General features: G+C 42.8%; 1 long non-coding RNA gene across 1 annotated transcript; it reads left to right on the top strand.

Annotated features, from left to right (window-relative positions):
- The first annotated feature begins 49,375 nt into the window (after positions 1–49,375).
- LOC133240137 (uncharacterized) lies at positions 49,376–105,600 on the top strand. Its single transcript, XR_009734126.1, has 3 exons — positions 49,376–49,448; positions 104,881–104,934; positions 105,384–105,600. It is a non-coding gene; the product is annotated as an uncharacterized LOC133240137 (long non-coding RNA).
- The last annotated feature ends 16,917 nt before the right edge of the window (positions 105,601–122,517 follow it).

The following is a 122,517-nucleotide window of genomic DNA, read 5'->3' as shown; positions in this document are numbered from 1 at the left end:
GGCTCATAACTTTCTCTTAAATTCTTCTTTTAAAAAATTACATAAGTCATCAGCGATAACTTCCATGATAAACAAAAGAAAAAACCAGAGTCGGTTGCCCATGATCACTCAGATGTGGCCTGATGAGCACCTTGGGTGGACAGTGTGACCCTGAGTGGAGAGAAGATTCAGTTCAGAGTACATGGAGAAAAATGAGTTTCATTAAGGGAAAGGCACTTCCTCTATGTAATAGAGAAAGAAGATAGTAGTTGCGAATAGAGGTTTGGTGGCTGAAATACGAGGGACCTGGCACGGAGCGCTCTGTAGTCCTCAGGAATAAGCATCAGCTGACAATGGAGAGAAGGAGGAAGTCAGAGTTTCAGTGGAGGGGAGAGGTAAGAAATCATAAAACATGGGAGAGGGGCTTAGCAGAGAAGGAAGCAGGAAGGAGCAGGAAGATTTGCTCCATCGTTGAGCGTAAGTTTGGGCTTGGTCACTATGAATTTGACCTGGTAGCATCCTGCCTAGTTGGAGGTTTTCTCCAGCAATAACTTCAGGTTGAGGCTCAGAGACGGTAGATGGTCTCGGATCCATGCGTAGTTAGGGTTTTGCTTTGGAAGGAGCAGATCAAGGAACGGAAGGTGTTTGCAAATTTAGTGTTGGACCCTGCAACTGCAGCTGGATGAGGAGGGACACGACTGATAAAATGTTAGGAAGTGTAGGTGTGTTGGTGACATTGATGAGGTCAAAGAACTCTGGTCTTGGGATGGGAGGAACTTGAGAAAATGATGTGAAGGCAAAGGTTATGGTAAGAGATTGAGCTTTGAATTAGTGCCTTTAACTCATCTCCTTCCCTCCCTCCATTGCTTCCTCAGGTCCTTCCTTTTACTGAGAAGCTCAGTGGAAGAGGAAGCATAGTTCTTCTGGAATGATTGGAAAGGCTCAACGAGGTGAGATTTGAGCTGGCCTTGGAAAGATTTGTGGGGCTTCCCTGGTAGCTCAGTTGGTAAAGAATCCGCTTGTAATGCAGGAGACCCTGGTTCGATTTCTGGGTCAGGAAGAGCCACTGGAGAAGGGATAGGCTACCCACTCCAGTATTCTTGGTCTTCCCTTGTGGCTCAGCTGGTAAGGAATCCACCTGCAATGCGGGAGACCTGGGTTCGATCCCTGGGTTGGGAAGATCCCCTGAAGTACGGAAAGGTTACCAACTCCAGTATTCTGATAGTGCATGGGGTCACAAAGAGTCGGACACGACTGAGCAACTTTCACTTTCACTTTCTGGAAAGACTTGTAGGAGCAAAGAAGCTGCAAGTTATGTGGAGCTGTAATTTTGGTGAACGTATCTAAGAGTGAAAATTCACATTTGCTTTCCTTTGCAATGAATAGCTTTCTTCAGTCATTGCTGATTTAGAGGAACATAACTAGTTTGTTAAGTCTGTCAAGGGTGTGTGTGTGTGTGTGTGTGTGTGTGTGTGTGTGTGTGTGTGTGTCTGTACAGGATCTTGACATTTTAATTCAGTGACTTCCGTTTGTCATTTTATCAGGTACTTTGCCTTTGGGGAACTGAGTCATTCTAGGCAAATCTAAAAAAGAATGTGTGATAAATTACCAAATTCCTACTGCTAAAGTTTCAAGACAAGAAAGTTCCTGTGGGCTGATCAGCACATTCTTCCTAGTCTATTTCTCTTTCTTTCTCTATCTCTCTGTACAGGTATCATTATCTGTGCATTTAGTTATGTTTTGCACTATTTACTGAGGGCTTACTATGTTCTGGGCTTCCCTTGTGGCTCAGCTGGTACAGAATCCGCCTGCAATGTGGGAGACCTGGGTCCAATCTCTGGGTTGGGAAGATCCCCTGGAGAAGGGAAAGGCTACCCACTCCAAGAATTCCACGGACGGATAGTCCATGGGGTCACAAAGAGACGGACACGACTGAGTGACTCTCACTTTCACTTCACTACCATGTTCTAGTCCCATGATTTGTACTTTCATTAGCTCATTTAATCCTCATGACAACTCCAGGAGGCAAGCATTATTATCAGCCCCATTTTTTACACAGGAAACTGAGACTTAGAGAGGTTAAGTGGTTTGCTTTCATTCAGCTACCTGGTAGAGCTGAGTGTCAAATACAGCCTACAGACTAACCAGAGCTTGAATAACTTAATTCTATGCTAGGCGCGTGCACATACATGTGTGTGCTATGGGCTGTGCATGCGTGCTAAGTCTCTTCAGTGGTGTCCGACTCTTTGCGATCCTATGGACTGTAGCTGTAGCCCACCAGGCTCCTCTGTCCATGGGACTCTCCAGGCAAAAAGACTGGAACTCACGTCTTTTGTCTCTCGCATAGGTAGGTGGGTTCTTTACCACTAGCACCACTTCACACACACATTTAACAATTGAGATAAAATTCACATACATACATTCACCATTTTAACCATTTTAATGTGTACTATTCAGCGGCTTTTAGTCTCTTCACAAGGCTTTGTGACCATCACCACTGTCTGACTCTGACCACTTCATCCTTGCAAAAATTAGAGTCACTTCCTGTCTTCCCTTCCCACTAGCTTTCTGCAACCATCAATTGTCCTTCTGTTTCTGTGAATTTCTCTGTTCTAGACGTTTCATTTGGGCTTCCCCCGTGGCTCAGATGGTCAAGAATCCGCCTGCAGTGCAGGAGACCTGGATTTGATTCTGAGTTGGGAAGATTCCCAGGAGGAGGGCATGGCAACCCACTCCAGGATTTTTGCCTGGAGAATCCCATGGACAGAGGAGCCTGGTGGGCTACAGTCCCAGGGGTGGCAAAGAGTCAGACACAACTGAGCGACTAAGCACACGCAGACGTTTCATAAAGATAGAATATGTGGTCTTTTGTGCCTGGCTTCTTTCGTTTGTTTTCAAGGCTTATCATGTAGCACGATCAGCACTTCATGCCTTTTTATGGCAGAATAATATTCTGTGGTATGGGTATGCCACATTTGTTTATCCATTCATTAGTTAATGATATTTGATTGAAAATTTCGGCTATTATAATAACTTCTCTAAATAATGCTGCTCTAAACACTGTACAGTTTTTATTTCAACGTACATTTTTTTCAACTCTCTTAGGTAGCGTCTGGGCTTCCCTGGTGGCTCAGATGGTAGGTAATACCTAGGAGTAGTTATGCTGGTTGTATGGTGACTCTAACTTTTTGAAGAGCCACCAAACTGTTTTCCATAGTGGCTGCACCATTTTATATTTCTACCTACAATGTATGCTGCTGCGTCACTTCAGTCGTGTCTGACTCTGTGCGACCCCATAGATGGCAGCCCACCAGGCTCCCCGTCCCTGGGATTCTCAGGCAAGAACACTGGAGTGGGTTGCCCACCAGGCTCCCCTGTCCATGGGATTGTCCAGGCAAGAGCACTGGAGTGGGGTGCCATTGCCTTCTCTGACAATGTATGAGGGTTCCAGTTTTTTTAAATTACATCAGGCCTACTGGGTGTGAAGTGGCATCTCAGTGTGGTTTTGAGTTGCATTTACTTAATGACTGATGAAACTGAATTTTTTACTTCATTATTGTAGTCAAGCTTCTGTTGACTAAAAAAAGATGTACAACTTGAGAGTTGTGAGTTAAGTTTTATTTGGGGCAAGATGAGGACTGCAGCCCGAGAGGCAGCAGCTCAGATAGCTCTGAGAGCCTGCTCCAAAGCGGCAGTGGGGGAAAATCAATATATAAGGTTTTGGTGAAGGGGGAGTTCAATACCATGAAACACTCATTTTACAAAAGGTTTTTTTGTTAGTCATGAGGATCTGATGTCACTATGAAGGGATTTAGTGCTTCTCTAGATATGAGGAGATACAAGGATTGGGATCATAAAATCTGTACCTAAAAACATCCAACTATCTAAACACCTGTCCCACCAGATTCCCTGGAGCACAGAGTTCCTCGCTCCACCCTGAACTCCCTCAGGGGTTGCTGAAAGTCATCAGCTGTAGCAGCATGGGCTTCAGTTTCTGTAGAGGCAGATGGCAAACGCCTTTGTGGTTCAGTCCTTGGCAATGCTCTTGGTAAATGCCAATTTGTAGCTGACACTTTCGTTGCTGATTCATGCAAGAAAGACTTCAATACTGATGTTTTTTGAAAAAGCTTGGCAGAGATTTCTAGTGCTAAGTGATTGCCAGTTTTCTAACCCCTTCTGGACAAGTGGAAGGAATGCTCTTTTCTCTTTCATGTGACTAGTTCTGGCCAATGAGATGGGAATAAAAGCAACACTTGTCACTTCTGGGCTGCACCATTTATCCATTTGTATGAGACACTCCATTGCTAATATCTAGAAGCAGACTTGCTGGGTTGTCTTGTCACATACAACTTCAACCGTATTATATAATGTCTACTTTTGCTCTTTGTACCAGTTGCAATAATTTACATTTTGACCAAGGTAATAAGAAAGGGCCATTTCTCCACATCATCACCCAATTTCTGAAAAATGTATTTTGCCAGAATTTTCTGGTGGTCTAGCAATTAGGACTCTGAGTTTTCACTGTCGAGGGCCTGGGTTTGATATCTAATCAAGCAACTAAAATTCTACAAACCATGTGGTAAAAAAAAAGCAATCTATTGTCTATAAAATAGTCTATTTTGTTATAAATTTGCATTTCCATGATGACTAGTGAAACTGACGATCCTTTCACATATTTACTGGCCATTGTTTCATTTTCTGTTTGTTCTTTTCTGTAGGGATCTTGCTTCATTTATCACTGCTCTAAGTATTCTCTATATCTTAATAACTGTCCACATGCAGAATCCTTCTTGCACAAGGATGATGTCAGAAAACAAAATCATGTCAGGCTCTCTTGTAATGAGAGTGCAGTGTCTAACCTAGATTCGTCCCATAGAAGACTTTGTTTAGAAGTGAACGATTTGAGTGATTTCCTTGCTGCTGTTAAAAAAACCTCATCCTCAGCACTGAAACCCCAATATACACTTCTCATAACAAAGTCTGATGCTGGAGTTCTTGGTGGAGCAGACTTCCACATGGGCTCTCAGAAACTCAGGCACTGGAAGAAGCAACAGAGAACCATTTGCAGGAAGATTTTAAGGGCTCTTCTCGGAAGTGGTATGCTTCTTTTCTTGATACATTCTATTGGCCAGAACTCAGGCACATACAACGCCTAACAGCATATAATCTGGTCATGGGTTTTGGTGAGTGCATAGGAGTTCAACTACGTGGTGAAATTACTCTTTTGACTAGCATGGTGACAGATGGCTGGTTTCTTGGGGGAAGCAATGGTGGAGCTTTAGAACGTTTAGCCTCGAGAGCCATAGACAGAGCAAGACAGCAAAGGTGGTTCGCTAGAAGTTTCTGCAATGTGGTTGGGTGTTGTTCCTGCTCGCCTAGCTTCAGTGGCTGGCTTTCTACCCCTCCCAGGAATTCTCATGGCTGTCTAAATATCCTTCAGCAAGTTCCTTTTCTGCTTACGTTTCTTCAGTTGATTTCATTTCTTTTTCTTGGCTGCTTTCAATATTCTCCACCAGGTGGCTCTAGTTTCTCAATGTAAACCCTGCCTACAGCCAGTTTTTGAGCCAGGCTTACTTTTGTGGGTTACTCCCCACAATTAATTTCGACTTCTCCAAGTCTTTAGACAAAACCATTTCATAGGCTTGAAAGCATCTTCTTCCTGTCTTCCATGGTACATTACTCTCCTTGTTTAAACTACTGGAGAAGGAAATGGCAACCCACTCCAGTATTCTTGCTTGGGAAATTCCATGGACAGGAGGGCCTGGCGGGTTACAGGCCATGGTGCTGCAAAGAGTCAGGCACGACTTAGCGACTAAACAAGAAGACTCAACCCAATAATTTATTATTATTTTTTGATGACACTAAGCTATCTTCTACCACAATTTCTATGGTGGGTGGTGACCAAGCCTAGTTCTCCACACCTGAAGCTGGCCCTCTGGTGCTGTCAGACATAGCAGACAGTATGCCCCTCTGTGCAGCCAGGAGTTGCTCATATGGCTTAGGAAGTTCCTATGAAAGTGGACAACCTGAGATTCTGGGCTCTTCCATTTTGGTGGATTCCTTACTGTACTTGATTTGATGAAACCACTCAGTTCTGGGAGCCTCTCTATGGGGAATGAGGAGCAATCAGGAAGTAGTCATCATCCTAGATGGCATATTAAAAAAGCAGAGACATTACTTTGCCAACAAAGAGTCATCTAGTCAAGGCTATGGTTTTTCCAGTAGTCAAGTGTGGATATGAGAGTTAGATTATAAAGAAAGCTGAGTGCCAAAGAATTGATGCTTTTGAACTGTGGTGTTGGAGAAGACTCTTGAGAGTCCCTTGGACTGCAAGGAGATCCAACCAGTCTACCCTAAAGGAAATCAGTCCTGAATATTCTTTGGAAGGACTGATGTTGAAGCTGAAACTCCAATGATTTGGCCACCTGATGTGAAGAACTGACTCACTAGAAAAGACTCTGGTGCTGGGGAAGATTGAAGGTGGGAGGAGAAGGGGACGACAGAGGATGAGATGGTTGGATGGCATCACCGACTCAATGGACAGGAGTTTGAGTAAACTTCGGGAGTTGGTGATGGACAGGGAGGACTGGCGTGCTGCAGTTCATGGGGTCACAAAGAGTCGGACACGACTGAGCGACTGAACTGAACTGAGGAAGTAGTCTACTCATCTATAGCTTTCTTCTTGTGTATATTCACTTCACTGCTCATTGGGTGGTCGAGTACCAGGCAAAAGAAGAAACAACCTTAAACTAAGTCCAAATCATCATTCTGAAAAATCACTGAATTCAGATCAGTTTTGTGATGTGATCCAGCTCAGACCCTAATCAATTATTTCCTTAAAATAATCCTGACATTAAAGATATATCTGTGTATACATGAGTGTGATAGTAATTGGAAAATTAATAACTTGTTTCCCTCTGCTGTGGACTGAGCTAGAAAGAATGAAAAACACTTTTCCATTTTCCACTCCTGAGTTATGTTGTTTTTGAAGACCTAGATCCATTAGGGGAGGGGTCTGTTGGCAGAAGAATGTTGGACAGACAGTATAAGGAAAGGAGGAGATTGGAGACCTGGCATATTCCATTGTTCATTCAGCAGATATCCGTCACTGACACGTGCCAGGCACTTTTCTAGGCACTGCACTGTTGTTTTAGTTGCTAAGTTGTGTCCGACTCTCTTGTGACCCTATGGACTTCAGCCTGCCAGGCTCCTCTATCCATGGGATTCTCCTGGCAAGAATACTGGAGTGGGCTGCCATTTCCTGTTCCAAGGGATGTTCCCCACCCAGGGATCAAACTCATGTCTCCTGCATTGGCTGATGGCTCCTTTACCGCTGAACCACCTGGAAAGCCCAGGCATTGGATACGTACCAGAAAGTAGGGTTTGGCTCTCAGGGGATTTATGTTCTTCCAAAGAACACAGAAAATCAACACAAGTCCATAAATCAAGTGGTTTCAGATACTGATCTGTGCTATGAAGAAGCTGTGACCGGGCCGTGGGGTGTAGAATGCCAGGAACAGCTGTTGAACTGAGGCCTGGAAGGATGGGGAGGCAGTAGCTAAGTCCCCCAGGGATGGAAAGAGGCTTGTGAGTTTCATGAAGTGGGAAGAGCTGAGCTCACTTGAATGCAACAGCTCAGAGGTGGAAAGACATGCAAAGGCTGTGGCTGCTGGGCTGAGTGAGGACTCACCCTCATGGTTGAACTTGGCACAAAGAAGGGGTTAAAAGTGCTTGCCACTGGACACACCTAGCATATAGCCTGGACAAGGACCAAGGCAGCGTCTATGTCCTGGAGTGATAAGCAGAAGCTGCCTCTTTTTTTTTTTTTTTTAAATCATAAGCTCCATGATTTCTTATGCTTATGGGAGACAGAAAGAACCTTCTGAAATGACAGACACTAGACTCTTCATCACGTTTGGAAAGGACAGTCTTAATAGATTTAATTTGACTAAAATATAGAAACTGGCACTTTTAATGTCTTTCTTGTCATGGAGCTGTACAAACCAGCTATACATACATTACCTACAGCTGCTCACCTGAATTCTCTTGTGAGAACACAGGTGCCTTGAGGTCAGGGACTTGACTTTGAAAGATGGAATATTTTCTGTCATATCAGTAAATAAAGGATGTCACAGTCGTCAGCAATTGGCAGCCCCCAGGGAAGGTGAGCTGGTGAGCCCTGAGGGAACTCAGAAAAGAAAGAATACCTGCCATCTAGCAGCCACGGAAAAGAAATGCAAAAAAGCAAAATGGCTGAGGAGGCCTTACAAATAGCTGTGAAAAGAAGAGAATCAAAAAGCAAAGGAGAAAGGAAAGATATTCCCATTTGAATGCAGAGTTCCAAAGAATAGCAAGGAGAAATAAGAAAGCCTTCCTCAGTGATCAATGCAAAGAAATAGAGGAAAGCAACAGAATGGGAAAGACTAGAGATCTCTTCAAGAAAATTAGAGATACCAAGGGAACATTTCATGCAAAGATGGGCTCGATAAAGGACAGAAATGGTATGGACCTAACAGAAGCAGAAAATACATAGAAGAACAGTACAAAAAAAAATCTTCACGACCCAGATAATCACGATGGTGTGATCACTCACCTAGAGCCAGACATCCTGGAATGTGAAGTCAAGCGGGCCTTAGAAAGCATCACTACGAACAAAGCTAGTGGAGGTGATGGAATTCCAGTTGAGCTATTTCAAATCCTGAAAGATGATGCTGTGAAAGTGCTGCACTCAATATGCCAGCAAATTTGGAAAACTCAGCAGTGGCCACAGGACAGGAAAAGGTCAGTTTTCATTCCAATCCCAAAGAAAGGCAATGCCAAAGAATGCTCAAACTACCGCACAATTGCACTTATCTCACACGCTAGTAAAGTAATGCTCAAAATTCTCCAAGCCAGGCTTCAGCAATACGTGAACCATGAACTTCCAGATGTTCAGGCTGGTTTTAGAAAAGGCAGAGGAACCAGAGATCAAATTGCCAACATCCACTGGATCATTGAAAAAGCAAAAGAGTTCCAGAAAAACATCTATTTCTGTTTTATTGACTATGCCAAAGCCTTTGACTCTGTGGATCACAAGAAACTGTGGAAAATTCTGAAAGAGATGGGAATCCCAGACCACCTGACCTGCCTCTTGAGAAACCTATATGCAGGTCAGGAAGCAACAGTTAGAACTGGACATGGAACAACAGACTAGTTCCAAATAGGAAAAGGAGGACATCAAGGCTGTATATTGTCACCCTGCTTATTTAACTTCTATGCAGAGTACATCCTGAGAAACGCTGGACTGGAAGAAGCACAGGCTGGAATCAAGATTGCCGGGAGAAATATCAATAACCTCAGATATGCAGACGACACCACCCTTATGGCGGAAAGTGAAGAGGAACTAAAAAGCCTCTTGATGAAAGTGAAAGAGGAGAGTGAAAAAGGTGGCTTAAAGCTTAACAATCAGAAAAGTAAGATCATGGCATCTGGTCCCATCACTTCATGGCAAATAGATGGGGGAAACAGTGTCAGACTTTGTTTTTTTGGGCTCCAAAATCACTGCAGATGGTGATTGCGGCCATGAAATTAAAAGACGCTTACTTCTTGGAAGAAGAGTTATGACCAACCTAGATAGCATATTGAAAAGCAGAGACATTACTTTGCCAACAAAGGTCCGTCTAGTCAAGGCTATGATTTTTCCAGTAGTCATGTATGGATGTGAGAGTTGGACGGTGAAGAAAGCTGAGCGCTGAAGAATTGATGCTTTTGAACTGTGGTGTTGGAGAAGACCCTTCAGAGTCCCTTGGACTGCAAGGAGATCCAACCAGTCCATCCTAAAGGAGATCAGTCCTGGGTGTTCATTGGAAGGACTGATGCTAAAGCTGAAACTCCAATACTTTGGCCACCTCATGCGAAGAGTTGACTCACTGGAAAAGACCCTGCTGCTGGGAGGGATTGGGGGCAGGAAGAGAAGGGGATGACAGAGGATGAGATGGCTGGATGGCATCACTGACTCAGTGGACACGAGTCTGAGTGAACTCTGGGAGTTGGTGATGGATAGGGAGGCCTGGTGTGTTGCAACTCACGGGGTTGCAAAGAATCGGACACGACTGAGCGACTGAACTGACTGACAGAGCAGCCATCAAACTGCAGCCACTCCCTACAGCGAGGGAGTTCAGGATGTGAAAAACACAAGGAACTGGCCCCAGATAATTGAAGTGCATATCAAAGGAAGATTTCAGTGAGCTAAGACTTGTATTTTTCCACACATAGAAAAGCCCTAAATTCCTTAACTTGGGATATTTGGTGTACTTTAATTTACAACAAAACTTTTGATGTTCAGAATACCTGCCCTTTGTTGCAAAACTTCTATATAACCTGGCTCTCCAACAACCACCCCTGGGGCACCCCCCTTCCCCGCCCCAGAGTAGTTCTCTCAGGGTTACGTGAGATGCTGTCTCCTAGACTAAATATTTTCACCAATTAAAACATATTAATAGCTCTCAACTTTTAGGCTACATTTATTTTTGTATTTTTTCGGTCAACAACTTCATGCTCAGAAAGTTCCAGTGATTTGAAATTTGAAAGCTAACATTCAGTAGCCATTTCAATACAACAACAACAAAATTTTTTTTTAAAGTCAAACTGTTCCAGGTGTAAGGAGACCTTTGTGAAAACAAGGCATCATTTGACTGGTCCAGGGTGGGACCAGTAAGTGGTTAGACCTGGAGACCTGTGTTCCAGAGGGTTCCAGAATCTTCTATTTGCTGCTCAGTGGCCGGGGATGACGATTTTCCTCCTGGAGGCCTCCATGATCTGGGTCTCTCCTGGGCCTGGTGTCTCTGTGACCTCGCAGGAGCTGTGGGCAGGGAGGTGTAGGCAGAGGCTTTCATGACCTAGAAAACGCAGCGCCCAGTTCCTGTGGGGGTGAGTGACGGATCCTGGATGGTTGTATAGAAGGGGCTGCATCTCGCCCCAGGAAGCCAGCTCCTATGAGCCTCTGGCTCAGGAAGGGCTGGAAGGTGCCAAGAAACCTGCCAGGAGGGGGTCGCTGCATCTGCGGTGGGCGTTCAGCGCATCCACCAGAGGCCGCGCACGCCTGCCACCTGTTTCCTGTGAGCTCTGTGGGCTGGGTCTGGGGTTGGGGGCCCGAAGAAGCTGATGCAAATGTGAGCTTCTGCGGCGGCCACGTGGCCAGGGGCCAGTGCTCTGAGCCGTGTCCTCTCTCTTTCTCTCCAGCATCTTGGCTTCTCTGGAAGGGGTGGTGTCAAACTAGTAGATTCTGTGCCGGTCCCTTGACGGTGCGCCAGGTTTTTGAGTGAGCAGGTGTTGTTAGCTGCCGGAACTAGTTGCTAAGGTTTGAACCCAAACCAGGAAAAGGGTGGGTGTGGAGGATGGCAGAGTCGGGAGGGAGAGCACCTGTGAAGGGTCGGGGGTAGGAGGTGAGTCAGCCGGAAATGGCCGCCTCCTTCCTCGCCTGTCCACCTCGCTGGCACTGGAATCTGGAGGCGAGGCAGCCCAGCAACCGTTCCTGGCTCTGCCAGCACCCCACCGCCCAGGCTGGCTCTAAGCTACTGGGCACTGAACATCTTCCCTGAGCTTAGGAGAACACAGGCCTGCCAGACCTTAAGGGTGTAAATGGAGCCTTCCCCAATCTCCTCCTTTTTTGCAGGCTCCAAACCCCATGGAAGGAGGAGCCTGGTATGCTGCAGTCCATGGTGTCGCTAAGAGTTGGACAGGACTGAGCGGCTTCACTTTCACTTTTCACTTTCATGCATTGGAGAAGGAAATGGCAACCCACTCCAGTGTTCTTGCCTGGAGAATCCCAGGGATGGGGGAGCCTGGTGGGTTGCCATCTCTAGGGTCGCACAGAGTCGGATACGACTGAAGCGACTTAGCAGCAGCAGCATCAACATGACAGAGAAAGCCTGCAACCAAACCTCGACCTACTCCCTTGCTTGGGCAGGTGCCTCTCCTGAGTCCTTTCTTTAGCTCCAGGTTCTGTGCAGGGAGATGGTGACCTCATGAGCGCAGGTTTCCTTCCTGACATCCTCTGTCTCTCTGGGGAGTCATCCCATTTACTGCAAATCATTTAGTCCCATCCCCACTAGTGACGAAGTGTTACTGGACCACCAGCAGGGCTAAATGTATTGTCATTGCAAGGCTGCCAAGTGGATTAATGGATGATTTCAAAACACACAAAGCTAGGTGGCGAGAGGAACCCACTCCCATTTCTATAGCCCTCTTTCCGAAAGAGGGAACACTGGAGCAACCAAGTTTGGGCTGCCAGGTGATTGAGGGCCTTTCCCACTTCCAGGAGAGGAGGCCTTAGCTCTGCAACCATGAATCTCTGGGTCTCTGTTTCTTTACCTGTAAAACAGAGGCTGGTGGAAGGATGGATGACCATCCATCCTTTGAATTGCACAGTTCTATCCTAGCAGCTGGGATTGGTAAGAGCTCGAAGGAGAGTTTGCTGGGTGGTGTGGGCAGCAGTTTGGCCTCCTTTCTGGCCCTAAGGTTGATGGCTCTGAAGGCAGAGCAGATTGATCAAGACCACAAGAAATGAGAAATCTCCTCTACCTTTGGATCAATGGAAAAATTCATCCAAATCTCCCTAAAAGAACTCATTTTTTCCTTTTCTTTTCACATGTCTTTCAGTTATAGGAAAAATAATTTGGGCAACTGACAATAAAGCTTTTGTTACTCCTATAGTAAAGAACATTTATTAAGGTCCTGTTTGACCTGGAAATACAGATGGAATCAAATTATGGTTTTCTTTTATCAGAATGCTTTCCCCTTCTAGTGATTCTGAGCTGGATCCTGCTGGTAAAGTGTTGCAGTCCCAGGAAGACATGGGAGGGGTGGGGCTGGTACTGATGCTTTCAGTTCCAAGGCCTGAATAAGCGAACAATATTCGAGTTTTACAGCAGCTGCCCCAGACACCTGATTCAACCCACAGCAACAAAATTTAGTAATTCCTCCAAAGAAAAGGTGAATATATATATATATATATATATATATATTTTTTTTTTTTTTTGCCTGATGCTGAGATACAAAATGAGCTTTTTTATTTCTTTTGATTGCTTTTATAAGTCAAGGAATGTGTTTGAGATTTTCCACATAGTACGGCACTTCTGTAGTTTTTGATTTTCCTTTTTGAAATGGAGTAATTGGTTTTGCTTAGAGTGGTGACTAGTACAGTAACGGAACTGGCAAGTAGAGAAAACATAGTTTTCAATATTAATAGTTTTAGTAGTAAACCGCTAACTAATCTATGGTACCTATTGTGCTATATCACTGGACTGTATCTCTGGCCTCTTAGCATCAAAATCACCTGGGATTTTTTAAAATAAAGACCACAAGCCTATTCCAGACCTACTAACAAAGTTGTTTTTTTTTTTTTTAATGGTTTGGATTTGCTTTTTTTTTTTTTTCTAAATAAACGTTTTAATAAGTTTTTAGTAAGTTTATCAGGTGCTCTGTTGTGTGCTGAAGAAACAGACTTACATGCCATTCTGCCCCATCATAGCCCTTATGCTCTTCATTCTGGCTCTGTTTTATTTGGCTCACTCTCACCTCTCTAACTGGATTGCAAGCTTCTGCAGGGCAACACACCACCAACTTCTCTAGTGTTTAGGATGTACCGCTGCTATTCACTTTGGAGGTTTACACAAGAATCTGTCATTTGTAACCAGAAGGTCTGGCACACTTGGGGATTCTGACGGGTAGCTGGTGGTCCTAGGAAGGAGGATGCGGTGAGAGAAGGGGGAGGGGGTCAGGCTTGATGCTTCCAGATGCCAAGTGCACGTTTCCCTCCCTTCTTGGAAAGCATCTGCTGTTGGGGTCCTTCCTCTCCCAGAAGTGTGGGTTCTGGGGTTCTGACACCAGAGAAGGGCCTTGTAGGATCGAGTTTGGGGAGTATGTGAGGCTAGAGGAAAGCGAAGGGAGAAATGATGACTCCAGGGCATTGCAGTCCTGTTGGCTGAAAATCTCAGAGTTCCCTGGGTGGGATCTGAAACTGGACCTGAATATAGAGAGCAAGGAGAGACCAAGAAAGAGGCAGATTGGTAGGTGGTAGGTTTGATAAACTTTCCCAGAGGCTTACGTCGGGCAGCTGCAAGAGGAGTGGGTCCCAGCATCCACCATCCGGCAGGATCTCAAAAGCCTGCCTCTGCTTGCCCACTGGCTCATGGGTGAGCGCAGTCGCGTCCTCTCCGTGACCTCCTCCACCACGTGCCTGGCCCCGTGGCCAGCGTGTGCTGGCCTTGGCTCAGACCCAGGTGGTTAAAGGCGAACTGGAGACCCCAAGGAGGTCCCGAGGAGAGGGTGGCAGGAGAAGGCGGAGGCGCAAGGACCCTCGGCTCCCAGGAGAAGGGACCCAGAAGCTGCTGAACGTAGTGTTAAGACCGGCATGTGATAGCCCGGCCTCGCAGCTCTTCCCGCGGCCGAGCCGTGTTCACAGCGAGGAGTGAGTGACCGTCTCAGTGAGCGGGGTCAGCCCAGCAGGACCAGGTGAGGGAGCACCAACGCGGGGCCGTCGGGGAGAGGTGGCCAGCTCAGGGGGGGCGCAGACGCCTTGGGCGGATGGGGCGAGGGGGCAAACAGGGGGGCACCGGGTCTCCCGGAGGCCGTGGCCGTGGCCGGCTCCGGGGGACTGGATCGCTCAGCACAGTCGTGGACCCAGATGTTGAGGGAAAGGAACCCGGTGGGAGGAAGGGTCGGCTGGAAAGGAGGCGGGCCACGGGCCTTCAGCCGGAGCGGAACCTGCCCTGTGGTTTCTTCCACCGCTGGTCTCCCTCGACAAAGCGCCCTGTACGAGTCATAACCTTTCGCAGGAAGCTTATTTCAATGGCCTAGGGCTTTTTTCAGAAAGCATGCGCATGCTAGGGGTGAGTTAAGGAGAGCCTGCCTTGGGGCCGGAGCTCGTGGACGGTGAAGGAGGCCGTGAAAGCCGCCTCCCGGCGGCTGGAGGGTGGATGGGTGGTTCAGGCTCAGAGAGCGGCTCCTCCCAAGTTTGCTTTTCCACCTCCAGGTTTTGCATCACGCCTCTAGTTCATAGTTGAAACTGTGTAACTTGTGTGAGACTATTTTATATATATCTAAATCTATATTATAAATAGTAATATAGATTTCCTAAACTTTCCTATTTTTAAATAGAAATAATGTTATATGTAATATACTATATACTATATTGTATAGTTATATAGTCATATAAGTATATATAATTTTATTATAAATATATTATGAACTTATATTATGTAATATTATGTAATTATCTAAAAGTATACATTATGTCATAATGTTATATTATGTGACAATACTTACCATAATATGACTATGATAATCATATTGTGTGATTATATAATTAGTATATACCATATTATACTATATACTATATATTATATAATACTATATACTATATTTTGTATAATATAATTAATCACATATATACATATTTATATTATATATGATATGATATAATTGATATATAAATATATTATTTAATGTATAGCTATAGGTATTATTATAGATTATGTATTTCATATTATAATTATATAATAGACAAATTGTCTTTCTCCAAGGCACTTAAAGTTCTTTATGCTTTCCACGACTCTAAATCTGTATTATAAATAGTAATATAGACGTAATAATAGTAATAGTAAAGAGACGGCCAGAGGGCAGAAATATTATTCCTGCTGCTGCTGCTGCTAAGTTGCTTTTGTCGTGTCCAACTCTGTGTGACCCCATAGGAAAATGTAGTTTAGAGATTCCAGGAGACTTGCTGGATGATTCAGCACATTATTGGTAGAGACAGGAGCAAAAGCTAGTGTAGTATGTGATCCATGGCTATTTGAGGCCATAGGAACACCACCTTAGACGCCTGCCGTGGTGGCCTCCTTCAAAATGGGCTTGCTCTTCTGTTTTCTGACTGATATCCTTGTTGGTGTTTCTCAAAGATGAGGCCTGGTTTCTGGGAGGTAAGAAAGCCTGAAGGGAAGCTTGGAATTGACCAGGTATCAGACAGTCTGAGTGTGGTACAGTCGTGGAGACGATGGCTGCTTTTGACACCTGTGTGCCTTCCCTTCTCCGTCTCAGTTCCTGTCCTTCTCCTGGGAGCTCGAGGCCTGTCTTCTCAGGTTCCCGCACCTTCCTACCGTCCTCTCGTTTAATCTCCTACTCCTCTCCAGTGGCTATGGCAGTGGCCATCCAGGAGACACCTTTCTTCTCAAAGGTCAGTTCTTGGTCTGCATTAAGTCATTAAGATTAATATATACATTGGACCACTCCAACCATCTGGGCACTGTTGTTTCTATTAAAATTAAAATATACATTAGACCAAAACTCTAACGGCCTGGGCACTGACGTTTCTAAAATCAGTACCTGTGTTGCTGTACGTTTATTCCCTGTTCTCCCTTCCCCGTTCCATCTGGATGAGGTTAAGGTCAGGGACAGGAAGGCAGTGATCACTAATTTTCTCCTAATATTTGTGCTCCCCTTCTTCTGTGGTAACAGAGCTCTCAATTTTTAGCTCAGCATCTAGCTGACTGGAATAAACACTACGTTTTGCAACTTCCTTCACAGTTGGGTATGACCTGTGACTAAACTGTATGTAGCCCAGTGGGTGCAAGTGGAAATATTGTGCAGCCCATTTTGAGAACTGTTGTTCATCTTGCTGCTTGGAAGGGAGATGCTGTCATCTTGGATCATGAGATCAAGGCTCCACGTGGTAAGAGCCACAAGATAGAGGGAACCTCGGTTCCTGTCTCAGTGGAGCAAACTTTGCAATTTGGATTGTTTATTTGGATTTGTGGAAGCCAGTGTTAACCTTTTTTTCATTTATTTCTTTGCTGATCACTCCAAGCTAACTTCTAATGAATAGAATGCAATCTAGAGTGCAGCCTGTATGGATTGCTTCTGACCCAAGCCAATTACCCAGGACCCTGGAAGAATGATCATTCACCATTTCCAGATGATGGTGCCTTCCAGGTTGATGCTGATGTGTAGAACTGGGAGGGGATACGGATGTGTAATTACACGGTTTATTCCCTGGTTGATCAGCAGGAGGAGCAACAAGTCAATAATCCCCGGAAGTCCAACTTCTCCCTTCCATACACAAATCAGAGTCTTTCTGTTCATTCTTTGCCCAAAGCACAAACTCTTGCAGACTCCTCTCTTGAACAACTCCCTCCCATCCAAGATGGAGCCAATTAGCCTGCACAGCGTCTAGACCTACATTACTGTTTTCTTCTTTGAAATATGTTTTATTCTTACCAAAGAACCACTGGCAAATGAAGGGGGATGGGCACCAGGGGCAATGGCAGTGGGTATGTGTGGATCGAACCGGGACCCCCTGCATTGGGAGCGCAGAGTCTTAGCCACCAGGGAGGTCTCTCTGACTTTTGAAGTCACAGATGCAAAGCATTCCACAGTTGTGCTTGTTACCTTTTCCTTCCTCCACCTCTTGCCTCTCACTACAGGGTCTGGCTGTTCTGCTCAGTTTCTTCTACACTTACTAATTTAACCTGATTTATTTCTGCTAGGTTCACTGATGCCTTTTTCTCTTCCTTCATAAAAGATCCCCTCCTGAATGGAGATGTGGACAGAGTGGGGGAGGGAGAGCGTGGGATAAATGGATAAAGCAGCATCAACATATATACACTGTCAAGTGTTAAGATGAGTTGCTGGTGAGAAGTTGTTGTGTAGCATAGGGAGCCCAGCCTAGTGCTCTCTGATGAGCTGGAGGATGGGATTTGGGAGGGAGGGAGGCTCTGGAGGGACTGGATCAGTTCACTTCAGTTCAGTCGCTCAGTTGCGTCTGACTCTTTGCGATGAGTTCAGTCCCATGAACTGCAGTATGCCAGGCCTCCCTGTCCATCACCAACTCCCAGAGCCTACTCAGACTCATGTCCATCTAGGCAGTGATGCCATCCAACCATCTCATCTCTGTCATCCCCTTCTCCTCCCACCTTCAATCTTTCCCAGCATCAGGGTCTTTTCAAATGGGTCAGCTCTTTGCCTCAGGTGGCCAAAGTATTGGAGTTTCAGCTTTACCATCGGTCCTTCCAGTGAATATTCAGGACTGATCTCCTTTAGGATGGACTAGTGGGATCTCCTTGCACTCCTAGGGACTCTCAAGAGTCTTCTCCAACACCACAGTTCAAAAGCATCAATTCTTCAGCACTCAGCTTTCTTTATGTATAATTATGGCTGATTTCCATTATTGTCTGGCAGAAACCAACACAACATTTTAAAAATTAAATAAAAAGCATTTACACTTGAAATAAAACGAGCTGGAGAAAACTCTCTCCAGTCTGCTGCTAGAAGGTGTGTGTAGTGTAATGTGAGCAAGGGAGTGCTGGTTCACTAGCTTTGTCAGACAGTGGAACCTAAGCAAGGGGAAGCCGAGCCTATCATATTAACAGGTCTCCCCACACTTAAGGGAGAGGGGTTTTATGGGCTGTGAACACCAGGGAGCAGGGATCTGGGGGCCAGCTTAGAATTCTGATTCTACAGTTAACTTGCAGTTAGGTCTCCATCTGTGGCTTTGAGGGCTATTCAGGAGATCAAACCAGTCAATCCTAAATATTCATTGGAGGAACTGATGCTGAAGCTGAAGCTCCAGTACTTTGGCCACCTGATGCGAAGAGCTGAATCATTGGAAAAGACCCTGATGCTGGGAAATATTGAAGGCGGGAGGAGAAAGGGATGACAGAGGGCAAGATGGTTGAATGGCATCACCAACTCAATGGACATGAGTTTGAGCAAGCTCTGGGAGACAGTGAAGGACAGGGAAGCCTGGCGTGCTGCAGTCCCTGGGGTTACAAAGAGTTGGACACAACTGAGCGACTGAACAACAACAGGAGTTTAATGAGTTCCACCCATCTTGTTTGTAGGGTGCTATCTTGGAATGTGATTAAAACCCTAAACTTGAAAAAAAAACCTCGATCCCCTGCTAAACTTCCTCTCTGGCTTGGAGCCACCCACTTCCCACTGTGTCCCCTCTCACCTGTTGCTATTGGCTTTCCAGGTAAGCCGTTTACAGTGAGCTTTCGGATCCCAGTGAGCTTTCAGTGGTTTTGAAGGGCAATGAAAACAGCTCTGAAAAGATCCAGGCCCTTGCCTAAGCCTGGAGTCTGCCCGAACACTCCCATCTGGGAGTCCCTACTTTCATAGGTTGAGATGTCAGAGGAAGGAAAAAGGGTGAGGAGAGGAGGCTGGAAGAAATAAGCAGCAGCCCAGAACTCTGAAAAGTGGCTCTCAGGTAGAAGGGTGAAATTCATCCCAGCAAGAGATAAGAAAGCTCTGTTTTCCCCTGGATATAGCCCGCATGGAATTTTACACCATGAAGCTAAAGGCACCCACTTTGCAGTGATATTTGCACATTACTTTTGCTACGACTGTCATGTTTTCATGTCGTTGGCAAGTGGAATACATATTCTTGGGTTGCCATTTCCCTCTCCAGGGGATCTTCCTGACCCAGGGATCGAAGCAGGTTTACTGCACTGCAGGCAGATTCTTTACCTACTGAGCTATGAGAGAAGCCCTCTTACACAAGAAATTATTCACATTTCCTCAGGGGATTATTTCTTATTATAATTTGTTCATCTTTGTGAAGGCTTTTTATTTACTTTGATTGTGAATAATCTCCATTTCCTCCTTTAACTTTCCACTGTTAAATTGATTTGCATACATATTTCAGCCAGGGAAACGTCTATGAGAACAGTAATGTTATTTGCCAGATTGACTTATTTGTCCCTGAACCACAGTCCGGCCTGCTTTGAGGACACGCCTTACATGTTTTTGTTCTGCCTTTGGATGGTCTGGCTGTTTCTGAAACATTCCCTGGGCTGGGTCTCTATCCCCACATCATGAATCTAGAACTACTTGGATGGAGTCTCAGTTTTAGATTGTTTGGGTATGAGCATGATATGTGATTTCCAATCTGTCTTATGACCACTGTGTATACTAAGTCGCTTCAATTGTGTCGGACTCTTTGTGACCCCATGGACTGTAGCCCGCCAGGCTCCTCTTTCCATGGGATTTTCCAGACAAGAATACTGGAGTGGGTTGCCACACCCTCCTCCAGGGGATCTTCCCAACCCAGGGAAGATGCCCGTGTCTCTTATGTCTCCTGCATTGGCAGGTGGATTTTTTTTTTTTTTTTTTTACCACAGGTGCCACCGGGGCAGCCCCTTATGACCACTCCAGGGGCTTAAATCAGACCGGTAGGGAGAGAACAAAATCCTAACCCTGCCTGAAATTTTTACTTTGTCCCAAATCCTGACTTGATGTTACTGATGCTCTCCCAAAGGCCCTTTTAATGCTGCCCTTTAGACTATCCCCTTGTTTTGGCTACTGCTTCCTTGCTTTTGAAAACATCTGGATCTCTTGAGAAATTGCTGGGACCACAGGGTCTTCTCCTGAGCAGGGAGCAGAACTATGCACAAGTATGCTCGACCCCCGTGTCCTTAATCTCTAAGGTTAGTTGCTGTAAAAAATTCTGAACCACAGGAGTAACATGAGTGTATGTATGTGTTAGTCGCTTAGTTCTGTCAGACTCTTTGCGACCCCCTGGACTGTAGCCACCAGACTCCTCTGTCCATGGGATTCTTCAGGCAAGAATACTGGAGTGGGTACCCATTCCCTTCTCCAGCGGATCTTCCCAACCCAGGGATCCAACCCAGGTCTCCTGCATTAACAGTTTCATCAACAGGAAGCTGTTCAAATTTTTCTCTAGTATGTCTGTACGTATACCAGTGACTGCTGCTGCTGCTGCTAAGTCGCTTCAGTTGTGTCCAACTCTGTGTGACCCCGTAGACGGCAGCCTGCCAGGCTCCCCGTCCCTGGGATTCTCCAGGCAAGAACACTGGAGTGGGTTGCCATTTCCTTCTCCAATGCAGGAAAGTGAAAAGTGAAAGTGAAGTCGCTCAGTCATGTCAGACTCTTCAAGACCCCATGGACTGCAGCCTACCAGGCTCCTCTGTCCATGGGATTTTCCAGGCAAGAGTACTGGAGTGGGGTACCATTGCCTTCTCCGTTACCAGTGACTAAACTGTCATTAATAAATGTGACTGTATAATTTTCTGTCCTAGTATTTTTCTTTAGATTCTATTCCAATTTATTTGTATCAACATTACCCTCACCTTGGCATTCAATAATGACATTACTATCATTCCTGATAGCCATGCAGTTCATATGATGTAATTTTACTGATAGGCTCTTTTGTTTTTATTAATTCTTTTATTTTACTGTGTATTTATTGTGTTCTCTTTCCAATTAGGAAAGGGTTCTTGACCTTTAGAAATATAAGCCTTGAAATGGTCTTTTGGCCTCAAGCTGTAAGCTGAGAGTTAACCACTTAGTCTTGACTGGGGAAGGGTACTGTAGATTTAAAAATTTTAACCTTAACTAAATATCTGTTACTAAGCAGTTAAAGTACACTTAAAAAAAGAAAAACAAAAGACTTTCAACCATTTAACAGAACTGTTGTCATTACTTTATATTCCATATTCATAAAATATACACATTTTATAATTATACTGTAATGCAATTTATAACCTGCTCTTCCCATTTCACATCAAACCACATACAAGAGGTTTTAAAGTCATTATTTTAAGTGGATGAGTAATATAATAGTGAAAAACCATTGAAGATAAAGTTGTGGTTCACATTCCTGTCTATATAATTTTAAAAATTCTGTTTTATTATTTCTCGGAATAAGGATCAAAAGGTGTTATATTTCATGATACTTAAACATATTGTCATGTTGCTTTCCCAATATACAATGATGCCAACAAAATATGAGTTTGTTAGTTTTTCTACAATTTTGACAGTACTGGATGTCATGATGAAAACATTTTCTGGCATTAGCTTACTAGATGTAGAATGCTCACTGCTCAGGGTTTAAGCTTAGTAACTGCATCTAATGGGTAGTGAGTTAAATGACCCAAGGTAGGCTAGTGCCTCCGATGGTAAAGAATCTGTCTGCTATGCAGGAGACCCGGGTTCAATCGGTGGGTTGGAAAGACCCCTTGGGGGAGGAAATGGCAACCCACTCCAGTATTCTTGCCTGGGAAATCTCTTGGACAGAGGAGCCTGGCGGACTACAGTCCATGGGTTGCAAAGAATTGGACATGACTAACACTTTTACTTTCACTCTTAAGAGAACCCAAGGTACTCTTTTATTCACTCTGAATAATCTGTCAGAAGAGCAGACAGCTCTTCTTTGTGTGGCCTAGATTGGAAATGGTAATGCAATAAGAAATTAAGATGCTCTGAGAGAATATCCATTGTGCATCCGCATATTTTATTCATCTTGTCAGGCTGTGGGGGAGTTAAGGCCTCTGACTGAACACTAGAGAGCGCCCGTGGCTACAGAATAGCTCTGCTCTCCCTTCTCATTCAAGCTTCCTTGGCATTGTCTGGCTGTGGCACCAAGGCAGGTGGCCTAATAAATGCTGCTTCATTTACTCCCTGACGTGACAGTCTCAGACGATCAGAAATGCAAAGGGATGTTTACCCCTTGGAGACTTGTCTCTTTTCTAGCAATGCACTGTTCGGGTGCTTTCAAGAACAAAAATACTGAGAGTTTGCTGTGGAGCATACGAAGATGCTGCAACAAAACCTCTGTGGAGGGATCTGGGCTGCAGACACAAAGAGGAAGGATGGCTCACGTGCTTGGGAACTGAACCCAGACAGTGGCCCTCGGAGATCTTAATTGTTCCTTTGGGTTGAGTTGGGGATGGGACCGGGAGGGGATCAGAGGAAGGTGGAGAGGAGTGGAAGAGACCCACGGGCTCCTGGGAGGGGATGGAAAATGAGGGAAAGAGAAGTAGCCTCAAGCCCCTGGAGCCTGGCTTGATCATCCTGCACGAAACGAGGAAACAGCGTGGCCCATGATTGTTCTGCTCCCATTGAAATAATTAGCACAATAGTTGGTCTTGAGTCTGGGTAGCCTCTTTCTCTGAGGGGCTCAGAGGACTCAATCTCATTAGCCCTGAGGGCAGCTGGGAGAGGATGACTCCCCAGTGCCACCCAGGTTCCCGAGCTGGAAATCCAGTCCCCCAAAGGGGAGGGCAGTGAGGCCGGACAGAAGTGGGGCCACGTCTCTGTCTTACATGGTAGCTGATGGTGATCGTGTGGGGTCTTCCTGGGACTGCTGTCTCTAGGCTAGGGGGAGAAGCTCGAAGAATCACCTTCCTGCAGACTTACACCTTCTCCAGAGCCTTCCTCTTTCAGTGTTCTGCCTCAGTTTCTCTTGGTTCTGTCTTCAAACAAACTCAGGTTTCTTTTGCATTAAAAACAAAACCCTTCAAAAAATCACGCTTCCTCCTCAATCTGCAATACCTTGGAGCAAACTTCTTGTCTTTATCTTTCTTTCCAACATCTAGAAGGGTGGATTTGTATAACAGAAAGAGATTTGAAACAACAATCCTAGCTGTTGACATACATTTTGATTTAGGCAAAAGGTGAACTATTACTCAAAGTATTAAAAACAGTATTTTAAAACTATTTAGTTACACAGGAAAATTCTCCAAATAGAATTTAAATGAAGCAGTCAGGAATAAACGTGCATTAAGGTATGATTCCAAAAAAAAAACCAATACAAACCTTCCTAAAATATACATAAAAAAATGTCTGGAGGGAACTATCCGAGGATGTTCTTAGTGTTTCTCTCTGGGGTGGAAGTATGGGAAATTAAAATTTTTTTCCTTATATGTCCTCAAAATTTTTTAAATTGGTATTAATTTTAAAATTATAAGAGGCCTTGTTATTATCTGTCTTGTTTTTTTGCACTTCTTCTAACTAACTGCCTCTTTTACCAACCCTTGCCTCTCACCTTTCATCTCCCAATCTCTCCTGAAGTTGTTTTTTTTCTGGGATTACAAAGATCAGAGATCATCTGCTTTTTAAATTAATTAATTAAAAATTTTTTCCTGCACTGGGCCTCTCTTTTGGTTCCTGGGCTTCTTTAGTTGCAGCTCATGGATTTAGTTGCCTTGAGGCATAAGGGATCTAGTTCCTTGACCAGGGATCAAACCCAAGACCCCTGCATTGGAAGGTGGATTTTTTTTTTTAATTAGTTTTTTTTTAATTGAAGAATAATTGCTTTACAGAATTTTGTTTTCTGTCAAACCTCAACACGAGTCAGCCATAGGTATATATATATCCCCTTCCTCTTGAACCTCCCTCCCATCTCCCTCCCCATCTCAGCCCTCTAGGTTGATACAGAGCCCCTGTTTGAGTTTCCTGAGTCACACAGCAAATTCCCATTGGCTATCTGTTTTAATTACGGTAATGTAAGTTTCCAAGTTACTTTCTCCATACATCTACCCTCCCCTCCCCTCTCCCCGTGTCCGTAAGTCTGTTCTCTATGTCTGTTTCTCCATTGCTGCCCTGCAAATCAGTTCTTTGGTACCATCTTTCTAGATTCTGTATATATGCATTAGTATATGATATTTAACTTTCTCTTTCCGACTTACTTCACTCTGTATAATAGGCTCTAGATTTATCCACCTCATTAGAACTGACTCAAATGCATTCTTTTTTTATGGCTGAATAATATTCCATTGTGTATACGTACCACAACGTCTTTATCCATTCATCTGTTGATGGACATCTAGGTTGCTTCTATGTTCTAGCTATTGTAAATAGCGCTGCAATGAACAATGGGATACATGTGTCTTTTTCACTTTTGGTTTCCTCAGAGTATATGCCTAGGACTGGGATTGCTTCATGTGGTTGTTTTACTCCTAGTTTTTAAGGAATCTCTTCCATAGTGGCTGTATCAATTTATATTTCCACCAACAGTGCACGAGGGTGGAAGGTGGATGCTTAGCCACTGGACCACCAGGGTGGTCCTTCACCTGCTTATTTAATTTAGTATGTTTTCCATCAACTTCAGCCTACTCCAATGGAGGTATTTCTACCTTCTCACTGTCTTCTTGACATTTCTACCTGGGTGCCTACCAGGATCTCAATCTCAAAGTGTCCAAAACAGAATAAATATTCTTTACTTATAGGCCCAGTCCCTCCCCACCCTCTTCTTTTAAGCAACATCGAGTAACATGTTTAAGTTATTTAATCCCCTAGACTTGGACTTGAAATAGTGCTGACTCCTTTCTCTTTCTGGTTCCTTTCCCCCGTCCGGAGGCTGAGTCCTCCGAATTCTACTTCCATAATATCTCTTTCCTCAAATCCTCTTTTTTCTGGAGTTCTCATCACACCTTGTCTAGTTCAGAAGCTCCCTGTCTGATACCCTGGGCGTTTTGATGGTATCCTAACCCTTTGCTTTGTGTCTAGTGTCTGCCCTGCACCGATGAACCAGTCCACTGGCAGAAGACCACAGCCCAGCTCTGAGCAGGTCTAGCCTCTACACACAAGTCTCCATGAAGTCTGGCTCCTTGCCAAGTAGTGAAAAGAAATTGGGAGTAAATTATGGACAATGATAACTCTCTTAGATTGTTGGAAATATCTAGAGTGAGGAATGCTAGGGAGGGGTTAGACTTCTCCTCTAAACATATGGAGATGAGCATCATCAGGATCTGGAGTAATGTTGGGAGACTTATCCTCATGTGCACCCACAGACTGGCCAAGCCCCAGTTGCACAGGTGTGGCCTTTCCCCATTAGACTGTAAACTCTGGGAGCACAGGGCTGGGTCTGTCTTTTAATTGTAAGCCTGGTGCCTGACTCTTCACAGGCACTTAATTAACACTTTAGCAATGAATGAAAGAATAAATAAAAAAGTTTGATCTATGTATAAGGAAATGCAGTCACCTTTATTTTAGAGTCTATATTTCTACTAACATAACCTAAGACCACACTGATGCTTGTGGAGGCCCTGCTGTGTTTGTGACTGACCCTTATCTTGCTGTCGTCAGGTGGTCCTCAAGTTGGGGTGTACTTCTGAATCACTGGTGACATTTAAAAAGCATACCAAGGACTTCCTTGGTAGTCCAGTGGTTAAGACTCCACACTTCCAATGCAGGGCACAGAGGTTCCATCCCTGGTCAGGCAACTAGATCCCGCATGCCATGTGGCATGGCCAAAAAATTAAAATTCAAAACAAAATTAGAAAGCATATGGATATCTGGGCCTATTGGACCAGAATCTCCTGTATCAGGGGTTGGGGCCCAGACTTGTGTACATTGGGTTCCTCTGATTAAACCTCTGTGGTTGCCTGAAGCGCTTCTGTTTTTCATAGGCGTTGCTGATGTATCCCATTTCCTTCTTCCTTCTTACATTTATGTAGTTAAATTTTGAGACTCTACCTAAATTTTGTCTTGTCAGTTTTGGCTCATTGCTTTCGCTCACTGTCTTTTTTGATCCTGGTCCCGTCATTCACTCTATTAGCTGTTTTCTCCCAGATTTCTGCCAGCTGCAAATGAGAAAAACTTGCCTTCTTTCTCTTCATGCAGGTTGATGAAAAAAGTGTTGAATATAAAAGGGTTAGGGTTGAAGTGGGTTCATCAGTTCATACCCAGGACTAAAATAAGCTTAATAATTTTTTTTTTAGAGTGATTCAACTTTTTTATTTGGCTGCACTGGACAGCATGCAGGGATCTTAGTTCCTTGACTAGGGATCGAACCCACATCCTCTGTATTGAGAACTCAGAGTCTTAACCACTGGACTGGCAGGGAGAATCCTAACAAATTTTTTTTTTTGGGGAATGATTTTTTTTTTCTCTTTCACAAATGCACTTTGGAGGGAAATAACGCCAGGACACAATGAGGAATTTGATTTGCATTCCCAACTGTGTGACCTTGGACGAATCACTTACTCTTTCTGGGTTTAACTTCATGAGGAAAACCACAGGGAGAAGAGATTGATGTTCTGAGCTATCCTGAGTCCTCTCCTTCTCCTTTGGACCTGCCTCCCATTCCATTCATTCCTTCTAGGACCTCAGCCTGGCGTGGCCCCTGCTATCCCCAGGCCTGGCCTCTCAGGGAATAATTTCTCTGCTTTCAAGCCTCGTGTGGACAGATCATCTGTTCCATTAGGCCAGTCCCAGACAAGGTAGAAATTTTTCAAAAGGGCTTTCTAATGGATAAAAACATATCATACTAAGAAAATAGAGAGGAAACTGTATGTAGAGAGCGAACAGAAATATTCACTCATCAAGAACATGTTGGGTTTCTATGATGTGTCCCTCTTTGTTTCAGGTCCTGGGAATGTGGTTGTGAAACAAAGAACTTGTGCTGACGAAGCTCACATCCTATAGTGGGGGAGAGAGAGATAAGAAACAGTTAGATAAACGTGCTGGGGAAATGCTTTGGAGAAAGTCAAGTCTGGTAAAGGGGATGGGGAGTGGGTGGGTGGTGACTGTTTTATGTAGGGTGTTGCAGGAAGGCCTCTCTAATAAGCAGGGATCTGGAGGGTGTGAGGGAAGAAGCTTGCCTGGGAGGTCTAGGAACAGCCAGGAGCCATGGGAAGGGAAGATGCACTCAGTGAGGGAGGAGATGGAAGGGCTAGCAGAAGGGCCAGAGTGCCAGGCCCTCACAGGACCTGGGACAGGCTTTGGGTTTTACTCTCAATGACATGAGAAGCCCTGGGAGAGTTTTCGGATAGAGAGATAACACGATCTGACTCAAGTGTTTAAAGGATCATTCTGGCCACTGTTCAGTGAATAGACTCTGGGGTGAGAGTGGAGGGAGACCAGTTGGTCCCAGGGTGGGAGCTGGTGAAAGTGTTGGGAATGTCAGGGAACTTGGAACATCAACCAGCAGGAGGTGCTGGTGAGTTGGACGTAGGGTGTGTGTGTGTGTGTGTGTGTGTGTGTGTGAGAGAGAGAGAGAGAGACAGACAGACAGACAGACAGACTGAGAGGTCAAGGGAGAGACTCCAAGATTTTTCAGTTGAGCAGCTGAAATGACAAGGTTGCCACTTGTTGAGATGCGGGTGGTGAACTTGAACTTAATTTTGGACATATTAAGTCTTTGGACATGTCAACTTTGAGATGACTTTTCAACATCTGAAGGAGTCAGGGGTTGGTTTGGAAAATAGAAACCATTATGGCTACATCAAGAAGAATGAGTATCTCCAAGAAGTGCTTCGATACTAAACTTACTTTTCTTCATATCCTCACGGCATAAAATCTGTATCTTCAGCCCATTTCATTCATTTTGCTTAAATATCCATATTTGCTGCTTCCTAAGGGTGGTCTTTGCCTTTGGAGAAACCTGACTCCCTTCAGCTGTGATTTTCATGAACGAGTCTTCATCATGAGTACTCCCGGCATAGTCTGGGCCAATCCGATGGTTGAGAGAGGTTTCTGGGCTTTCTCTTAATTCAAAACTGGAGTCTTTGCCTGCTTGCTAAATTCTTGTTTGCTTCCAGAGGGTTACCACTGTCAATACCTAATTTGCAGAGATGACCAAGAGACCATGGCCTTGGCTATCTTTCCAGAAGTAACCACTTCCCCAGGCTCTCTGGTGACTCTAGAAAGTGTCCCCCTCAATCTCTTTTCCATTGCCTTCCATTGCCCCCTTCCATTGCCCACAAGAATCGGAAAACTGCAGGTTTCCAGTAGAAAACTACTTTAAATAGAGACAAAGTCTCAGTAAGAGAAGATTCATCCCATTCATACTCCTTTCTATAAATTAGAAGATGGGTTATCATTAAGATATTAATAGATAGTATCCCAAGATTCTGAGTTTTGAGGGTCGTATAACACGACCATTTAAGAAAAAAAGAGAAAATAAAAAAGGATGAAACAATCCTTTTTACCTTGATTTTAAGGACAATTCGAGAGTTAGGTGTAGAAGATTGTTATTTTAGGTGACACCTAAGACATCCATCTGCTAAACCATTTCTCTGTCTCAGGTCATGTTGGGACTCCGCATTTTACCCCCATCCCTTTCCAGTTTCCATGCTGTTCTTTTCCGTGAAGGTGCTAATGAGCAGTTAATGGCTTGAGGATGGACTTGCCAGCAAAGAAGAGAGAATAAAGGCAGGAAGCCAACACAACAGAATTTCAAAACCTGTTCAATAGCAAATTAACCATGTACTCTGTCGACCCTCAGATTAAACAGGTTAGAGGAGAATTGCCCTGTCTCTGGCTCCCATGAAGATGCCCACCTCGCCCTACCCCATTTCCTCTCGGGGTTTTTGCAACAGCTGTTGGCAGTGTCCTTAAACACTTCCGGAGGAGACAGCCTGGTGTTCTTTAGTAGTCGGTGATAAGGGCAGAGACTTCTGGTAGTCCTAGGGATGTATTTCTTCATCTGAAAGGGTTTCGTTCATGGTTAGAGCCTATACTTGAGAAATTGAGAGCCAGATAGAAGATCACCTGGGCTAACTCTAGACGTTGGTTTAACATTTACCCCCAAACCATATGCATTACTTGCACCAGTTTGAAAGTGAGCGTGTGAAATGCATTTACCTTGTGACTGAAAAGCAGGGTCAGGGCGTGTGAGCAACAAAAGAAGCAGAGTATGTGTTCATGTTCTTGACCTTTGCAGAATGCCTTGACCTTTCCTCCCCCAATTCCCCACAGGTCCTCTATTTTCATGCCCTCCCTCCCTCTAGACTCATTATTGCAGTTATTTTTGCTATGAGAGCACACACTCTTCTCCCCGGCAGGGCTTGGAGCTGGGGATCCACGCAGTGATCTGAAGGAGCAGCTTCTGTCCTGCGTGGATGTGACTCACACCCAGAGTTTCTATTCCTGGCGCCTGCCGGTCAGCCTGTCCATTACTTGTGATTTGTCCGTCCTTCCTAAGCCTATTAGCTCATCTGTCTCTGCCAGGCTGACTCTGGGTTTTCTTCCTTCGTCTGAGCCCCGGGACTGTCTGCAGCCTCACCTTTTCATGGGCTCAGTGTCCAGCTGCCACGTGCAGCTGCCATTAACATGCCATTTCCACTCTCCCGGATCCCTGATAAAAATGTCAAGTGAGTCAGAACCTGACATGGCCATCTGCGGGGTATTGACATTTGTCATTACCACAAGTGTATGGCCTTTGAAGGCAGAAATCAGGCCCTACACTCCTAGCAGTCCAAACTCCACCCATTTGAACTTAACTTGCAGCACGTGCAGTGATAAACACTCCCATTAACGGTAATCAACAGCTGCCATCCACAGGGGCGCTTAGGTAGCACTCAAGGAGCTGACCTGGGTAGGGGTAGGGGACTGTGGAGGTAAGGAGATCTGAGCCCCTGTCGCCAGAACTGCAGTCCAGTGGACTCTGTTCTCTGGGTTCTTGAAGTCTTCAAGCACATGACCAGTGGCATCTTGTTACCAGATCGGGTGGAGAAGGCAGTGCTCATCCAGGGCTAGCTCTGCTGTGTCATTTGGAATACAGATTCTTTTTGATTCAAGTTATTGGGTGCCCTGTCCACTGTGATGAAATTGACACTTCAGCATACACACAATCTAGAGATTTCTATAATACTAGTTATCTTATTTCCTTGGCTGAATTATTAAATATTAATTAGTATTATCTTCCAATTTTGTGGTTTGACTTCTCTTTTCTGGAAGTTATCCTGGTTACTTAAAATTTTAATTTTTGTATCTTTATTAATTCATGTTTTCTTCATTTATTGGCTTGATTTTCTTGAGAGGAAATCTTTTTTCTTTGAAAATGGAACTTATTGTGTGTGTGTGTGTAACTCTGGACTATAGACATGGGTAGAAGACAGTCTTACCAGTTTTCATGTATTTTATGTCTTGAGTGTGGGTTATTCTTTTTTTCTGTAGAGGCTTGAGTGATCCTTCAAAAGTCCATGCTGCAGTTGCTCTTTCTCAAGAGAATTGAAACTTCACTTTGGACTTTCCTAGTTTGATTTTTGCACTTTTAATAGCCTCTATGAGAGACTGTGATTCTTCTGCCATTTTTGACCAGAGAAGGAATGGGACATAGATGTAAGTGACATAAATGCAAGGGACAAAGTGATAATTGGCATCGTGCTAGTACCAGTGGCTGAGGTAGTGATCCAATCTCTGCTGCAGAGGACACGAACAAACCAGTGTTGTCACAGAGCATGCTCTGGGGAAGAAACCAGACAAGTTCTGTAATCAAGGGCCTGTTTATTCGAAGCCTTAGAACTTGGAACGCCTGGGTCGGGAATCTGGAAACAGGAAAAGAGAGTTTTAGAATTAGCAGTTGTACATATCATTTCTCAAAACAGTTTCCTGGCAAAGACAGTCACAGAGGCAAGAAGAGGGTGAAAAATCAGCCCTTGTGAACCTTGAACCATTTATTTAGCTGTGATGGATGGTGCCAGGCGCTGAATCACATGCTGAACTTGCATTAATAATAGTAATTATGATTATCTCAATAATTAGGGAGAATAATATTTCTCAAGAATCCTCCCTTCAACTAAGTCAGCTCAGAGACAGGAAGTAAAAAAAGCTTTTCAAGGTCACATATCTTGTAAGGGGAAGGGATAGAACGCCATCCTATCTGATCTCCAAGTCTGAGCCCCAAACTATTGCTCTAAATGTTAGAGATGCAGACAGGGGTCAGTGGTGCCTGCCCTTAAGGGTGTTATAATAGAATGGGAAGGAGGTGTGATTCATGAAAGCAAATTAGAAAAGTAGCGTGATGGTTGCCATGGTAGAAGCAGGCACAGGAGTCAAGGTAGCAAGGGCCTGGGTCTTGAAAGATGAGTTGGCTGGAACTTCTTTCAGACCAATTTTCTACACTTTTCTTCGGCTTCTGAGTTAGAAGCAATCCTGGATTCAATCTGTATTCCCATATTCGCTGCAGTATTATTCATACTAGCCTTCAAGATATGGAAACAGCCTTAGTGTTTGTCTAAAATGGACAGATGAATGGATAAAGAAGATATGATAGAAATAAACTGAATATTATTCAGTCACAAAAAATGAAATTGTGCCATGTGCAGCAACATGGGTAAACCTGGAGGGCATCATGCTAAGTGAAATAAGGCAGAGAAAGGCAAATACTGCATGGTATCACTTATATGAGAAATCTGGGAAAAAAAGTCAAAACTCACAAAAGTCAATGGTGTTGCCATTGTGGGAGAAATAGGGAGAGAGTGGTGAAAGGGTACAAACTTTGATTTACAAGATGAATAAGGTCTGTGCAACTTATGAATTACATGATGATTATAGTTGATCATAATATATATAGCATAACTGAAATTTGTTGAGAGATTAGAACTTGGGTTCTCACCAAAAAAAAAAAAGGTAAATTTGTGAGGTGATGTGTTGATTAATTCTATAGGGGGAACCTTTCATAATTTCTATATATATTGAGTTATTATACACTTTAAATATATTAGTTATTTGTCAATAATTTTAATATAGGTGTAAAAAGTTAATATTGTTGGGAAAAAAAGAACCTGAGGATGAATTGGGACTCATTATGTTGGAACATTAAGTAGAAAAGTGGTTTCAGGCAATGGATTGTCTGAAAGATAAGGGAGACGTTATGGTGGGGAAGGGAAGCACCATGGTGGCTCAGACAGCAAAGCATCTGCTTGCAATGTGGGAGACCTGGTTCGATCCCTGTGTTGGCAAGATTCCCCTGGAGAAGGAAATGGCAATTCACTCCAGTACTCTTGCCTGGAAAATCCCATGGATGGGGGAGCCTGGTAGGGGGTCGCAAAGAGTCAGACACGACTAAGTGACTTCAGTTATGGTGGGGAAAGAATACTTCTCCAAAATGTTGGAGCAGGTTTTGCATGTTGGCTTGTATACTAGACTATGTGAGCTCTTTATTACAAACTCGAAAGTGTATAGTGACTCCAGCACAGTAGAAGTTCATTTCTGCCTCTCTGTGATCCTAAAGGGGTGTTTTTGGTCAGCGGGGTTTTCCTCCAGGCAATGAGGAGGAGGCAGGGGCTCCTCCATCAGAGCTCAACTAGCTCTAACGTGTAGCTCCCAAGGTCTCCGTGCTTGGCTGCGTCACGTCAGCAGAAGGGAAAGAGAGGGGAGGAGAAGGGACTCTAGCTTTAGTGACCTCAGCACATGCCAGTCCTGCTCATGCCTCACATTACTGGAGGCTGGACACTCAACTGCACGCCCCGCGAAGGAGCCGGAAGTGTAGTTTTGGCTGAAGAGACGAGTGTGTTGGAATAACAAGCGGAGAATCTCACGCTGGGGCTTTTCCTGAGCCTTGCGTTTCCATCCGTTGGCTTGGCACTCCAGCTGGTCTTGTTCCGGAGCCAGCATTCTCAGGTACCGGGTACCATCTTCCTGTAGCGTCTTCGTGCGTGGGATTGTGGAGGCTCTTGGGCGCCATGTTTCCTTCTGCTCCTCAGCCCCTCAACCCAACCCTTCACCCCAGTGTCCTCAGAGGGACTGGGTAAGAGAAGACCCGCTGTGTTACCTGGGAAGGTGGTTTTTTTCTGGCTGTAGGACATCAACCAACCACAGGAGAGCAGAGCAGTAAAGCCAAGGTGAGCAACCAGGCATAAGCATCGGTTGAGGACATGCTAACTCTGAGTGTTATTAAAAACACTTTCAGTGAGTCTTGACTGATGTTGAAAATGGCCTTAGGTTCTGGGAAAAAGTTATTTTTGAATTTACTGGGTGCCTTTTTTTATTATTAGAGAAGTAATATATGGATAACAGTTCAATGCTGCTGCCTGCAGTGTTAATTTGTTATAACACTATTTCCCTCTGAAACATTTTTCTGAAATAGATGTGTGTGTTTATGTAAAACAATCAGTTACAGAAAACAGTATATTATATACATTATCTATATTAAAAAATTCCATTTTCTGAGTGTTATTGAACTATGGAAGTAACAGTATATGCTTTAAAAGAAACAAGAAAACACACTAGAACTTTGAATCCACCTTTCATAAAATTACAAGTAATTATGGGTACCAATTCTAATTTACGGAAGATTTGATAGGATACATCTTGTTGAGAGAAGTCCTCTGAAAATTTCAGTGCAGGTTGCTCTACTGTGTGGCTCTGCGAGGTAAACTAGAGAAGGTTGTAGCCTCTTACATTTTGTTAACCACAGGGCAAAGGGAACAAAGACCCCCGTTAATTACTAACCTGGGGGGCAAAGATCCTGTTTGAATTTAAAACTTTCTTTGCTTTATTTCTTGTCATCATGTTATACTTCCTTTTTTCATACTTGTGGACATACAAGGAGAAGAAACTGTAGGCTTTCTAAGTCTTTCTGTTTTTTAATTGTATACTTTTAATTCCTGGGAAAGTAACATTTTAACTGGAAAGTTGATAACCTAAAGTGTTGAAAAAGGTGTTTATTGTAGAAAACTGTAGTCGTTTACATAAGCCATAAATTGTATAGGGTATTGAATTTGCTTACTTAAGCTATATATGACCTTGCCAGCCCTATGTTAATTAACTCACCACTCTTGTAAGTGAATGTGCCAACTGTGTTAATTGACTTTCCACTAGATATACTGTGTCTCTTCTCTTGTTAATCAGAAAGCAACTGTTTCTAAACTATTTTTCCCCTTTAGGCCTGTTTGAAATAATGGATACTTGATGCAAATTTTGCCCCATAGTACAGAATTCCATTCTTCCAGAGTACGCTTTCTTTACACCTGTTAGCTATTCTATGTAAACTTGGCATTAATTTACCATGCTGCAAATATTCTCAGCCAATGACTGCTCTATCACGCTATCGTAAGTTGACTGCATTTTGCAATGTGTTGTTTATTATGGTCTCTCTTTTTGCCAATTATTTTGTATTCTGGTTAATCATCTTGAGCCATAGCAGTTGTCAAAAGTGTATTAGTGATGGTGCTGGCCTGCCGTGAACCAAGTGAAAACATCATGGTGGATACTGAAGTTTGAATTCCATGGTATCTGGAGTTTTTTCAAGCACATCATTGCAGAAACAGGGGGTAAAATTTAGTAAGCAGTTAGGAACTGGTGGGTATCCTTTTACATTAAGAATAAAACGATAGGGACTTCCCTGGTGATCCAGTGCCTAAGACTATGCTTCCAGTACGGGGGGCCTGGAGTTTGATCCCTGGTCAGGGATCCCACATGCCACAACTAAAGATCCCATGTGCTGCAGCCACGACCCAGTGCAGACAAATAAGTAAATAAACATATAAATAAATAAAAAGATCTACTCTCTCTCTAAAGAAAGAATAAAACCATAAGAACGATTGCAACCTGGGAATGACTTGCAAACTGGGAGTGAAGGTGGGTAGAAATTGTTTGAGCTGGAAAAGGCCTGTTTGACTTCAGAGGATGTGAAGGGAACAATCTGTAATTGGCAGTGGAAGATTCTGGGGTCACATGTTGACCTAGGTGATGCCACAACACCCCTGTGAGCTTCGAGGGAGTCAGTATTCCATATCCAGGAACGTATTCTCCCCATTATCTCCGTTGAGTGAAAGGGGCATTTATGTTATTGCTCTTGGTAGAAAAACTAGCCATATGAAATGAAAAAGACAAATGTCCATCTTCTTCTCCAGTTCCATTCTGTAGGGGTAACTACTGTTAGCCCTTTCAGAATTTTTTCAAAAGCAGAGGCAAATTTCAGACCATACCAGGTGGCAAGAATATGGTTAATATATATTTTTTCTGTAGTAGAAATGAATCCTAATTTTAAGTTTCTTCCTTTTTCTTATTGAAGTATAATTGATTTACAGTGCTGTGTTAGTTTCTGGTGTACAACGAAGTGATTCAGTTATATATATATATATTCATTTTCAAATTCTTTTCCATTATAGGTTATTATAAAATATTGAAGTTAGTTCTCTGTGCTATACAATAGAACCTTGTTGTTTATCTACTTTGTATATAGTAGTGTGTATCCGTTAATCCCAAACTCTTAGTTTATCTCCACCCATGGCATCCGGTCCCATCACTTCATGGCAAATGGATGGGGAAACAGTGGAAACAGTGGCTGACTTTATTTTTTTGGGCTCCAAAATCACTGCAGATGGTGATTGCAGCCATGAAATTAAAAGACGCTTACTCTTTGGAAGGAAAGTTATGACCAACCTAGACAGCAAGCAGAGACATTACTTTGTTAACAAAGGTCCGTCTAGTCAAGGCTATGGTTTTCCCAGTAGTCATGTATGGACGTGAGAGCTGGACTATAAAGAAAGCTGAGCACCAAAGAATTGATGCTTTTGAACTGTGGTGTTGGAGAAGACTCTTGAGAGTCCCTTGTACTGCAAGGAGATCCAATCAGTCCACCATAAAGGAGATCAGTCCTGGGTGTTCATTGCAAGGACTGATGTTGAAGCTAAAACTCTGATTCTTTGGCCACCTGATGCAAAAAGCTGACTCTTTTGAAAAAACGCTGATGCTGGGAAAGATTGAGGGCAGGAGGAGAAGGGGACGACAGAGGATGAGATAGTTGGATGGCATCACTGACTTAATGGACATGAGTTTGGGTGGACTCCGGGAGTTGATGATGGACAGGGAGGCCTGGCGTGCTGTGGTTCATGGGGTCGCAAAGAGTCAGACATGACTGAGTGACCTAACTGAGCTGGACTGACTCCCCACTTTTCCCCTTTGGTAACTATAAATTTGTTTTCTGTGTCTGCAAGTCTGTTTTGTAAATAAGTTCATTTGTAACATATTTTAAGATTGCACATAGAAGTGATATCCTGTGATACTTGTCATTCTCTGTCTGACTGACTTAACTTAGTTATGAAAATCTCTAGGTCCATCCATGTTGCTGAAATAGTTTTTTAAGTTTCTTTTATGACGTATGAACTTGATCTTAGACATTTCAACGTTTACCACTTCTCTTTTCTGGACCTGTGATTAAGTTTTGAGGGATTTTTGAATGGAGGATGGTAGAGGGTCAAGGTGTGGGGTGGACAAAGGATGCGTTCCTCTGTGTCACCTGCTGCCCAGGTACCTTAGAGCTCTTGTCCCTGATCAGTGTCCCGAAACTGGTCTACGCAGGTGCTAATGGCAGCTTTTCTCATTCTGGCTTCCAGGCCTCTGAGCTCTGGCCTTGCAGCTACTTCTGGGCTCCTTTGGGGTCTTCAGGAAGCATCTGAATCTTCCCAGAAATAGTGGGTGTTTACTCAAGGGGAAATTGGCTGTGTCTCAGGGTTACCCCACTTGACTGTCTTGGCTCTTCTGCCTCCAGGTCATGGGAGGACTCCGGCATGCCTGCCTCCTTCCTGGGGGCTCTTTCCCTGCAGCCAGGCCCAGGTCTTCTCTGCTCTCAGATCTTCCACCTCCTCTGGGATTTCTCTCCGGTCCTCCCAGGGCACCTGGTGGGGAAGGTCAGTAGCAGGGCACAGGGCTGTTTCTTAGGGATCTGAGAGCATTTCACTCACTGCCTTTAGCTAGTCCAAGGGATCTTCATTTAGACTGAGAGTGAGTAGAAGTTTTCTAAGACTGTGGCTTGAGGCATAAAATGATAGGCATCTCAAAAGCCCAGCTTCTTAAAACTCAAAGGCCTTGAGTTTTGAACCCCTCACGCCTGTTATTTCTGCCAGGATTATCAAGACCTATTTAAAAACACAGAAGCCAGGAGTTGACCTCTTCCTTCCGTGTAGTGCTTCTCCAAGTCAGCCCACGTAGCCCACCTAGCATATTCTAACTGCTGCCTGATTCGGGGAAAGATCACAGAGTAACGGGAAATAGAGAAACAAAGATCACAGGACTATCAAAATAGTGCCCTCTTGTAAATATCTGTTCATTGCTAAAGTACTCCTGGGGTCAATATTCACCTTTTTGCACATCGGCTGTTTTTTCCTGCTTGTTTATTTAATAGTGTATTTTGGAGACACTTCCAGATCACTGCATAGAGACCAAACTCACCCTTCTGAACATTTGCTTACAATTATTTTGTGGGGCTGCATCATAGGTTTGTTCAAATGGAATATTCTTGTTTCTTTTTCGGTTGATGTGTTATTACAGAGAATGCTCCGGTGGGGCATTGCCACCCAGCTGCCCCTTCCCCAAGGGGGTTTAAACCCACACTGTGTCCTGCCCTCTTCAGCATTGCTGAGTCGGTTGGTTCCTAAGGGCTTCCCCAGCATACAGGAGAATGCTGTCCTGCTGGGAACACAACACTCTCTGGAAAACAGTTTTCTATAAACAGTAAATTTTCACTTAGCAGTTTTGGGTGTGGGTATTTCTAGGAGATGAACAGAGAGCTGTTTGGCCATCCAGGATAAATTTGGCTACTTATTATTGAGGCCCCTTGAGAAGCTCATGCTTCTGTCTGAGTGCAAATCTGGGACCTGAGCCATGGAGAAGGCTTGTTTAAGTGGCAGCACCTCCATGCCTGCCACCGACCCCTGAGTTTTGCTGACCCGGCAGTGAAACAGGGTGACTGCCTTTTGATAGCCTTCTCTAAGACAGCTCCACTTTTAGTCAGGAATTAAGAGAAGAACGCCATAAGTCTAATCCTCAGGATCTTTGAATCATTTCAGGGGGTCCTCTAGGGGAAAAATAATTGGCCAGATTTAACCTCAGGATTGAGTGGATGCTCTTAGGACCAGACGTAAGTCACTATAATAAACTTTTTCAGATTCCAACTGTTTAAAGCTGGCTTTAATGGCCGGAATATATAACTCTGAAACACTTACCAGGGTTAAAAATTTAAAAAGCTCTTCGGTAAAAAAATGGTTTTTAGGCTACGGCACTGAAATTTTGGGTACTAGTGGTCTGACTATAGCAAGTGGGAGAGATTACCTTATGTTGGACTTTAAAAAAAATCTTTAACATTTTTATTTATTTATTTGTTTTTTGGCCATACCTCATGGCTTGTGGGATCTTAGTTCCCCAACCAGGGATTGAACCCTCACCCCCTGCAGTGGAAGGGTAGAATCTTTCCAGAACCACTGGACTGCCAGGGAAGCTGAAAGTGAAAGTGAGTCACTCAGTCATGTCCGACTCTTTGTGATCCCATGGACTGTAGCCCACCAGGCTTCTCTGTCCATGGGATTCTCCAGGCAAGAATACTGGAGTGGGTTGCCATTTCCTTCTGCAGGGGATTGTCCCGACCCAGGGATCAAACCCAGGTCTCCCGCATTACAGGCAGACTCTTTACCATCAGAGCCACCAGGGAAGCCACTGCCAGGGAAGTACCTAATTTTAAAATTAAAAAATACTTCCTTCTTCTTAATTACTTCTTAATTAAAAGACAGTTATTGGGTATAAATATTTACTGATACTCACTGTGCGATAGCCCCTATGTTAGGTCTATATTATCATTCATCTCATCTACTCTCCTGCTAGTATTTTCTCCCGACAGAAAATACTAAGACAGCACTCCCTTTCTCCTTAGCACTTCCTCTCCCATCCCACTCTCTCCCAGGCTGCTCTTACAATGTCTGACACTCTTAGGTCAGGAAAGGACAAAGCCTAAAACGGGTTTTCCAATCTGCATTCCATGCCCATCTCTTGCTCATATCAGGGCCATTTGAGAATCACCTCCTTGGAAATGGGGTAGGGTGGGGGAACAAGACAGGAAGGGTGATTTGCTGTCAGGGATGGGGAGGACTTTCACTAAGACCAGAGATTGATGTGTATAAAATTCTTAGCACAGAACCTGGTCTATGATATGCACTCAGCAGGCGTTGCTGTTTGATTATCGGTCTTGCCTCTGGGTGGACATAAATCCGATAAGTGAGGAAGACTTGCCTCCTACCAGCCTGTTGACGACTCTCTTAATGTGTGAAAACTCCCCCGAGGATCTTTTTCAGAAGAGAAGCTGTGGCAGAGTGGTTCAGGATTAAATTTAATACAGCTGTTTATCAAACTGATGAGGCTGAAGGGAAGAAGGATGGTTTGATAGGAAAGGAGAGAGGATCAGGGACATGGCATATCTCCTCTCCTTCTCCCTGACTTTTCTGGCTCAGAGAAAAACAGTTAACTGTAATTACCTAAAGTAGCTGAACTTTAATTCACTTAGGGACCCCAATGTGTAAAAGAAATGCAAACAGTTCAACCTCAAATCTAGACCCTCCCGCCCACCAAAGTTGCTGACAAAGAGATTTTTGTCTCCAGACTTGCACATAGAAAACGTGCTCGACCCTGGGAATAGCCAATAAATTCACTTTGCCTTCCCACCAACTGCTGGTGGAAGACATTCTTGCCTGCATTTATTAGCCAGTTCTCCCAGGTTTCATCCAGAGTCTCCCAGCATGACCTGAGTTGGTCCTTGTTCCTACATATTAAAAGTCTGGTAGATTTTGGAAGCTTTCAGAAGAAAAATTCCAGCTTCTTAATCTCAGAGGTGGGGAATTACAATTATGGTAGCAATTAATGTACCCTCTGTTTCCAGCCTACTGGTATTAGTCTGTTCTGGCTGCCACAGACTGGGTGGCTTCAGTGATGGACACTGATTTTCTCATAGCCCCAGAGGCTGGAAATCCAAGATCAAGGTGCTGGCAGGGCTGGTTTCTGGAGAAGGCTCTCTTTCTGGATTGCAGATGGGTGTCTTCTTGCTGTGTCCTCACGTGGCCCTTCTGTGCGTAATGCTCAGAAATGGGGGAAAGCAGGTAAAGGGAGGCAGAGGTCCCTGCAAGTAACAATAACAGCTTTTCTTGGCTTACTGTCTGCCAAGTGCTGTGCTCCTTTGCACACATACACACACTCACATATAATTTCATTAAAACCTTACAATATACTTCCGAGGTATTAAGGTTCAGAGAAAGCTAAATAACTTTTCTAAGGTCACAACCAGACCTTATAGACACCCAGATCAAACTCATGTCTGTCTGACTCCAGAGTCTGTCTGTGATCATATAAGTAAGGGAGGAAATCACATCCAGCCCTACCTTCTAAGCATGAGCAAACATTTTGGTGTATCTCTTTCCAGTATTCTCTTTCTCATTTCATTATAGACTTCTATTGCAGGTCCTTTCAATTGTGAGGCCTTAGTACTAGACTGAACTGGACACTCAAAATGGGATTCTTCCTTAATATAGTGTATGTAACAATATTTCTATTAATTCAAAGAATTTCTTTCCTTTTTGTCAGGACTTCCCTCCTCCTTCCTTTTTAAAAATGTCTGTCTGTCTGTCTAATAAACTCCCTTTTGATGAGATAAGCTCTCTTTCTCTTTGCTCATACCACTGTGTTTCTCTGTTATTAATATTTTTTTGACATAGAAGTGTTTAATTATGCTGCACTGCCTGGTGTGCGGGATCTTAGTTCTCCAACCTGGGATGGAACTCACAGCCCCCTGCAGTGGAAGCGTGGAGTCCTAACCACTGGACCACCAAGGAAGTCCCCTTGTTAATCATTTACTCCTCTGTTCTTCTGCCTTCCATCCTGCTGCCTAGAATGCGGCAACTGCTTAGGGCGAGACGGTGAGACCACACTCTATAGTGGGAGGAGTTAAGTCCCTGAGGACTTAGCCAGGCCTCCATGCCAGCTTGCAGAATCTCTGAGCTCCTACCTATCCTAGAGAGAAATAAATTTCTATCCTGTTTAGGCACTGCTGTTTATTTTATTCTCCACCCCAAAGTCTCCCATAAAACCTAACCCTAACTATATATTGAAACTCGGAAAGGTTTTGTGACTTGCCCAAGGTAATAGACTGTTAAGAAAAGGTAAAGGGTGAAACCTGGTAATTTAAGTAACAATGACTGAATAAGTGAGTATCTGGTATAAGGGAACCACTGCATCAGATATTCTATGGCAAGTTCCTTGCTTTGTTTGAGAGCTCTTTCATTCCACCCTCCTGGCTTTGCCCAGCTTTCCCCCACCATCTGTAACACACAAGTCTCCCTTTGTGCTGGCTTTCCTGTGTCCCTTGGTTTGTACTGGTCTGATTTATGCTTCTGGCTCACTCTGGAGCACTAGGATTTCAAACATAAAACAATCATTGAAAGAATGAGGAATATTTCAAGCAAGAGAGGGAGAGCTAGAGCTAGAGCTTGAATCGAAAGATAAACAGGATTTGGATGGATGAGCGGGGGCAATGGGAGGAAAGACATGAAGGTCCTATCAATTTTCCATCCAAGGTGGGTCCCCAGGCGATCTTTTATGTCTCTCAGTAATTAAATTTTATGTGCTAGGGAGACCACATTAACATTATGAAAGAGAACTGGCGAATGGACCACGCCTTTAATCGCAATGAAACCTTTCAAGACTTAACTTTGCCTTCATTAAGCCATTTTAAAGGTTATAAAGACAGCATAGATTATTGCTGTAGGATACACTGGAGTTTGCCCTTACAATCAATTTCTTGCTAAAATGGACAACAGAGCAGTGCTAATATGAATTGCTGATTTAAAAGTCTTTTTTTTTTTTTCATACCTTGCTTCATTTGTATCTATCATTCTTATTTTGGACCTTAAATATTACCACTTACATTAATAACTGAGGCTTTTGGTTACATTCCGCGCCCCCCCCCCCCACCGGCCACATTGCACGGCATGCAGGAGCTTAGTTCCCCAACCAGGGATCAAACCCATATCCCTGCAGTGGAAGTGTGGAATCTTAACCACTGGACCACCAGGGAAGTCCCCTTGGCTATTTTTTTTTTTTTTTTTTTAATGTAAGGATTTTGGAAAGAATATTTAAAACGTCTACTATTTCTCTTCTTTCAATACAGGTTTTAAGTGACTGATTTTAGAGGTCTATAACCTGAAAATTGGAGAAGGCAATGGCAACCCACTCCAGTACTCTTGCCTGGAAAATCCCATGGATGGAGGAGCCTGGAAGGCTGCAGTCCATGGGGTCGCTAAGAGTCGGACACGACTGAGTGACTTCACTTTCACTTTTCACTTTCATGCATTGGAGAAGGAAATGGCAACCCACTCCAGTGTTCTTGTCTGGAGAATCCCAGGGATGGGGGAGCCTGGTGGGCTGCTGTCTATGGGGTCGCACAGAGTCGGACACAACTGAAGCGACTTAGCAGCAGCATAACCTGAGAATAACCCATAATTTGAGAACATCTGGATGTCAGCACTGTATTCTGAGGTCTGACTCTAGGGTATGCACTTGGTTGAAATGATAAGTTGGTTAGATGCCCCCTCCATCCAGAATTGTGGGTGATGGATGAGATGATTTGAAACATCTTACTTTCTTTGCTAACACGTGTCCAGAGCACAAGTGTGTGGTTGTCTGACGGCTACTATTCTTTGCTGATGCTGCTTTGAGGCTCCCAGAGAAGAAAGGAAGGCTCAGTGGGGTCTAAAAGAACTAATTATCCTTAATCCAAGTCACTGTTTGACATAGTGGGGCTGCTGACAGATAGTTAGTGCAAACATTTATGGTAAACTTAAAGATGTTCACCTGAGCAAGTATACTGGCTTCTTGGTTGTGGGACTTTGCAGGGTCCTTAATATGGTGGCATTCATGCCCCATGGCAAATCCTTTGGTAACCCTGAGTTAGGTGATATAGAAGTTTCAGGCTGTGTTCTAGTAAGGATTCAGAGGCTAACTGAATGACTGTGCTATCAGTAATCTAATCTGTGGGACTGGGTCATGACTGGGCACAGAATCCTTTCTGTTTTCAGTTCAGATACTCTGTAGAGATCTCAGTCCCAACTCTTCGCTTGATAACTCAAGGAACTGAGGCCCAGAGAGGTTAAGGAGCTTGTTCAAGGTTGTACCAAGTTAGTGGGGGAGTTGATATAAGTACCACAGTCCTCTGATGCTCAGACCCGACTCCATGCCCACACTGGGTGTGACGGGCCACAGGGCACAACTGTGAGTTCGGCTAGTGGAGCAGACATTGGCTGCCGCGTGAGCAGTGGGGATGCGCTGAATCAGTGTTTAGATTATCTGCATTCCTTCAGTCATGCCTTGGGTGGCATAGTCCAGAGGCCTCACAAACTGCTCACTCAGATCCAGAGAGCTCTAAATTGTCAGTTTCCTCTTAACACACAGAGCCCAGACCTCAGCCCAGTTTTCCAGCTGCGCTTTGGCCAGGGCTGAGTGTGCTGGGATTCCTTTCTTCTTGGATCGCTGTTGATATACTGTTCTCGAATTAATGAAGATCAAGAGCAAGATAATTATTTTTCTAGGATCCATGCAGCACTTTTGGCTCGTATTAAACTTGTGGTTAACCCTAGCTCTGTTTTATGAGAGTTACTGTCTAGTCAAGTTTTCTCCTAAGCTTACATTCATCAAGAAAGGTTAATTTTTCAAACCTGAACATATGTCTTTACTTTAACCCTGTTTCATTTCATCTTGGTAGTTTTGGCCCCGTACTCTCGACTGTCAGGATTAAGTTTGAATCTTGACTCACTTATCCTTTCAGGTCCTTTTTTTCCTAGTAGTACTGTAATAATTGCAGATGTAGTTTGCAAGTTGCTGATGTCTTTGTTTCCCAGCCTGATTATGTTTCTCTGTAAGGGGAAAGAAGCGATGCTGAAGAGTTCTTACTCCCTACTGTTTGCCAGGTACTGAGCCTGGTGCTTGATACATATTTTGTTATTTAATCCTAACAGCCATATATGATCTTGACTTCCTCTTCTGTAAAAGGAGAATGACAGTTATCATCTCAAAGCCTTTTGGAGAATAAACAAGATAATTTATGTACTTATTATAGTGCCTCACAGATAGTAAGCACTTGTGAGTATTAGTTGCCTTTATCTCTCTCCCTCTTCTTTCATCTTCTCTTTGGGCAGATAGGGATAAGGACAGAAAACTAGGACATTCCATTAAAGAGTTCATCCCTTGGTGCCGCAGAACCATCAGCTCCAACTCTTAATTTTCACACCACGTGACTCTTGTTTATTTCTGTCTTACACATTATCCCAACTTCGCAGAGAACTCACGTAACCAAGGCTCGAATTCCTGACCCACAGAAAAATAGATGTGTGTTGTTTCAAGCTGCTGAGTTTATTGAACTTCACAAAATTGTTCACTGCTGTACCCCCAGTACCTATAATAGAGAGGCTTTTCTTAGTTGAGAGGCTTTGATTATTCATTCTGTCTCCTTACTTGTTATGGGTTTGTTTAGACTTTGTTTCTTCGTGATTCAGTCTTGGTAGGCTGTATGTTTCTACACGGATTCCTTTTCAGTACAGGAATAATAAATAGAATATGCCCATTTCCTCTAGATTGTCCAATTTATTGGTGTGTAATTGCTCATGTGGTCTCTCCTGATTCTTTGTATTTCTTCAATATCTGTTGCAGTTCCTCCTCTTACATTTGTATTTCATTTTTTCTTGCTTAGTTCTGCTAAAGGTTTGTCAATTTGTTTATTCTTCAAAGAACGAACTCTTAGTTTTATTTTTCTTATTTATTTCTGTTCTGATCTTTATTATGTAATTTCTTATGCTACCTTTGGGCTTAGTCTATTCTTCTTTTTCTGGTTCCTTGAGATGCACGTTAGGCTGTTTATGTGGATCTTTCTTACTCTATGCATTTATAGCTATTAACTTTCCTCTTAGAATTGCTTTTGCTGCATCTCATAAGTTTTAGTATGTTGTATTTCCATTTTCATTTATCTCATTCAGCTCAGCCTGTGGGTACTGGAGAGGTTGGTTGGTAGCACCTGTTGGCAGGTGGGCTTGCTGTCAGGACCTTTAGTTGGGCGAGGTCACTGCCTGAGCTCTGCGGTTTAGTGAGGAGTGTGCTGCTGGCTGGGCTCCATGGTTGGTAGCACTTTGGCTGAGCTTCTTGTTCAAGCAGAGACCCTGAGGTGGGCTCCCTAGTTGGGTGGGGCTGCTATCTGTTTTGCATTCAGGTGGGGCCACTGCTGGGCTCTGCAGTCACTTTTGATCAGGCAGGGTGGGAGGCTCTATGCAGTATCAGGGTGGTGCCGCTAGCTGGACTCTGCAGAAGGGCAGGGCCCTGGGCTGTGCTCCACCACTGCTCCTGGACTGGTGGGGTCTAGGGGGTCTGGCTTCATGTGGGGTCACAGGCTGTATCCAGAAGTTGGGCAGGGCCCCTACTGGGCTTTGCACTCGGGTCGCTGTCCCTCAGGTGGACGGGGCAGGAGAGTGTGCTTCAGGGGTGGGCGTGGTCTCTGTTCAGAGCTCCCTGGTTGGGTGGGGCTGCAGACTCTGCTGCATCATTGCACAGGGTCACTGGCTGGGCTCCCTGCCCGCACCAGACCACAAGGCTGTTGTTCAGCAGGAGGGCAGGGCTGTAGACTCAGCTCCGCTGGCGTGGGCTGTAGGCTCTGAGGCTGCTCAGTCTCCCTGGTTGTGCGGGGCCTTAGCCAGTGTTCACCACTTGTGCCGGGCTGCTTGCATGACTCTCTGCCTGGATGGATTGTAAGCTGTGCTCCATGCCTTCTAGGCATCAGTAGCCAGGCTTCCTGGAGGGGTGAGATTGGGGGCTGTGCTTAGCAGTTGGGCAGAGCAGGGCCATAGAATGGGGTCCACACTGGTACTGCCCATTGTCTTGATATCCAAACTTGGCAGAGCTGATGACCAAGCTTCCTGGCCAGGTGGGGCTATTGGCTCAGCTCCGCAGAGAGGCAGACCTCTGGCAGGTATGTCTACTGGGGGCTGCTGCGAGGAAGATCTTAGTCCACTACTGTCTGGATGCTGCTTGCTGTAAGCCTCACCCCCTTTTCCATCTGTGGTCAAACTCTGCACATTCCCCTAGTGAGCCCCGTGACGTGAGACCCGAGTGGGCCTTCTGGGAAGGCCTGCAATGTGAGGGTGCTGGGTGACCACCTTGGGCTCTCTTTTTCTCTGGAGGAACCGTAGGCCCATGGGGGCCCTCTCAGTGGGGCTCTGTGCTGGCCTTGGGGAAGGTTCCGTGCGTTCCAAGTGAAGGCACTCCTCCTCCCCTTCTAGTGAGATCCTTCTTGGTCTCTGTGCCTCTCCACCAGGCTCTGGGATTTTCCTAGTGGAGTCTTGTCTCTGGAGAGCTGTAAGTTGGTCTTCTGGCGATGGAGACCAAAGTAGGAAATGACCTATGTCACCACCTTGATTCAGGAAGATGAAATGTCTACAGAAAGGAGACTGGTTTACCTTGTTTAACCCAGAGTTTCTCAAGCACATCTTACCAGGAAACTCTCTTTTCACAGAAACCCTTTTAATATCCATACAATCCACTCTGAGAAATGTTGCTAAGATGATTCCCTGATGTAAGACAGAGCTAGAACCCCATAAAGCCCACTCACTTATGTTTTCCCTATAAAAATTTAATGAATAGTTATAAATGATTCATAGAAAATTTATATTAAAAGGAATAGAGCCTTTATAGAAATATTGTGATAATTTCTCATTACGTTAAGACTATTTATTTTCATTACCTTAATTTTGTATTATGTCTTTTAATAATGCATTTGAAATTGTATTTCCCTCTAAGGAGAAGTGTTTAACTGTCACTCACTTATTCAAGGTGTGAAAAGGCCCTGAGCCTTATTCACAGCTTCTGCCATCTTTTTTTTCTTTAAGCTCCTGCCTTATTCTTGCAGTTACCTTCTGCTGCTGGAGTTAAATGTCTTTGCTGCAAATTCTAACGGCAAGAGCAAAAGGTTCTAATCTTATGCTCTGATAATCTTAGGTTGCCAAAGTTTCTGAATACATTTCGGATGTCTGAGCCTGAGTTTTCTGTTCACACAGCTGCTGTCTGCTTCTTTTAACTTGGCATTCTTTTGCGAGACAGAGATTATTGAGTGCACGGTGTTTAAACTGGCAGTGGGCTGGTTCCCTCATGATGGGCTCTTTCAGATAGATGATGCTTGGGCACCTGATCCCTTGTCATACCTGCAGCGATGTTACTCCTTAATTTAATTTAATACTCACATCACACAATGGGATACTTCCAGTCCACCTGTTCTCTAGTGCTAATGTCAGCTTTAGTCTTTGGTTTTTAATCTGACCAATGCTTTGTGCAAACTGCTCTTTTTTTTCTTTCAATCTTTAGACAGATTATAGACAGATCGGGGGGAAGAAAAGAATGTAGTGGTTATTTGTTTGTTTTGAATAAATTCCCAGGAATATGACACTGTGGGCATTGGTCAGTTCTCCACGGGATCTGACCTGCTTCCTGCAGATGCCTCTGGCCCGTTACTCCCATCTCTAGTCGCACCCCGGGGATCCTCTGTTGTTGTTGCAGCAGGGGGTGCTGTGCAAACCCACTGGGCATCCAGACATTAACAACTTAGAAACGTTGGGGCATTAATACTGATGGGGTGAACTTTGATCATGGACATTGGGAACATGATCAAATTGGGAACATTGGGACATTAGATAATATTTCTTCTCTCTACTCACAGTTCTAAAACATTTACAAAATGTTGTTTATTTATTCGGCTGAGTTGGGTCTTAGTTGTGGCACAGGGGATCTCCGTTGTGTCATGAGAACCTTTCGTTGCATGCACGTACTCTTTCTAGTTGCAGCACATGGGCTCCGTGGTTGCTGCGTGCATGCTTAGTTGCTCCATGGAGTGTGGGAATCTCAGTTCCCCATCCAAGAATAGAACCTGCGTCCCCTGCATTACAAGGCAGATTCTTAACCACTGGACCACCAGGGAATTGCTTCTGAAACATTTTTTATATGGTATATCAGACCATCCTGTAGGACCGAGAAGCCAGTTGTCAATAGTGGAGACCAACTTGAGAATGAGTATTTATAGTGGCTCCTCCTTCTGGCTTGCTTTGCTCACACTGTCGTTCATACTTTTTCCTTGGAATCCTGTATCTCAGTAAAGGACCCACAGGAGTCTTTCTTCCAAACTCTGCTTTCCGGGGCAATCCATGTTAAGACAAGTGACTAAGTTATAACTCTATCTGCTGTATTTCATGAAAATATGGGTTAAAAGAATCATCCTTTTATGATTCTGAATTTATTTCTAAAATGTTTAAAGAAGTATAAACGTAGGATCAAACTTAATTATACATTTAAAGAAGTGGAACAGCCTTAAAACTGTATCCATTAATTCTTCCTTCCTTGTCTCCTTTTTATGACCATTCTGAGGAAATGTTTTTAAGACATTTGGTAAGACACACATTCAGGGAGTGACTGCAGCCTGTGGATCCTGGCATTAGAATCGTTGGTACCATCACAGACATTCCCTCCCGGAACTCTTCTTTTCCTGCCCCACAGCCTATGGTGATGCCATTTACTAACCTGCATAAATTATAGACAGATATCAACTTGTGGGTTTCCCAGGTGACTCAGCGGTAAAGAATCCACCTGCCAATGCAGGAAACACGGGTTTCATCTCTGGGTCAGGAAGATTCCCTGGAGAATGAAATGGTGATCCACTCCAGTATTCTTGCCTGGAGTATCCCATGGACAGAGGAGCGTGGAGAGCTACAGTCCATGGGGTTGCAAAGAGTCAGACACAACTGAGTGACTAAACAACAACATATAATGTGTGTCTGGGAATTTACTTTTTATATCCTACAGCAATAAGAACATAAAAAAAAAAAAATAAAAAAATAAGGGTGAAGGAAAAAATGAGGGAAAAAATAATAATGCCACAGAGCTTATGTAATAACCACAAAGGCACGTCAGTTGTATGTGTGCATTGTAACTGTATGTGTGTTTCCTAGTTGCCAAAGAAAAAAGATATATATGTGTATATGTGTGTATATATATATATATATGGAACGAGCAATGATAGTTATTATGCCTATAAAATAAAAATTTACCTTCTTTCCAGGAGATGCAGAACCTGTATTGTATCAAGATCTAAGGAAAATTTCTCTGGTGTCTCCACAGAATAAGTGAGTTTTATATGGCTGATTAATATGTTCCATGACGTACCTGCCACACAGGTAAGAAGGACTTCATAGGACTATTTCTTTTAGCCTCCTTTGGTGTTGTCTAGGCGGCACTCTGACAGCCTCATTGACTGAGCAGGCCAAGAGCAACTCATCCCTGGGACCAGCTTCAATAAATAGGATTTCTCCCACGTGAACGTTTGATGAGAACTGAGTCAGCCTGGAGTTTGCTGGGAGTACAGTTGAAGTCTTATTGGATGCCACATCATTTAAATATGCATACCCTCATATGATAAGCACTTAAACTCTCTAGTACTGCTTCAGGTGTTTGGGTGAAAAATGAGTGATTTGGTCACTGGTGAAAGGGGACCACGTTGTCTGGACAGCAGAGAGTGCTTTGACATCTCTCACATTCCCTTTTGGGAATCTCCCCTCTACTAACATGATGTTTAACTGGTATTTGAATTTTGTTCCATATTACGCATCTCAGTCTTTGTGATGCATCTGTGGGGGTCTGATGTCAAGCAGGTTCACCGCTTGAAGTATTTTCTGCCTTTTTTCAGTGGTATGAGCTGATTCATTGGTAGGTTCCCCCAGTGACGTGGACATGGTCAGAGGAGGGGAGCTGTCTGCTGCAAGTTTGTGTTCTGCCAGACTTGAAGTGCAGCCTCCAGGAATGGGCGTCATACGGAGAGTATGGACACATATTTTGCACACCTGCTTTGGAAATTATTTCCATTCTATCAGGAGTGTCACAGGCATTTTTAACAATATCTCTTTGAAGGGAGGTGATGTCAGCACTGCTTTACAGACAAGGATCTGACAGATACTCATATTGGAGAAGAATTCTGAAGTTAAAACTTCTCATTGAGTAACATACATTAAAAAAAATTTTTTTTTTCCAAGATAGTCTTTTTCTTGACTTGTGTCTGTGGTTGGAAACCTTTTAAAACTAACTCAAATCTCAAATTTTCTGTAGTTTTTCTTGACCTCTGTTTTTAAAGAATTTATTTTTTTGGCCATACTGGGTCTACGTTGCTGCTCAGGCTACTCTCTGGTTGCAGTGCTAGGACTTCTCATTGCACTGGCTTCTCTTATTTCGAAGTTCAGGTTCTAGGGTGTGTGGGCTTCAGTGGTTGCGGCTCCCGGGCTCTAGAGCACAGGCTCAGTAGTTGTGGTGCATGGGCTTAGTTGCTCTGCAGCCTGTGGGATCTCCTGGATCAAGGATCGAACCCGTGTCTCTTGCATTGGCAGGTGGATTCTTTACCACTGAGCCACCAGGGAAGCCCTCCTGACCTCTTTTGGCTGAGTAAAAATTTTTATTCCTTCTGGCTTCAGTGGAGCTCTATATGAACATTTGTTTTGGCATGTTTTATTTTATAGTTAATTGCTGTTGTGATTCTTAAGGTTGGGGTCAGTCCTTTATCATCTCTGTAATGTTGCATTGCACGATATTTGAACATAGACCCTAGAGAGTTCTTTACTATGACCTGCCTCTACTGATCAGTTTCTGGTGAGATATCATTATATGCACAAGATCCCATTGTAGAAACCAAGAGTTATTTTTATGACAGGCAGTGGAAACCATTTTGACCTTCTTAACCTTCTAAGAAAGTAAGAAATTTCACTGCTCACATGAGAATGCTAATGAAGTCATATGTTTGCAGTGGGGAAGATAGGCAATTCCACATTGCCGTTCCCTCTCCTGACTGATACCTTAAAAGCAGATGCTAATAAAATGCAAACACGGTTTTAAATAGAATTGCATTATTGTGTCGTGACCCACTTGCCTGTGTGTTGACAGAGGGAACGCATAAGGAGCTATAGTGTCTGCAAAGTAGCCCCTGCGCAGACAAGCAGTATTCCAGCTATCAGCTTGCCTTTGTCAAATGGTAAAGGTGACTTCTATTGAAGACTAAAGCCATTTATCCCATCTTTGAGGAGCTGGTCCGTCTCCTGTCTCCCCTACCTACTGAGTAGGATAATATAGGACTCTCAGTACCTGAGAGTTAATGGTAGGCTTAGTAGAGAAAAGTGGTTGTGATCTTTCAGGTTGAGAAATTTGGGTGGATTAAGTGGCTAGTCATTGTTAGAAAAGGTAAGATTGAAGGGAGAAAAGCAGTTTCAGTAAAGGAAGATGGAAAAAGGCCACTGAACCTTGACTGAACCAACTCTTAGCCTGTTAGCTTGAGGGTTGAAAACTGCTGGAAAAAATCTAAGAGATTCTCAAAAACAGGGGCATGTGTTACTCCCCTTTGTATCCCTGAGATTAAACAGAGATTATCAAGCAGATGGTAGGCACTGTGAAATGTGTAGGAAATGGCACAGTGGAAGGTCATGGGCTTTGGAATCAAACAGATTCATGTGCAGATTTTGATTCTACCACTTTTCATCTGCATGTCCTTGGGAAACCTACTTAACCTATCTGATCTTCAGTTACTTTGTATATAGAAATGGAGATAGTACATGTTGCATAGATTTTTGTGAAGATTAAGTGAGGTCTTGTCAGAAAGTGCCAACATAGAGAAGTTGCCCAAGAAATGACAGTGTATTTGATGAGTAAATTTTTGATGACTAGAGATCAGTGTCTCTTTTTCCTTATATGAAATATGTTCTTTTATAATTTTTTTGTGAAGGATAAAATGATTATAAAAATTTCTACACAGGACCTAGGATAGCTGAAGCAAAACTAAAAAAAATACTGTGGGAGGAAACACTCTATCTGATTTTAACACATATTAAATATCTATTGTAGAATCTGGAGTTAGACTCATACGAATATGCCCAACTAATTTTTAATTGTTTTTTGAATTTTTTAATTGTGGTAAAAAACACATAACATAAAATTTATCATCTTAACCATTTTTAAGTGTACAGTTCAGTAATGTTAAGTATATTCATATTGTGCAAAGATCTTCAAAACTTTTCCTCCCCAACTGATTTTTGACAAAAGTACAAAAACAATTTAATAGAGGAAAGTTAATTTCTTCAGTGAATTATATTGGAGCAGTTGGACATTCATAGGCATAAAACTGAACTCAACCTCACACTTTATACAAATACTAATTAGCAATGGATCATAGGCTTAAATGTAAAATGTTAAATTATAAAAGTTTCAGTTAAAAAAAAAAGTAACTTTTGGGGATCTAAGACTGGGTAAGGATTTCATAGATTTGGCTCCAAAAGCATGATCCATAAAAGAAAAAATGGATAAATTGACCTCATAAGAATTAAAGACTTTGCGAAGGACCTCATGATGAGGACAAGGAGTTGCAGGCTGGGAGAAAATATCTGCAAATCACATATGTCATGTAAGACTAGTGTTGAAGATATGTAAAGACTCTTAAAGGTCAATAGTAGAAAACACAATCCAATAGAAATGGGCAAAAGACATGAACAGACATCTCACTGAAGAGTCTATACACACAACCAATAAACACGAGGAATATGTTTGGCATCATCAGCCATTCAGTTCAGTTCAGTTCAGTTGCTCAGTCGTGTCCGACTCTTTGCAACCCCATGACTCACGGCACGCCAGGCCTCCCTGTCCATCACCAACTCCCAGAGTTCACTCAAACTCATGTCCATCGAGTCAGTGATGGCATCCAGCCATCTCATCCTCTGTCGTCCCCTTCTCCTCCTGCCCCCAACCCCTCCCAGCATCAGAGTCTTTTCCGATGAGTCAGCTCTTCACATGAGGTGGTCAAAGGACTGGAGTTTCAGCTTTAGCATCAGTCCTTCCAATGAACACCCAGGACTGATCTCCTTTAGAATGGACTGGTTGGATCTCCTTGCAGTCCAAGGGACTCTCAAGAGTCTTCTCCAACACCACAGTTCAAAAGCATCAATTCTTCGGCACTCAGCTTTCTTCACATTCCAACTCTCACATCCATACATGACCACTGGAAAAACCATAGCCTTGACTAGATGGACCTTTATTGGCAAAGTAATGTCTCTGCTTTTCAATATGCTATCTAGGTTGGTCATAACTTTCCTTCCAAGGAGTAAGCGTCTTTTAATTTCATGGCTGCAGTCACCATCTGCAGTGATTTTGGAGCCCCCCAAAATAAAGTCTGACACTATTTCCACTGTTTCCCTATCTATTTGCCATGAAGTGATGGGACCAGATGCCATGATCTTAGTTTTCTGAATGTTGAGCTTTAAGCCAACTTTTTCACTCTCCTCTTTCACTTTCATCAGGAGGCTTTTTGGTTCCTCTTCACTTTCTGCCACAAGGGTGGTGTCATCTGCATATCTGAGGTTATTGATATTTCTCCTGGCAATCTTGATTCCAGCTTGTGCTTCTTCCAACCCAGCATTTCTCATGATGTACTCTGCATAGAAGTTAAATAAGCAGGGTGACAATATACAGCCTTGACGTACTGCTTTTCCTATTTGGAACTAGTCTGTTGTTCCATGTCCAGTTCTAACTGTTGCTTCCTGACTTTCATATAGGTTTCTCAAGAGGCAGGTCAGGTGGTCTGGTATTCCCATCTCTTGAAGAATTTTCCACAGTTTCTTGTGATCCACACAGTCAAAGGCTTTGGCATAGTCAACAAAGCAGAAATAGATGTTTTTCTGGAACTCGCTTGCTTTTTTGATGATCCAGTGGATGTTGGCAATTTGATCTCTGGTTCCTCTGCCTTTTCTAAAATCAGCTTGAACATCTGGAAGTTCACGGTTCACGTATTGCTGAAGCCTGGCTTGGAGAATTTTGAGCATTACTTTACTAGCGTGTGAGATGAGTGCAATTGTGCAGTAGTTTGAGCATTCTTTGTCATTGCCTTTCTTTGGGATTGGAATGAAAACTGACCTTTTCCAGTCCTGTGGCCACTGCTGAAGGAAATGCAAATTAAAGCCACAAAGAGATATTTCTACACACTTATCAGGATGGCAAAATAAAGCAACTTAGCATGCACACATTTTGGCAGGGGCTTAAAAATAAAAAAGCAAATGGGTTTCAGAGATGCAGTGTTTAAGAAGACTAAGGAATTTGCAGTCTAGTTGGGAAGAAATCTACAGCTTCCTGGTGGGCTGCTGTGTGTGGGGTCGCAGAGAGTCGGACATGACTGAAGTGACTCAGCAGCAGCAGCAGCAGCTACAGCTTCCAGGGCAGCATTGGCCAGTAGTTTTCCTTGAAGCTGAATATGTCTGTATCTGTGCTGTCCAGCCTCCTGGTCACAGTTCACCTACAGGTAGTGAACACTTGATATGCAGATCATGTGACTGAATTTTACATTTTATCTAATTTTGAGGAATTAAAAAAAATCATTTGGCTGCACCCCACAGCATGTGGGATCTTAGTTTCCCAACTCAGGATCCAATTCACACCCCCTTCACTGGAAGCATGGAGTCTTAACCACTGGACCACCAGGGAAGCCGCTGAGTAATTAGAATTTAATTTACATAGTGCATGTGGCTAGTGCTGCTGTACTGGACAGTGTGGAGAAGCGGTGCGTTCAGGAAGCAGGAGGAAGCATTTCGAGCATAGGCAGCTCAAGGAGGTTGACCCAAACCATGTTTTCTCACTGAAACATGGCAAGTTTAGATCAGATCAAACAAGTTTTTGGTTGGAATCTTGGAAGTCACTGACTTACATGGCTTCAAAGAAAAACTTGGAATTGCTGTGGAGAGGTGGACTCAAAAGACATTACTTTCCCCACTACTTAGGGCAATGACTTTACACTGGGGTTATGCATAATGGTGACCCATGGAGGAGAAATGAAAGAGATAATATGAATATAAAATTATATGTAGCAGTATTGACCAGAATGGAATATCATGTAACTTTGCATCCCCCAGTTGGTACATCACACACGCCTTGAGATCCTTTAGTCCTACAGGGGTACACAGTAGGTGCATGGAAGGATTTCTGCTCTGCTGGTAACCTGAATCTGAATGTCAAGTGGCTCTTGCCCTAACCATGGGATGCCGAACCCTTTCTGGGTCTTGATAAGAGGGTCGGACTAGTGATTTTAAGACTCTTTCTAATTCTCAGGTTTTACTTATTTTTTATTTTTATTTATTTAGCAAGCACACTTTAATCCATCAAATGTGAGAACAGTCTATGTTTTTTAGGTGCAAAGACTCTCCTCCCCAGCCCTCGTGTGTGTGCTAAGTTGCTTCAGTCGTGTCTGACTCTTTGCAACCCCATGGACTGTAGCCTTCTGTCCATGAGATTCTCCAGGCAAGAATTCTGGAGTGGGTTGCCATGCCCTCCTCCAGGGGATCTTCCCCAGCTAGGGATCGAACCTGTGTCTCTTACATCTCCTGCATTGGCAGGTGGGTTCTTTACTGCCGCCTGGGAAGCCCCCTCCCCAGCATACCCCATCTCAAAATGGTGAAAGTAGAGTGCTGAACTGTTATGCAGAAAGTCATAAGGGAAATCCCATTTTGGGTCTTATCTGAATCGTGATACCATGAATGCAATATTTGAATCTTTTTTTGGGGGGGAGGCATGAAGTATATCTTGCATGATCTCAGTTCCCTGACCCAGGGATTGAACCCAGCCCATGGCAGTGAAAGTGCTGAATCTTAACCACTAGACCACTAGGGAGCTCCCAATATTTGATATTTAAAAGAATAAGAAAAACCAGACTTTATCCAAGAATGATCTATTGCAGAAGATGAATTTTTCCTCGAGTGCCTTTGAGGGTCATGGCTTCACCAAGATGTGTTAAGCTTAATAAATAGTTTGTGTCTATGGGGGCACTTTCAGGTTTCTTCCGGTAAGAAACTCTGCTCCTGCTGGTAACCTGAATCTGAATGTCAAGTGACTCTAGCCCTAACCATGGGATGCCTTCACAGTAGCTCCAAAAGTGCCCTCAGTGTCCCTATGACTCAAAAGAACCAGGAGACATAATTTCTGCTGGCTTCTGGGGTGACACTTCAGGGACTGGGTTTGCAAAGGAGAATACTTTCAAAAGAGATCGTGTACGTTAGGCCTCTTTTTCCCAGGGACCCAGCACTTAATTGTCTATTTCCTGTGAAGGGCACATGGGGGAACTGAGGCTTGTCTTCTCACGATGCACGGAGATCCCTAACTCGCAGACTGACTGGTGCAACCTCCCTCTGTTCTCTCTGCTAATTAGACTTCCTCCCTTGAGTTAGAGGTCTGGGCATTTAACGGATGAAATGGTGAGCAGCTGGAGAAGGCTGCACTCTTTGATGGAATTAAGTCCCAGAGATCCCCAAGGAGAGGTTTGGTGAGGGAGCCCTTGGTTGTTAGTCAGGAGGTAGGTAGGCTGCAGCTAGAAATTTTCACGGCTAAAAATCTTTACTCAATGGGAGGCTGTAAGCACAACCCGTCCTAGATAAACACAGAGCAGGGAGCAGGCTGATCTCCCCTGCACCGCTTGGTCTGTGTGTTTACCTTGAGCTGGCTGGGTGAGTTTGGCTCATCCAAGAGCTGAGTGCACGGACAATTGAGGGTTTCGGAGCAGTTGAGTTTGTGTGCATTTAATATCATGTATAATTTCATTTAGAATTTGGGGTTTTATTTTAGATTCTCAAGACAATTCATAGAGTCAAAATAACATGGTAGATCAAACATTTTACCCAGCTTAAATGTTCCCCTCATGAAAATGGGTACTTTCAGTAAAGGGAGTTGACTACAAAGATTGGCAAAGGACACTTGGGACTTGATTTTATGTTTCTAGCTGTTGTTGTTGTTGTTTTTTTTTCTTTTTCTCTGAGTCAAAGGGAACCTAAACTGATGTCCTAGTCAGCTGAGACGGCTGCTGCTTTGTCATTTTCTGTCTTGGACTTTGACGTTCTCTTTCTTTTGGCTCTAAGTGTGTGTGTGTGTGAATGTTTTTGTGGGAGACAGAACCTGAGAGGAAGTCTCTCTGCGTTCTTCTCCCTTTGAGTTCACCGGTTTGTATTTTTGATCTAGTAATTTCTTCGGGCTAGTTTCTTTCTTGGCCAGTGTACTGCCCCTGTTCAGTACTTAATCATTACACCATGGAGGGACTAAAGCAATGTGATGAAGGGGTCCAGCTGATTTAATGGTGTAGAAGCCTTTTTCAGATTTGACTTGCTTCCTTGGTGGCTCAGACGATAAAGAATCTGCCTGTAGTGCAGGAGACTTGAGTTTGATCCCTGGGTCAGGAATATCCCCTGGAGAAGGGCATGGCAACCCACTCCAGTATTCTTGCCTGGAGAATCCCATGGACAGAGGAGACTGGTGGCTACAGTCCATGGGGTGGCAAAGAGTTGGACACGACTGAACAACCAAAACTTTCATGAAGCCACTTTAGAGCTTATGAACAAAGTGTAGATTATTGCTTTGAGATACCCTCTACTTGTGTCCTAACAATGAATTTTTATGCTAAAAACATCAGCAGTAAGGAACCATTATGAATTGTGGGTCTATACACATTTTCCACTGATTATTTTTTTATGTTATCACCATGCATTCTTCATTGTGTGATTGAAATAAATCTTTGTGAATGTAGGGACCCCTTATCCAGCTCAAGTCATTAATTCTTTTGACTGTGGACCTTCTTCATTAATTACCTATTTAGGAAGTGAATTTTCTCATGTCCATTTATAATCTTACAGAGAACTGCAGAAGTTTTAGGAAAATTTGTTCAGTTGTTTGGGAGCTTTCCAAATGCAAAAGCAAAAAAGTATTTGTCAGCCATTCAAAAAATTATTCAAATCATCTGTTGTACTCAGAAACCTTGAAAATAGATCAATTTACATATGACATTTATTATAGCTATTTATAGTTTGATTTACAAAATATGCTCAGCATGCAAACTTGCTAGATGCATACTAAAAGAATGAATGCTTGAAGGAATTTTTAGCAAAAGTTTAACTGAACTCCTGCTCAGCCAGGCTTGGTGGAAATGTGTGTTCTTGACTTGCATATGTTTTGTCTCAAAAAAAGATAAATGAATATGCCTTTACTAAAAGAAAGTATTATATATTGTAGGATTTAAATGGGGGTTTTTACCTTGCATTCTATTACTTCTCTCATTAAATTCTAGGGTAAGTAATGCCATGTACTGCAGAAAATACAAAGGAAATGTAAGACATGACCTCTTCTTTTGGAATCCTGCAGTTCAGTTAGGGAGATACGGCTAGCGTGTATCAAACTATCATCACGATCAGCAAGACAGTGTATAATCAGATGGAACATTGTGAGGTATGGATTGAAATTACCAGAGAACTTCAGAGAAGGGGGGAAGAATGTGGGTTGAAATGATCAGAGAAAAAGAATTAGTGTATCAGTTGGGCCAACTTGGACAACTTAACATTCAAGCTTCCTAGATTCATCTGTCTTCAAAAAATAAAATCCATTCCATTTTCTCTTGGTTGAATGAATCCCTTCCTGGAACTCTTTCAAGGTGTGTGTTAGTCCTTCTTTATTGAATCCTCTCTTAACCTTGCCTAGTATTTTCATCTCTTTCTGTCTCTTTGAGATTCGTGTTGAGCAATTTCCTCAGATCGATCTTGGCACTAGTCCTCTTTTCCTGTGTTGACTCTGCTCTTTAATGCATTTCGTGAATTTTATAATTTCAGTCTCTCTTTCTATGTATGTACATATAAGTATATATATATATAAAGTTCCTAGAAATATTACTTTCTTATTTTGATGCCTTCTCTCTGAGCTTTTTCTTTGCTGACTTTACTTTTTGAACAATATTCTGTTCTTACACTTTTCCCGTGTCTTCTTTTAGGTTCTTAATCATTTGAAACATAGTTATTTTTTAGCTTATTCAGATTATCTGTATTTATAGATCGAGGATCTAATCCTGCAGTTTATTGCAGTAGTGCATAGATTCGTAGTGGATTTATGAAATATTGCTCATGTGTTTATAATTATTGAGCTCCAAGTTCATCTTCACTGGTACTTTATCTGTGGGCCATGTGGCCAGGATTAGGAACATAGCCTTTCAGAGTTGGTTTGCATTAGCGTTCCAGGGGCTTAACAACCTGAGACAAATTTTTATGTTGATATCTTGGATTGAGGGTTAGCACGTCATGTACTAGTATAAACTCAAACCAAAAAATCTGGGTGTTGCCTGGACTCAGATATATGCATTCTTAGGAGAGAATATTTTTTCCACCGAAGATTAGGCTTGAAATAGACAACTTTTTTTTTTTTTTTAATCTCCATACCTCTGGTTAGTTTGTTTTTTCTTTAATCCACTTTTCATGAAAGTGAGTCTTTAAAAGGTCCCAGCTTAAATCAGAAGCCTGAATTCTAATTCCAACACAGACAAAAAAATTAACACCCTTAGAGTACCCCCCAAACAATAATGTCCCCTTCCTTCCTCTGTACCTTGCCCTGTGATACCAATTGGAAGGTTTACCTCTCTGGTTTTTAGCTGCTTCTTATTTATGGCATTTGAGAATTTTATTTTCTTGCAAATTCACCTATACTTTTAAAGAGTGGTTGCTGTATTTTATCCAGCATCTTTAGATTTACTATAGAAGATTTAGATTTACTATAGAAGAAGAATTTTCAGGACTCTTTTCCCCGCTTTTGTCAGAACCGGAGGTCCTTTTAGTCGCTCAGTCGTGCCCAGCTCTTTGAGACCCCATGGACTGCTGTTCGCTGGGCTTCTCTATCTATGGACTTCTCCAGGCAAGAATAGTGGAGAGGGTAGCCATTTCCTTCTCCAGGGTATCTTCCTGACCCGGGGATCGAACCTGAGTCTCCTGCATTGCAAGCAGATTCTTTACCATCTGAGTCACATATTCCAAACCTTCTTATCCTTATGAGCTTCGTGACTGGAATTACCCTTTTGCTTGCCAAAGTTATCAATCAATCTCTCTTTTGGGGGCAGCTTCTTGTCTGCCTAAAATAAGCATAGATTTCCATTTTGAAAAGGTTTCCACTTGATGGATATTTCTGTCTTTCTATAAATCTTCTTGAGCTTTGTTCTAAGATGCAGATAAAATACTCAGAAACAGTTTGATCCTTTCCAATATTGCTTTATTCCTCATGCCGTGGGCTTCCCTGATGGCTCAGATGGTAAAGAATCTCCCTGCAATGCAGGAGACCTGGGTTTGATTCCTGGGTTGGGAAGAGCCTCTGGAGAAGGGAAAGGCTACCCACTTTAGGATTTTTACCTGGAGAATCCCATGGACAGAGGAGCCTGGAGGGCTACAGTCCATGGGGTTGCGAAGAGTCAGAGACAACTGAGCACCTAACACTGTGACTTTTCACTTCCCGTTGTCGTACAGTATATCCTGGATTTGTAGAGTATTCATATAGATTGTAAAGTGCTGGGTCCAAAATCTCAAATCTGAGACAAAATGGTGAAAAAAAAGGACACGGCTTTGAGAATTTAATGACTCCGAAAGTCTAAATGTACTTTTTCTTAAGTTCTGAATGTTCAGAATCTCTGAGCATTTGGATAGAATTGCATTGCCTCCCTCATTGGAGTGAAGTCTCTTTATTATCTGAGTTCCTATCCTGTTTATTCAGACTGATTTTCTATGAGGGAGACATGGCCACACATGTTTTTGTTATGGCTAATGTCATTGCTTCCTTAGGACAGCGGCCAGAGAAATGAAGTAACTGAGTTGACTGAGCTGGAGCAATGACATATCCATTCAACCCATGTTCTTCTGCTCATTCTGCCTGTCATTGACTCAACAAAGAGCTAATGAACCCCTGCCATGGGCCAGGAATTGTATTAGCAGTGAGAACGTAAAGATTAATAAGATATGAACCATGGGACACCTGAACGGTAGGTGGGACCCTGCATACTGGAGTTCCAGAACGGGGCCACTGGCCAACCCAGCACTCAGACTCTGTTGAAGAGCGCTGCCCTGTGCTGGAATTTGGGTCAGAGAGAATCTTCACCAAGTAGACTAAGGTTCTCAGGGAAACTGTGGCAGCCAGAAGCAATTGCAGGATGTCCCTGGCGGTCCAGTGACTATGACTCTGTGCTTCCAGTACAAGAAGCCTGGGTTCAGTGCCTACTTGGGGAACTAGGCATGTGGGAACTAGGATCCCATATGTCACATGGTTTTGGTTTTAATCAGGGCAATATGATGCATGGATCTGCTTTGAAACTCAGAAAATGAGTGCAAGTCCTGAGTTTTTATTTAGAAACTTCATGGCCTCAGGGAAGTTACTGAACCTTTATCCCTTCATCCACAAAATGGAAGTACTAATACATGGGTAAGGATTACTATAAGAATTAAATGAGTGTTCTAATAAAGTATCTAGCATGGTGTATAATATATAGTGTAAATTCAATAGATGTTTGGTCCATTTCTCTCTACACATCCAAAAACAAAACAAAACCAAAAAAAACAAGCATTGACGCATGAAAAGCAGCCATGAATCCTCCATACCATCTCACAGTATCCACACAAGTAATTATATGGATGAAATCAACTCTTCACTTGGCTAGGATTGCTGCCCAGTCAAGTGGCTATTAGCAGAAATAAGTTACCTGCCATCGTTTCCACTGTAAAAGACATCTTGATTATGGTGCCCTGTGAGTTTTCTGATTAAATAAATCCAAATTATCATGTTCGCTAAAATGCTCCTCTATTATCATGGGTAGAAGATGTAGAAAAGTAGATTTGAATCAAATATAACATAGCAGATGGAGAAGGCGATGGCACCCCACTCCAGTACTCTTGCCTGGAAAATCCCATGGACAGAGGAGCCTGGTGGGCTGCGGTCCATGGAGTCGCTAGGAGTCGGACACGACTGAGCGACTTCACTTTCACTTTTCGCTTTCATGCATTGGAGAAGGAAATGGCAACCCACTCCAGTGTCCTTGCCTGGAGAGTCCCGGGGATGGCGGAGCCGGGTGGGCTGCTGTTTCTGGGGTCGCAAAGAGTTGGACACAACTGAAGTGACTTAGCAGCAACATAGCAGAGGTTTTCTAATTATGACTGTTTTCTGAAAGTACGACACAATTAACTAAGTTCAGAGTCCTGGTTGTGTTCAAGAAGTTGGGATCCCATTTGTCCAAAATGGAACAGAGAGTTCATCCAAATTATGTTCCAACTGTGATGTTTCTTAGATGGATGATTTGGCATTTATTAGATCCAAAGGCGGGAAGTCTAGCTATCTTCTGAAAAGGTTTTTCTGTTAAGTGAAAAGTATTCGAGGGAGCCAATTTTCAGCCAATGGGTAATGCTTTTGGAATGCTTATGAAGACTCTAGGCTGTCGTCTTGGACATGTGTGAACTTGGTGAGAAAAAACATTTCTTCAAGTGTTTTATAAAATTTCTGATGTTTCAATAACTTAACCATGGCTAAACGTTTTTTATTTTGCCCCTGATTTATTTCACTTTTGGGTTCGCCCAGAAGGCAGGAAATGAGATGCTTTGGTTCCCCAGAAAATATCTACAGTATAAAGAATCAGGAGAGAATCGTGGAAAGCGAATTGTACTTGGAATTGGGAGCTTTAAAATTATGTCCTGGCTCAATCTTTGGCAAGTCACTTAATATGATACCTCACCTGTAAGTATCATGTTGCTGTTTAGTTGATAAGTTGTGTCTGACTCTTTTGTGATCCCATGGACTGTAGCCCACCAGGCTCCTCTGTCCATGGGATTCTCCAGACAAGAATGGTGGAGTGGGTTATCATTTCCTTCTCCAGGGATCTTCCCAACCCAGGGGTCAAAACCGAGTCTCCTGCATTGGCAGGTGGGTTCTTTACCCACTGAGCCACCAGGGAAGCCCCTATATTACCTATTTGGAAATAACTATGAAAATTGCCCTTCTGTCTTACCCAACAGGATCATTGTGGGATCAGGGTTCTGAGAATCAGGGTTTCCTGCCTTCCCCCAGCAGCATTAGTATGTCCAGAAGAGTCTGGAAAATGGGTGAGACCTTGTGCTTGTACCACTGCAGCCACAGATATTCACGATGAGACATTGGCACCCCCAAGGGGACTCACTCACGTTTCCTGTCCTGCTTCCAGTATTTCTCAAGAGTAGCTGGTAAAGCCTCATGAGAAAGAACTTGTGAGGGGGGCAGATTCTGCTTGTGCATGGGGTTCCCAGGGATTCCACACTGCTTCATTAACCCTCATTTGACCTTTACGAATTTGTTAAAATTTTAGCCATTTTCTTTTTATCCACTTTTAGCTGCCACTTCCTTTCAGACTCTGCCAAGAGGGAAGTAGTTCGTATCTTCCATCCCTCCTCAGAGGGGTTCAGTACTCATGAGAATTTAGTTCACGTGAATGCTTTATGCTCTCAGCTCTGATGGGCTCAAGAGTAGTTATAATTCTGTAGATTACTTTGCATTTTCTCATTGTTAGGGTGGCTCAGTAGTCCCTTGTGGCTTTCTATATCCTAAGTGGACATGGAAGAGTTTAGTAAACTTTAGTGAAGGAACTGTTTATGGGAATGCATATAGCATCCAGGCATACCTCAGAGATATTGTGGGTTTGGTTCCAGACCACCGCAATAAAACAAGTATCCCAATAAAATGAGTTGTGTGAATGTTTTGGTTTCCCAGTGCATATAAAAGTTACTTTTGTATTATATTGTGGTCTACTCAGTGGGCAATAGTAGCATTACATCTAAAAAAGTGTACATACCTTGATTTAAAAATACAAAACAAGGTTAACAAAAAGGATTTATTGTATAGCAGGGAAATGTATTGAGTATCTTGTAATAACATACAATGGAAAAGAATCTAAAAAAACTATTAACTGAATCACTATGCTGTACACCTAAAATTAAACCAGTGTTGTAAATCAACTCTGTGTCCATGCTAAGTCACTTCAGTTGTGTCTGAGTCTTTGCAACCCCATGGACTGTAGCCCACCAGGCTTCTCTGTCCATGGGGTTCTCCAGGCAAAAATACTGGAGGGGGTTGCCATGACCTCCTCCAGAGGATCTTCCTGACCCAGGGATTGAACCTGAATTTCCTGTGTCTCCTGCATTACAGGTGGATTCTTTACCACTGAGCCACCAGGGAAGCCCATACTTCAATAAAAAACAAAACTATGATATTAAAAAGATCACCAACCACAGATCACCATAACAAATTTAATAATAAAGTAAATAAAGTTTGAAATATTGTGAGAATTACCAAAATGTGACACAGAGACAGAATGTGAGCAAACACTGCTGGAAAATAGCAGCAGTGGACTTCTCAAGGCAGGGTTGCCACAGACTTTCAGTCTATAAAATGCACTCAGTAAAGGGAAATGCAGTACAATGAGGTCTGCCTGTACATGAAAGAAAAGTGATAATTCAGCACCTATACACGAACACACAAGTGATAATACAGCACCTATACACGAACACACAAGTGATAATACAGCACCTATACACGAACACACAAATGATAATACAGCACCTATACACGAACACACAAATGATAATACAGCACCTGTACACGAAACACAAGTGATAATTCAGCACCTATACACGAAACACAAGGGATAATTCAGCACCTGTACACGAACACACAAGTGATAATACAGCACCTGTACACGAACACACAAGTGATAATTCAGCACCTATACACGAACACACAAGTGATAATTCAGCACCTGTACACGAACACACAAGTGATAATACAGCACCTGTACACGAACACACAAGTGATAATTCAGCACCTATACACGAAACACAAGTGATAATTCAGCACCTATACACGAAACACAAGGGATAATTCAGCACCTATACACGAAACACAAGGGATAATTCAGCACCTATACACGAAACACAAGGGATAATTCAGCACCTGTACACGAACACACAAGTGATAATACAGCACCTGTACACGAACACACAAGTGATAATTCAGCACCTATACATGAACACACAAGTGATAATTCAGCACCTGTACACGAACACACAAGTGATAATACAGCACCTGTACACGAACACACAAGTGATAATTCAGCACCTATACACGAACACACAAGTGATAATTCAGCACCTGTACACGAACACACAAGTGATAATACAGCACCTGTACACGAACACACAAGTGATAATTCAGCACCTGTACACGAACACGCAAGTGATAATTCAGCACCTGTACACGAACACGCAAGTGATAATACAGCACCTATACACGAACACGCAAGTGATAATTCAGCACCTGTACACGAACACGCAAGTGATAATTCAGCACCTGTACACGAACACGCAAGTGATAATACAGCACCTGTACACGAACACGCAAGTGATAATCCAGCACCTGTACACGAACACGCAAGTGATAATCCAGCACCTGTACACGAACACGCAAGTGATAATACAGCACCTGTACACGAACACGCAAGTGATAATACAGCACCTGTACACGAACACGCAAGTGATAATACAGCACCTGTATACGAACACGCAAGTGATAATCCAGCACCTGTACACGAACACGCAAGTGATAATACAGCACCTGTACACGAACACGCAAGTGATAATACAGCACCTGTACACGAACACGCAAGTGATAATTCAGCACCTGTACACGAACACACAAGTGATAATACAGCACCTGTTCACGAACACACAAGTGATAATACAGCACCTATACACGAACACACAAGTGATAATACAGCACCTATACACGAACACGCAAGTGATAATACAGCACCTATACACGAACACGCAAGTGATAATCCAGCACCTGTACACGAACACGCAAGTGATAATACAGCACCTGTACACGAACACGCAAGTGATAATACAGCACCTGTACACGAACACGCAAGTGATAATACAGCACCTGTACACGAACACGCAAGTGATAATTCAGCACCTATACACGAACACGCAAGTGATAATACAGCACCTGTACACGAACACACAAGTGATAATACAGCACCTATACACGAACACGCAAGTGATAATACCAGCCCCGGGGCTGGTAATTGCCAAGCACTGTTACCACCTTGTATGGGTTGAATTGTGTCCCTCAAAAAGATCTGTTGAAGTTTTAATCCTCTATTCCTAGGGATGTGGTCGTATTTGGAAAGAGAATCTGTGAGTGTAAGCAAGTCAAGATGAGGTTACAAAGGCAGAACATCCTCCAATATGACTGGCATTCTTATAAGAAAGGAGAAGAAACACAGAAACACTTGGAGAACACCACGTGGTGGAAGACGGAGAGAACACAGCAATAGCTCTACAAACCGAGGCACACCAAGGGCGTCCAGTAAACCCCAGAAGCCAGGCAGGGGCCAGGAAGGGCCATTCCTTGGGCACTGAGATCATGGGCCTGCCAACACCTTCATTTCAAATGTACAGTCCCTGGACAAATGTCTGTTATTTTATACCACTCAATGTATGGTAATAATTTTAATGTTTATTTGTATTTATTTATTTTTATCTTGGCTCCACTGGGTCTTAGTTGCGGCATGCGGGATCTGTTAATAGTTCCCCGACCAGGGATTGAACCCAGGCCCCCTGCATTGGGAGCGCGGAGTCTTAGCTACGGGACCCTCAGGGAAGTCCCAGTGTATGGTAATTTGTTATGGCAGCCTTAGGAAATGAAAACAGACCTTCAGGCATGAAGGGGCAGGGGAATGGAGGCAGAAAGAGCCAGGGCGAGCTGTAATCTCAGAGCAGCGCCCACACAGAGGAGGGTGGACGTCTTCTGTTCCGTCCTTCTCCCCCTGGGAAGCTTTTTGCCTAAACTCAGCTGGAAGTTGAGGGCAAGGTTGCTGGTTGAGGGAGTTGGTGCCTGTTAACCTCTTGGGGCAGAGAGCAGACTGACTCCAAAACGTGGGGAGGATGAGCAGCCTGGCCAGTCCAGCCAGGCTTTGTATCACAATGTAACTTTATAAATCTGTTTCTCCTAGGTGGAAGTGGGTCACCAAAAAGACCACAGAGTTAGTAAATCTGCGGTTTTGTCCCAGCCATGTGCTGACTCACTGTGACCTCTAACACTTCGCTTAACCTTTCTGACCCGCTTCTTTCCTCATCTGTAGTCAGTGGTGAGACTGGATGACCTCCATGGTTTCTTCCTGGCCTCGTGTTGTGTGTACAGGGATGAGTAATCTTACATCAGGCAAAAGAGGTCTAAAATAATTTTTCTGAGGTCTGTAACTTGAAGCTTTTATGATATTGAGCCAGGTTCAGAGAAGACAACTATCAGTGTTGTTGATGATCATTGTACCTTTGCTGGACTTGTCTTTTACAAGTTAAAAAATGTATTTTCATGTCTACCATCTCTCTCTATATTTCTTTCTTTCTTTTTTACCATTTTTATTTGATGTGCATCATTTTTAAAGTCTTAATTGAATTTTTTACAAAGTTGCTTCTGTTCTGTGATTTTTGGCTGCAAGCCACGTGGGGTCTTAGTTCCCTGACCAGGGATTGAACCAGCACCGCCTACATCAGAAGGCGAAGTCTTATCCACTGGACTTGCCAGAGAAGTCCCTACAATCTCTTTTTAATGTAGCAGTTCTGTGAAAATTTTGTCACTTAGGGGTTAAAATTGTTTGTGTGTGTGTGTGTGTGTTTTCTTACAGTCCAAGTGGTCCATCTAAGAGAAAATTTGAGTTTCTGATTAATGCCATTTGCTTTTGTCAAGGAACTCGCCACTTTATCACTTTTAGATCATCTTTTCAGTTACTCTTTCAGCATAGAGTGGACAAGAAAGAAAGAGTATGGGTGTTAAGGAGCCAAAGGTTATCTTATTGATTTTTTTTTTTTTTTTGAGGAGGGTTCCTCTAAGTCAATGGTGAATATACTGTAAACTCTTTGTTCTTCCACATGGGCTGTAGAATTCTTAATGTGGTGATGCCCTTGGGGGCTCTGTTATTGTTGATCCAGATGCTAGAGTTGGCTTTGAGCAAAGGCAAAGGCTAATGATCCAGTAATGTTACACATCACAGACAAAGCCAGTGGAATCAGTTATATTTCCTGGTGTCTGCAAGGTGATCTTTTCCCCTTTCTGTGATGCCTCACTCAATTCATAGCTCATTCCCCAAATTTTCTCATCACATGAATCCACCGTTACCATTTTTCTTCTGCTTTCAAAATACTCTTGGGTAACAGTTCTTCAGAAATGACCTTCTGACGTCAACCTATTTCTCACAGCAGAAATCAGGAGGACTTACAATATGGTGACATGGGGAAGGATATACCTATTTAGGGACCAGAAAACTCAACCAAAGTTAGGATAGACGCATACTCACGAGAATATATGACTGTGTTCCTTTTCTTTTTTTTTTCATGTATATAACAGGACAGTAATATGTGGATGTAAATCAGGGGTCCACAACCCCCTGTTAGAAACAGGGGCGCACAGCAGGAGGTGAACAGTGGGTGAGAGAGTGAAGCTCCAGCTGTATTTACAGCCACTCCCCATCACTGAAATCCCCCTGGTCCATAGAAAAATTGGCTTCCATGAAACTGTTCCCGGTGCCAAAAAGGTTGGGGACCACTGAATAGACCTGGCAGTGGCTCATCTGATATGGAGGAGCCAATTGCAGACTAGCTAAGTGTGAGTCCGTGACTGCACAGGAGGCATTGAGGCAGAGGGAAGCTCGAGATGTAGAGACCCCAGCTGGCAGCAGGAGGGAGAGTCAGCCCATTGGACAGACTTGTGTGTCTGCCTCCATGAAGTGTGTTTGCAAAGTCAGGAGAAGGAAGGAATCCTAAGTAACCCCAGGGGTCTTTGGGTAGAACTGCATTCTCATGTATTATACTTGTTTCTTTTATAATACTGTGTGTTTTAAGAACACTGTTCTGCCAAAGGGGGTTCCCTGGTAGCACAGATGGTGAAGAATCCGCCTGCAATGTGGGAAACCTGGGTTCGATCCCTGGGTTGGGAAGATCCCCTGGAGGAGGGCATGGCAACCCACTCCAGTATTCTCACCTGGAGAATCCCTATGGACCAAGGAGCCTGGCAGCTACAGACCAGGGGGTTGCAAAGAGTCGGATGTGACTGAGTGACTAAGCACACATTCTGCCAAAGAGGTAGAAAAGAGTTCTTGGATTAGGAAAATAAGTTAATCAAGAGATACCCAGGTGACTGATGTCAGTACATTTACCAGGTTCCCTGCCAGTAGGTAAACTGAGGCCCTAGTCAGTAAGCTGCACATGATTCAAGGTCATCATTTAGGCAAAATGAAGAGCTTGTAAGGGTTGAAATGGCCTTGGCACACTCAATATGTGGTATGTATGCAACATCAATTTTTTGTTACATGAACTAAGCATGGTTTCCTGGTAAGAGAAACTGTTCCACCTGGTGAAGTTTGATACTGACTTCCTTTCTTATACCAAAATAAATTCCAGAAGGATCGAATGTTTAAACATTAAAATATGGATCTATAAAAACACTAGACTAAAACTTTTATGAATTTTAAAAATGATCTTGGCATGGGTATGGCTCTTTTAATCATGATATAAAGCTTAGAACCATAAAGCAAAGGATAAACAGATTTGCCTATATAAAAATAAAAAAATTCTACTTGAAAAAAATAGTGTAAAGAAAGTCCAAAGACAGACTGGGAAACAAAATAACAGCTAAACTTGTAACAAAAGGACTCACGTTCCATAATATCTTAAGAACTAAAAATAGAACAGACTAAGACCAAAAACTCAGAGACAAATGAGCATAAGACATAAAGAGGGAGGTTGTATAAAAAGAATGAGAAGAGATGCATGCTCAATGATAACGGAATACAAAATAAATTGGCAGATGAGTGTTTTGCCCCCACCGAATTGGCAAAGATTAAAAAGTTTGATAATCTCCTCAGTTGGCTAAAGTATATGCCAACAGATATTCTTGTATACTGTTGTTTGTAGAAGAACAAATTGGTGCAAGTGTTTGAAGATAAATTTGGCAATATCTATGAAAACCTAAAATGCTCAATTCCTTTGACTCACCGTCTGTACTTTTATGAATTTATTTCATATATGAACTCACATAAATTTGCAAAATTATGTATACAGGATGTTCTTGGCTGCTTTCTAATAATGACATAAACAAACACATAGACACTAAGAAATAGCCTAAGTAGCTCAGTGGCCATGGACATTCATTATGGTCCACACACACCATGGTTCATAGCTACTAAAATCAGGTAGATATGTGTGTGTTAATAGGAAGCGCTCACATGTATTAAATCAAAAAAAGAAAACAAGTTGCAGAATAACATGTATAGAATGATCCTATTTGTATCTAAAAGCATTCAGAATATTCACAACACATGGAGCTCTTGGCACTGGTTACCCCAGTAGTATACAATTATACAATGGTAGGTTAGGATGGAGAGTTGGGGGACTTCCCTGGTGGTCCAGTGGCTAAGACTCTGAGCTGCCAATGTGGAGGGCTCAGGTTCGATCCCTGGTCAGGGAACTAGATCCCACGTGCCACAGCTAAAAGATTCCACATGCTGCACCTAAGACCCAGTGCAGCCAAATAAATAAATATTAGAAAAAAAGATGGAGAGTGGGAGAAAGGTGAGGGATGACTGGAGAATTGCAGAATCTCCCCACCCACTCTCACATGGAGCCTTCTCTACTGTTTGATTTTTAATATTAAAGCTATATTTTGTAAAAACATTCAAAAAAGTTTTACTGGAAAGTGATTATTTACAAAATAAACACATGAGTACCTCTGTCATATATCAGATATCCCCACTTGTGTGATGCTGAGAGCTGGAGAGACACTTATTAAAGCAAGGTTCGTGGCTTTGGGTAGTGGCCCTAGACCCACCTCTCCTCTTGCATTTTTGGAGAAAGAGTAGTGTTCCAAGACATCAGGCTCTTGACATCACTGAGGTTTTGCTTGAATCTCAGCTCTTCTGTTTATTAGCTGTGTCACCTGGAGAAGTCACTTTACCTTTCAGGCAGAAAAACAGTGGGGGCTACCTGCCTGATGCATGCAGAACAGCAAAGTAAATCTGCAGTGCTTGGGTTAATTCAGTGGAAAACTGTAAAGAATTTGTTGTATGTTTTATAATTTTCCAGGCAACTTTAGTAGCATTATCCTATTTGATTTGCAAGCAATCAAATAGGTGAAGAAAGTATTTATCCTTCTTATTTTATAGGATAAACTATCGGTTTGGCTAAAGGTTCGTTTGGGCCATTACCAGTGTCTCCTCAGACAAATGAGCACCTTGCACAGGAAACAGGTAGACATTTTGCATCTTGTCTGGGTTTGCCACTCTGTGACTTTCTTGGATGGAGGTTCTTTCCTTCTCGATTCAGGGTGTTTGACTTGACTGTCTGTGTTGAGTGAAAGCTGCCATGCCGGGAGCTGGCATATTGCATATTGAGTGCAGCAGTTCCCACGGCATCATCTTTCAGGATCTGGAATAGCTCAACTAGAATTCTATCACTGCTGGGAGCCAGCGTGAGGAGCTCCACCCATGACAAAGGTCATGAGGAAGGAGGCTCGGCATATGCAAAGGCGGGATCGAGCCTCAGGAGTCCCCCTGGAAATTCTCGAGCATCTACCCCCAAAACCAGACTCTGCCTACTTTCTGCTTTGTGCTTTCACCTACACCTCTGACTTTACGGGGGGCTGTCCCCCACTACCTCTCTGAAAAAGAGTTAGCTTACAGCTCCAGTTAATAATTCCTGGGTGTGACAGTGTTTAACCTACAAACTCCTTTGGAAGTCCTGTAGCCTGCCTGAATAGGTTTTTTCCGGCCACATGTGATTGCTCAGAGCCTCCCAACTGTGAGAGGCATGAAATGTTCTAAACTGTCTAAGTACAGATTCCTTTGAGCAGTTAAAAGATTGATTAGAAATTGTATTGGTGAAGGGATTTTCACTTGTTGGGCCAATGTTTGCTGCTAAGTCTCCATATCCCTTACCTGCTGTGTCCCTGGCAGTGTATTGATTAATATAATTGGTGTAAATAGTAGCTTTAATGTTTGTAACCTGGGACCCTTGAGTTAATTCTTTTTCTTGTTATAGCCCACCACACCTTTGCTCTGTAGGAATGCAACTTTATCTAATGCTTTTGGAGGGTGGCTCCTGACCAATCACCTTTAGAGAAAAATAAGTTTTCTGAAGAAAGGGTCTTAAAATGTTAACAGGCCTCCGGGCCAGAAGATGATGCAAATCACCTAAGCTTTTGATATGTTAAGTTTGCAGGGAGAAAGCCTGGCTTGCTGCATGACTCTACCCCTTCCCTCATTATCCTCTATGCATAACTTAAGGTATAAAAACTACTTTGGAAAATAAAGTGCGGGCCTTGTTCACCGAAACTTGGTCTCCCCATGTCGTTCTTTCTCTTACCTTCTGGCTGAATTATTCAGCCTCTTTTCTTCACTGAATTTTCGTAATGAGCTATCCTTATTTCAGCCTCTTTTCTCCACTGAATTTCCTCACTGAGCTATCCTCATCCTACTACTCTTTATATCTTTGATAAAATATTTAAATAAATAGGTCGCCGACGCCATCCCCACTTCGAATACCCTGGATCAGCCGGGGCTGGTCCCCGGCACTGCCATGTTCCCCCAGCGCTAATATCTGCTCTAGACTCAGAAGCATGTTTCTCTCTGGTTTAGGCCTATAGAGCAGCTTGGGAATAAGGGCAGCACTATAGGCTACATGTTTGTGTTCCCTTTACAGTCACATGTTGAAAGCTTACTCCCAGTGCGATGGTATTAGGAGGATCCACCTTTAGGAGTGGATTCCCAGGTGGCATTAGTGGTAAAGAACCTGCCTACCAGGGCAAGAGACCTAAGCGATATGGGTTCGATCCCTGGGTTGGGAAGATCCCCTGGAGAAGAGAATGGTAACCCACTCCGGTATTCATGCCTGGAGAATCCCATGGACAGAGGAGCCTGGTGGGCTGTGGTCCATAGGGTTGCAAAGAGTCGGACATGACTGAAGTGACTTAGCATGCACGCATGAGGGTGGAACCTCATGAATGGATTAGTGTCCTTATAAAACAGACCTCAGAGAGTTCCCTTGCCACTTCCACCATGTGGGGTTGTAGTAAGAAGATGACCATCTGTGAACCGGGAATCAAGTCCTCACCAGACGCTAAATCTGTCGGCCCCTTGGTCTTGGACTTCCCAAAGGTCAGAACTGTGAAAAATAAGTGTATTTTTGAAAAATAAGTTTATAGTTAAGTTTATACTTAACTATAAGATCTTTGTAAACAACTCAGTCTTTGATATCATTGTTAGAGCTGCCAGAACTAAGACAGAAAGCATAAGAAAACTTCAGAATTAATTCTCTGGAGGTAGAATTGTAGCCAAAGCAAAATGTGTTGACGTGGGAAAATGTCAGTGGCTTTTATGGTGGTGGTCATATTTGCATTACCTAGGGAAAAAAAAAAGAGTAAGAATTTGGGGGTGTATCATGCTTTAATTGGAGCCTTTGAGACAGGCCTACCTGAATTTTCCTAAGCAGAGAGAGAAAAAAAACACCCTCTGTTTTCAGAGTGAACGGAAAGGAGAAAAGGCTGAATTAGCATCTCATTCCATCTAACATCCTTTAAGTGTTTTTTTGTCGAGCATCTGCAAGTTGACATAACGTTGATCTGTTCAATCTGGTTCTAAATTGTTCTGTTAAATGCTAGACAACTTTTGTCGCAGAAGCTGTCCCCCCTCCTTCAGAGTGATTGTCTATAATTAAGGAGGAAACTGGGAAATAATGATAGGGTTCTCTTTGCCTTTCTAATGGCTTTCTTATTAAGTATGTCTGAAAAAGCTACGGAGATGTTGATTCCCCACGTAACTAGAAGAAGTCAGCCATTATATAATTACCTCTTTTTAAAGACTACAAAAAGAAATGTATGAGAAATGCTTTCAATGGGCTAAAGACACCATGGAGCACAAAGGAAAAGCATTTCTCTCCAACAATGAAGAGCAGTGAATCAATTCGTCATTAAGAAAATGTCTTTCCCAGCAACTTCGGGGTGTCAATGGCATGGCCGTGGGAGGTATGATTGGGGATGGAAGATGAGGTCAGCAAGGAGAGGGCGTGGAAGAGGGCAGTGAGGCTGGGAGTGGTGTAATAGTACTTGTGCCTTTTAATTAAGTCCTAACTTACAAAAAGAGTCCTTATGTGTCTTTTCTCTTGGAGAACACCAAGATGTTCACAGGCTGAAACTTGCTTCAGATCCCTGGTGATGTCACTGTTGTTAGTCACATGTATTGGGAAGGGGTGAGGTCCATGTTCTAAATGCACGAATTTTCAGCTACCAACTGATTACTATTCTGGGTGCCTGAAGGACTGAGATAAATACGTGGGAGGTTGGGCTTCCTTCTGCCTTCGTTGCCTTTTTCCCTTTTCTCCTTCCTTCCTCCCCAGGAGAATGAAAAGAGAGACTTTGTTAGTATAATCATCCACTGAAGTTACTCAGTGCAAGACCAAAATTTGCTTGCCTCGTTGATGTTTCATTCTGCAAAATCTGAGGGGTGGAAATGCCTCCATAAACCAGAGGTTACTTGGGGCCAAGGCCACAGGCTATGAATGGCTGGAGATTGATTTCCGAATGCTGCTATTATTTCCTCTCTGGTGATCTGGGTCCCTCCTCTTCAGATCTCCTTTCCCCCGGACCCCATTATGGTCCTTTCAGGTTGGGGGTGAGTTCCTGCTGAGAAAAGGAGAGCTGACCCAGGAGAACTTTTGGGCTATTCCAGGAAAACTTTACTCCCCTCTTTGGCAGCCCCAGTTTGTTCTTAGAGTCCATCTTATGCTTTAGTTATCTAAGAGTTGCTTTTCCTTGAAGGTGAGTTGATAAGCAGGGTGCATAAAGACTTGAAGTGACCTGAAGAAGTGATGTGTGTGGCCAGTAATTGCCTCGAAACATCCCATCAGCATCTCAGATCATGCTGCAGGTCTGGAAAGAGCCTGGACTGGAAGACCTGGATGGTAGTACTGGGATGAGCCATTTAACCTCCTCAAATCTCAGTTTCTTTGTCCATAAAATTTCTTGTAGTTAAAAGTAGTTTGCATGAAAAAAGTAGCTTGCATGAATTAACTGTATTAGTCTCACAATAATGAGATACTAGAATCAAAAGCCCCTATCAATTTGAACGTTCCTGGGATCAGAAGTATACTTCCTCGCAAGTGAGACACTTTAGTTTTCTTTTTTCACAACTCCAACTGATGGCAAAATGTGCATCCTTGTAACATCTACTTGGTCTGATCCTGTTGTGATGGTTAATTTTATGTGTCAACTCAACTGGGTCACAGTACCTTGATGTTTGATCCAGCACCAGTCTAGATGTTGCTGTCAAGGCATCTTTTAGATGAAATTAACATTTAAACTGGTAGACTGCGAGTTATGTAGATTACCCTCCATCTGGGTGGGCCTCATCCAATCAGTTGAAGGCCTAAAGAAAATACAGACTGAGATCCCTGGAGGAAGAGGGAATTCTGCCTTCAGACTATCTCAAGACTGAAGTTGCAGCACTAACTCTTCCCTAGGTCTCCAACCTGCTGGTCTACCCTGCAGATTCTGGACTCACCAGCCTTTACAATTGCATAAGCCAGTTCCTTAAAATCTCTTTCTCTCTCTCAAGTCAGGCCTTCAAATATCTGAAGAGTCTTTATATCACCCTGTGTTATTTTGGATCCCAAGAATGGGTTGATGGTTGGAGAGTTCTTTCGGGGGCAGAGACAAAACGGGATGAGATGGAAGCAAAAATAAAGAATGCCACGTACTGAAGGGCTAGCCCAGAGCTGTGCACCTACCAGATCCTGCTTAAATAAGAGTTGTTCGGATGAATAAAGAGACACCAGACCAGGAAAGACACTCATCCCCACCAGTGTCCTCCACCATTTGTAGAACTTGTTGGGCTATCACAATATTTGCTTTCACGCTTGGGAGATAATTGGCAGTTAGCTCTTGCAGCAGCAGCAGTAGGGGAATAAAAAGCCAGGAGGAAGAGGGTAGGTCTGGTTCATCTGCGAGATCCGGCGCATGCTTATGTGAATGACAAACAACAGCTCCGGGATGGCTCAGCGCCTGGACATCTGTTGTCACCCTGTCTGCTAGCTGTGCTTTCTTCCTTAAGCATGAATGAGGTGACTGAGGGGGAACTGGGAAATCTTCGCAGTGTGGGAGCCAAGGACAGCACTCCTGAAATCTGCCTGCGGTCTCATTCTTTGTCTGGGAGCTTACTGTGAATGCTTCTACCAGGGATGGGAAATGTGGCTAATTTTTGCTTGAGCTTCCCTGGTGGGCTCCCCCTGCCCCCACTGTGTGTGTGGTACCAACACTTTGAGAATATCACAGAAAAGCAATTAAATAAAAAGTCTAACGAGTCCATAGCCCAGGCACAAATGCTTTTGGTTTTTTAAGTTTTTAATCCACCTGCAGATATACTTTAGTGTAATTATAATCAGTGAATGAATAGAATTTTGTACTGTATATTTTTTTCATGTAACACTTTATGATAAACATGTTCTTTTATTGTTTCTGTTCATCAGTGCTGTTTTATAGCTGTGGTATTATGGTATTTCAGAGCTGATGTGCCATGGTTAAGTTAACCATCCTTCATTGTTAAACATGTCTAATACTTGTTACAAAAACACCCTGCAGTAAATATCTTTTTGTGTATAGCTTTTTCCTTCTGAAGGAAGTTTTTAATAACTTCCTTCAGCATTTCCAGAGAAGGAATCTTAAGAGATGTGAGTATTTTTGTTTTGCTACATATTGCTGTATTATGTTGCATTAAGGTAAGGTAAGGTAAGTCATTTCAGTCGTGTCCAACTCTGTGCGACCCCATAGACGGCAGCCCACCAGGCTCCCCGTCCCTGGGATTCTCCAGGCAAGAACACTGAAGTGGGTTGTCGTTTCCTTCTCCAATGCATGAAAGTGAAAAGTGAAAGTGAAGTCGCTCAGTCGTGTCCGACTCTGTGCAACCCCATAGACGGCAGCCCACCAGGCTCCTCCGTCCATGGGATTTTCCAGGCAAGAGTACTGGAGTGGGGTGCCATTGCCTTCTCCATATGTTGCATTATACCAAGACAAATTGTATATATATTGTTTGTATTGGTATAAATAACAAAAACAATGAGCAAATGTGTGTCATATTTGCCAGAGTGTTGCCAGATAGGATGTTAATTATAATGAATATAAAGTGACATCATAGTGTTTTCATTTTATTAACAAAAGTAACCATTTTCCGTACATTACTTACCAATTACATTTCTTCTGTGTGTATTGCCTGCTTGTGTCCATGGAGGTATTGATTTTTACAAATTCACTTACAATTCATATAATCTAATTTAAATGAGCTCTTTACATATTAGTCATATTAATAGAAGTATCCCTCTAGTGTGTTCTCCTTATCTTTATTATTTCTTTTTGCGTAATGATTGAAATTTTTCTTATTCTTAATAGGCTTTCCAATTCTTTATTGTCTTATGAGAAAAACCCTTTAATCAATCCGGTGTTGCCTTGTTCTTATTTTTTGTTCTCGTCTGCCATTTGAACTTGGTGAAATATTATCTAACTTGTGAGAATATTTTAATATTCAAGCTTAGTTCTGATTCAAAATGGTTCTGGTTACCCTCAACTCAATCAACCAACAGAGTTCAAAAATAAACTTTGGCTCATTTTATTATTCAGAATGTGTGATTAATAGTTCAGTTTCTGGACTCTTATTATAAAAGTATGATTCACTCTCATTTTTTTTTTGTTACACAGAGTGCTTGAAGCTTTTGAATGATTTTAGTATCTTTCATGTATGCTCCACCTGTATCTTCTACCGGGATGGGGGAAGTAGCTTTTGAAGGCAGGGTCTATGCGCTCCATTTACATGATGTTAAGTCCTCCCCACCCAGCCTGGGTAATTTCCAGCTGTATTGCCTGGACTGCCCTTTGCTCTAGATACTGTCTGGGTCACTGTCTCTCACTAGCCACTGAGCGACTGTGCTTTAGGGTTGGTGTGTGGCCTCCCTCCCACATGGCAGCTGTGAGTTCGGACAGGAACTCAGCCCCAGTTTGGTAGGCTTGTATTTGGCCCTCCTCTGCTCTCCTTGGTTAAGGCCAAGGCTCTGCTGTTCACAGCAAAGACTGTGGTTCACATGCAACCTGGGCTCCAGAATGGAAGGTTGGAAAACATTGCCGTATAGAGTGCTTGGCTCACAGTGGCTTTTTCGTAAGTGAGGTTCACTCATTTGTCAACAATCTGGAGAGTCTTTCTTGTCTCAGCCCGCAGACCTTCTTAGAACCCAGTGCCGAGGGGACAGAGTAAGACAGCAGCTGCTGCTACGGCTGCTAAGTCACTTCAGTCGTGTCCGACTCTGTGCGACCCCAGAGACGACAGCCCACCAGGCTCCCCCGTCCCTGGGATTCTCCAGGCAAGAACACTGGAGTGGGTTGCCATTTCCTTCTCCAAGACAGCAGAGGTGGCCTCAACTGAAAGCAGGGGTTCTGTAGTTCAAGTTAAAATGTGCAGAGATGGTAGTAAGCAGTGTACAGCTGGGGCTTGAGTTAGTGCCTAACATCTGGGGGGTGAAGACAGAGCCTCAGGATTCTCGGGGGTAAAATGAGTCATGGATGGTATGTTTCTGAGTCACTGACTGAGTGGGAAACGGAAAAGAGGAAGATCTAGAAGAAGCAGGATTCTAGGCACTGCGGGGAAGAGGGCTCTACCAGCAGGCATGGGGCTGTAAACTGGTACCCATATAAACAGTCTGTGTTCAAAAATCATCTGACCTCCAGCAGGGAGGGGTCAGGAAATTGGGAGGAGCCCAGGAACTGACAGAAGTAGAGTCAGTTGAGCTGGAAGACCCTGGAGAGGGTAGGAGAGCAAACTGGTGCTCCTGGCAGCTCCCCCAGGAATTCTGGAGAGTTGGGCCAGAATCACCTGCATGGGATCTTGCCTTGCTTTCTGCCAGGCTGTCTTGCTGATCTGTTCCATTGGATTTGGGGGCAAAGACTCAGATGCAGACTCCTGGGGGAGTGTTTGAGCTCTGGGCTTTATAGAGGAAACTTCAAGACCCACCCTTCTTCCCAGACCGGGTTATATGTCCCTTCCGTGTACTCTGTGTAGATTTCTAACATGGCTTTTACATTTTTAAATCATCATCATGATTTGGTTCTCAAAACAATGTTTATCTGTGTACTAATTCTAACCCCAAAAAGAAAACCCCAGAAAAGTGATACAGCAGATACCCGTGTATTTGCCTGCCATCCAGATTTAGTAAATGTTAACATTCTTCTTACTAAGTTTTTTTTTTTTTTATTGTTGAAGTGTAATTGCTTTACAATGTTGTACTAGTTTCTGATGTATACTTGTCAAGTCTTATAAAGAGATAAAATTTTAGAGATATAGCAAAAGTCCCACCTCTCTATCACATCCCCTTTCCGTGTTCTTAGGACAGAGGTAAGCACATACAGATTCACCATTTTTAGGACATGTGTCTCTGGAGTATGTGTTCTTGGAGGGTAGCACCATATCTCATTCATCTTGAATCTTTAACTTATAGATGTGCCTGACAGGTGACACAAGCTAGAGATAACTAAATATTGAAGGAATGAATGAATGGCAGAAATTGTTCATTATTATTATTAATCCTTCACCATACCTAATGTGTGTGTGCTCAAGTTGTGTCCAACTCTTTGTGACCCCACGGAATGTAGCCTGCCAGGCTGCTCTGTCCATGGGATTTCCCAGGCAAGAATACTGGAGTAGGGAACACGTGTACACCCATGGCAGATTCATGTTGATGTATGGCAAAACCAATAAATATTGTAAAGTAATTAACCTCCAGTTAAAATAAATAAATTTATATTTAAAAAATAAAACAAAAACAAAAAAAAAGAATACTGGAGTGGGTTGCCATTTCCTTCTCTAGGGGATCTTCCCGACCCAAGGATCAAACCTGTGTCTCCTGCATTGGCAGGTGACTTCTTCACTGCTGAACCATTAGATCAGATCAGATCACATCAGTCGCTCAGTCGTGTCGGACTCTTTGCGACCCCATGAATCGAAGCACACCAGGCCTCCCTGTCCAACACCAACTCCCGGAGTTGACTCAGACTCAGGTCCATCGAGTCAGTGATGCCATCCAGCCATCTCATCCTCTGTCGTCCCCTTCTCCTCCTGCCCCCAATCCCTCCCAGCATCAGTCTTTTCCAATGAGTCACCTCTTCGCATGAGGTGGCCAAAGTACTGGAGTTTCAGCTTTAGCATCATTCTTTCCAAAGAAATCCCAGGGCTGATTTCCTTCAGAATGGACTGGTTGGATCTCCTTGCAGTCCAAGGGACTCTCAAGAGTCTTCTCCAACACCACAGTTCAAAAGCATCAATTCTTCGGCACTCAGCCTTCTTCACAGTCCAACTCTCACATCCATACATGACCATAGGAAAAACCATAGCCTTGACTAGACGGACCTTTGTTGGCAAAGTAATGTCTCTGCTTTTGAATATGCTATCTAGGTTGGTCATAACTTTTCTTCCAAGGAGTAAGCGTCTTTTAATTTCATGGCTGCAGTCACCATCTGCAGTGCTTTTGGAGCCCAGAAAAATAAAGTCTGACACTGTTTCCACTGTTTCCCCATCTATTTCCCATCAAGTGATGGGACCAGATGCCATGATCTTCGTTTGCTGAATGTTGAGCTTTAAGCCAACTTTTTCACTCTTCACTTTCACTTTCATCAAGAGGCTTTTGAGTTCCTCTTCACTTTCTGCTATAAGAGTGGTTTCATCTGCATATCTGAGGTTATTGATATTTCTCCCGGCAATCTTGATTCCAGCTTGTGTTTCTTCCAGTCCAGCGTTTCTCATGATGTACTCTGCATAGAAGTTAAATAAACAGGGTGACAATATACAGCCTTGACGTACTCCTTTTCCTATTTGGAACCAGTCTGTTGTTCCATGTCCAGTTCTAACTGTTGCTTCCTGACCTGCATACAGATTTCTCAAGAGGCAGGTCAGGTGGTCTGGTATTCCCATCTCTTGAAGAATTTTCCACAGTTTCTTGTGATCCACACAGTCAAAGGCTTTGGCATAGTCAATAAAGCAGAAATAGATGTTTTTCTGGAACTGAACCATTGGGGCTCTGTAAATGTGTGATGAGTTGGGGAATTAAAAAAATCTTGATCTCTTACTGAGAATAGTTTTCTCAGTTTTGTTATGTTCCTTTCTCCTTTGTGTTGGCTCATGGAGCATATTTGCCTCTAACTCTTACAAAAAGATAATGTTTGGGCATCTTTAGGGTTTGTAAATAGGTGACCAGAAGCATGAGCTGCCTTGAGGAACTTAAAGTGTATATAGAGACCAACTTGATTTCCTCAGAATTAATTTCAGATGCAGAAGAGAAAAGAGGGAAAAGGAGAGTATGTGTGAAAGCATTGATGCATCAAGGAAGAAATCAACTAAATTAATGTCATTAGAAATTGCATTTAATTTGAGTGGAAAATATTCTAGGCCATCATATAATCTCTTGTCTGGAAACGCTAGTCCTGATAAATTGATACATACGGATGTGGAAACACACACACACACACACACTCTCTCTCTCTCTCTCTCTCTGTTTACTTGTGTGTTTCCTTTAGTCTGTGGCTCCATGAATTCTCCTGGGGACTTTTAATGTCCGGGATATATAGTGTAGACAAACTAGAATTCTAGCTTTTTTTTTTTTTTAAATAGGAAGTTTCTCATGGTAAGTTAATTCAACTAACCATGCAACAACACACATTTTTCTGTGGGACACTGGCAGTCTCTCCCATGCTCCCATGTCTTAACCACCTGTTTTCCTGGTTGAAGGATATTGATGTTTCCATACAGATTTGGAGCAAAAAGGCTTGGTTTTATTCATTTTCCCCTCTGAAAGAGTGATGCTTTTCAAAATGAACACACTGAAGAGCAAATTATCATCCCATTAAATGTGTAAAATTATAGACAGCTGAGCCAAACCTGTTATGGTCCCCTTTCCTTGGATACAGTCTAACAAGCCAGTTACAAATTCCACATGATCAATTTGCTTAGCTCTGATGGTAATTTACAAAATGCAGTGTTTTGCTTCAAAGCCATTGAGAAGCAGTCTTGAACGATTGGCTATGCTTTAGGCACTCTTAGGTATGAAGCCTTCTGCTCAGGCTCTTGTGCTTTTCATGGCTTTGGTGTCCATCCCTGGCAGTTTTTGGTATCAAAAAGAAGTCCTCCATGGTTGGCTCCATTACCAATACTGTGTTCACACTTAATATTCATACAACCTCTCTCCTTGTGAAATGCAACTCTTGTCTGGTATCTTTTTGCACAATACAAGTGACTGTGAGCAGTGGGGGTGCACAGTAGTATCCATTAACTCATTTATTAATTAACTCATCCAACATTTACTGGGCACCATTCTAGGAATTCTGTGGAATTCTAGTTCCAGAGAACTAGAATGGTTCACTCTTCTAGGAACTGTGCCAAGTACTAAGGGTTAAAAGATGAATAAGAAACAACTACTGCTCTCAAGGAACTCACAGTCTAGTAGAATAGGGAGATGCAAATATATAATAAAAAGGAAAAAGAAAGTGGTGCGTGGCCTGTAACAGAAACAGAGACCAGGTGTCACCAGTAGGTCTACAGTGATCAAATAACTTCTGAAGAACATAAGAAGCCCTTCCAATAAGCTTGTTTCCTCTATCCTCACAGTCAATAGGGTTGTGTATTTATTCTGTAAAGGTTAAATGAATGTCCATTCATGATGGAAAGAATGTCCAGGAATTCCAGGTTCCCAGTATGCCTTCCATGCTACTGTTACTGAGTCCAAGCTTGTACTGCTCACTGCACAGCAGGCCAGTAAATCAAGAGATGAGGTCATAGGGCAAGGAATAGTAACTTTATTCACAAAGTCAGTAGACTGAGAAGATAGTGGACTAGCGTCCCAAAGAACCATCTTACCCAAGTTAGCATTCAGATTTCTTTTATACTAAAAGGCGTGTCTGGGTGTTGCAAACTTCTTGGTGCAGGCACTCTTTGTTCTTGCAGCTGTCCAGGTAGGTGTGATCACAGTGTTCCTATAAACCTTTAACAAGACAATTGTTATTTTCTGTTCTGCAACTTTTTTTCTGTGTATCAGTGGAAAAGTGTTATACTTTACAGGTCAGAGCCTTGAGAGTGGACTATCATGTATATTTCGGGGCTACTGGCAACATCCTTTATATAAGGTGTGGAGCCAGCATGACTCAGCACAGGCAGCAGAGCATGAAGGTTAGAGCTAAAGGAATAGATCCAATATATGATGTCAGACTTGTTCTTTTTTGTTACGTTACCCCGGGCATAATACACTCCAGTAAACTGGACTTCCTCATTATTTCCAAGTACACATTACTTCTGCTCATGCACTTTCCTCTTCTTGGAATTCCTCCTCCCTGTTGCTTTGTTTAGAAATCTTACAGGTACATCAAGGCTGGCCCACTTTGTGCTAAGCTCCTGGAGCATTTGATACTATTCTTAAGAGTATGGAGCATATGACCTTTGCTTGAGTGTTTTAGGTCCATCTAAGTCTGTATAGCAGACTGTGAGCTTCCCAGGGGCTCACAGTCCCTTGAAGAGCATGAAGTGCCCTATGCAATTTTCAATAACTTCTTGGTTACTGTAGTTAGTCAAAGCCGTGGTTTTTCCAGTAGTCATGTACAGATTTGAGAGTTGGAACATAAAGAAGACTGAATGCCAAAGAACTGATGCTTTTGAGCTGTGGTGCTGGAGAAGACTCTTGAGAGTCCTTTTGACAGCAAGGGAATCTAACCAGTCAATCCTAAAGGAAATCAACCCTGAATATCATAGGAAGGACTGATACTGAAGCTGAAGCACCAATACTTTGGCCACCTGGTGTGAAGAGCCAACTCATTGGAAAAGACCCTGATGCTGGGAAAGACTGAGGGCAGGAGGACAAGGGGTGACAAAGGATGAGATGGTTGGATGGCATCACTGACTCAATGGACACGAGTTTGAGCAAGCTCCAGGAGATAGTAAAGGACAGGGAAGCCTGATGTGCTGCAGTTCATGGGGTTGGAGTTGGACAAAGAGTTGGACATGACTTGGTGACTGAACAACAGCAACAACTTGGTTACTGCCTAGGAACATTTTGATACCAAGGAGAGAAAATTCAGTTTAGATTTTCTTGGCTGAGCTATTATCAGGAAATCCCCCAGACTCCGTTTGAATCTCATCACCCTTAAAGTGAGGAATATTTACAAACCTTATAACAAAATTTCGCTGTCTGGAGACATGACCTGAAGGGAAATCAAAAAGCTTGCTATCTCTGTGTGTGCGTTTTAGTACAGAAATATTCCAGTTAATTTTATACCAAGCCAGAAATAAAAAGCCTCTTCTGAGAAAAGGGGCCCCAGCCTCCAACCAAAGGTGTTGACTCATAGATCTGAAGTCACATGCATTGCCTTGGAATTTGCTTGTCATTAGCTTAGGTTGTGCGGCTGTGGCAGGAGGGTCATTCATCAGCCAAGGAGGGATTCTGTTCCTGCAACTTGGCCTGAGAAACTGGTTGATGGAGGCAGGATCCTTCATCATATAGATCCTGGATGTGGTCTTGATTGTGATCTTGTTGGGGGTCACAAGATCCAGGTCCCTGATACCACACAATGATTTGGTAACCTTCCTCTAAGTTGGTATTTTCATAGTTAGTGTAGTAGCGATGTTTGATAAATCAAAACAAGGAGTCAATTGTGGAACTGAAAGGGAACACCCATCATAAACATCATTTTAGTTTCAGACTCTTACAATTTAACAGAAGAAAGACAAGGAAAGTGCATATTGCAAAGGCATGAAAATGAAGAATAGACATTCATAATTCTATATGGTGTTGATGCCTTGCACTTTGCTCCTGGCTCAGCCAGAGGGTCACTTAAGTCAGTGAGGGCTGGGTGCTTGTGACATCAGCCAGGGACCATCTGCATCTGATCCTAGAATGATGTTAGAATACGTAGATAGTCCCAGATCCGAGGAAACCAAAGGAATCACAGCACAGAAATGGGTTCAAGGGCTTGCAGAAATCCTTGGTTGACTTTATGGGCATTTCTAGGGCATATCTGAGAGTTGGGGTAGGTGTAGGTGAGACCAATATCTGGGTGTCAGTAGCTATAATAGGTGGTAATACTGACCATGTCAGGTTTGAATTATCTGATAATCAGATTGTAGGATGATGATCCTGGTCCTAGTTGGAGACATCTGTAGGGTTAGATCAAAAGTCCATTGACATAAGGGCCGAAGCATGGGGTCCAGGATTCCAGGCAAGGAGGTTAAGAGATAGAGTCTAGGTCGACACCTAGAAAGAGCCTTCCAAGGTTTCACTGAAGTGGTGAAGTTTAGCATAGTTTTGAAAGAGAGAAGGAATATATCCAAGAGGGTGGGTGCATGTGAAGGAAAATGGCAGATGATTCCTACCTTCTGAGTGAGAGGACTAGCCCAGCATGTGTCCGGTGCTTCTGCAGTAAACATCTTTGGCACAACCAGTTTCCTGGCACAACTGATTTTGCCATAAAGGATAAAATAACTGGTGGACATTTACGTTACATTACAGTAGAAAACGAAAGCATATCAGTTTGCAAAGCTTTCTGTGAGGTAATTTAAGTCAGGCTCTGTTAATTTTTTTTTTTTTTTTTTTTTACCATTTTCGAAAAACTTAGGAATCATGCAATTATTTTATCTTGGGGGGATAGGAGGAGCTTAATACTTCTTTTGCCTCCAACTTCCAATATTTTGTGAGAAATTGGGTGAAGATGGCACGAGACAACCAGCTGTCATATCTAAATTAGCTAAAGAATCAGTCATTAATGCTCTCCAAGATTGTTGTGAATTGGTAGCTGCCAATTTTTTTATCTGCGATAACTTGGTTAATTTTTAGTTTTGACGATTGGAAGAGATGACTTGTATTCCCCAGAGGATTTGCAAAAATTGGTATGTTACTTTCTGGCACAATGTGACTATCAACTAGTTATTTTATATTTTATGGCAAGAAGGCCATATGGCCAACTAGTTGTGTGGTGAAACTGCTTGAGGCAAAGATATTTATTCAAAAATACCTAGAATTGGTCCAGGATGCTGGTCTCTCTTTCCAGGAGATCGGAGCATTAGCCCCTGACTACCTGGAAGCCAGTAGATGAGAGTGGCATTGTCATACTGATAACTGGGCATTCGTTTCTCATTTCAGGACCACTGTTGGAACTCTTTATTTGTCTTCCTTGGCAGTCAGCAAGAGTTGGCAACCCCCTTGGCAAGGTTATAAGGGAGTCTTGGAAATCTGTTGCCTTTTAAAAATTGTATTTTAAATTTTGGGATATTTTAATCAGTTTAGAACTAATCTACCTCAGAAAAAGAGGATACAAATTTGAAAACTATGCCATCATGGCTCTTTAATAGCTGATGATGCTGTAGGCAAGGAAATGGCTAGGCAGTAACTGTTAGAATGAATAATGACATTAAATGAAATTCAAAACAAATCCGAACCAGTTTTATTGAATTGGAAGGAAGAGACAGACACAGACTGAAAATTTACCCGAATCTGATTAGGGAAATAAACCCTCAGACAGAGAAATGATGGATGATGGTGTGAGCTGATTAACTTGAGCCCCATTGGGAGGTAAATGGGAGAGAATGCCACAGAGTTTCAGAGCAGGAGAGAGTGCAGATCTTTAATCCAGGTAGACCGAGCCTGACAGGCTATAGTCCACGGGGTCGCAAAGAGTTGGACACGACCGAGTGACTTTCCCTTTACTTCACTTCATTTCAGACTCGTCTTGACAGATGAGAAAACCGAGGCTTAAAGAAATAAACAACTTGACAAAAGTCTGGCCGGTTAATAAGGGACAGAGTTTGAACTTGAATCCACACCTTCCGACTGTTGAAAAGTTTGAGACAGTTTGACTAATCATCGTACTTAGTCCATTGACCAGCCTGCATCAGTACGCATCTTCAGGCTATTTGATGTTTGAGTCCGTTTTCCTTGCCACCTAAGTTGCTTGGTCACCTTGTCATGCGCTTGGGTTACAGGTAGGAGAGTAACAAGGCTCTGCAATACGGGTGTGCCATCCTGTGCTCTGTGCTCTGAGTGCGGCAGGACCCCGAGCTGGGTCTTGGTTCCCTAGGTTCTCAGATAAGCTCTCAGCTCTGGGTTGACTCAGGTGACTCGCTTCCCTGTGTATCTGCCCCGCAGAGTCCTCAGTGCCTGAACAGCTGCCAGCAGCACGTCTTCCTCCTCCCTCTCGCCTGGGCCCAGGTTGCTTCTCCGGTGGGCAGAGCCGTCACTTTCCTGCAGCCTCAAGCCAGGACCCTGGCTTGAGGGAGCCTCCAGCCCTGTCTGCCTCTTATCTGTCCTTTATATTGTATGTGGAATCAGTGTTAAACTCAGTCTTCTTAGACTAGGCAATCTCACTGCCCTTTCTTTTATTTCTTAGGCCACTGCCTTAGATCAGGAACTCACTGTTTTCTAATTAGCCTCTGTCACCCCTGACCAAAGAATTTTCTCTGCCATAGATCTGGCTATTGCATCTTTTCCATTAGGCCTGAAATTGGGTTTCTACTCCTTTTTGGATCAAGTCAAAGATTTTATCACATCCCTTCTCTTGTCACCTTTTATATTGAATTCTAATACTTTTTGGTCTTAGAAATATGAATCTATGAAAACACTTGGGACCTGCAGGAAGTAAAATGTGGGCAATTTAATATAAGAGCAGGCTCAACCCACAGTGATTGGTGAATTTCTTTTCTAGTCCAGGAGTGTGAAATATAATCATGGGTTTTTGGGTTTTTTTTAGACATTTCTTAAAAGGGACCTCTAGAAGGTAGAGAAGCAGTTAGCTTTCTATTTATGGTACTCTGTCATCTTTGTTTTGATAAAAAATGTCTTATTTTAAAAAGATTTGAAGTAGTGCTTTTCCTAATCTAAGCAGTCTGTTTTTTGTGTAGCTGAAGATACTTTTAGATTTCTGGGAGCTTTTTAGTCTCCAGACATGTATATTGGAACGTGAAGTGGCTATATTTTCCCCACGATGATGCTTTTTAAATCATAATGGTTAAAACAAAAATTCTGGGATTTGGCTTCTGGTTGAGGTTTAAATATTGCGGAAATTATCCCAACTGTTAGAATTTGGCCACATAGCAGCAGGTGGGCAGTGACCGGGGGTGAGGAAGCCCAGAACACAGGGTATTCTCAGGGAGAATATGTGATGCTCTGCAGTCCTGGCCCCAATCTTGCTTTTCCTTTCTGTATCTCCCAATGCTATCTCATGACTTCTGGCAATATTTATTAAGGATTAACTTAATTCTGTATTAGGTGCCACGGATTCAAAATCAAATAATATCCTAGTTTACACTGTGCACACAGATCAATTCCAGATGGATTGCTGATGTAATTGTGAAAGATAATATAGCTTTTAGAAAATAGGTAACTATTTCGTGACCTTGGAGGAGGTAAAGATTAAAAAAAAAAAAAAAGATCCAAAAGAAAAATAACTAGATAAAGGGAAAAAGTGGATTAGATTAAGATTGAGAATTTCTGTTCACCAAAAAACACCAAGAAGTACATTATTAAGATGAGTGAATATAGCATAGGGAACTATAGGCAATATCTTGTGTAATAAGCTATAATGGAAAATAACCTCAAAAATAATATATGTCTGTATGTATAATTGAATCACCTTGCTGTAAACCTGAAACATTGTAAAGCAACTATACTTCAATTTTATATATATATATATAAAGAAAAGAAGAGGTGAGTGAAAAGAGTGGTAAAAGATATTTTCTACACATATATTCCACTCAGAACTCATCTACAGAATAAAAAACTCTTCTAAACCAATAAGGAAAAAGACAAATAAGAACTTTACAAATAAGGATATCTAAAAGGCCAGTAAGTGTGTGAAAATTTGTTCAGTGTCATTAGTCATCAGGGAAATGCCAATTAAAATCATAATGAAATGCTAATACATATATACCGAAGTGGTTAAAATGAGAGACAAGAAAACATCAAAATTGGTGAGGGTATAGACAGACTGGTACTCCTATGCTGTTCTTGGGGGAATACATTGGTACTTTGGAAACCACTTTGGGCAGCAATTAAAGCTGAAAAAGTGCTGAATTCTGACCTAGAAATTTCAATCCTGGGTAGATACATACATCTAATATATACATCTAACAAATGATCCATCTTAATGTTTGCATAAGGAGTAATAAGGACAAAAGGAAATGCAGACTTTTTTGAAGGGATTGGCTGTTCTGGCTCAGATGGTAAAGAATCTGCCTACAATTCAGGAGACCCTGGGTCCAGAAGATCCCCTGAAGAACGCAATGGCAATTGCCAATACTCTTGTCTGGAGAATTCCATGGACAGAGGAGCCTGGCGGGCTACAGTCCATGGGGTCGCAAAGAGTTAGACACAACTGAGTGACTGACACTTTTCACTTTAGCTGTTCATGTGGGAGAGGTGGGAAAGTGAGAGGGGGAAATTGGTTGATGGAGGGTTTTGTTAGAAAAATACGATCAAAACATAGTGCTTAAAGTATGGGAAAGATTAAATAACTTTATAAGTTTACCTATTACAAGAGGTTTTAAGTTAACAAAACACACCCCCGCCCCTAGATTTAGGAAGCAAGATGAGAATTAATGTAGATGTAAAAGGCAATGGCACCCCACTCCAGTGCTCTTGCCTGGAGAATCCCATGGATGGAGGAGCCTGGAAGGCTGCAGTCCAGGAGTCCCTGGGGGTCAGATACCACTGAGCGACTTCACTTTCACTTTTCAGTTTCATGCATTGGAGAAGGAAATGGCAACCCACTCCAGTGTTCTTGCCTGGAGAATCCCAGGGACGGGGCAGCCTGGTGGACTGCCGTCTATGGGGTCGCACAGAGTCGGACACGACTGAAGTGACTTAGTAGTAGTAGTAGGTAAGTTATATGTGGGTAGGTGTGTGTCAAAGGGGTTTTCTATGAATAGCTTCTACTTTCTTGGTGAAATAAAATACTGCTTAATTGGCAAAATCAGATAGATAAGGGTTAAGTTAGGGACTGTAAAAAGTGGTGAGGTTTTGAATAGCTGCTACAGGGGAATGGGAGAGAGAGGTGATCAGGGAAGGTAATACTAGTAAGAGTCGTTCAGGACTCAGTTGCTGTCGGAGGGCTTAAGCTTGCAGTGGCATCATCTGACACTCCACACGCCTTCCTGCAGGATTCCTCAGCTGCGAGTGTCGGTCATGAAGGAGTTCAAGTGAGCTGAGCCTTTTGGCAAAAGGAATTGAAGAGGTCCTTTATGGAAACTAGGTTGGATAAGAAAGGATGAGAAATAATAAGACAGGTGATGGACGGGTGGATAAGAGAAGAGCCGAGAACTGAAGGTCATCGTAGGATATAGTAACAAGAAGGAAGACGGACCTGAGGGAATAAGGTGGCTGGAAGGAATGGTGGTCTGGGGCACACGTGGGCATGTTGGTCTTTGTTTTCCCATGCTAAGAAGACCCAAGGTGTGGCTGTGATAGCGGGTGGGAATCTCACTGTGAGATTCGATGGCGGGCGAATCTCACTGAGTTCAAGAGGTGGAGTAGCTTTGCAGCCAGGCTGTTAGCTGGGGTCATTCTCTCATACACTGGGACTGTAGGATGATGACAGGACGAGAACAGGAGAGAGAGGCCAGGAGAAAGATTCTAAAGTTCTCAGGTGAATCCGGGATGGTGACCAGGTGTTCTGTGAAGAGGGTGCAAGAAAGGGTCAAAGGTGGTAGAACTGGGAAGCATGGCTTTCAGAGCGGGGAGTATTTTTATATGTGAGTAAAGGAGGGGAGTGTTGAAGAGGTCGGTGAAGGGAAAGGGATGGTTCAGAACCTACTGCTTGATCATGTGGAATGAAAATTTTCAGCAAAGAGACAAGGCTGAGCTTGAGAGATTCTCTGTCTCTGAGACTTTTCCAAGGTAATGCCATGATTGTGCCAATATTTAGCATTAGAGGAAACCAATTTGAGGGTGCAGTTTACAGAGCTGCTGCTGCTGCTGCTGCTAAGTCGCTTCAGTCGTGTCTGACTCTGTGTGACCTCATAGACGGCAGCCCACCAGGCTCCCCCGTCCCTGGGATTCTCCAGGCAAGAACACTGGAGTGGGTTGCCATTTCCTTCTCCAATGCATGAAAGTGAAAAGTGAAAGTGAAGTCGCTCAGTCATGTCTGACTCTTAGCGACCCCATGGACTGGAGCCTACCAGGCTCCCTCCATCCATGGGATTTGCCAGGCAGGAGTACTGGAGTGGGGTGCCATTGCCTTCTCCAGTTCACAGAGCAGTAGGTAAGAAAAACAATAAAGGAATGTTACACTAGATTGGAAGCTCCTTGCAGGCAGGGACTGTGCTCTGTCCTGCTGGGCTTAGCCTCCATATTTACACAGTACACCTGCAAGTGTGTGTGTGTGTGTGTGTGTGTGTGTGTGTTAGTTACTCAGTAGTGTCTGACTCTTTGCGACCCCATGAACTGTAGCCCACCAGGTTCCTCTGTCCATGGAATTCTCCAGGCATGAATCCTGGAGTGGGTTGCTGTGCCCTTCTCCACTATGATCTCCTTTGAATTTCTAAACCCACATAAATAGTCTAAGTATTGTACCTCCTTGAGAGGTGTGGAAACTGAAGCTTAACTAGGTTGAGTGTCTTGTATGAGATTGGAAGTAGGACCAGGTTTCAAGCTTAGATCTTCTGACTTCTAGGGTAAAAATGCTGAGAAATGTTGAATGCATATATTCAGAAGAAATAGATTGCTTTAGTGAGTTATATTTTATATGGAATTAGAACATTGATTTTTTGATAGCATATATCAATAATTATATATATATATATATGATTCCATATATGCAATATATTTTAAAGCAGTCTTGAAATGAAAAAAAAAAAAACCCTTAAACAAAAAACAAAACCCATCAGTCCACATTTTTTTCTCTCTTGATATCTTTGTGTGTATTTGCACTTGACTGGGAGGAAGTGAAAGAAATCAGTTTCCCCCTGACCTTCCATAAATGTGCTGACCTGAGGATGCTATAAAGGGATATGGACACTTAAACCATTCTATGATCATTACCAATTAATAGGGCCACTTGGCCTTTTTCCGACATTCAAAAATGGTTCCATCTGAATTAATCACAGAGATATTGATAAAAGGAAAGGCTCTGCAAGGCGCCCCCTTTTGAACACATCCTATATAACTAGTTTTAAAGGAGATGAAATCTTTTACTATGAAAACCTGGAATGCATTGTCCTTGTGTTCTGATTATTTTGTGAAATGATTTCCCTGCTGATAGAGCAGAGGTGCCTGCAGCCACGTTCACTTGCATTCCAATTCAATCCCCTTCCTGGGTCTACCGGAGTTTTTATGGCCACTTAGCAACCCTGACATTCTGCAAATTGTATGGTGAAACCTTAATGATTTCTGAAACAAGAATGAGGTAATCTTCACAGCAATTTTAAATATTCCAGAGGTCAAGGGGGCATTTATGGTTTCCTTTATCACAGACTGAATTGACTTTTTCAGTTAATCATTTAAGCCACAAATTACGTATATTATGGATATTATCACAGACGAATCTGGTTTTTGTGTTCCTTCTCCTAGGTGCTTTGGGTATTTGTCCGTAAGGCAGGAAAGTCAGACCAGATGGCCTGTATTATTATTGGAAGCAGATCATCGATTCAGGAGTGCCTTTCTTCTCTCTCCCTTCCTCCACTCTGTCTTCAGTGCTAGCAGCGAAAACAGTAATTGGCTCCCTGGAAAAAAGGGGAGATTTACTCCCTAGGAATGGCTGCCTGAGTACATGAAAAGGTGCCCCTCCTTTAGCTGACTGTGTGTGCTTTGTTCTCAGCTCAGATTGAAGATATTAGCTTTGTACCTAGTATGATGCAGGTGCTGATAACAAGAAGGATGTTGGAATGTACTCTTGTGGCTTAGAATTTTGGTATAAGCCTCTGAGAGTGGCTTACAAAGATGTTTTCCTGCCCACACCCCCCCAAAAAAAAATCTTTATGGAAAGGAAGTGTGAATTAGGTCATTTGGTTTTTGTCAGGGTTTTGAAGGCAGAGGTCAGGTACCCTGTCTGGGTGACACCTGGCTCAGTGCTCTGCACAATGATATGCTTGTGTAGAATAGTAACAATGGTGTGAGTGACAGCAGGAGTGGGTCGCACTTTCTGAGACTGATGCGATTGCGAGAAGGGCGTGGGTTTTTCAGATTCTTGTTAAAACAGGGAAAGGACGTGGGGGAGGGCTCCACTTTCACTGCGCCAGTTTGTGGCTGAATTTGCAGCTCAAGGAGTTGCTTTCAGATCCCCATTTCCAAACACTTACAAAACTTGTAGCTACTGGTCACAGGGAAGGTCTGTAGAAAGCCCCACAGAATCCGGAGTTGCGGGGGGGGGTGTCGGTGCTTGCGTGGGGATATCAAGGTCACTGCCTTGGGTCCTGTTTGCCGAGGTTTCTTGGTTAGGGCCAGGAAGGAGGGAGTGCGGTGGGAGGGCTTCTAAGCTATGCTCAGCATTTCCTAACTACTTCCCCTGGTTTAACCTCAACAGGCAAATGAAATGGAAAATTCTAGGGAAAACATACAGGGAAATCAAATCCCCAATTCCCTGGGGTCTGCATATAATTTGGGTAATTGAGGAAACAGGCTTGAGGTGGGGTGAGGGTGGAGGACAATAGTGGAGAAATTTTTGCACCAAAGCAATTGCCCCCCAACCCCCACCCCCTCTCTGGTTATCCACTTTGCTTTCTTCAGAGAAAGCTGACTTGTGGGAGCCTCTTTCAGTGTCTCTCCTATGCTGATCCTCCTCTCCTGCCCTCAGATCAGTGTTCTTTCTGAACTGTGAGCCGTCTGTGTGTGTATAGGAACCATGGTGCCATCTTCAGATGGTGGTGACAAACCAAGTGTCCTCACCCTTCCATCAGAAGACACTTCGTAGCTGAACAGCTCTGCAGGGTCATATGTCATTGTTTTCCTGCCTGGTTGGTATCATTTGCTGTAAAGAAGGCGTGAAGGCAACAATTATTATGCGTTATGGCTTCTGCCTGTGGCCACTCTCAGTAGGGTCCACACACTCGCATGTTAGAATGAGTTTATCTCCCTGGGGAATCTGCCTGGGCTGGGGCAGCCATATGTGGGGTTTTGTGTGTGTGTTTGTTTGTTTTGTTTTGCATTGTCAGGGCTGTAGTCACCCATTCACATGTGTCTGATCCGAAAGCTGGCCTCTCCGAGTAGGTGGTGGCTGTGGAGGCGATATTTGCATTTCTGACCTGCGACATGCCTTTGCTGAATGAAATTGATATAATTACTATACACCATGACTGCCTCTAGAGTTGTATCCGTTCTGGTTGGCTTTTTTTTTTCTTCTACTTCATCAGCATCCAATTAATTAACAGTTGCCATGGCGACCGTTGCCATGACAGCATAAAATTCTCCCAAAGGGCTCCTCATTCATATTCTAATGAAATACATGTGCAGAGCTGGATGGCTGGAAAATGTGGTGAGGAGAATTCAGGAAGAATGGAAGTAGAACTAGGAAAGAGCTGCTTTATCTCAAAGTTCTGCTCTCTCTAGCTTCTGTACCAGATCGCCTTACTTTTAAAAGAATATCTTTATTTTTATATATTATTTTTCCCAGTTTCCATTTTTCCCCCTAATATTTTTCTATTTCTATAGCCTGGCTGTTCCTGGGGTTAGGAATAATATATATATATTATTGGACAAAATGAGCTTTTCCCATTCTGTTCTCATTCCTTTTTCTAGTTCATACAGTGAGGGACACATCCATTTGATGGGATTTCTAATGAATTATTCGTTGGTCAGATAAAGACAGTGAAGTTTTGTTGCTTACAGCCATTGGTGGCTTCCGTCCCTCAAAAGAAGATAATATCTTGTCACTCGCCCACATCTAACTTCCCGGGAAGCAGTGTCTCTGACAGATCTTAACAGCCTCTGCAGATCTATCTGTGGATTGTACATCCCTGTTCGATGTCTATCTGTACTCATTTGCTCTTTCAGTTTCTTCTGAAAGGCCTAAAAGTCTCCCCTTAGCTGACCACCCTTTCTTTATAGGGTTGCCTTGTATTTTGGCCCGAGGCCCTCAGTGCCTATAGTTCTGTTTTAGTCCTCTGGCCTTGCTTGCTTTCCTGTCTCCAGGCCTGTCCAGGACATTGTCCACACAGCTGTCTATTTCTAAGTCACAGTTTTTACTGTAACCTTCAGCTGCAACCTTTAGTCTTCGAAGGGTCCCGCTGTCTGTACCAGTGGTCCTCAGACTTCAGTTTGCCCAACTTGTGAAATGTGCAGATCCCCAGGCATCTCTCCCAGAAACTATGACTTGTTAAATTTGGAGTGGAGCTCAGGGACCTGCTTTTCTTGTAAACATTCTAGGTTATTCTAACGTAGACCATCTGTGGGCTCCATCTTGAGAAACACTGGCCCAAAGGTGAAGCCTAAACTCTTAGCATGGCGTCCAAAGCCCAGGACAATTTGATGCCTACCTGTTTCTGCCTTTTTAACTTCTTTTCTGGTAATGATTCATCCTTGGATCTTCCACTCACATGCCTGGGGTTCTAACCATACCAAAATTGTCATTATCCCCCACACATGCTGCACACAGTTCAAGTTCCAACCCTTTGCTTAAACTCTTCCTTTGTCTGAAATGACCTTGCTCTTGGGGGGATCAGAATATGCCACCCTACCAATAAGGGCTTCCTGGGTGGTGCTAGTGGTAAAGAACCCGTCTGCCAATGCAGCATAAGAGACACAGGTTCGATCCCTGGGTTGGGAAGATCCCCTGGAGAAGGCCATGACAACCCACTCCAGTATTCTCGCCTGGAGAATCCCATGGACAGCCTGTAGTCCATGGGATTGCACAGAATTGAACATGACTGAAGCAACTTAGCATATATATATATATATATAATGTATATATTTAATATATTTATATATAATATATATGTATATATTTACAGACCAAATAAACCACTTTGGAATAAAGATTATTTTGAGCTGAACGCATTTAAGAAACAGAAGACATAGAAGAAATTCTATGCTTTTCTTTCTGTCCCAAAGCAGGGCATATATTTCCCTTTCTGAAAATGTGCCCCTCCTGTCTCCTGTACTAGGAAGAAAAGATTGACTCAATCACCAGAGATGATTAGACTCTTGATACTAAAGATAAGTGATATGTAAATTTCATTTGTAATATTTAAGATTTTAGTAAGATTCAGTAAGATATAATAAAATATATTCTATAGACTTGTGTCTTATAAACCTTACTAAATAATCCTTATATTCCATCAGTTTCCATTATATATTTACCTTCTCACAATTTACTGTCTCTAAGAAGATTAGACTCCTTTCTCTTGTCATTTCTCCACAATTTATTGCTCTTTGTTAAAAGGGTATATAAGCTCATAGGCCAAACCGCTTCTTGGAGTTTCCAGGTCTCCCACATTGTAGGCGGATTCTTTACCAGCTGAGCCACCAGGGAAGCCCAAGAATATTGGACTGGGTAGCCTATCCCTTCTCCAGGGGATCTTCCCAACTCAGACATCAAACTGGGGTCTCCTGCATTGCAGGTGGATTCTTTACCAGCTGAGCTACCAGGGAAGCCCAAAGTGAAAGTCACTCAGTTGTGTCCCACTCTTTGTGGCCCCATGGACTGTAGCTTGCCAGGCTCCTCTGTCCATGGAATTCTCCAGGCCAGAATACTGGAGTGGGTAGCCATTCCCTTCTCCATGGGATCTTCCAATCCAGGGATCAAACCCAGGTCTCCCGCGTTGCAGGTGGATTCTTTACCATCTGAGACACCAGGGAAGCCTCAATATTTAAGATTTTAGTAACATTTAGTAAAGTTTGTTCTACAGACTTGTTTCTTACTTATAAACCTTACTAAATAACCCTTATCTCCCATCAGTTTCCCTTATATATTTACCTTCCCACAATTTACTGTCCCTAGGAATGATGCTGAGGCTGAAACTCCAGTACTTTCGCCACCTCATGCAAAGAGTTGACTCATTGGAAAAGACTCTGATGCTGGGAGGGATTGGGGGCAGGAGGAAAAGGGGACGACAGAGGATGAGATGGCTGGATGGCATCACTGACTCGATGGACGTGAGTCTGAGTGAACTCCGGGAGTTGGTGATGGACAGGGAGGCCTGGCATGCTGCGATTCATGGGGTCGCAGAGCCGGACATGACTGAGCGACTGAACTGAACTGAACTGAAGATCAAACTCCTTTCTCTTGTCATTTCTCCACAGTGTATTGCCCTTTGTTAAAAGGGTCTATAAGCTCATAGGCCAAATTGCTTTTGGAGTTTTATGCCTTTTCTGTGAGCCCCCCTCCATGTGTATATGAAATAAATCTTTCCTCTTGTTAAGCTGTCTTTTGTTACTTTAATTCACTGGCCCCAGTCACTAAACATAAGAGGGTAGAGGAAAAGTTTTTCTTCTCCTACCTACACTCTCTGTGATCCTAATCAGACTTTCTCAATCTAGTGTCACCTCTTTCTTGAAGTGTTTTACTTTTTTCCGGATAGAATCAGCCTTTCTTTGTGTCCCAAAGCACTTTATTTCCCCTATGCTTGTACTTATCACGTTTCATTTTAATTCTCTCTCAAAGAGTTGTAGTCTTTGCTTCTTGAAGGTTCTTGCCGATGGAGGAAAATAATTACTTAGCATCTGCTAAGTACTGTTTATGGTGCCAGTTAAGTATTCTCCTTACCATAAGCTGCTTTCTTATTAAAAGCAACAATAAAAAAATAACCACCTGAGTTGAGTCCTCGATTCCAGGCAGTGTGCATATTATCATTTGATACTCGTAGCAACTTTATGATACTGCTTTTATGAATGCTTTTTTTTTAAACCAGTAAGGAAATGGCAGTAACTTACTCAAACTTGATAACTAGTAATGGAGCAGTTGGTATTTATACAGGCTAGTTTGACTCTGGAGCCTGCCTGGGTTACTAATTTAAGGTGGGGAAACCTCCCCGAGAGTACCCAGCTAGAGGCAGAAGAGCCAGGCCAGTGGGCCAGTCTTCGTGCTTTGAACCCTCAGCTCCTCCTGTAGTTCTTGACACGTGGTTCATTGAATGGAAGGAGGCCTTTTGGGTGTCAACATGATTATTGTTTTACAACTTAGAGAAGCGACTCATCCAGGGTATATAGTTAGAAAGAGGCTGAGTAGAAACTTAACACACTAAAGTGAGTTCAGCAAGCCACAAATAGCTCCTCAATACTGTGGGAGACCTGGATGAATATGGGATTCTGATCATCATTTACGACATTGTTTCAAGTTCCTGGGTTGGTTTTTGAGACTGATGTGAACAGTCGGAACCTGAGCTGAGTGGGGACTGTGAGGAAGGCATGCATCTCGTGGAGCTGCCATAGTGCTGTGCCTGCCACCAGTGGCATTCGAATCCATATCTTGGTATCTGCCAAGTAGCTTTGGTCTTTGGAATTAGGAGATTTAAGTCAAACATTTGGTATTTAGTCCACAAAAGGACATTTGGAAGAGGACTCAACAGCACTTGGCAGCTGATGAAGGAAGGAGATGTTTTCTCACCTAATTTTCACAAGTGGTTTCTGCAACCTCACCTTCAAACCACTTGCCAAACACAGCTCTGCCTGCGGAGGGACTGAAAAAGAAAATGCAGTTAACCCCATATGTTCTGTTTAGAAGAGCATCTGAGTGGCAGCTTAGAGTCAGAGACTCATATCCTGGGACTTTCTGATGAGGGGGTCTGATGATTTCCTTTTCCTAGGAATTTAATAACCCCAGGACCCATCTATCTAGCAAGAGTCTGCAGTCAGCAGGAACTCAGATTATTGGTGCCCGGGTGCTACTAAATCCATCTTAGGAGAGCTTGTTAGCCTGTGGCTGGAGCTTCATTCTGCCTGAGCTTCTTGGGAGTGGGCCGTTGTTGGCTCTTCCCCAGGGTGCAGCCCGCCTTGGGATTTCACTGGATGCTGAGGACAGGGAGGGTCCCTGTGCAGGTGATGGGGCTTCACCGATTGTCACCTTGCCCAGCTGTATCCCTCCGATGCACCTGCCGCTGGCTGCCAGCATGATAATATACCCTGCTCAGGCGTGAGGGGAGGATGCTTTGAACAGTTCATCTCCTGCATGATTCATCAGGCCCCTGCTTCCTGATCCACTCCCACGCTCTCCTGCCCCCCCATCCCCCACAACGTGATCAGCAGGACTAGCAAGGCATTCGCTTTGAAAGAGGTAGAGATCAGAGGGCGAAATTATTAACCTCCCCGTCAGTTGTAATTAATGCAGCAAGCCACCTGGATATTTAGTAACTGGAAATGAAATCAATTTGCGTTTTAAAATTTAATTTATATACAGCTGGTACGATAAATCAGTGACCATTGCTAGGTAACTCACTGCTCTGTAGTTTGGAGAAGAATTTCTGTTCTCATTGTTGTCTGGGTATTTTGCAGCTTCAGAAATGAATCCAGAGCTGTTGGCCTGTCAGGAAAGGGTAGGCTGGTATAATGGCTTTGAAAAATCTTGAGTCTCACTACAGCTTGGATAGGAAGAGGCAACGTGATTTCTGTATTTTGTTTATAGCTGTTTTCATTTAATTCACGATTCCCTCCCTCCCCACCCCACAGTGGAAAAAAATAACTAAATGTCTAATTTGGTTTGAGTGAATGTCTGATTTGAGCATTTAAACAGAGCCTTCAAGGAACGCTCAGCCTTTCTAGGAAAAAATGCTTTGAATCTCAGATTGCCTGCATCTTCCTCCTGCTTCTCTTCCCCCCAAAAATGGCATCTGGTGTAAGGGGAGGCATTCAGTGTCTGGACGAGGGGCCGTGGCTCCTAGGACCTCCTGGGTGAGGGGAGGAGCCGGGTCCTTGGTTATCGGGGCTGTGTTCTTAGGTTGCTGACTGTTTGGGCTTCCCTGCTTCCAGTGTCACACCTTGAATGTGGCTGGTATAACCTGGGCCTGGCCAGGGGCTGGTTCCCTGGCTGACCTTTGACCCTCAGTGGCTATGGTCATCACACGCAGGCCCTTGACAGGCCCTGTCAGTCAACATACCCTCAGGCCCTGCTGGAAGGGAAGCTGGCTTGAGAGAAACAGGAGGGCCCTCCTTGCTCCCTCCTTGCTGTGTGGCCACACTGATGTGGCCTGGCCCTAGGTTGGTGCAGGCAGCTTGAGACTGTTTGTTTTTTTTTTTGAAGAAATCCATGTAGGGAGCCAGGGCCATGCCTCCTACTGTGCTTGGTTTGCTTATTCTGTGCCAAAGCTCAGAGAAGGAAGTGAGACCTACATCAAACAGCTCTGCCTTCCTGCCCTCCCCTTCTCCCACCTTCCAGGCTGGAAAGGGATGGATCCTTGGTCCACTCTGCTCTGCTGTACGACAGTCTCCTCTGCCGTAGGGGAGAACGCATTGGCTTTCCTGCCTGGGTGAAAGTAAGGTGTTAGTCGCTCAGTCATGTCTGACTCTCTGCGGCCCCGTGGACTGTAGCCCTCCAGGCTCCTCTGTCCATGGAATTCTCCAGGCAAGAATACTGGAGTGGGTTGCCATTCCCTTCTCCAGGGGATCTTCCCGACCCAGGGATGGATCCCGGGTCTCCCGCACTGCAGGCAGATTCTTTACCTGGGTAGATCCCAGGGAGCCCTGGGTAGAGGGGAATAGAATCCAAGTGACAGAGGGGCTTTTATGCATTAGTGACATCCAGCCTTGGTTCTTGATGATTAAAGTGAGAGCACGGAGGGGTTAAGGGGATGGGGTAGAAAGGGGAAAATCTGCTTTCAAGACAAAAGCCTGGCCTCAAGCCTACTGGTTTGCTGTGTAACCTGGTTTCTGAAAGCCATGAAATGAAAATTATTCTTGCCATTCTGTTTTTATTCTTTTGATAAAGATTCTGCCTTTTGTGTAGCTGGGAGCCTCCCAGGGCCTTGGGCAATTCTAGGGTGATGACAGCGTCTTCAGAAATCTAGAAGAAAACACATGAATGATTTTCAACAAAATTTACCTTCATTAAAACAGTAATGTGTGAGATTTGGTTACATGTTCTCATCTGACTATAGTTCATAGAATGTGGATTCTCAGCAGCATTTAAGAAGCGCCAGTAGTAACTTGCGTATGTGTGTGTGTGTGTTAGAGAGAGAGAGAGAGAGAGAGAGGACAAGAGGCATTTATGGACTGAATAGCATGGGAGAGAATATCACAGATACAGAAAATTTGGGGTTAAACTTGCAGATAGAACACAAAAAATTAAGATGTTTAAAAGGCGACACATAAGTGAATGAGATTAATATCGTCCCAACTTAATACAGGAGTTCTGAGGGAACACGGAACAAAGAAGTGATGGGAGTTAGACATATTTAACCAGATACAGACTTCTTAAGTGATTTGGGGATGAGACTTGAAGGTAAGCTTATTCATCCGTCTACAAATAAAAAAAAGACTGAGGCATAAGGGTCAGGTGATGGGAGCTAAAGATTTTGGTGAAGGAAACTCAACCTAACTTTCTGAAGACTCACGTAAAGGGGGACCTGTAACCTCCCTAGAGCAGTGGTTCTCAAACTTAGTAGCACAGTGGATTTACCTGGAGATCTTTAAAGAACACTGATGCCTGGGTCCCATTCCCAGGGACTGGGATTGTTCTAACTGGATTATAAAAACGTCCTTCAGTATGTACTGGGTTGAATTGTGTCCCCTCCCAAATTCGTGCTCTTCCCGGAACCTCAGAATGTGACAGTGTTTGTAAATAGCGTCAACTGCAGATGTCATTAGTTAAGATGAGGGTATACTGGCGTGAGGGTGAGCCCTTAAACCAGTATGACCGATGTGCTCATAAGAAGAGAAGGGGCACAAAGACACAGAGACAAAGTGATGTGATGAGTCACAGGAGCAGTGCCACATACGTAACCAAGGAAGTAGAGTTGAAGTCATGCGTCTGTAGGTGCCAAGGAATGCCATGGATTACCTCCAGCCGCCAGGAGCTAGGGGAAGGGCGTGGAACAGACTCTCATTCACAGCCCTCCAGAAAAACATTTTTTAAATAATTTTATTTATTTATTTTTGGCTGTGCTGGAGCTTTGTTGCTGCATGGGCTTTTCTCTAGTTGCAGCGAGTGGGGGCTACTCCCTAGCTGCGGAGCTCAGGCTCTAGGGCATGTGGACGTCAGTAGTTGGGGCCCCTGGGCTGTAGAGCACAGGCTTGGTCATTGAGGTGCACGGGCTTAATTGCTGCGCAGCATGTGGAATCTTCCCAGACGAGGGATCGAACCTGTCTCCTGCCTTGATAGTCAGATTCTTATCCACTGTGTCACCAGAGAAGTCCCAGGTGACTTCTAGCCTCCAGAACTTGAATGATTGCCCCTACCACATTTAATGCAGCAGAGAGAAAGGAAGACAGATTGGAAGTTTGAGGGTCAGTGTACGCAGAGGGCAGAATCTTAGTCCCCGAGGACTAAGCTTTTTCTAGCCTCCAGAACTGTGAGAGAATGCATTTTCGTTTATAGCTGTCCAGTGTCATTCTTTGTTACAGCAGACCTAGGAAGCTAATACAGGGCATTACAATGTGCAGCCAACGTTGTCAACCATGGCCCTAGACTGTAGAGCACAGTAAGTGCTCCGTTGGTGTCAGCTGTTGTCATCACCCCGAAGCACATCGCCCTAGCCATATTCAGGAATCTGCTGAACCCCAGAAAAGCATCTCAGATAGTGTTTGGCGCTCTTTGAGAGGAGTCTTATGCAGCCTCTTTCTCAGAGGATAGGCTACCATAGTAAATCAAGGGGAGGCAGTAGACTGTGGTTGCCAATGGGGGAAGGAGGGAAGGAAGGCATAGTCAGGGAGTTTGGGATGGACATGTACGCACTGCTGTATTTAAATTGGAAAACCAACAAGGTCCTGCTGTAGAACACAAGGAACTCTGCTCAATGTCGTGTGGCAGCCTGGATGGAAGGGGAGTTTGGGGGAGAATGGATACATGTCTGTGTATGGCTGAGTCCCTTTGCTGTTCATCTGAAACTATCACAACATTGTTAGTCAGTTATAGCCCAATATAAAATGTTAAAAAAAAGAGAAGAAACAGTAGATTTGACCATAGCGTGTCTGTCTTGAATAGCACACGCTCAACAGTCTGGAGAGCATGGGCTCCATGTCAGTGGGGTTGGCTCTGGAGGAGGGGTGTGGCATCTACTCTTTTCCTGCTCATGTAGATGAACAGTATCTGGGGCTTTGAGGCCATACAGCGTGTGACCTATCGCCTAAAATCTTGACCTCCAGTTCTTAGGGTTAAAGAGCCTTCCCGAGCCAGGATGACCAACTGTCCTGGTTTGTCTGGAACTGAAGGACTTCCTAGGACGTGGGGTTTTCAGCACTAAAATTGTGACAGTTCTAGGCAAATTGGGTGGATGTGTCACCATAGAGAATCCTTTGATTGTTTTCCTCAGGGACTAAGATTCTGCCCTCTGCATAGACTGTATAGACCGCCCCCTCCCAAACTTTTCCAGTCTGTCTTGCTTCTCTGCTGCATTAAATGTGGTAGGGATAATCATTCAAGAATCGCGTGCTTGTTAAAAATCAGCACTTTGTCCCCTGGATTGATCTGACCCCACTCTCCTGATGACGGTAGGATTCACCATTTACAAGGAATCTCATGCTTCTGGAATCTCTCTGGTGAGATCCTTGAAAGCCTTTTCTTTCTCACTGCTCATTATCATCAGCTTGCTATCAGCATCTCATCTGTTTTTATTCAAATAATTATTAATTTCTACATCTGCTTATACTCATGCCTTCCAGTTATCCACCGAAAATAGGAAGAAGACAGATTTCTCTATCAGTGGATTAGTTGTCAGTACTAATGGCAGCAGTGGGGAGCTCACGAATTGTGCATGTGTGTGCATGTATGCACGTGTGTGTGAGCGTTTGCGCACTTGGATGGTGGGCAAGTGGGTGTAGGCAAGAGAGGAAGGAAGGAGGGAATGCAGTAGAGAAGACCATCTGTTCCTTGTAGCCAATTTTAACTCTTTCTCCTGTTCCTCCAGTTATTTCGTCCTTCCCTGGTTATCATTGTCTGAACACAGACATTCAGGGTTGGATGTTTCTGATGTACCGAACTGTCAAAAACAAAACCAAAAATGACTCCTGTTTCCATTTTTCCACTCTTTAAGATATCTAACCAATAGTTGGGATGGTAGACATCCTAAAAGCTGAAGGAAGTCCGTATCCTGTTTCATATTCACTCTAATTTCCCATACTTTCTTCCTATTTATTTGATCTGTAGCTTTGAGAAAATCAGTTACCTCTCTGGTTCTCAATTGCTTTGTAGTAAAATGTTAGTCAAAGCACAGAGCCCCAGACATACTGAAATATTTGCAAAATGTGCTTTTGATGATGCAGGTTACAGAATCTTTTTTATATCATTCTTCTGCTCAAAGACCTAAAACAGGAGCTGAGAAAGCCCCAGAGCCTATAAAATAAAATTCAAATTACTTAATATGTTATTCTCTATCCTATAAAATCTGGATTCTGAAAGCCTGAGCTATTTATTATCATTTGCTTCTTTTGGGCCTCCAACATATACTGAATTGATTTTAGTTACTTTTACTGAGTATCTGTCTTTTACATTTATTTTAAAATTCCTTGACAGATGGACTTTTACCATTAAAAGAATTCCCAACACCTGGCAGCTGTTTTGCACCTAGTAAGTATTCAATAAATGTTAAGTTACATTGAAACTTTTTCTGGATATAGAAATACTTGAAAAAGTATAAATAGCTCATGAATTTTAAAATTTATCCCAAACTTATTTCCAGTCTTTAGAGAAGCATTTACTATTTCACCAGCAAGTATGATGTTAGCTGTGGGCTTTTCATAGATGCCTTTTAACAGAAAAAGAAAATTCCTTCTATTTCTAGTTTGCTAAGAGTTTTTGTTAGGAATGAATGTTCGATTTGTTAAATGCTTTTTCTGGACCAGTTGCGATGATCATATGATTTTCTCCTTTATTTTGTCGGTGTGGTGAGAAATTGATTTTTGATCATTGAATCAGTCTTGCATTTCTGCACTAAATAGTCAATTTCTATTCTTCTGATGTATATCTCACAAATAGTATTGGTTTATAATCTTCTTTTCTTGTCATGTCCATTTCAGGTTTTAGGACCAGGCTTATGCTGGCTTCATAAAATGAGAAGGAGAGTTTTAGGTTAATAGAAGAGTTGCAAGGATATAACAGGTAATACCTGTATACCACCCAGTTTCTTCTGTTGCTAATAACTTACACCTCTAGGGTATGTTTGTCATAGCTAATCAACCAGTATATGTACATTATTATTAACTAGTGTCCATTATTTATTCACATTTCCTTAGTTTTCACCTAATATCCATTTTCTGTTTCAGGATCCAATCCAGAATACCACTAACATTTAGTTGTCATATCTTTTTAGGCTTTTCTAGAGTCTGACAGTTTCTCAGAGGCTCTTTTTTTATAGTTCATTTTTTGTTGTATTGACTTTTGCTCTTAATTTCCTTCTTTTTTAATTTTCTTAAGTTTATTTTTAATCTTTAAAATTTTTAAAGTGAAAATAATTGATTTTTAAACTTTTGTTTTCTAAAATAAACATTTAAAACTATAGTTTCCCTCTAAACCTTGTCTCAGTTCCATCCTACAAATTGATTTATTTTTTTATTACCACTGAGTTGTAAATATTTTCTGATGTCATTTGTGATTTCTTTTTTGACCCATGGATTTTTTAGGAGTGTTCTACTTAATTTATAAGTAAAGTGGGAAGATTTTCAAGCTATGTTTCTGTCATTTTTTAACTTACAATGTGTTTAAAGCATATATTCTGTATATTTTAAGTAGACCAAATTGTTTTATGGTCTATCTTGATGACTGTTTTGTGTGCATTTGAAAGGATTGTGTATTCTGGATTTGTTTGGTATAATATTCTATAAATATCAGTAAGACCAAGTTGGTTTGGTATAATTGTTCCAGTCTTCTAAATCCTTGTTGAGTGTCTTTATGTCTATCAATTTACTGAGACAGAGGATGTTAAAAATTCCAGTCATTATTGTGGATTTGTTATTTCTCCATTTAATTCTGCCAATTTTATTCTTATTTTGAGTCTCTGTCATTAGGAGCATATGATTTATAGTTGTTTTGTCTTTTTGATGAAATGACTCCTTGTCACTTAGAAGTAATCAGCTTTATCTCTAATAATATTTCATGTCTTGACATCTGCTTTGCTATTAATATAACCACATCTGTTTTCACCCTTTTCCCTTCACTTCTTTGTTTCTATTACAGTGTTTCTGATTTCTAGCATTTCCTTACAACTCTTTCTCAGATCATCCACTTCTGTGCTTATATTACCCATCCATTCTTGCACTCATCCACTTTTTTCCACTGAAGCTTTTATTAGCACATTCATCATAATTGTTTTAAATTCACAATCTGCTATTTCCAAGATCCCTGTCATGTTCGCATCTGGTTCTGATGCTTGCTCTGTGTCTTCAAACTGTGTTTTGTTTTGTTTTGTTTTTTTTACCTCTGAGTATGTCTTATAATTTTCTTTAGGTATCTGGACATGATATACAGGGTTAAAAGAACTGAGATAAATAGTACTTTAGTGTGAGCTTTTATGATGAACTAGCTGGGGGTTCAGTCATGTTTATTGTTTACTGTAGTTGTGGGTGTTGGAGGATCAGATTTCCTCTGGTGTCTTTGTTTTTGTTTCCCTCATTGCTTTTTCCTCAGACTTCGTCTTAAATAAGCTCTAAGATGTGTGGTTCTTTCAGTTGCATGACCCCGTTGTCAGCAGGAATCCTCTTGACATGGTATAAGGTGTTGGGGGGTGAGAGCATTCTACACTAGTGAGCATGTGCTCCTGGGCTGCCACCTTTACCAGTGCTTTGTAGTTTGTTCCTACCTCCAACACGTACGTAGGTGAGCAGGAAAGTTAGAGGCGGGAGGATGGAGTTGGGTATTTCCTTTCTACCAGGTGAAAGGTCAGAGGCTGGAACTGGGTGTTTCCTTTCCCATGGATGGTTAGGCTCTGGGAGAATCTCAGTTGGTTAGATTCTGAAAAGACAGTCTGTTGAAAGCCGACCTTATTATGAAGAACAGAATGCTCTAGGTGTATTTCAATGTGACTACTTTTCCCCCTTCCCTGCCAGGAGCAGGAGGGAACGTTCTTCTGATCTCCCTTGGGAGGACCTGATAGATCTCCAGGAGGTAAAACTTAAAAAAGTGTGGTGACTCCCCTAGGATGGCACTCCCTTCCCTGGAGTTTTTCTCTCTCTGACTTGTCTACACTGAGCCTCCAGCAATTTGTCAATTACATTTCAGGATTTCCTCCCTGAATACTGGTTCCCATGGAGGTTTCTGCTCCTGGAATTCTCCAGTAAATTCCAATTCTCTGTATCCACTTGTCTATTTCTCCAATTCTGAGGGACTTGTGTTCCCTGTAACCTCAATTCTCTAATGGATGGATGAAGAGCTACTGATTTTCAGTTTGTTCAGCTTTTTTCTTGTTATGAGAGCTCCTTACATACTAGACCAAAAGCTGGAAGTTAAAACCAGTTTTTTTTCCAATTGTATAGAATTTCTTATTATTTTCAGTAGAATTGTTAGTTGGATACAAGCTAGCACATCATTACTAGTAATCAGTAACCTCAAGTATTGTTTTTTAGTGATAAAAAATTTTTTATCATATTTCTATTCCATTGTTAATTTTAACCAGTGTCCTATTATTGGATAATCTGTTTGGCTCATTTTTTACCATCATAAATACAGCTTAATGTCTTTATACCTAATGTTTAATTTTTAAAAATCATATCCTAGGATAAATGCCTTGACGTGAGATTGCTGGGGCAAAAATAAGCATATTTTAAGATTTTTGTTATGTTGCAAGTATTCTTAAAAAACTTCTACCAATCTGTGTTCTCAAAAGCAGTATATAAAAATGTCTGCTTTTCTGTATTTTACCCAGTAGTGGATATTACTATTTTTATACTTAGTAATTTAAAAAGCCATAGTATCATATATGCATTCTTTGATTACTATTGAGGATAAATGCTTTTCCACCTGTAGTTTTTCATTTTCTTTCTTTTTGGGACATTTGTTGAAATGCAGTTTTGGTTATCTCTTCATAACATATTGCTCAATTAGAATTTCTGTTGTAACGATAGGTTCAGAACATAGTTCAGTTGCTCAGTTGTGTCCGACTCTTTGCAACCTTATGGACTACAGCACGCCAGGCTTCCCTGTCTATCACCAACTCCCAGAAATTGCTCAAACACACGTCCATCGAGTCGATGATGCCATCCAACCATCAGACCAGTCAAGTCCAATTAGTTGGGTTTTTTCTGAAGACTGCTCGTGTAGGGTAGGGAAGGAAAGGTGCATAAAAGTACAGCCTTGATGTCAACCTGGAGAGAGCCTAGCCTGACTGGTAATGAATTAATCCCATGCAGTTTGCCTTTTGAAACTCATGCCTTGAGAAAAGTAGAGATAAGAAATAGAGATAAGAAATAGAAAATGTTGGCTGAAGTGATGATTCTCCTGAGCCAAATAATCAGTTTAAAAAGTTCCTGCAGAGGGAGGAACCAAGATGGTGGAGGAGTAGGACGGGGAGAACACTTTCTCCCCCACAAATTCATCAAAAGAGCATTTAAACGTCGAGTAATTCCACAAAACAACTTCTGAATGCCGGCAGAGGACATCAGGCACCCAGAAAAGCAATCCAACTCTTCGAAAGGAGGTAGGAAAAAATATAAAATACAAAAAAGAGACAAAAGAGGGAGGGACAGAGTTCCGTCCCGGGAAGGGAGTCTTAAAAAGAGAGAAGTTTCCAAACACCAGGAAACCTTCTCACTGCCGAATCTGTGCCGAGCTTTGGAAGCACAGAGGGCAACATAACAGGAAGAAAAAATAAATAAACAATTAAAACTCGAAGATTGCGAGTCCTACGGTAACTCCCCCAGCGGAGAAGCAGCGCAGACACCTGCACGCGCCATTAGCAAGCGGGGGCTGGGCAGGGAGGCGCAGCGCGGGCTGCATCGCTTAGAGTAAGAATCTGGCCTGAATACCCTGAGCACTACCTGAGCGAAATAATTTGGGCTAGCAAACCAGACTGTGGGATATCTACCACGCGAAAAGCCAGCCCCAACCTAAGACGCCGCCAGGCCCGCGCACGGAGCAAAGAATTGAACAGAGATAGCCGGCTGCAGACCTTCCCCCTCCGGTGACAGGCAGCCAGAGCCGGAAGGGGGCAATTGCAGCCCCAGAGAGACATTATCTATAAAACTGTAAGCAGGCTTCTTTGCTAACTAAAACTTTTTGGGGGTCTGGACGGTTAACATCTGCCTGAGAAGGTGCGCCGGTTTTACACCCAGATAACCGAGTGGCGGGGAGGCGATAAGTCGCAGCATTGGTGCTCGCCAAACACCTCATCACTTGAGCTGCTCGGACCTGGGAAGAGCACAAAACTCAGGCCCAACTGAGTCTGCGCCTCTGAGGACTACCCGAGTGCCTGAACCTGAGCGGCTTGGACCTGGGAGGTACATGCAACCCAGGGCCAGCCTCGGATTGTTCCCGGCGGAACAACCTAGAGCCCGAGCAGTGTGGGCAGGGAGGCTATACGCGCCGTGAGCGGGGGCAGACCCAGTGTGGCTGAGGCACTGCGAGCGCATGCCAGTGTTATTTGTTTGCAGCATCCCTCCCTCCCTCCCCACAGCGCGACTGAACAAAGAGAAGAAATACAGCTCCACCCATCAGAACACCGACACAAGCTTCCCTAACCAGGAAACCTTGACAAGCCACCTGTACAAACCCACACACAGCGAGGAAAAGCCACAATAAAGAGAACTCCACAAACTGCCAGAATACAGAAAGGACACCCCAAACTCAGCAATTTAAACAAGATGAAGAGACAGAGGAATAGCCAGCAGATAAAGGAACAGGATAAATGCCCACCAAACCAAACAAAAGAGGAAGAGATAGGCAATCTACCTGATAAAGAATTCCGAATAATGATAGTGAAATTGATCCAAAATCTTGAAATTAAAATGGAATCACAGATAAATAGCTTGGAGACAAGGATTGAGAAGATGCAAGAAAGGTTTAACAAGGACCTAGAAGAAATAAAAAAGAGTCAATATATAATGAATAATGCAATAAATGAAATTAAAAACACTCTGGAGGCAACAAATAGTAGAATAACAGAGGCAGAAGATAGGATTAGTGAATTAGAAGATAAAATGGTAGAAATAAATGAATCAGAGAGAATAAAAGAAAAACGAATTAAAAGAAATGAGGACAATCTCAGAGACCTCCAGGACAATATTAAACGGTACAACATTCGAATCATAGGGGTTCCAGAAGAAGAAGACAAAAAGAAAGACCATGAGAAAATACTTGAGGAGATAATAGTTGAAAACTTCCCTAAACTGGGGAAGGAAATAATCACCCAAGTCCAAGAAACCCAGAGAATCCCAAACAGGATAAACCCAAGGCGAAACACCCCAAGACACATATTAATCAAATTAACAAAGATCAAACACAAAGAACAAATATTAAAAGCAGCAAGGGAAAAACAACAAATAACACACAAGGGAATTCCCATAAGGATAACAGCTGATCTTTCAATAGAAACTCTTCAAGCCAGGAGGGAATGGCAAGACATACTTAAAATGATGAAAGAAAATAACCTACAGCCCAGATTATTGTACCCAGCAAGGATTTCATTCAAGTATGAAGGAGAAATCAAAAGCTTCTCAGACAAGCAACAGCTGAGAGAATTCTGCACCACCAAACCAGCTCTCCAACAAATACTAAAGGATATTCTCTAGACAGGAAACACAAAAATGGTGTATAAATTCAAACCCCAAACAATAAAGTAAATGGCAACGGGATCATACTTATCAGTAATTACCTTAAACGTAAATGGGTTGAATGCCCCAACCAAAAGACAAAGACTGGCTGAATGGATACAAAAACAAGACCCCTACATATGTTGTCTACAGGAGACCCACCTCAAAACAGGGGACACATACAGACTGAAAGTGAAGGGCTGGAAAAAGATTCTCCATGCAAATAGGGACCAAAAGAAAGCAGGAGTAGCAATACTCATATCAGATAAAATAGACTTTAAAACAAAGGCTGTGAAAAGAGACAAAGAAGATCACTACATAATGATCAAAGGATCAATCCAAGAAGAAGATGTAACAATTATAAATATATATGCACCCAACACGGGAGCACCGCAGTATGTAAGACAAATGCTAACAAGTATGAAAGGAGAAATTAACAATAACACAATAATAGTGGGAGACTTTAATACCCCACTCACACCCATGGATAGATCAACTAAACAGAAAATTAACAAGGAAACACAAACTTTAAACGATACAATAGACCAGTTAGACCTAATTGATATCTATAGGACATTTCATCCCAAAACAATGAACTTCACCTTTTTCTCAAGTGCACATGGAACCTTCTCCAGGATAGATCACATCCTGGGCCATAAAGCTAGCCTTGGTAAATTCAAAAAAATAGAAATCATTCCAAGCATCTTTTCTGACCACAATGCAGTAAGATTAGATCTCAATTACAGGAGAAAAACTATTAAAAATTCCAACATATGGAGGATGAACAACACCCTGCTGAATAACCAACAAATCACAGAAGAAATCAAAAAAGAAATCAAAATTTGCATAGAAACGAATGAAAATGAAAACACAACAACCCAAAACCTGTGGGACACAGTAAAAGCAGTCCTAAGGGGAAAGTTCATAGCAATACAGGCACACCTCAAGAAACAAGAAAAAAGTCAAATAAATAACCTAACTCTACACCTAAAGCAACTAGAAAAGGAAGAAATGAAGAACCCCAGGGTTAGTAGAAGGAAAGAAATCTTAAAAATTAGAGCAGAAATAAATGCAAAAGAAACAAAAGAGACCATAGCAAAAATCAACAAAGCCAAAAGCTGGTTCTTTGAAAGGATAAATAAAATTGATAAACCATTAGCCAGACTCATCAAGAAACAAAGGGAGAAAAATCAAATCAATAAAATTAGAAACGAAAATGGAGAGATCACAACAGACAACACAGAAATACAAAGGATCATAAGAGACTATTATCAACAATTATATGCCAATAAAATGGACAACGAGGAAGAAATGGACAAATTCTTAGAAAAGTACAACTTTCCAAAACTCGACCAGGAAGAAATAGAAAACCTTAACAGACCCATCTCAAGCACGGAAATTGAAACTGTAATCAAAAATCTTCCAGCAAACAAAAGCCCAGGTCCAGACGGCTTCACAGCTGAATTCTACCAAAAATTTAGAGAAGAGCTAACACCTATCCTACTCAAACTCTTCCAGAAAATTGCAGAGGAAGGTAAACTTCCAAACTCATTCTGTGAGGCCACAGAATACCAAAACCTAATACCAAAACCTGACAAAGATCCCACAAAAAAAGAAAACTACAGGCCAATATCACTGATGAACATAGATGCAAAAATCCTAAACAAAATTCTAGCAATCAGAATCCAACAACACATTAAAAAGATCATACACCATGACCAAGTGGGCTTTATCCCAGGGATGCAAGGATTCTTCAATATCCGCAAATCAATCAATGTAATACACCACATTAACAAATTGAAAAACAAAAACCATATGATTATCTCAATAGATGCAGAGAAAGCCTTTGACAAAATTCAACACCCATTTATGATAAAAACTCTCCAGAAAGCAGGAATAGAAGGAACATACCTCAACATAATAAAAGCTATATATGACAAACCCACAGCAAACATTATCCTCAATGGTGAAAAATTGAAAGCATTTCCTCTAAGGTCAGGAACAAGACAAGGGTGCCCACTTTCACCATTACTATTCAACATAGTTTTGGAAGTTTTGGCCACAGCAATCAGAGCAGAAAAAGAAATAAAAGGAATCCAAATTGGAAAAGAAGAAGTAAAACTCTCACTATTTGCAGATGACATGATCCTCTACATAGAAAACCCTAAAGACTCCACCAGGAAATTACTAGAACTAATCAATGATTATAGTAAAGTTGCAGGATATAAAATCAACACACAGAAATCCCTTGCATTCCTATACACTAATAATGAGAAAACAGAAAGAGAAATTAAGGAAACAATTCCATTCACCATTGCAACGAAAAGAATAAAATACTTAGGAATATATCTACCTAAAGAAACTAAAGACCTATATATAGAAAACTATAAAACACTGGTGAAAGAAATCAAAGAGGACACTAATAGATGGAGAAATATACCATGTTCATGGATTGGAAGAATCAATATAGTGAAAATGAGTATACTACCCAAAGCAATTTATAGATTCAATGCAATCCCTATCAAGCTACCAACAGTATTCTTCACAGAGCTAGAACAAATAATTTCACAATTTGTATGGAAATACAAAAAACCTCGAATAGCCAAAGCGATCTTGAGAAAGAAAAATGGAACTGGAGGAATCAACCTACCTGACTTCAGGCTCTACTACAAAGCCACAGTTATCAAGACAGTATGGTACTGGCACAAAGACAGAAATATAGATCAATGGAACAAAATAGAAAGCCCAGAGATAAATCCACGCACATATGGACACCTTATCTTTGACAAAGGAGGCAAGAATATACAATGGATTAAAGACAATCTCTTTAACAAGTGGTGCTGGGAAATCTGGTCAACCACTTGTAAAAGAATGAAACTAGAACACTTTCTAACACCATATACAAAAATAAACTCAAAATGGATTAAAGATCTCAACGTAAGACCAGAAACTATAAAACTCCTAGAGGAGAACATAGGCAAAACACTCTCTGACATACATCACAGCAGGATCCTCTATGACCCACCTCCCAGAATATTGGAAATAAAAGCAAAAATAAACAAATGGGACCTAATTAAACTTAAAAGCTTCTGCACATCAAAGGAAACTATTAGCAAGGTGAAAAGACAGCCTTCAGAATGGGAGAAAATAATAGCAAATGAAGCAACCGACAAACAACTAATCTCAAAAATATACAAGCAACTCCTACAGCTCAACTCTAGAAAAATAAATGACCCAATCAAAAAATGGGCCAAAGATCTAAATAGACATTTCTCCAAAGAAGACATACAGATGGCTAACAAACACATGAAAAGATGCTCAACATCACTCATTATCAGAGAAATGCAAATCAAAACCACTATGAGATACCATTTCACACCCGTCAGAATGGCTGCGATCCAAAAGTCTACAAATAATAAATGCTGGAGAGGGTGTGGAGAAAAGGGAACCCTCTTACACTGTTGGTGGGAATGCAAACTAGTACAGCCACTATGGAGAACAGTGTGGAGATTCCTTAAAAAACTGGAAATAGAACGGCCTTATGATCCAGCAATCCCACTGCTGGGCATACATACTGAGGAAACCAGAAGGGAAAGAGACACGTGTACCCCAATGTTCATCGCAGCACTGTTTATAATAGCCAGGACATGGAAACAACCTAGATGTCCATCAGCAGATGAATGGATAAGAAAGCTGTGGTACATATACACAATGGAGTATTACTCAGCCATTAAAAAGAATACATTTGAATCAGTTCTAATGAGGTAGATGAAACTGGAGCCTATTATACAGAGTGAAGTAAGCCAGAAGGACAAACACCAATACAGTATACTAACGCATATATATGGAATTTAGAAAGATGGTAACGATAACCCTGTATACGAGACAGCAAAAGAGACACTGATGTATAGAACAGGCTTATGGACTCTGTGGGAGAGGGAGAGGGTGGGAAGATTTGGGAGAATGGCATTGAAACATGTGAAATGTCATGTATGAAACGAGATGCCAGTCCAGGTTCAATGCACGATGCTGGATGCTTGGGGCTGGTGCACTGGGACAACCCAGAGGGATGGTATGGGGAGGGAGGAGGGAGGAGGGTTCAGGATGGGGAACACATGTATAATTTTTTTTTAATTAAAAAAAAAAAAGTTTAGGTCAGGGGTCAATAGAGAAAGAAAAAAAAATAAGAAGAAAAAATAAATAAATAAATAAATAAATAAATAAAAAGTTCCTGCAGACCTGTTGCTAAGAAAGAATCTGGAATATTCACTTCCTAACAGCCACTTTAGTGTGGCAGCCCCAGACCCCTTACATGTCCCCCACCCCTTTTTTTTAATGTGAACCATTTTTAAAGTCTTTACTGAATTTGTTACAATATCACTTGTGTTTTATGCTTTTGGTTTCTTGTCTGTGAAGCATGTGGGATCTTAGCTCCCCGACCAGGGATTGAACCCATACTCTGGTTCAGTTGGAAGGTCAAGTCTTTTTTTAACCACTGGACTACCAGAGAAGTCCCTGCCTGCCCTTTTAAAATTGAGAAAATAAAGCATTTACATCTTTTAAAGTATTTAGGAACTTTCAAGAGCCAGGGCCCTTAACTTCATAATACTATGGTGAGAACAGTTTTGGGGAAGGAGACCTGGCGGATTAAGGACTGTGAGCCCTCAGATTTATTTCTGTTTGCAACGGGGAATTAGGTCACCTGGCTCAGTCAGTCTTAGATGTCAACACTGATACATGACAAGGAGAAAGGTCTCATCCTCTAAGATGAGTTTAATAGATGCTTCTTCTGGAAAATGCATGGAAGGTTGCAGCCTTGTTTGAATGATTGTGAATGAGGAAGGACTCATTACTCCCTAGAGAGCAGATGAATGGATAGTTCTGGGAAGCAAGTAAACAGGAAGAAGTCAGGGATTAAAGATTTCATGGCAGGGAAAGCTGAAAAACAGAAATTATGAATGACCTTGGCAGATGGATGTGAGAGTCAATCACTCCTCTTTTTTTAAACTGAAGTGTCGTTGATTTACAATGTTGTGTTAGTTTCAGGTGTACAGCAAAGTTATATATATATATATATGTTTATGTATATATATATATACACACATATATGTATACACACATACATGTATGTTCTTTTTCAGATTCTTTTATAAGTTATTAGAAAATAATAACTATAGTTCCCTGTGCTATACAGTGCAACCTTGTTTATTTATTTTATATACAGTTATGACCAACCTAGATAGCATATTGAAAAGCAGAGACATTACTTTGCCAACAAAGGTTCGTCTAGTCAAGGCTATGGTTTTTCCTGTGGTCATGTATGGATGTGAGAGTTGGACTGTGAAGAAGGCTGAGCGCTGAAGAATTGATGCTTTTGAACTGTGGTGTTGGAGAAGACTCTTGAGGGTCCCTTGGACTGCAAGGAGATCCAACCAGTCCATTCTAAAAGGAGATCAGCCCTGGGATTTCTTTGGAAGGAATGATGCTAAAGCTGAAACTCCAGTACTTTGGCCACCTCATGTGAAGAGTTGACTCATTGGAAAAGACTCTGTTGCTGGGAGGGATTGGGGGCAGGAGGAGAAGGGGACGACAGAGGATGAGATGGCTGGATGGCATCACTGACTTGATGGACGTGAGTCTGAGTGAACTCTGGGAGTTTGTGATGGACAGGGAGGCCTGGCGTGCTGTGATTCATGGGGTCACAAAGAGTTGGACACGACTGAGCGACTGATCTGATCTGATCTGAACTTATCCCTCCCCTTCCCATTCCTTTTTGGTAATCATAAGTTTGTTGTTTATGTCTGTGAGTCTGTAAATAAGTTCATTTGTATTAGTTTTTTAGGTTCCACAAATTAGTAATATCATATTTGTTTTTCTCTGTCTGACTTCACTTAATATGATAATCTCTAGTTCCATCCATGTTGCTATAAATGGCATTATTCCATTCTTTTTATGACTGGGTAATATTCCATTAGGGTTTCCCTGGTGGCTCAAATGGTAAAGAATCTGCCTGCAACATGGCAGACCTGGGTTTGATCCCTGGGTCAGGAAGATCCCCTGGAGAAGAAAATGGCAACCCACTTCAGTATTCTTGCCAGGAGAATTCCATGGACAGAGGAGCTTGGTGGGCCCCAATCCGTGAGGTTGCAAAGAGTTGGACATGACTGCAACTAACACACACGTGCTTAGAATATGTTTTTCCACATAGGATTTGGAAATAATCTCTAGTTCCATCCACATTGCTACAAATGGCATTATTTCATTCTTTTTATGACTGGGTAATATTGCATTACATATATGTACCATATCTTAATTCCTTTATCTGTGGTTGGACGCTTAGGTTGCTTCCATGTCTTGGCTGTTGTAAATAGTGCTGCTGTAAACATTGGGGTGCGTGTATTTTTTGGAATTAGAGCTTTTTTCTGGGACATATGGTAATCCTATTTTTAGTCTTTTAAGGACCCTCCAGGGCTTCCCAGGTGGCGCTAGTGGTAAAGAATTCTCCTGTCAATGCAGGAGATGCAAGAGGTGTGGGTTCAATCCCTGGGTCTGGAAGATCCCCTGGAGTAGGAAATGGCAACTTAACTCCAGTAGTCTTGCCTGGAAAATTCCATGAACAGAGGAGCCTGGCAGGCATAGTCCATGGGGTCGCAAAGAGTTGGACGCGACTGAGCACAGCAGATCACACAAGGAACCCCCATACTGTTCTCCATAGTGGCTGCACCAATTTATATTTCCACCAACAGCGTAGGAAGGTTCCCTTTTCTCCACACCGTCCAGCATTTATTATTTGCAGAGTTTTTGGTGGTACCTCACTGTAGTTTCAGTTTGCTTTTCTGTAATAATTAACTACATTGAGCATCTTCTCATCAATTTCCCTTCTATTTGAACTCCCCAGCTGGATGTAGCTCTCTGTCCAAGGAGCTATGATAAGTCTAGGCAGCGTTTGTACAACTGGATGCTCTTTAAGTCAATCTCCTCCCCTCCTCTGTCCTTATCCCCCGGTGATGCTGTGGTTCCCAAGGGCCTTTCTGTGGACGATCCCTGGCCAGGCCTCTATGTCAGGGAGAAGCTGAGTCTCAGACCACCTCCCAGCCCAGCAGGTTGCTGAGTATTCTTAGGATCCCGCTCCCTTCTCCAGTTAATAAATGTAATCCCAGACTATGAGGAGGGCAAAGGCAGGCAGTCGAAGTGGATGGAATTAACTACCTTCTAAGGTGAACATAAATCATTTTGGCATCATGATTCATATGACATTTTAAGGCTGGATCAATTCTCTTTGGCTTTGCCCTGAAGCTACTGTGATGGAGAGGAAGGCTGCCACTTGATTACTCACTTACCTGTAATGGTGGTTCAGACGTGTGGGGCCTCTGTGATCCCCTTTTTTGAGTAGTTTGTAAAATACTGAATGATTAGGCCCCAAATAAATAATTGTTGCAAAAATAAAACCCCCAACAGTACTAGCTGACATTAATTGCATCCTTACTGTGAATCAGTCATTCTATTTACATGTCTTTTCATTTTATTATGGAGGATGCTGTGATAATTAATTATGTGCTGTCTTGACTGGGCTAAGGAATGCCCAAATAACTGGTAAGACATTTTTCTGAGTGTATCTGGGAGGGTGTTGACTCACTGGCTCCCCTGGTTTCCAGGCTTTTGGACCCACACTGAATCATTCCATAAAATTTCCTGCCTCTCCGCCTTGTGGAGAGCAGATTTTGGGACATCTTGGCTTCCATCGCTTTGTGAGTTAATTCCCATGATAAATCTCTTCTTTTAAAAAAATTGAAGTATAATTGACCTGTAACATTATATTAATTTCAGGTATATATCAGTGATTCAATATTTGTGTATATTGCAAAATGATCACCAACCATAAGTCTGTGTGATAACACTTGTCATTGTACATAGTTAAAATCTTTTTCTTGTGATGGGAAATATTAAGATCTATTCTCTTAGCAAATTTCAGGTATTCAGTACAACATTATTAACGATAGTCGCCATGCTGTACGTTACATCCCCATGGCTTGTTTATTTTATAACTGGAAGTTTATGCTTCTTGACTCCCTTTACCCATTTTTCCCGCCTCCACCTCTTGTCTCTGGCAACCACCAGTCTGCTCTCAGCATCTATGAGGTTCGTCTGTTTATTTTTAGATTCTGTGTATAAGGGAAGTCATATGGTATTTGTCTTTCTCTGTCTGGCTTCTTTCACTTAGCGTAATACTTTGTAGGTCCACTTCAGGTTGTCACAAATGGCAGGATTTCATTCTTTTTTATGGATAAGTATATTCCATACGGACTTCCTTGGTGGCTCAAACGGAAAAGTGTCTGCCTGCAATGCAGGAGACCCAGGTTCAATCCCTGGGTCAGAAAGATCCCCTGGAGAAGGAAATGGCAACCCACTCCACTATTCTTGCCTGGAGGATCCCATGGATGGAGGAGCCTAGTAGGCTACAGTCCATAGGGTCACAAAGAGCTGGACACGACTGAATGACTTCGCTTTTTCATATCCCATGTATTTCATATCTGTAGACATTTTCTTTATTCATTCATCCACTGGCAGACCCTTAGATTGTCTCCATATCTTGGCTATTGTAAATAACACTACAATGAACATGGGGATGCATAGATCTTTTCCAGTTAGTATTTTCATTTTCTGTGGATAGATACCCAGAAGTGGAATTGCTAGATCAGATGGTCATTCTGGTTTTAATATTTTGAAGAACCTCTGTACTGTTTTCCATAGCGCCTACACCAGTTAGTATCCCCACTAGCAGTGCACAAATGTTCCCTTTTCTCTACATCCTTGCCACTATTTGTTATTTCTTGTCTTTTTGATAATAGCCAATCTAACAGGTGTGAAGTGATATCTCATGTAGCTTTGATTTGCATTTCTCTAATAATGAGTGATGTTGAGCGCCGTTTCATATGCCTATTGGTACATCTGTGTGTCTTCTTTGAAAACATGTCTATTCAGATCTCCTGCCTGTTTTTAGTTGGATTGTTCTTTTCCAGTGAGTTGGCAGTTCCCATTAGGTGGCCAAAGTATTGGGGGCTTAAAACAGTGGAAATGCATTCTCTCGCAGGCCAGAAGTCTGACCTTCGGAGGCTTTGGGGCACTCTCTCTCCTGCTTCTTCCAGCTGCAGGTGGCTGTGGCTGTTCCTTAACTTGTGGCCGTGTCACTCAGGTCTCCGCCTCCTTTGTCACATGGCCCTCCCTTCTTCCTGGGTAATCTCCCTCTATCTCACTCTTATAAGAACATCGTCATGGGAATTGGGGCCCCTCAGAAAATCCGGGATAATCTCCCCTAAGACCCTTAATCTTAATTATATCTGCAAAGACCCTTTCTCCCACAAAGTGGACATTCACAGGTCCTAGGATATGGACAGATCTTTTGTGGGGGCCACCATTGAACTCACTACAGGTCTCTTTTGCTACCATCAACTTACGTCCTTTCAACTCTTTAAGTCTCAACATTCTCACCTGTGAAATGGGTACAGAACCACCGACTTTATCTCATGGCCTTGCTGAGACCCACACCTTCCCCTAAGTGAAGGACCAGGGGATGGAATGATAGGGTGGGCTTGGTGAAGGGATGGTCGCCTACCATTGGTGATGGGGGTTATGGGGGCTGGGGAAGTAGGAGGGATTGGAGGACAGGAGGAATGTGGTGTGAGCTCATCATCTGGGGAGAGGGAAGGAAAGGTTCAGAAGAAGGAATTGGAGCAGGGACTGTGGGCTGGGTGAGACAGCCACACGTGGACACACCTGGACGTGTCAGTTCCCTCCTCTTCCTCGGCTGGGAGCACCAACAACAGCTTTGAAGGAGGACAGTCAAGAGAAACGGATGAGCGGGAGGAGGATGAGAAAGGGAAAACAGAAGAAAGTACTGGTGTTTCTCTGGTTACCTGTAAGGATGCATGGGCTACCTCTGTTCTTATTTTTTGTCTGGAGGTTCTTAGTCAATCCCTGACTCGGGATGGAACCCACACCCCCTGCAGCAGAAGTGCAGAGTCTTAAGCACTGCACCTCCAGGGAAGCTCAGAAACCTGTGTTCTTCTGATTTTTTTTTTTTTTGTTAACCACAGCAGGAGAAAGGAGAAGCAACAGTTTGAGGGCTGTGTGGTTTCTCTGAGAGGAAACTGTCCTGGGATACTTGGTGTCCGTGGAGCAAGAAACATGCAAAGGGAGGTTTCTTCAAATAATGCTGCCTGCAGGTAGACATATATGCAGAGATTTCACCTATACCAAAACCCAGGAGGAGCCTGGATTCTAAGAAGAAGCCAGAGTCCATTGGAATGCCAAGAAAGCAGGGAAAATGATGCTTATTGATTATTTACTCTGGGGCGGGGTGGGGGGTGTCTGCTCATATCGCCTTGCTTCATGACAGTCTCAGAAAAGAATTTTTCACATAGATGAGGGAACTCGGGCTCAGAGCAATTCCCGAGGCGTGCCTGAGGTCGCACGACCAACCCCGCTCCGCCAGGTTCGCACTCTGGTCCGTGCGGCATTGGGGTTCACGGTCTGTCCACTCTCCCTGGCTGCCCTTGAGGATGTGAAGGACGGCCCCAGCACCCGGTGTGCGCATGTGGCATTCCTTTACCTCTTGTCTCAGCTTCTGTTTGCTCTCATATTTAGCAATGTAAATTTCAATCATCAGTGTGCAGTAAAACTCTGTTATTTAACTCTAATCCTTTATTTCACGGCAGAGGACTTCTGGCAGACCCAGTATGTTCAGATTCATATTACTCTGAGCGGGTAAGATAACCCTACGGGGCTCCCCAGATTGCATGGGGTGTCACCACCTTGATGGAAAAGTGCGTCTTGTAGATTCAACTGCAAATGTTCTAGCCAGGGTAACTCTGACCCAGGTTTCTGTCTCTTCACAGTCTTGTTATTGAGGGCCAGGCCAAAAACATGACCTACAATTCTGGATCAAGGATCAACAGTAGCGCTGTAGAAACACTGCCACCAAATAAAGACGTCAGAAAGGTTCCACTCAAAAACAAGTTTTCCACACTGATGACGTGTTTCAAGGAAGTGAATTATCTACCTGAGTGGAGGACAAAAAAAAAAGCATTCTTTCTTTAGGCCCAGGAAGTTGAGTTGGCTGAGTCACACAGACAGTCTGTCAACGTGCTGGTCCTTAAGTGATGTCGCATTTTAATCTTCGCATTGGAATTGCAAAGGTTGAGAAGGAGGTGTCTCTGTTCCTATCAGAACCTCCGGTGTGTGGCAGCCCTCTCACTCTTGAACCCACCGGCAGCCCCCTTACTCTTGAAGCTTGTATCTGACCAAAGGGAAGAGTCCTGCTCTTAGAGGGAAAGTCATGGATCAGAAATTTGAGTTGATGGATCTGGCCATGCAGCCATGGTCATAATGCCAACCTCCACGAGGTTTGAAATGA

This window comes from Bos javanicus, chromosome 27 (assembly GCF_032452875.1).
Source record: "Bos javanicus breed banteng chromosome 27, ARS-OSU_banteng_1.0, whole genome shotgun sequence".
Taxonomy (NCBI): Eukaryota; Metazoa; Chordata; class Mammalia; order Artiodactyla; family Bovidae; genus Bos; species Bos javanicus.
This window is presented reverse-complemented; position numbering and strand designations above follow the sequence as displayed.